Here is a 125475-nt window from a genome sequence, read left to right as displayed (position 1 = left end):
TATGGTATATTGCTGAGTACAAACTATTAACATCTGAATCAATAACCATGGAACTTGTAAAATTACATAAACAGCAGAAAGATTTGCAGGGAGGAGAAGGTGATGTTTACAGTCCTAAAAGTCATTAACAAAGAAGCAAACCTTCAGTTTCAGAGTGAGCTACAGAAAGAGTTTTATTCCTCTTCTTACAGCTAATACACTGTTTTTCCTCTGGAGTCAGACAAGTCTTTAGTCACTGAGTGAACAATATGGATTTTTGACTACCGCTCTCCTCCTTTTTTTGCTTTCCTTTATGCTGGCATGAGTTTGCTCTTCCTGTCAGACATCGGTTACTGCAAACCCACAAAGATCTCATCTGCTTTTAACTTCCTCCTCTCAGCTCAGGGTCTGCACTGCTTCTTCTCCAGCATAGTGCCAATTTCTTGGCAGAAACTGCCTCTGCTGTAGCCAGTGTCTGCCTGAGCTTCAGAGCATGCTGACCCCAGCATTTCCACCAGCAGCAGCTTCCCGAGCCCACAGCTGCCCCACCCATACATCTGGTGAGATGTTTCCACCTCCAAAGTCCTACTCATGGGAGATCACTCACCAAAACAGAGTTGTAAGGTATCTGAGCACTGTTTTTCAAGAACAATCCCCTGAAGGAACTGCTCAAGCATATATTAAACAGTCTTTCACTGCCCCTTGGGGCTGCTTCTTCTCTGCCCCCTCCAAAACCCAGTTGGAACTCACAGGGATTCCTTAAAGCAGCAGTAAAGCTCCAGCAAAGCCTGACACTCACCAAATCTGTTCTCAGAGGCAAGTGGGACCCCTGAAAATGGGGAAACCTACATGAGGAGTACATCATCCCATAGTTCATTGCCTAAATGGGCTTCCAGAGGGATAGAGACACCAAAAACTGTTCAATAAGGAGAAGAGGGAAGGGAGGCAGGTAGAGAGACAGGGAGACAGAGAATAACAGCTGGGGAAAGAAAATTGGGTAGAATATTAAGGTCAAGAGTTGTAAAGGAAAGGAAGGGGTAGAAAAGAAACACAGACAAATCAGAAAAGGCATGGCTACAAGTCGGGCAAAGAGGAGTAGAGACTGAGTAGGAAAATAAGCAGCACCAGAGGTTTGTCACGCTTTTCCTGTGTAAATACACATCAAACTTCTTGACTAGCTGCCTCTGTTGAACAGCAAGGATCCTGTTGCCCTGAAAATGAGAATGTGAAGGCACCAGGAAGGATAGGACTGTATTTCATTAAAATAAGAGATTCTGAACAGGTCTGCAGAGAGTGTGCTGGTACCCTGGTAGGGCTGAATCCTGCCTGTTTGTGGGATACAGTTCCCACAGGGTGACTTTCTCTCTGGCTCAGGGCTTTTTACCCTTGTCCCTTTGGCTTTTGCTGGCAGAAAAGGATACATTCTGAAAATCATTGCCTAGGACATCAGTCTTTCTGAGATCAGATTTACCTATAGCTCTTGGGAAGAATGCTGTGTTTTATCTATGCAGGGATGTGAAATCCACTTTCTTAGGAACCACACATGTACACACTCTTCTTCTTCTGTCTCCACTGTCTTCAACACCACAAAGAAAATGCGAGGAGCCAGCATCCCTGCTAGGGGCATATGTCTGAATAGGCACAAGCTTAATAATGCCCCCATTTAAATATGTATGGAGCCAAGTGTGAATCGTTAATGTAAAAGCCCGCACATGCTCAAACATTTTGGGGTGGTTTGGCTTTTCCTTTGCTGTGAGGTTGGGGCATCTTTCGCGAGGTCAGCGCAAAGGAAAATATTGGTGTCTTCCCTTTTCCCACTGCTTGGAAACCGGGATCTCTGTTGTCTTTATCCCTGGTCTTTTGTGGCTGCTGCAAAGGACCATCTTCCAGAAGGCACCGCGTGCTTGTCCTCCAGTGGCTGCTGCCCTCCCGGCCCTTTTCCAGCCGGGGGCCCCCCGCCGCAATCTGCCGGCACTCCGCGACCCCGGCGCGGGCAGGGGCTGGGGGCGGGGGCGGACGGGGCTGGGGAGGGATTTCTGTGGGGTGTGAAGGAACACAGGGATGGCGAGGGGGGCTGGGAGAGCATCGGCCGGCAGCGGGGAAGGAGAGGCGGCGGGGGCCGCGCCGGCACCTCCCGGGGGGCTCCCGGTGCCGTCTCTCTGGCCGCTGCCCCTCGAGCGGAGGCAGCCCCGGGCCGCCCGCGGCCGCACGGCCCTGGTTTGAAGCGGGGGCTCCCGGTTCTGTGCGGGCGCGCCCGCGCTCCCCGGCCGAGAGGGGGCCGGCGCTGCGGGCGGCGGGGGCGGCCGGGGCTTCCCCAGCGCCGCCGGCTCCGCCGCGCATCCGCGCCCGCGGGCCGAGCCTCCCGCGTCCTTCCAGAGCGGGAACCGCACCCAAAGAAAGCATCCGACGGAAGAGGCTGTCGGAGGGAAGGGAGCCGGGAGGTGAGCCCGACACCCCGAAGCCATCGGGCCGCCTTTGCGCCCCCATCCCCGCTCTCCGCTGCTGCCCACCCACCGCTCCCGCATTCCCGAGGAGTCCAGAGCGGCGTCAAACCCCGGCACCGGCTGGCTCAGCCCTGCCTCTTCCGTGCCTCAGCCCTGGCTCAGCCCATGCTCGCCAGCCCCAGCCCCTTCCCCAGGCAGATGTCCTCCCTGCTCCACTCCCAGATGAGCCTGTCCCCCACGCCTTGACAGGCTCCTCATTTAATCGTTAGGCAGCAACTGTTGCAAAGGAAAAAAAAACAGAGGGGAGAACATCTTCTATTCATTTTTTGAGCCTCCCCACTCGTGTTTTGGGTACATCACAGTGTTCTTGCTGTCTGCACTCCTCTGGACATAGGTGAACTCTGTGCACCCCAGAGTTTTCTATTGAAGTGCTCAGCTGTAAGGGGACAGTGTCCATGTAACACCAAGTTCTACTGCTGTCCTTACATTATCTCTTTGTTTGGCCATGTGTTTGCGGAACCTATTTTATGATCTTGTAAATGCCATTAAATCTGTTGGGTTTCAGCAAGTAGTGCGTGTTTCTACCTAGCATCCTATTAGGGAATTGGTAAGTAAACCAGGAATAGAAAAAAATTTACATTTTGAAATTAAAATGGCGTATCTGGAGGCGCCTAGTACCCACAACACCAGTGTGGATTTGACTTTGGTGGGGCATGGATGTCCTGTTCGAAGAAATACTGCATGATGGGTGGAAAAATGATAATTTCCCCATTCCCAAAGGACAGTTTTCTGTGCCCACATGCAAGTGTGTTAGGATGTGTCAAAGAAAAGGCAGCATTTCTGTGATGCTAATGAGCTCCACTGGCCACTATTGCTCTGTTTTTCCTTTAGGACTTGGTGGCTGCAGTCAAGGGCAGACCCACCACTTCCCTCCAGGATATTTCTCACCACACTACCCTGTTGAGTTTTTTCCTTGAGAACTGTTGAACTTCTTCAGGGAAGAATTTTGCTAGAAAGGAACCCATTCTTATTTTAGGACAACTCCTTACTGTTAGGAGACAACAGAGCTGAAACGAGTTTTAAAAATTGTGTTAAAACATTCTCTCTCAGTGTTGTTTTCTGTTTAGTTCAGTTACACCTAGATCAGAGTTTAAAACAGCAACTAGCCATAGTGCAGGTCCTCATTCCAATACAAGGAAAGGTTTTCATCTGTTACTTGGTTAGTCATTGACAGGGATTTCTAATGCAGTCAGGAGTATTGTGTTTTCACATATCTAAAGCCTATTCCCAATTTATTTCAAGGATCATGTACAAAAAGAGTTATGGAAAATAATAGATGCCATGGAAAGACTAAGTGTTGTCTTCAGTATTTAACTGCAAGGAAGTCTTCACCTCTCACATCAACACAACCAAACACTGGTTTTATTTTAATATGTTGTTGGTATTTCTTGATTTTTTTTTTTTAAAGTTTATTTCCTAATCTAGGCTATACTTCTTCAGGACTCTAAATTGTTTGTATCCTTAAAGTGCATAAAAAGAAAATAATTAAAAATAATAAAGATATAATCAATTAAGTTGGTTTGGGCATTTCAAAATCTTTAAAAAACCCAACTTCTCAGAAACTGCATTTGTGTAAAAAAAATAAATTAGAAAATAAACATTTTAGCAAGAACATTAGTACAGAAGAAAAATTATACACTTCTGAAGTATAATGCAGATACAAAACAAAATTATAAAATTATTAGCTTAGAAATTCAGCAGTTTTGAAAAAAAGTTTCTAGATTTTGTGTATGTTTTTAAAATTTGAACATGAGTTTTTCAAGCATGATGTTTACAACCAGAAATAGTCATTTGATAAGCAGAACTCAAAGGTGTTCAGAGCTTTCTGCTGCTTGACCTACAACTTCAGAGCTGCAAAACAAGTCCTGGCTTGTTTTCACCAAGCTTCACAGAAGATTTAGGATGAGACTATGCCTGCACAGATTTGTCTCATGCTATAGATTTGCAACAAGATGTCCAACATGAAAGAAAAAAAAACCCAAACCAACAAAGAAACACCCAACATTTTGTACAGGACTGAAACGAAATCAATTGCAAATTTATCTGCAGCAGATGGAAACAGTGGCTGGCTGTACACTAGGGTTCTTGTAGGGATTTCAGGTATAAAAGTCTCATCTATTTTTCACTCCTTTTTTTCAGTCATAATTTATAGATAAAACAAAATATTCCCTCAGGCTACAGTTTGTCAATGTTTTTGGGGTTTTTTTCCTTCTTTTTGCTCAAAAGAGTTTCTAAGCTGTCTGGAAATATATATGGGGTAAACTTTATTTTTCAATGGGAAAAGAAAGGGTTGTTCCCTCTTTTCTAATTATTAAGACAACTGAACTTTGAAACTTGACGTTTTGCTGCTTCTCATTGGAATACACCCATGAACCACCTTTGAAGTTTGTTTTGAACCTCTGAAAGTTATTTACAGGACAGGGAGAAAACCATAAATTAGGTTGACAGCTTTTGCATCCAGAAAGCTGATCTGGTTTATTCTCTTTCTTCAAAAGCCAGCAACTGAAAATCCCCTTTGCAGCTCAGGAGTGTAACCTTTAGCCACGCCAGGGAGAGATTTCCTAAGGAACTGAGGGGGCACCTGTTGGCCTTTGGTTTGGTGGAGCCAGGAAACACTCTTGTCTTGCTACTTCCACTTCTCAACTCCCCCTGCCACACTTGTTCTCTATGTAAATAACCACAACTTGCTAAAAACCTGAGCTTCCAAAACTAGCAGTTCCTGGGTGAGTTTTAGACTCTTAAAGCTTAAGGCAGTATTAAAAGGGTGCAATTAAAATTAAAAAGTTATATTGAATCGAATAATTAGATTGTATAACTGATATGAAACATCCCCATTTATTATTACCTTTTTACAAACAGTGATATAATTATTTTGATTATTTTTATTCTTACTCCAGGAGAGAAAGCTCTATTTTTACAAATTTGTCAAAGCTGCAGGAAATTTAAATAAAATTGTTTAAATTTCAGGGTTTACTTAAGCAATTTGAACACTGAATTCAATTAAGTTACTTTGTATCTGTGTTTCATTGATGATAAAGCAGATATTTGGAGTTTTTTGTTTTGAAAGAAATTAAGATCATATTTTCACTAGAACCATATTTCAATTCAAAATTAGCATTTCAGCATTGAATATTAACATTAGAAACCCACACATGACCTTAACAAAGGGGCACAAACACTTTTGAATTTTTCTGCAGCCATCATTCAATGTAAGAAAGTAGATTGAAGCATGTAATTGACATTTTTTTTCCCACCCAAAGAAGGAAAAGAAACACATTTTGTCATTTCTTTGGTCATGCAGCTTTGACTATATTTTTTACATTGTTAACTTAAGGCAAATAAGGCAGGTATTAGCCTTGCCTTTAGCTGTTGCCTGTGAGAATGTTTCACTGTTTACATACAGGCTGGGGCTTTATCACAGGTCTGATGCAAGAAAGCTGAATTTTTTCTCTGGCCTCTGTGACCCCATTACGGTACTTTGTTAGTGTGCATTCTGTGAGCTCAGCCCCACTCCTACAGCATGACTATACGTTCAAACAATGGGCTCAAAACAGGCTTGCAAAAAACAGCCTCAAACTAGCCTTGCAGGCTTGGGTTTACCTAAATAAATCACTTTTTTCATGTTTTCCTGCTTGGTTTTCTAACTTTGGTTTGAGTGGTATTTTAAGAGCATTTAAAAGCTCAGATAAACTGTTTACTGTTGCAAAACTTTAAAGAAACCAAAAACATTTATAGAAGAAAAACTTGAATCTGAAATTTGTAGAAACAACTACTTAGTCTAAGATATGTTTGTGTGCCTCCAGTTGTATCAAGGATTGCCCAATTGAGATGTAAATTTAGCTTTAAAACAGGAATTAATTAGCATGAAACTAATGCTATATGTATGCACTTTAATTTTATCAGACTAAGGCTTCTATTTATTTTCACAGCTTTTGCCTTATGGGGTTGCAGGGTGTTTTTGTTTTTCAGGTCTCTCTTCCACTACTTAAATACTTTTTTTTTTTTTTTTTGTAGAACTTTTAGCTACTTCACCTTCCTCTGGGAAATAACTAGACTCTTCACAAAATGTTTTAGAAATAATACAGTCAAGCTTCATTGACCATTTAACTGTCAGAAAACCATAACTTGGGGGGGGGAAATATGGAGATTTCCTTACACAAAAAGATTGTGCCAGCCATTTTATTATAGTGACAATACATACCCAAACAGATCTCCTGCAAACAAAGTTCCCTAGCATTAAATACCAAAACCATGTACAATATATTAAGGTAACCCATTGCAAAGGAAATAGTTACATGGTGCAGCTTTCATGAGAAACAAAAAAAGACTGAACACAATTTATTTTAGACCAGATAAGCAATAACTGAAATGTCCTAACGAAATCTTTCATATCTAAGCACTAATGTCTGCAGGAGGGGCCAACAATCCCACAAGCTCAGCCTTCAGTTTCACAGGTAGTTTTAAATTGCCATATAATCCATAATTCACAGATCCAAGTATTCAGTCTTCTTAAGAAACAGACCGGAAACAAAAACATGACTATAATTACCATTAGGATGGTTTCTGATCTTGAGAAAAATAATACATAGCAAATGACAGAACAGATATTGTAGTGGGAAAACACACTTTAAATACAAACATTCGTGACCACATTCTTCAAAGGATATACATATTAATGGCCAATTTAAACAGCTCTTTTCATGAATGTTACATTGAAATTGGAATGCTTATTCCTGATGAAATTTGTAAAAGACCAAACGATTGCCTGAACTGGATCCAACAACAGAACAAAGGCATTTTAAGTTATTAAAACAAATTAAAACAAAACAAAAAAAAGTAAAGTATGAAACTTCAGCAGCTACCATATTAAATTTTTGCTTAAATATAACAAAAAAACTAATTTGTATCAAAATTAAGATATTTTAAAATATTAAAACCAAATTGTTGAAGAGTGTCTTCAAAGGCCAACACTATACTAACACTTTTTAGAAAAAGGGAGGGGATATATCCTTATTAAAAAATAATGGCTACTTGGAAGGAAATCTGGGCATCAAAATCTAACCAATACCAGGTATTAAAAAGCACATTTAACACTCCTTCTCTATAATTTTAAGATATGGAAGGTCCTGGGGCTGAATTCACAATAGATCTACGAGAATGTTAGCTGAAAACACCGTTATCGTACCAGTAAGGCAAAACAGATTCTGGAGAGGAGGGTCTCATTGTTCTCGCCAAAGGGATTTCATGCTTGGGTTGCTGCCCCATTTTACTCCCTTACTTGATATTTTTTTCCTCTTGGCAAAAGATCTCCTTGATGAAAGGAGGAGCTAACAAGAAATATATTCTGATTTCTCTAAATTGTAAGAAAACAAAACCAGAACAAAACCCCATCTGAAACAAGTTAAAGCACACTCCACTAGTGGGAAACACTTTTACTTCTTAAATAGCATCTTCATTTTCAGTTCTTCACTCCTTGTAAAAGCCCCACAAAATATTCTTTATCTAGAGGAAGCCATATTGGCAATTATTCCTGTCACTTGATCAAATAAAGTTCTGATTTTGTCTGGCTGTATAATATATTGTATATTTATATTTTTTCTACGTGCTACTTCCAGCACAGTTGCAAAGATCTCAGATTTCAAATATCGACCCGAAATATGGTTAAGCTCTCCTTTGAAAATCCCATTTTAAATCCAGCTGTGCCAAGTGAAGTGAACACTGATGAAAAGTTTATGTATTATATATAATATATTAATTATTTTCATTTAATCAAAATGTAGGTGATCAGATTTTTATTTTACAAGATCTGTTTGCAAAGATCTGTTTAAAAGATGAAAACAAGATACACCGAGCATTCAGTACTTGAATAAAGAGGTCCCTGGACAAAATGGGAAAAAAAAAATACTTACTTTCAAATCAGAATGAAGAGATTCGTTCTAAGCCACAGCCACCACCTTTCATACACCGGACTACTTATTTAGAAATTGTTTGTATTATTTTACTGCAGTAACACTGTGATCACATTGCATTACAAAATCAAGAACTCCTGCAACTATCCGGTCAGCAAAAGAGCACAGACAGCTAACCTCTTTGTAATTCTTTTTTATTGGAAAGAAACTCGAACAGAGCTGGCTACATTGTTTTATCTCAAGCTCTAAAACTTCCGATGCATCGTGCGGTTTATTTGTTTCATTCCACGCCGGCACCGCCGCGCTCTCTGTTGCCGATTCATCGAGTTTTGTAGCATTTTATGATCGAAACTTCCAAGCCAGAGAGGAGCGGGACGGACCCCGGTGCTCCCGCAGGCGCTACGCCGAGCCCTGGCCCTCCCCGGCAGCCTCCCCGGTGTCGGGGGAGCCGAGCCGAACCGCACCGCTCCCAGCCCCGACAGCGGAACCAGCCGCCGGCACTGAGCCGTCGCCGCCTCCACGAGCCGCCCGGGCGGACCGGCGGTGCGCGCCTCGGGAAGGGCGGCGGGACCCCCGGGAGCGGCGCTCCATGCCCGGGAGCGCGGATCGCTCCGGCGGCGAGGGGCCGCCGCCTACCCCGGGCCGGGGACACCGCGCCGCTCCCGGTGCGGGCATCCCGCGGCTCCCGGTGAGAGCATCCCGCGGCGCCGGCCGAGCTTCCCTTGGCCGTACGAAGCCGCGCGCCTCCGCTCCTTTGTTCGCCGGCCCTCCCGGCACGGCTGCAGCAGGGCGGCCCCGGAACCGGCACCTCTGCGGCGTGGCACCCACTTACCGCCTTACAAAGCCCCAAACCGCCGCCGGGAGGGAAGGAGGGCGGGAGCGGGCTGGCTCTCCCGTCCCATCCCGGCCCTGCCCTGCCCCGGCCGGTGGCGCCGCGCCCCCCGCCCGTCTCGTCTGCTCCGCTCCGCTCTCCCCTCCCCGCCCCCGCCGCCCCCGCCGCCGCTTTCGCGCCACGCGCCCCGGGGGCCGGCGCGGGAGCCAATAGGCGGCCGCGCCGCGGCGGCGGGCGGCGCTGGTAGGCGCAGGGCGCAGCCAATGGGAGGCTGCGCCGCCGCGCCGCTTTACTACGAGCGGCTATGGCCGCCCGCGGGGGCTGCGCGCCCCGGGGTTGGCGGCGAGGCGAGGGCGGGCAGGGGGACTGACGGACGGACGGAAGGACGGACGGGCGGCCGGAGGCAGGGGGCGCGGCAGGGCCGGGCCGGGGGCCGGGCTGGTCAGCGCGGTTGTCCGGTCCCGTCCCGTCGGCGCGGGTGACTCCTCGCGAGGACCGGCGGCTCAGCGCCGCGCCGCCGAGGCGAAGGCGGGGGGGGGCGGCGTCCCCGCCGTCGTGGCGGCGGCCGCCCGGAGCCCGAGGGGAGCGCCCGCCGCCACCGCGCCCCGCGCCGGCTGCCCGGCCCCCGCTGCCCACCGCGCCCCGGCCAGCGGCCCACGCGGGTGCCTTCCCTCGGCGCCGCAGTGCAAAAAATCCCCACGAAACCAACACCCAGCCGAGCCCAAAAAAAGAAAATTAATGGGAAATATTTGGGCTGCGGGCGGTCCGACGTGCTACCCACCCACCGTGCGCCGAGCCCGGCGGAGCGGGGGAGCTCCGGGCCTCGGGAGGGGGCAGGGAGGGAGCGCCCTGCCCGCCCCTGGCCGTGCGAGAGGGGGGACGGACACGGCGGAGGCCCTAGGATTCTCACCCGGAGGTGGGGAGAAGCACATGGTTGAGTTTTAATTCTAAACGGCAGAATGTCGTAAAAGCCCTTGCTAATTAAAGATTGGCTGTGCTTCCTTGTGTGCAATATTTATGTAAGTATTTCAACTTCTTCTTGGCTTCTGTGGGCAATAAACACAAACAAATGAAATACAGAAAAAAAATTAATTTTTTTAATAATGCCTTTTCTTGCAGAAGTAAATAAAATCCATTAAGATGTGGGAATGCTCTGTTGTGTGCTCACGCATTTGATTTGTGACTGCCAAAATAAAATACGTCTCAAATTTTTAAGCTATATTCTCAATAACATTAACATTTGGGGGTGCCCAACTGGTCTGTACTATATTCATCTGTGCAGGGAAGCAGAGATTTGTCAGGCAACAAGAACCAATTTTTGTTGTTGAATTGCCTTTTTTGGCATTCAAGATTTGGAATTACTCTTGAAACCACTAACCAACCCACACTTCTTAACAAACAAAGCTATACATTATTTAGATTTACAGAAAATATTTCAGCTTATTAGCAAGAGGTTTTCAGAATTAAAAAAAAAAAAAAAAGAGGGGGGGATTGCCAATAAGTAAGGGGAATTTTTTTCCCTCCAACCATCTGATTACAAAGCGGTTTATGATGTTGTTGGACAACTGATGCATAGTGTTATCATGAACATTCAATCTTTATTTCTTAAAGAAATCTTCTAACTAAACATATTTTCAGACCTGAATATTAAATGAAATATATGCACCCTGTTTAGCAATTTAGGAGGAAATACCAGATAATGCCATACACCAGCCATGTAGAAATAAGCACATGCAGCCTGCCTTATATATGCAGTACAAATCAAATTTATAAAGAATGAAATCAATCTGCAGGAACAGTGACTAATTCCTTTCACAAGTTTAACTAAGAATTCAGTTGTTTGGAGGGGGCTTCTTTTAACTTAGATAAGCAATTATTTATTTTAAGCAGAGTGGTGTTATGAAATACAAATTCATTTAGGAAAGAATTCTACATGCAGCATCAAAAAAGTCATAAACAGGTTAAATCCCTTGGAAAAAAAAAATCTCTCTATCCCCAAGATAATTATTTGCTAATTTCCTACAAAATGGAAGTTGTGATTAAATTCTGATTAGTGAAACACAAAACACTCGATTTCCTCAATCACAACCTGACAATTAAAAGTTCATTAAAATAACTCTGAGATTAAACAATGGGTTGAAATTACAAATATTAGGGTTTTGGTCAACCAACCGCTTGGATGCGCACAACAAAAGGGCCGTGTTTCCAACTTACTGCAGCATTCCCCCAGCCCCTGACGATTTCACAATGGTCTGGGGCTCCAGCCTCATGGTGAGCCATGTCTCCTTGCATCATCATACTGCCACAAGAGAAATCTTCAGCGGCTGACTCACCCCCTGAGCGCTGGGTACCACCACCACCATCGCCGAGCTGCGGCGGCCGCAGCGTGCGTAACAAAAGCCTGACCCCTGCACGGCTTCCAAGGAGATTTAAACCACCCCTCTTTAATTGTATACTTATTAGAAGTTAGGCACAAAGCTAGGAAGCGTTCCTCTCTACTAGAGATTTCCAGACATACTACAGGACATGTGGAAATCCAGTCACTGCTCACTAATAAAAGTATTTAACCATTTTCCATGGATATACCTATTAAAACGCACCACAAGAAGCCTACCACGGAATAAATGAAACCTTCGGCTAAAGTGCGTTGAATTATTAAACAAAACCTACTAGATCGCGATATTAAACACAGTGCTGGCTTTCATTTCCGTATCCTTTCTTCATCTTCAGGCAACGTTTTGTTTGCACTGGAAAGGCTCCACACCCCCAAACCCCTCCCCCACAAGCCCACCATTGTATCTGTACGAATGTGGAGAATTATGAATGGTTCCTTAGACCGGGCAGGGGGAGGGGGGGAGGAAAAGAGGGGGGGGTCGCCAAATCCCTTTGTGTGCCGTTACCAGCCGAGGGCAACGGTGCCTTCGCGTTTCCCCCCACGCCTTCCACCATGGCCCAGATGGGAAGGGAGCACGGCCCCCCCGCCCCTCCCCGGGCCGGGCAGCTCCCTCGCCCCAGGACTCTCTTCTTCATCATCCCCCAACTCTCCTCCACCCCTTTGTCTTTTTTTTTTTTTTTTTTCTTTTCCCTCTCCCCCTCTTTCTCCTTTCCGTAAGACTCAGCTCAAGGGGCACCGGGAGTACTGCGGGATCATTACCATATGGGGCTCCTCCGGGGCTAGAGGGACCCCCCGCCCCCGCCCCGCAGCCCCCCAGCACGCAGCCGCGGCGGCGCTGCGCGGGAGCGGATCCCGCTCTCTCCCCGGCCACCTCCCCCCGCCACCGCACCCCCTCTTTTTCCTCTCCCTTTTCCTCCTCCCCCCAGCCCATGCTGCCGGGGAGCGGGATCGCCCAGGCACGACCCCGATGAATAATCCCCACCGCCTGGCACGGCGGGGGAGGAGCGGGAAGGGGGGGCGGGCATTGCGGTGCCTTTTCCCCTCCCTCCCCGGGATCACACCCCGCTCACACGGGGGGAGGTGCGGCCGCCCAGCCGTTTTTGGGCGGAGGGGGCGAGCAGAGCGCACTCCCCCCGCGGAAGGGCAGAGGCGGCGCAGACCGGAGCCCACCCAACTCCGGTTTCCATTTCCCCCGCCCTCCGGCCCTCTCCAAACTTGTCCTGTCCTGTCCAGCCTCCCCCCACCCCTCTCCCCGTCCTTCACCCCAGCCATCCTCCTCCTCCTCCTCCTCCTCCGTGAGTGTGTGTGCTCCCCATCCACTCGCTAATTGAAGAGCTGGGATTCCTCACGTGAGAAGTTGATTTGTAGTTTGAACACGTGGCTCATTCAAAAAGCCGGAATATTCAAGTAATTTTTTTTCTCTCTCTCTCCGTCCTTCCCTCCCCCTTCCCCTTCTCTCTCTCTCTTTTTTTTTTTTTTTTTTTTTTTTTTTTTTTTTTTTTTAATACTGAGAGGCGGCGCCTGCATGCACGTAGTGTGACATTTTCATAGTCCGCCTGCTGCTGCCAAAGGGGCTTGGGGGCAAGACAAAAAAAGTAGTTTTTTTTTCCCCTTCCCTCCTCCTTTTCCTCTTCTCAGCCCGCCATCCGCGGCCCCGGCGCTGGGTGTTTCCCCCGTGCCCCCCATGCGCCCGGGTAGCACGGCAGGCACTTAGGGCTCCCGTTTGGCCACGTTTTTTTTTTTTTTTTTCCTTTTTTTTCCCCTTTTTTTTTTTTTTTTTTTTTTTTTTTTTTTTTTTTTTTTTTTTTTACCCCGAGAGAGAGAGGGAGGGACACAAGCTGCAGATCTGATTTTTTTTTTTCCTCTCCCTGTCTCTCTCTCTCGCTCTCTCCTTCCTCCATCGCATTTTGTTTTATTTCCCCCTTCCTCCCCACCTCCTCTCGCAAGACGAGGGTTGCAGCCCGCGGTGCGCGCCTCCCCGAGCCGCCAAGAAGATGAACAAGCTCTACATCGGCAACCTCGGCGAGAACGTCAGCCCTCTCGACCTGGAAAGTCTCTTTAAGGACTCCAAGATACCCTTCTCGGGCCAGTTCCTGGTGAAGACGGGGTACGCCTTCGTGGACTGCCCAGACGAGAGCTGGGCCATGAAGGCCATCGAGGCACTTTCAGGTGAGCGGCCCCTTCCACCACCCCCGCCCTCTCCCCGCAGCCCCGACGGCTCCCGCTTCTCAAGCTCTTCCGCGGCCGCGGAGCGGCTGCGGCGGCGGCCTGGGCCGCGCCGCTGCTCTGGGGGGTGCTGAGGGGGGCCGAGGGGGTTCCTGTTCCCTCCGCCCTCAGGTGAGGTGGGAACTGTTTTTTTTTTCCGAGCGCGGCCGGAGCCGCCCGGCCTTCCCGTGGAGCCTTTGCGCGGGGCTTACGCGGCGGCGGCCCCCCGGGAGTGGCCGGGGAGGGGCGGGAGCCTGGGCCCAGGGACCCGCGGCGCGGCCGTTCCCATGTTTTTCCAAGCCCCACGGCCAGCCCTGCCCGCCCGGGGGCCCTCGCTGCAATGGTGGGGGGGGGGGGGGGGCGGTGAGTGCAGTGAGGCGGAGGAGGGCTGCGGGCGCGGAGCCCTGCGCGGGGCAGCGGCTGCACACACCCCCCGGGCACAGCTGGACTCCCCCGCAGCCCCTCGCAGGGGCCGCCTCCCCCCGCAGCGGGCTGAAGCTCCTTTCGGCTTGGCTTAGGCCGCGGGGCTGGGGGCGAGCCGCCGAATTGCTCCAAACTTGGGAGGGGGCAGACCTGCTTGCCCCCCCGCCCCGGGCTGCCCTGCTATTTATTTCGGTTTCTCTTCGCTGCTCTCACGCACCCATCACCGCCTCCAGCAGCGCCGGCTCCCGGCCCGACATCCTGTTTTTGTGTGCTTAAAAAAAAAAAAAAAATTCGCTTGAAGCGGCTTTGCGGAGGTCTGCCGAGAGAGGCTGCCTCGGAGGAGATGGGCTCAGGTCTGCTGCGAGAGGCTGCTTCGGAGGAGATGGGCTCGGGCTGCGCTCCGCGCCTCCCTTCGGCTCCCTTCCCGCCTGCTTCCACGCAGAAAATCGCTCGAAGTTGGCGGCACGAGGGGTGGCGGAGCCCCCGCTCCCCCTTCCCGAGTCGGGGCCGAGCCCGGCTCCGGCACACGACGTTTCGCGGGCTGTTTGCAGCGCGGGGCGGGGGAAGGGGCCCCGCCGAGGGCAGCGCGGCTCCCCCGCGGCAGCGGCGCGGCCCCGGGCGCCGGGCTGTGCCGCCTTCGCGGGCGCCGCGGCCCCGCTCCGCCGCCGCTGCCCGGGCTGCCGATGAATGGGCTAACGTGTTGCGCTCCTGTTTCCTGCTTCGCACCCCTGCGAGCCCGCTCCTGGAGACGGGGACGCACGGCCGTGCTCGAATATTTTCCCCTTTCTGTTTATCTCGGCAGGTAAAGTGGAGCTGCATGGGAAACTCATAGAAGTTGAACATTCGGTCCCGAAAAGACAAAGGTAATTTATTTTTATCCACACCCCCCAGCCCCCCCCTCCCCGCACCGCCCCTTGCCCTTAGTTATCCAGTGAGAAGCAATTTGAAAAATGCTTAGGTTTGTGTTTCTCTTCCCTGTAGATAAATGGACCGCTTTCTTAAACCCACAGGCGTGCACTCAGTGCAATCCGAGAGGTTTTCTAGAATCACCCCACGTATTTATAATGTAGTGTCTTGGTCAGGCAGCAGCGATACTATTTATTTTATTTTTTTAAAAAAAAGGCACCTTTCTATGGGAGAGAAGCAAGTTATTATGGTCTGATGGCAAATGATTGTGTAGATTTTTAAATTTTAAAGTTCCATGAGAAGAGTTAAAATCTGTGTGCTAGCAGGAAATGAAATGTGGTGTTGTGCACTGTATAAGGGGCAAGCACGTGAGCTCTGCTTCAGCAACACAAAGCACCTTGTAAATATACTGGTGGCTGTATTTTTTTTTGGTCCTGCCATGTTGGAATCTGCAGCATTTTACAGGCACATAGTAGAAGTCTCATCTGTATTTGAGAGGATTTTATCATCTCTATTTTGAGCTGGTCTGTAGAAGCAGCAGGAGAAGGACTCCTTCCCAGTAAGGACAGGATTTATGCATCCTTAATTTCTAAATATACGTTTAATTTTTGCAAGACAGTAATTTTGTTGGGCCTCATGTAAAGAAGCAATATTTGGAATAAAGCAGTAGTATTCTTATGCTGCCTATAGCAATTCAGCCTGCTTCTTTCGCAAATATTTATATGATAGAAAACCTGGCATGCACTAGAGAGTAAAAAAAAAAAATAGATCAAACTTTCCACGTGCTTTTTCCTGCACTCCATTATTCCATCTGGGAAGTATGTCTGTCTGTGAAACTTTTATTACAAGGGACTTCTACTATTTCAGGATTATTTTTAAAAGTGCAGTCTTTTTAAGATAGTTGATTGGAAAAGATGGTTTATCTGTCTCGATGGGCATTGTATCATGGTATTTTGAGAATTAGAAGTTTGATCATCTGTTTGGCGTTAGAAGAAAGCTTCATTTGAGAAAGTATGGAGGTTTTTTGCTCTAGTTAAGGGAAGGGGGAACCACTCTCTGGTCAAATTCATTGCATGTGACTATGGTTGTATTTATTTGATACTTTTCATTGAAAATTAATATGGTGTATGTGCTCTTTCTCCTTTAATATGCAAAGCATATAATTTTGAGCTACAGTAGTCTGCATTTAATAGATTTTTTAATAGAAAAATACTATTGGAGATGGAATATACTTTTAGATTTTGGAAGAAAATTCTATGGGACTTTTAAAAATTGATGATTTCCTATTAGTCTAATAAATTTACTGTTATGTTTGTTAATCTTAAGCTTGCACAAAGAGCATTCTATTTATGCTTTTGAAAATAAATTAATTACACTCATATAATGGTAAATTTAAAATCACTGGTGCCTCCCCAGCTTTTTTTTTTGTTGTTGTTTTTTAAATCACTGTTTAATGTGTTTAAAAGTATTTTTCTGTTCTTTCAGCTGCCAGCTGAAATGGTGTAAAAGTCCATTCTTTGTATTGGATGCCGTGTCCTATTTGTGAATTAGCAATTATCAGAAATGTTTATCTGTCTGTAACTTGTTGAAAAGAATTCTGCACTGAACTTCAAGCACTTTTCTAGGCATGCATTGCCTGCATATAGGCATATTGAGAAAATTGCAGATGTAATTGTTTCAGCATACCCGTGTTGCTTCTCCCAAAGCCCTTATTTGTTAAAACAGTTTCATCGTGCATTATCTTGTTAAAATGCATTAGATATAGTTCAGATTTATACTACTGTTTAACAGAAAATTAAATTGTATTTCTCATGGCTGTACTTCCTTCCCCTTTGTTTCTGCTCCCCCTCTCCCAAAATCTAATACAGAGAGCCACTTAAAATTCATTCAGTGGCCTCCATATGTAATAGTGACTCTCTTGTTCTTTCTATAAATGTTTAATTTTTTTTTTTTTGGAGGGGGGGAAGGAGGGTGTCAAAAAGTGGGAGATTTTTTTCCCTTGTTTTTCTAAACATTGCTTACTGGGCACATATTTGGAGATGTTAGTTACATGTAAAAGCGCAGTTTTCATATGTTGAGTATTGCTGGCGAAAGTGGTTAAGGTGGTTCAAAGTAACTTATTTGAAGTCTTTGTATCTTTTTGCAGCAGGGAAAGGTGTAGGAGCAGCTGGGGTGTGGTGGGGGATGTTGCTGGCCAGGCCCACCCAGTGCGTGTGCACGCTGTAGGGCCGGGAAGGGCTTTCCAAAGAGCCCTGTGCTCTCCAGTGGGAGAGATATGGCTGGAGAAGTGACGCCATTGAAAAAAAAAAAAGTAGATGTGTCAAGTCTGTCTTTCAGCATGGGAGTACAATTAATAGTTTGGTCAAATGACTACTTCGTAAGAGCAAAAGTTGTTTTGTAGTGCAATGAAATTATTCGATACATTGTATTGACCTCTGCTGCTTTGAGGCTGTTTTGTGGAGACTCCTAGTTCACAGCCTCCTTAAAAACGATTTTTATGGGGGTTTCTGTTGTTTTATTTTTTAATTTTTTTTTTTTTTTTAACCAGAGTGTGTACATTATCACTCACAAAGGTAGTTTGTGGGTGTCTTTCTCCAGAGACAGCTGAGGTGCACAGGAGGAAAGGGTAAGGGTTTGGTAATCCATATCCTTGTCACATAAAGGAAGGTCAAGAGGTGGTGTCAGCCAGGGTTGCCATAAAGTTGAGCTGAATCTGGAAGACATGGAGTGTGCCTGGCTTGCTATTCAGGGCGAAATTCTTGGGCCCAGTAGTCACTGCATTCCAGCCTTTGCTGGATCTTCTGATTTGAAGTGGGCACACCCAGGTTTGCAAAATTGCCTTCCTACCTGCTGTGGAAGGAAGTAAGGAGAGAGCCTGTGTGTGGCTTTCCTCCCCCCACCACTTCCCTGGAAGTATCTAAAAAACAGACCAGGACATATGCTGTGGTTGAAAAAAGAGCCCTGGTCAAGGTTTTCTTGATGGAAGGGTGGGGAATTACTTTGGGGGAGGTGCAAAGCATTTAATAAGCTCAGGAGTAGATTCCTGACTTACTATTGAAATCTCGAGGGAATGCCGAAGGAATGCAGCATTTCTGCATTCAGACCCCTTGGTGTGGAAGAAGGCTATTGCAATATTTAAGGGTTTAGGTCACTTTATGCAAAAGTTAGAGGAGGGATTGTAATGATTTTGATTGGGAGTCATGCTCAGGAGGGAAGGCAGGGCACCGTTAGTCACTCCACCACTGGGATGATGAGTGTCGCTCTCCCGAGGAAGCGGCGGTACGGTGCAAGAGGAGGGTGGTGGCTGCCCATGGCCTGTGTGGAACTTGTGGTGCGAGGCCTCGGGCACTACCTCGGAGCAATCCAGGAGCAGCTGGTATCTCACAAGGCCATGTAGGCTGCAATCTGATTATTCAAATGGCCCTGATGTCACTTGTGCGTAATGAGGGGGGAGGGCAGGCGCTCACTCTGGGCACCTGGGGATGTGCTTGGCGCAGCCTCCCGGCCTGGCTTCCATGTCCAGGTGGGCTTCCCACCCAGACCTGATCCACTCTGCCTGCTCCTGGGGCCCTCAGGTACCTAAAATGCTCACAAACACCTCACTCGTGCTAATGATGAGGTGTTTTTTGAGTTGGGAGGTTAATTAATTTTTTTCCCCACCTTGAGGGCTCTTTGTTGAGAAAAGAAATTCACTGTGTCTCTTCTGGGGGATTTGTTTGGGAAGGGAGCAGGAGAAGCGGGTGACAGAGCTGCACCCTACAGGTAATGTTGCTCTTTGGGGGGAGCAGTGGCTTGCCAGATGGGCTTCACCTCTGATGCTGAGGTGTCCAAAGGCTGATGTGAGGAAAACAGGTCCCAGGTCCCCCTTGCAGCCACCTGTGTTCCAGGAGTGACCATTAAATGGGAGCTGGATTGTGTTGCTAATTTTCAGTGTAATGAGGGTTTGTGTCCTGTGTGCAGAAAAAGGTGGGAAATGGTTTTGTGAGGCTAAAGTATGCATGGTGCCTGCAATGGTCATAGTTATTAAAAAAATAATAAATTAGTGGCATTGATTTTTAGTTTTGCTTCTGCAAGTATAAAGTAGGTAGAAATATACTCAAAGAAGACAAGTTAGAAAATACGCCATTTCTTAGCTGTATCTGTTCTCTTTTCTTTGTGCAAACTTAGTGTTTCTGAGAGTGCAGGGCAAAACTTCACATAGTGATTTGAAGTTTTTATTCTGTTTCCACATTTATTTTTGCAGATGTGAACAGAAGATTTTTTTTTTTGTTTTCATCTTTGAAATTTTACAACTGGAGTGGAAACACCAGTTGTGACTATTCCTACCTATACAGACAATGAGTCGCTCTGACAAAACCAGATAATCTTCACCAACCCTGTTAACTGTTACATTGTGGGAAATTTAACTTTTATAGTTCCTCATGCTGTTTGATCATTAATTAAGAAAAAATCCCTTCTTGCTGCTGTTTTTAAAAATCAGCTGGAACACATGAAACACAGCTGAAAATGTGTGTCCTGAAAGGTTGGTCCTGTTCTCATTTTGCTAACTTCCCTCTACAGAAGGTACCCTGAGAAATATACTTGTAGTGGACTTAAAATTGTGCGTAGATATGGTAAATTTTAAAGGGCTAGATTAAAAAATAACATTTTGGAAGTGTAATTCAAGGGTAGTAAAAATATGATCAGGAAATGTTTAAGATTTTTTTTTCATTTCTCCTTTTTTTTCCCCTTCAAGCATGGGGTAATAACATTTTCCACATTTTTGAGACCTTGAAGGTGGCATTTTTATAAAATGGGGCTGTGTTCATTTCAGTCACTCTTTTAAGTGCAGAGCATAGGACTCTACAGTGCTGGAGTCCTTTTATGGCTTCTGGCTAGCTACTGGGTGGACTTCAAATACTTAGTTTTGACCTGAAAGTTTTTAAATGGCCTGAGTTTTACCTGCCTAACAGAAAATGTGATGCTTCCCATAATGCCTGTGAGAGAGGGACCCAGACAGAATTAAATTACACCTTAGCCATGGACAGGGCTAGTCCTTCAGGGAACCTCACAAAAAAGATTCTTCACTCCTTAAACCTGTTCCTCTCCTTAGGGTCATCTTCTCTTTTAGTATTTTATTGTTCTGGGATTTTGGTAAAAAATACATAGGGGCGTGGACCACAGCTAGACATTCTTTCTTCTGGTGAGTTCATCCTTACATGAGCCCAGTGATATAGGCACAAGACAACATTGATGTAGGACCTTTTTTTCTTGTCTTTGAAGAGTAAAATTTATTCTTGGAATTTGATTATTCAGAATAAGTAAATGGATAGAGAGCACCTGCAAAAATGGAATGCTCTAAAATCTAAGTATGGATGACAACTTCATGCTTTGTATATAGATGGGGATGGATTAAAAACTTTGAATTGGTTTGATACATTTAGCAATATCAAGGTTCTTTATGTAGTTCTAGAGTGTTTCAAGACCATTATATTTTAATGCACTTTTATTTTCATATGTAAAATATCTATCTCCACTTGAGTCTATTCTTCATCTCTAATGATGGAGAATATAGAACTATGTAAAGTTATATGCTAAATACTGTTGAAAGCTAGGGTAAAACCATAATTTTCCCTTATTTTGTCTAGAATAATGATGGAATCAAATACTTGAGCATTATTTTATAGTTTTAGTCTCAGGCTTCCATACTTTTTCCTTTATTCTTTTTTTCCTGGGCATGTCAAATGTAGGCACTTGAATTCCTTTTCACCCTGCATCTTTGCTGGGTGAGTGTTACCTCTGCTGTCCAAATGAGGAAAATATCTTGGATGTGCCATCTGAAAATCTCCCTGTGTGTCTGTGTTGGGGGTATGCTGGGGAGACCAGTTAGCCCAGTGCTTGCTGGTGCTACCCAGCCTCTCTGGGCATGTCTGTCCATCTGGATACTTCAGTGATAGTTGTTCCTTGTCATCAACTGGAATATGTGATTTGGCTTTGAAAAATTTCTGTATGGGAACAAGAGCTCCTGTATTTTTTTGGTAAGTATCAAAAAAATTGTAATTGTGTGTTATCTCCTGGTTTTGCTTCTTTCCAGATCTGCAATATTGGTTTGTGAGAGTGTTTTCAAAGATGGACGTATTTTTACAGAGAAAAAAATCTTGATATATGTAGTGGAATACTTAGCAAATGAAGTGCATAATAATCAATATTAATTGACCCTACTAAACCTTAAAATACTGTATGTGTAAAGGCAGTAAAAGAGTGGGGCCAAAAAAAAGGTGGTTTTCCATTTTTTTTCCTGCCAGTGCATTGAAATTCCAAAATGAAAAATTACAGAATTAATTGTTATTTAGCTGTCTTGTATTACTGTGGCAGCTGGCACAAGAGGAACCCATAGTATAAAATGTCTCCTGTTCAGCACAGCCCCAGCAGCCATGTGCTTCCCCTACAGCCTGATGCAGGGGAATCAGCATCTACTCAAACTGTCCTTTTGCAGGTCTGAAAGAATGGAAAACTGCCACTCACGTGCAAAATTAGGTACTCTGTGCTTTTAATTTAGTTAAAATTTGGATAAGATCACAAATAGTGAGTCCAAGAGGGACTTGACTCTTCTTGGGTATGGGACTAAGTACAGGAATGAAACCGCCTTGAAATGGAGAATTTTCAGCTGGGAAGGGCTTTACTCCATCTGAAATTTTTTGGTTTTCTTGATTTTCTTGTGACTGTAGCCTCTGCATTATTTCTCACCAATCAGTAGTTTCTAAGAGAATGTGTATGTATATGTGTGTCTCTTGTGTGTGTGTATGTGTATATATATAGCCACATATGCATTTAAAAAAATTGTATTACCATAAAATAATTTGCAGTTTGAGGAACCAGCTAAAAATATCTGGAGAATTTATAAAAATAGTAAGGTTGGGAGTTTTTTTTAGTGGTTTTTTTCTTGAAGTGGTTTTTTTTTCCCTTGTACCAATACCCTTGAACGCAACTGGAGCTGAATGTTCACTTTTGAAAGATTAACTTTCATGCTCAGCTGAACTTTAGGAATGTTATTTTAAAATATGTAGTCTACGCCATGTGTCTAATACATTTTTTCCTCTTTGAAAGTAGAAGTGTTTTATTGTTTTGATAATTTGTTTTCTAATTTTTAAATGTTATATGTACATGTTTTATACATGTTCCCTAAAAAATGGAACCCACTTCACCTTAATGGAGCCTTAAAAATTCTACTGCAGAAATCAGAATTCCCAATAAAGGGAACTCTCTAGTGTGTGTGAACAAAAACTTCTGTTGGAAAAAATAATAAGCTTAAGTTATTAGTTGGATTTGCAGTTACTTATTTTCCTGAAATTTCATGTTAAAGACCAGTCAGAGATGGAGTAAAAACCTTGTTGGGCTTGGATTTGGAATTATTCATTAAATATCTAGCATGCATTGATCAAGGTCAGGTCCTAATTTTCTAGGAACATTCAGGGCAGGAGGGCTGGCTATGAGCAAGGGGAGGGGTGGGGGAATCCCTGCCCTGGGTGAGTTGTGCTGTGCAGATACTCTACACAAATTTCATCCCAGGGCCTGATCCTGCACTCTCTCTGCCCCCTCTCCCCTGCCATCAGAGGTAATCCTGAATCCCCAGTGTGTGGCAGGGAGACTCCTGGGAAACAGAGCTGACAAAATGTCTCTGGCTTTGATAGGGAAAATGCATATATCTAGAAAAGGCAAAAGACACCAGTTGTTTGTTTGTTTGTTTGGGTTTTGTAAACAGTAGTTTTAAAACAGTTACAGAACAGATAATCCAGAAATTTATTTTTGGGGATAGAGTGGATTATTTGGTTTATACACATAAATTTTTTTGTGATGGTGGCTTCCTGGTTATAATGGAAGAATAGTTCAATTTTTCCTCCTACATCTAAAATAAAAATTTCAAAGAAGAGTCTCTTTAGAACAGTGCTTGGAAAACATAATTTGTGGGATGCTAGATGAATTTAGGTAGTAGTTTAATCTATGGCAATAAATTATATTTATAATGTAAATATTGTAATTTTTTAATATGAATTCTGATATACATGCTTTAAATGATTTTCTGGTGAAAGTTTGGAGGCAAACTTTTGCAGGTAATGGCTAGGTAAAAAAAAATTTCTATCTTGAACTATTGTGGCTAATTTAGAAATAATTTTTCAAATGACTTTGCTTAACTGTACACCAGCTTGCACAGGCACCCCTCACCATTGAGCTGCTAGTTTGTTAGAGCTATGTACTTTTGTGCTGTAGAGAGCACAGGGGTCTTTCCTACCAAGGCAACAAGATTCCTGAATGAATCACATCTTTCTTCATGGAAAACCATCGCTCTGGTGTACAGAGGGAGCTGTTCACCAGGGTCAAGCCAGAGGGATTTGATGCTGAGTGTCTCTGAGCAGTATTGATCTCGGTGGGTGCTGGGGCTGATCAGCAGCAAGAGCTCTCACATGGTGAAGTTTCTGTTAATAGGAGCTTGATTATATAAATGAGTTCTAGGTGGTGGTAGGCAGCAGCCTAAGTTGGTTTTATGCTAACCAAAGAGTTAAAATCTGCCACTGCTGATCAGGAGGCACTACTGCTGGCCTGAGAGAAGTGCTGCAGTATCTCACTACTTGTTTGTTACCTGATTGTATGAATTTTCTGCATGCACAGGAACTTTTAACTTAGGGTGAGAAATAATTGAGAGTTGGACAGCTCTTACTGCTGGCTTTAAAAAAAAAAATACAGTGCACTCATTACTAAATTTCTTTTCAGAGTTTAATTCTGGAACTCAGTAGAAATGGTGTAAAATTGTTCTTGTCCTGCTAATACTAGTTCATTTGAAGATCCATCAGAATGCTTATTCTGATAAAATACTTAAAAAAAAGAAATCCACCCCCTAAAGCAACTAAACACCCCATACTGTTGTAATAGTCAAAAAGTAGAGGATATTTTTTTATTAAATACTAAGATTTTTTTCCCCTCAGTGGTGGTCTGAGTCCTAATAGCAAATGGTGGGTTCCTGTTCTATTTGATGCCTTGCTCAGAGTTGCTGTTTATTGTATTTATTTAGAATGTATTATACACCTCTATTCAGAAATTTTCTTTTTTTCCTTCTTTTCATGCACTTGAGGATTTTTATAAATCATGTGATTTCTACCCGTTCTTTTGCACTGGCTAGTCTTAAACAAGAAGTGATTGTTGACATGTAACTATGTCCCAAATTCTGCATTGAACATAGAATGGTAAGCTTTAGATAAAAGTGTTGTACACGCCCTTAGTACAACTGGGCTTTATGACAGTTGTTCAATTGAACTCAAAGCACAAGCAGAATTGTGTTTAACCTATTTATAGTTGAAGCTACCAATTTTTTTCTTGAAAGAAGTCTTGGGAAAACAGTTTGAAGACTTGTCATTAACTGAAGTCTTGAAATTATAAGGATTGCTCTACCTTTGTGTTTGACTAGCTTCGCTAAAATCACAGAATTTCATTCGCTGGCTGCGGTTGGGTTTTGCCTGCCTCTGTGGCAAATAATAAGCTTATGTATATTGCTTTTCTTCCTGGCCCTTGGGCTCATGTCACCTGATCCACAGAGTTCACCCAGAATGACTGTTACTGGTTTTGCACACGCTAAGCTCAGCATCTTAACGTGAAACTGAGACTTCTGCTCAGCTCCAGAACCGCACGTGTGGTTATTTCAGCCTCCCGCTGTATAGCAGTGCTGTGTTTTGTGCTGGAACACTCAAAAAATGGTTTTTCAAATCAAAGTTGAAGTTAAGATTAACTTTTTAAACTAGATTTTCACTGCTGGTAGAAATCACATGTGATTTTGTATTCTAGAAAGCCTCTGTGACATAGTTCTCCCTTGTGTCACCAGGTGTCTCATTTTGGGTGGTACCTTTGGGAGAAAAGGGCAGTAAAAGGAAAAAAAAGGGCAAAGCATGGAAAAGTCTGTTCAAAACTCAACTGTGTTTTACCACGATGAAAGCCTGCAAATTCCAGGGGAACAAATGGCATTAGAGCAGTGATAGTTTTCTGGAAGTGGCTGTGGTGTGTCACTTATCTGTTGAGACTGGGGTGAGATAAGGAGAGGTTGGCCTGGTTTGGGGGGGCTGAGGAGATGCCCTGATCTCTTCTCCCTCTAACATTCAGCCCTGTGAACTTCCCTTGCTCTCTGTGTATAATGTGTGTGAGGCTGTGAAGTATTAAAGCATGTCTTTGAGGTTTGGGGGAGGAGGGGGAGGGAGCTGTTGCTTTGTTTTGGGGTTTTTGGTAGTTCGGGTTCTGGTTGTTACTGGTACTTTTGTCTTGTTGCATAGTCCAGCTCTAGGCACAAAGCTGGGGCCAGCATGGTTTGAAATAAACAGAATTTTTGGGGGATGATGGTGGGGAGTAAAGAAGATGCACAAGCAGTAGTGTTAGCAAAAAGTGGTTAGTAACCCCCAAAGAAGGATGGCTTATATCTGTGGTTAAAGACCTTACAACACCACAGTCTTCCTTAAGCTTTTTTTCTATTTTTTAATGTTCTGAAATCCTCAGTATTTGGATATATCTGTATCCAGGTGGAATGGCTGAATTTAGAAGCTTTGAGAGACATATTTAAACTATGCTAAACTGTGCTCTCAGGTAAAAGCAGCTCAATCTGTTTGTGGGGGCAAGTACCACCTAATTTGGGTATCTCTGTTTATGAATCAGCACCATATGATTGTAAAAATAAGATAGTAATTACTGTCTTGTGTGATAATAAGCTTGCACATCTGTATACAAACTAAAGCCAAACTAATTATCTGCTAAATAATTTATTAAATGTGGTCGGAATTATCATCTTTGTTCATATGAACTTTGCTCATAATCCTAATTTAAATACCCAGCAAAATGCCATGTCTTTGAAAACTGCAGATTACTAAATGCAAATAATCTTGACATTAATGGTGATTAACTTATAAATTATACTCAGGATTTAACTGGTTAGCTGTAGCATGATATAAACCTTTTCTTTAAGAGTAACTAATCAAAAATTACAATTTTGCTTAGTTTAATGTGAAGTGAACTAAAACATTGTCAATGTTAAATGCTATGTAAAGAGTGTACTTTCCAGTACAGAAATGTAAACTATTTTTTGTTCTCTGGTCATGGTAGTGTATTCAAATCTACAGTGAAAAAGTCAGTGCTGTTTGTGATATTCATCCTCAAACCTGATGCTACATCCTGTTTTCTGTGAAAAAGAAATTAAAAAAAAAAAAGAAATTATTTATAAGGTGATAGTATTATCCTATAATTGCTCTATATACCACTACATAAAGTCAGGGTAGATTTTTAAAATAGTATTATTAATGCAGAGGAAATTAATATATATTAATTGTAAAGGTTGCTAAAGAAAATACACTTACACCTCTTATATGGAAACAATTTTTCAGAATAACTTCCCTTTGAAAGAAATTGTAGAATTGAATTGTTGCATAATTTAAAGTCAGTGAACAATTGAGTTTTAGTTGTTGACTTTTCCAGTTGAACAGAATGAAATGATACTCTAAGGCTTTAATCAAGCCCTGGTATGAAAGCTCAGGGATTGCTTTCATATATTATACTATGTAAGCCTGTGTGCACTAATCAAAGCTGCTATGACAAAAGCACAGAAGATTGTTTTGGTAATTCTTAAAAATGAAGTTTAATGTAAGGTATAATTAACAGCTTTTCTATTAAGTCAATATAAAATATTGCAAAGGACTCTTTACACATCATCTGTGATGCTTCAACTATGGCAGTACAAATTATTTACTGTGCATGAGGATTTACTAGTGTAGATAAACTTACCCTGAACAAACCTATTGCTCAAAAAAAAAAAAAAAAAAAAGGAAAAGAAAAAAAAGGAAAAATTTGTATGGCTATTGCCACATAAATTTAACTTCTTAAAACATGTCAATTAGAAAGCTAATTTTTTTTTTAATAACCGGTCTTTAGATCACACCTTAGTGCAAAAAATATTGCTTATGTGTGCAAGGTGTGTCTCTTTAGTTTTGTGTACAAGCTGAAGGATGGCACATTCTATACTTCAAGGGTATAAAATCTTTTGATGGGAGACTGTGCAGGTCTTCTAAATAACATGTTACATTTTTCTGAAAGTACAGCTATGAAAGAATTTCATTTGGTGCTCTTCTCTCCACAAAATTTTTGTGCAAGTGAATAGCATTGAGTTTGTGAAGGAGAATCTTTCAGAGAAAATTACTAAAAAAGTGAAAATAATGTTTGAAAGCCATACACCAAATTTCTTTCTCTTTTCAAGTAACAAATAATAGAAGTAAGAAGTAACAGAAATATAGAACAAGCAATTACATTTTAAAAAGAAATTTCTGCATCTATTGACAGTCAGCATAAAAACGACAAGTCAAACAGCAGAGTGGTCTCTTTTGATGACTTTTGGGTTTTGCCAGGGCAAGAGAAAGGAAGGGAAGCTGTTTGGTGGTAATAGTGCGAACCCTAAGGGTTCTAGCACTCCTCTGGTGAAGGTGTTATATCTCATCTGATTTAGGTCACTTAATCAGTTTAAGGCCACGTGGAATTGCCATTAGTAAGGGACAGCACTTGAGTGCTCTTCTTGCTGGTATTCCATTAGTTCAACAGTGTGTACTAGTGGAAGGATGACTAGAGCATCAAAGTGAGAATTGGCATCCGTGCAGTCTTGGCTACAGCATGCATCAATTTATACTTCAAAAATTTCTTTTAGACTTGTGGTAACAAGGCTTATTGTACTGAAGCTATTGAGGCAGAAGAACCTACTTATTTTAAAGGTAATGGGAAATGTACACTAAACTAGATATTTCTTATGTAAAACTGGTGGAGTACTCTACTTTTTTTTTTCTGTTAGTGTGGTCTAGAAGATTTAAAATAACCAGTTTTTCTTTCCAGCACTTTTAACATTTTTCTTGATTTGGCTTGAGATTGAAAGGTAGAGATTATTTTTAATTAAAAAAAGTTTTGTCATGTGAGCAAATTGCCTGCAGGTCATTGTTAGGCTTTGTTAGCTAGGAACATCAGATGATGAGCATAGTAACTTTCAAATGCTCCATTATCATGTTAGTCTAAGCTGTCCTCTTGCAAAGTTTATTAATATATGTATTTCTGAAAAACAGTAATAAAAATTGAAGTTTCAGTCAGTGTGGATGCAGAGGGAAAGCCATGTGTGCATGTGCACACACACACTCTGAATACTTTGAGTGGCTCCAAACACTGGAAAGAGCCTGAAATCTGTGGCTGTACATTTGTAAGTGTTGATTTGCTCTCTGCATTTGTTCATTTTCCTTTTAGTTTATTTTGTTCTTTTAAGCACTAGGACTAATAATATTTTTACATACATATATATGCAGTTGCCTAAATGAAGCAGTTTGCCCTTGTTCTTATCCTTTTATATCGTGGAAGAGACTTGAAAATGTCAGGGAGCCAGCATGGTAGTTCACATATACACTTAAAACCAGACTAAGAAGATATTTCACTATTTCTAGATATAGCTGGTAAGCTTTTTGGAATTAGACGGTGTTTTCAACAGCATGAGTGTTTGTGTTTCTATTTTCTAGGCCCCTCAGGAATCTTTGTTTACTGAGATCCTTTTTTAGGAATTGGACACTAATTTGTGTCAGTTTTTGTAGAGGAGCCTGAGAGAGGCAGCAAACAGGCTTTTCTTTATAAACTGCCTGTGTGGGGTGAAACGGTGAGGTGGTGGTGAGGTGGGATGAGTCCCTCAACTACCCTAATGCCACGCTCAGTTTAACTTCTGAAATAGCTCTGTTCTCAACCTGGATGTCTTAAGTCTGATATTTGATAGCAAAGGAAAAAAAAATAGCAAATGCTGAGACTCTGTAACAGAGATCTTGCAATTAAATGTTATAAGTGTATCGGAGGAGCAACTCTTGCTATTTTGTTTCCCCTTCACTCCCTCCACCCTCCCCCCACAACTGAATTTGTTTAATCTGGAGCGTACAGAGAACTCCAATTGCGAATGAACAACTGCAGTTTCACTTAAGTGTGACCTGAAGGAGACCAAAATAGGTTGGACTCCCTGTCTATCGCTGTGGTGTAAGGAATCTGGGAAGCATTTCCGATGTTCTCTGCACACACAGGCTCGTGGTTGAGCAGTTGGTCTCAGCAGCATGGTGGCTACTGAATTTGTCTACGAGTGCTGCTAATTTTATTTGGATATTTCAGTCTGAGAAGGGTGAATCACTGAGTTATTGTTAGATGAGATCTAATCTGGTGCCATACCTCCCATACCAAAAAAAAAAAGTTGCCAAAATTTTACATAGTGTGTGCTACGTGTTACTTATTTCCATTGGATTTCTAACTGGTTTGCAAACTCTTGGTGAGTAAGAGATGGTAGTAGGGAAGAAGTGCAAAATAAAAGTACTATGAGGCTTTACCCAGCAGCTACTTAGAACAAAGTCTCTTGTTGGCTTTTTAATTATTGCAGTCCCGGTGCCTTTTTTTGCTTCAGACTCTGAAGTATCCTTCACCATTCCTTTTTGCTGCTTGGGTTCTTTAAAGGAGATGAATTCAGGGGAAATTACAAAAGAAAAAAAAAGGCAAGAGAAATGATTTTTTTTTTTTTTTGTAACCTAGTGCTCCCTAGCTCCTTGTGTGGCCACATACTGCAGGGAAACCCTCTGCAAATTTCAGTCTGGGGCTGCTTATTACAGCTGATGTAGATTTTCATAGCTGGTTCAGAATGGAAGCAGTGGCTGCTCCAAGTGGCAATGCCCTGTGGGCACCAGGAAAACAGGTGATGGGAGAGAAGAGGCCTTTGGCTATTTTGGTGGCTGAAGAAAACGAGGGGTGGGGAGAAGAAAGATAAAAGCTGAGCGCAGTGTTCCATTAAGGATATTAAGTAAACAGAATATTTTTGCTTGCTTAGAAGTCCTTTTGCTTTTAAAGGTGATTATTTTCAATATTTTATGCACCTCATGAGTGTATTCACTTTTATCCACATCCCAGCTGGTTGCAAGTTAGTTGTGTGGTGAGAAAATAAATGACAAGTGACCATAGTTTGAAAAAGTTTGGTCAACAAAATCAGCTCCATAGTACAGCTGTTGAAGGAATAGAGACCCCTGCTCAGAGGAGGAGGGAAAGAGAGAATGTGGCATTTAGAAAAAACAACATGCATCGCCACCCCAAAAATAGGTGAAGGAACCAAACAAAACCAACCCAACCATAAATATCACAAGACACAAAGATAGGTCCATTTTTCTGAAGGAGAATAAACTTCCCATTAGATTTAGAGCAGTGTTTAATTCTTTACTAAAAATTAAAAAATCATAACAGCTTTTTCTGTTAACAACACCTGAAAAATGAAAGCTTTTTTCCTTCTTAATGAGAAATTCAATGTTAATATGGCAATGGCAGAATCTTCAGAATTTTTTTTTTTAAATGCCTTTATGGTCCACTCAAGGGAATTCACAAATAATGAATACAGGCTTTTAGTTTAATTAATGATGTGAAGAATTGTTGGGCTAAAATCCAAAAGCAGATGATAACAGGTGAGAGCCTTCTATCCAGGTAATCCACATAAGCACACGAGCAGCAGCTGGGCTTACGCTGCTTGATTTGCCTGTTTTGCACAATGTGACTTGGAGGTGCCCATATAAATCTTGTGGCTGTACTTGTGGAGCCATCAGTCCATTCACAAAGCTGCAGATTCTTTCAGAGTGCTCGAGTTATTCGTGCAAGGGGGGGGGCAGCTCTGTGCCCAAAGGCTGGTGGCTTTGGGCACAGAGCTGCACAGGTGGTGCTGGCCCTGTGCGTGGCTGTGCTGGCCCCACGCGCGGCTTTCCGACGGCTCGCCCCTGGCAGAGGTAGTAAACAAACCTCATGTTTTGCAGGCAGTGGTAGGAAATTTGATCATCAGCACTGAGGGATCTGTGAGGTAATCCAAGAGTCATATTTTCATTCTGAATGCTGAGATAATGCACCTCTCCAAAGTGGCCGCTTTGCTGGGCTGTACGTGCAAGATGAAAGGGGGAAAGTGTGGTTAGGAGCCAACTATTATGTCTTGCATGAGCTTTGAGAAAAAATTTTCTTTGTCTAAATTTTATGGAAAATCCTTATTCTGAGCGGTAGTACAGACTGCTTTTAAATCTGGGTCTGGGATTAAACGAGTCAACACAAAGGGAAGTATTGCTGCAGTTTGCCTGTGGCTTAGCCAAGTTTTGTCTGCTTGAATTGCTGAATTGGGTCTGGAACTGGAGCAATAACATTTCCTCTTCAAGTATTGTGCTGACCAGATAGGTGTGTAGAAATAAAAACTGGTGATGTTTCTTAACAAGTCAGTATTTGAAACCCTTCTCATTTCTTCTGCTAGGTAAGTTCAAGATGAGCTGGCTGTTTCACAAGCTAATGGCTTGATTTGATAAAATGTAGTAACAGTGCCATCAGGGTGCCTTGTAATATATACTAAAAATTAAATACTTTTTAAGGGATATAAACACTGCTGTTTATCAGTTAACTGAAACCAAGTTTGTTTTTGAAAGAAATTCAGAGTACCTTCATTTTAGGTAGGTAGTGTGACCCTTTGGTTTTTTATTTATCAGAACTACTATTTAGGAAAAAGCACATTGAGATATACAACTGCATGAGTGTATACAGCCAAAATTTTATAGGTAAAGATGGCTTAGAATGTCCATTCAATAAGCTTTATTTGAATGGACTTACTACTGTTCATGAGGTACTTTCAGGAATGAAATGTGAACAATCTAGAGTGAAAAGATTGCTTAAGTCCAAGAAATTGTGAAGAGTGGGGCATACAGAGACTGCAGCACCTCTTGCAGGACAAGCCACTCCAGTGGCTCAGTCTGTATCATTACTTCCATTTACCATAAAGAAAATAATGACAATTCAACCTCCTACACCCTGTAACTAGAAAACTACTGCTTTTTCCCCCAACCACACTGATCTGAATTGAGAGTTAAGGATTATTTATTTTTTCCTGTAAACTTGGCTGCTTTTTTAAAAAATTTCTTCCCACTAGAAAAGTGTTAAAAACTCTGATTCACTCTGTTGTGCCCAAGCATCAGCTACTTGAAGCAACCCGAGGGGGAGAAACTAATGTACTCTGTGTGGGGGTAGCTTTTGTGTGGGATTTTCCCTGCCTGTTTTTATTTTGCTGGCTGCAGAGTAAATAATAAGACACCTCTTTTCCTTCCCCTATGAATTCAGTTGATTACCAGCAGTTTTCCATTTGGCTATAAGAGTTGCTAACTTTGTTTCTATGGCTGTTCCTGTCAGGACTTTTCACACAGAACTCATTTCTTACCGTATGGCATTACCCACACTCCATAGAAGGTTTTTTGCTGTGTGGTTTTTCTTAACATTTCATCTCCAGCTGTCTATGTTCAGTTTGGGTTGTCAGTGAAGTAAGGCTGAGAGCTGACAATTTTTGTCTTCGTGCCATTCCTTGGAGCTGAGGGAGAAGAAGGGTTGTTTTGGTGAGTGGGTTTGCAGTGGCATCACGTGTAGCTGTCAGAGCTGGGGCACCACAAGCTGGGAGGCAGCTCTGGGGGTACCAGCACTCGCTGCTGGTGGGTGCTGGCACACCCTGCACCTGTGGTGGGACTTGTTCCAGGTAGCCAGCATGGCAGTACAGACCTAGAACACAGAAAATGGACAAGCATTTTCTCTTTGCATGTTCTTAAGACTGGCAAAGGTAGAGACCATTTGCTTTCTATCCCATAGGTATTGAGTTCAAACAGCTGAATGGACTAAGGTTGTCGATGTTCACTTGATCTGCTTTCAAACATGTTTAAGTCTTGTTCCATAGGCTCTTGTTTAAAAGAAGTATGTTTGTGGTCTGTGGGTTTAAGGCATTAATTTGTGTGTAATTCGGATGGCTGCTGAAATAAGAGACTATCAAGTGGTGTTATTGTTGAGAAATGGGAATTAAGGAGTAGGAGGCAGCATGTCTCTGGGGGGGAGGGGGGCTGGAGAGAAGGGGTCTGGTGAGAGTTTAGGTACAGCTGTGTGGAGGTGCAGTCACTTTGATACTTGCCTTTGTTTCCCTCTGAAATTTGTTTCCCTTCTGTAAAATTTTCACACATCTATGAGATACAAAAAAAAAGGGACTGTGAGCAAGGGCATGATACTTAATTGTTCTTTGTTTTGTAATTGTTTTATCTTCTCTTATTCAAAATTATTTTCCCCTATGGTGAGGTGCAATCTGATGTGATTTGCCTTGCTAAGTGTCATATAAAGTATAGAGTGAGATGGTATTAGTGAAAGTGTGTAGTGAGACTTAATACAGGAATGCAAAAATAGACAATTTGGACACCCTTTTAACTAAAGGGGAACTTGATCTATTGAAGGAAAAAATCCTGGTGTATATATTGAAGGCACAGAGAGAATGAAAGAGTATAGATAAAAGAAGTAAAGAAGAAAAGCCACAATTTCAGCATTTTCTTTCTCCCACCACCCTCTATCTAAGACATATTTAGTATTGTTTCATATGTGTGGAGGGTTCTTGTGGGTTGGGAGCACCAGGTGTCCCTGTGCATGTTTGTTCTGTGTATTGATGTAAGAGAGGTGACCCCTTCAGAGATCACTAAAATGGCTTTTAGTAAATTATCCATCTTTATGGCACTTTGCCCTTTCCGTCTCTGCGCACACGTGTAGCACAAATATACTGCTTGCCTGGTGAAGGGCCACAATGGTGGCTGCTTGTTTTACTTGCCTTCAGTGTTGCAGAGATATTTGTGTCCCCAAAATACAAAGCTCCAGGAGAAATATGTTGGCATATGGTCATCTGCAGTGGCTTAAAGTAACTGAATTCTCTTGCCTGGGTAGCACCTGAAAAGAAGAATCAGAATGTGTACAATTCCTCTTAAGGAAAGTAAATTATTGCCAAATAATTGCTTATGAAGTAACCTTGTACAGAAACCAGAGAAGTCTCTTTTCTTCTTACCCAAAACACTTTTTATTGGGTATCTTTGAAAAAGAGAAATGAGTGGGAATACCTGTTCATGTGCTGTGAACATAAGCAGCTTTCCGAAACCTTAGTATTATACAGGGCACAAACCTAATTTGCCCAGAATTTTTTTTCGGTTGACATCTATTTGCAATGCCTATTTAGAATGGGAGAAAAGAATTAAGAAATCTGCTTAAACTGGAAAAAGTGCATACACAAGGCTTACGTGAGTCACAGTGTTGAGAGGTGCTGACAGGGTTTTACTAAGAATTCCAGACTAGATGGGCTAAATATTAAATGAAACTAGTGTAATAAAATACCTTCATGCGAAGAGAAGGGACTGGTTTTTTGTTTTACTCACTTGGTGTAAGTGCAAGTAGTCATAAAGTAACAAAACTTGAGATTATTTCCAAGCAGACCATAACAAAACCCTCTGTAGGGTTCTGCTGCCTGGGATAAAAAAGCTGTAGGATCTTTGCATATTTCTACTTTGCTGAGGAAAACAGGGTCATGAGGAAGATGGAAAGCATCCTGAAAGGGCTAACTGCCTGAGATGGGAGTGCTTTTCCAGGAAGATACTCTATACTTTTTCTTTTCCCCACCTATTGCGCGGAGTTCCGACCCTGTGCAAAAGAGCGCTTGCTGAAGTCAGAACGCATCCTCGTGGAAGCTGTTGCTGCTCTGTTAAATTCAGTCAGGATTTGTCAGCTTCGTCCCTTATCCTCTGCTACACTTTTGAGTTTGGTCTGGGATGTTTCTAGAGGAGTTTGAGAGCCGGTTTTCTGCGGGCTCACACGCAAGCAGCATAGCGAGTGCCTGCGGGATCACTCGAATCGCCCGTGCTGCCCTGCCCGGGAGAGAGCGGGAGGAGCGATCTCCGAGCGGGAGCTGCATCCGCAAGTCCCGGCAGCACGTGGGAGATGGTCGCTCGCTGCTCGTTCTGCTCCTGCGAGCGCAAAACCAGCCAGGTCATTTCTAGCTCTCCTTCCCGTGTGTGGAGAGGGAAAGAGGTGCAAGCTTTGTGGACTTGTAGGCATTCTTAAGGAATATATTAAGACTTCTTAGGCAGGGACTAATAGCAAATGAAATGGCAAGATCTCAAATGTGTTCATGATCTCTTATGCTGGTTCTGTGTGATTCCTCTCTTAGCCATGCAAAGCTTTATTCAATTATATTTTTTCCCCATGGTTAATTGCAATTCAGAAAAAAAAGAAGGAAAAAAATTTCACATTAATTGGTAAACACCAGATTTCAAACTTGTGCACTAGGAGGCAAATCAAAATTACTTGCAGCCAAGAAACTGATGAAGGTACAAATAGCTCAAATTAAATGGTGTGTTTATAGCTACTCTTGTACTTTTGGAGTGACCTTTCAGTTTTGTACAATAGGTGTCTCACTATTGCCATAAATTGAGGTGCACAACAGGACTGTACCTGTTTTGTACTTAGCTTGCCATTTTCTTTTGCTGTTTGTGAATGTGGCAGGGGAACTAGTAATTTTAAGGTGGCATTTCTTCCTTGCTCGTCTCCTTTCCTTCTCCTTTTCAGAATGTTCAAGTTATTTCTGCACTACAAATGTTGGCTGGCTAAAAGTTTTAAGTAATATCAAACTTTTTCAGCCTCCTGAAGTCACAAGGGGAAGGAAAAAGCCCAGTGCCAAGCCTTCTTCTAGTCTTCAGCATTAGATGATTAAAAGCACAGATTGCATTATTTTGGTCCATTGTTCGGGTGTTGAGCAGGAGAGAAGATTTTCAGGAGGGTTTCCTTCTGAAATGAAATGTGAGGTGGTAGTTTTGTTAACCTTGCATGAGTGTTTCTGCAAAGGACTTCCTCCCCTTCTCAGCAGTGGATGTACCCTATTCAGTGGGAGCATTGGTGGCCAAATTTGGGAGTGGGGCTGGGGTGAGACCTGCTATGGGTATGGGGGCTGTTGGGCTCGGATCTTCCTGTGAATGGTGCTCCTTGCTATGAAACTCATGAATTTTAGTTTGGAGCTACAAGTGCGAGAGAGCAACGGCACAACACGGTGTCAAGAATATTGAAGAGTGTATTGGCTGCCAATTTTGTGGTTTGGGGTTTTGCTGTATTAAAATTGCCCAGTATTTTTAACGTTGTATGAACATCCCCTTTTATGTTCTACCTCAGGACCCAACTTCCAGGTTCCTGATTGCCGTGTGAGATTATTTTGATGTTTCAGAGCAGTATATCACTACTTTAGGGTGACTGTTTTGCAGCAGTATCACTAGCTGAGATGATGGTCTGAGGGAAACTTTGCAGGCTTCAAGGAAATTTTCTGCTCTCCCTGTTACAGTGAAGCAGCTCCTGACTCTCCCTGCTTTACTGAAAATGAAACCTTAACAGGGTTGTGTGTGGTTTGGGTTTTTGTTCTCCCTTCCTTGCCTATTTATATGATCAAATGCTGAAATCTGGTCCTACTTGCTTGAGAGGGAGTGAAAACAGCTGAGAAATGCTACAAAACTAAGACCTGATTCTGTTTTCTGGCCAAATCATGTTTGTTGCTTGATCCACGGTCGCTGTAGTGTAACATTGGGGATGGCACCTCCCCATGAGGAGCAGTCTGGGCAAGTGGCTTTGTGCTGTAACCTCTGCTTGTGCCTTGAACAAAGCCTGTGGGGAAGAGCATTTTAAGATGTAAAACATTTACTGCAGGCCTGGGTAGGTGGTGGTGTTAGGGAAAGGAGTGTATTTAAAAAGGATTTGGGGGCGAAAAGGAAAGTTTTTAATTCTATTGCTAGACAGGAACATCTCTAAAACTTGTTTTGCTTGAAGACTTCACTGGCTTGTGTAAATTTAACTGTTATAAAAAAATCCTTAAAATGTTAAGCATGTTTTTCTGAGAGAGGACATTATTAAGCAATTAAGATGAGAGATAGAATGAAGTGTTGGAACACAAGACACACACTTATTTTAGCTGCTTTGGGGTACCAAAATGCAGCTGAGACTTTTGAAGTCTCGACTGCTCTCTTGTCCCCTCTCCCTTCCCCAGAGGTCCCCAGGATGGTCAGGCTGACCCTACTAGCTCAACATACCTGAGCCTAGCCGAAACTGTGTTAATCTACACATTCTTGTAAATCCCAAGGGGTTTGTGGCATCTCTGGCATTTATTTGTTCTCTCACTTTGGGGGAAGGGAGAAGACAAAGGACTTGGCTGTGAAGGCAGCCAGCACACTGCCAGGCTATGCAGTAGCACTTCAAAGTGAATGTTTTCTTTAGTAGATAAGTGAAAACTGATGTAAATTTGGGGTGAAGATACAATAAATTTACTGATTCTTACCCTCTCCTCCCAATAAGGAATGAAGAATGTTAATCATGTGAACATTAGAAAATTGTCCATCGCTAGGCTAATGTAAAGCTTAATATTAAAACAAATTTATTTATTCAATTTATATTCCTTACTTTGAAGGATTGTAACATTGTGAGGTATTGTCTTGGTGAATTAAAAAAACCCCAAAATAACAACAAAAAACTCTCGAAGTGTGTAAAGGAGAACCCAGCACAAATACACGGGATTATCACACCCATTTACAACAGAGAATTAGATACTGAAGGCCTTAAAGCTAAAATAGAAATACTCTTCAAGAAAAGTGGAGGCTTCATGAAATGTAACAGCTGTCAAATGTGTAACAAGTATTTCTGTAACAGTTCTTTGGACTTGAAATGGTTTTGACCTGACATTCCCCCCTCGGCGATCTGTTGGTTTTTTTGAATTCTGTATTTGGTTTTGCCCCTTTTAGTATGACAGATGCTTAAATGTATGACACTGCTATGTATAGTCTATCTTGCAATAATGTTTTCTCTGGGTTTTTTTTAAAACTATTTTCTTTAATTTATCTGCAGGAGTCGGAAGCTTCAGATCAGGAATATCCCGCCTCACTTGCAGTGGGAGGTAGGAAGTTACTTAAAAAAAATTTTATTTTTGCTTATAAACTATGCTTCTGTTTCTCTCTTTATCCACAGGACTTTTCCCCTTCCCCCACCTTTCACTTGCTTTGCACACACCACCCATTCTGTTCTGGGGAAAAATCCTTTGGAAGAGGGAACAATAGAGCCTTCTAAGCAATTCAGATAACTGCCTTTATTTCTGTTTTCCAAGTTAACCATAAAAAATGTTAAAATGGATTCCTTGGTGAATGCCGACTTCCTGATGCAGTCACTCTCTTTGACTGAAAGCTCATCCATTTTGGACCTTGCTGGTGTTTGGTGTATGAGTTCAGCAAACTTAATAAAAGTTCTTATTTAAATACTTGGTCAGAAACTTTTACAGAAGGAAAAATTTAGTTCTGGTCCTTCTTTGGGTGTGGGTTTTTGGGGGGGGGGTTTATTTTCCTTGCTCCTCTGTTTTGGTGGCATTATGGCAAATTGTTTGTTCACAGTATTCTGATTATTGGCTCTCACCAGTATAATATGTACTTGCTATTTACACCCCACAAATAGTGTTCTAATTTTTGCAGTAGATTGCCAACTGTGAGAACAGATAAACAAGTTTTCTTTACTGTTTTTTTGCCTTGTATATGTTTAAAATATTTTTTCATGTTTTATTAGCGTTAAGTCATCCTCTTGCCTGAGGGAATTTAGAGGGTGGTGGTTTTGGGGATAAAGCTCCGGTAGCATTGTTCTCCAGCAGGCTTGGTCTGTTGCCTTCATCTGACTTTCCATCTGCAGCTACTTCTTTGTTTGCACTGCCTGATTGCCTCCTAGCTTTGAAGGAAAATGGAGGCACTGGTCTGTTGAATCAAGGCTGTCACCCACAGGGTCTCTCTCAGGTATCACACCCCCTCTCACTGCTCCAGCCTGCCTTTCTGGTGCCAGCTCTCCACCTGAGCTTTTCCTCTGCACTTCCCAAGCCTTGCATACCCCTCAGCTTAACAGTATCCACCTATTATCTCCTATTTCAGTTTCATAACTACTTTATGTCAAACTTCTGGAGAGCATAGTAATAGAAATGGTTGAGGCTGACTAATTTGAAAATTAAGTTTTTTGGTAGAAAATTCCTCTGAGGATTTTGTGTAGGAATAGTAAGTATCAGAGCAGAGGCATACAACCCAGTGATGTGAATAAACAGATGTTTAACAGAAGTGCTGTTGAGCAGAGTACTTAAAAATGCTTCTACCTGCTCATGACTCCTTACACATGTAGCTTATACTGCCTGTATTATCTACCCTGCTTCCCATCTAGTTTCTGACTTAAATGATCCCTCTTCTCTCTTGCTGCAGTTTCTGTCGTGACATCTGGTCTCAGACTGATATTTTCTCTGCCCATCTTTCTAAAAACACTTTGTCTTCCCAAAGTTCCCAAGGAAGAGTCAAAATTCTCCCTGTTAAAATCATGTCAGCATTGCCTATGTGTTCTAAAGTTACTTTTACAGACCTGACCCTTTGAGCACTGAATTTATAGACCCAAAAGTTTCTACAGTACTATTTTTGCATTCTCTTGCAACACCATACTTGCCTGGCAAGTACAGTTTGTCCACTAACTTCCTAAAGCTTTTCTTTGTAAGTGCTGGTGGTCTGGCACCTCTGCCCTCAAGCAGGTAAGCGTTGTCTGTCCTTAAAGCAGTGCTGATAAAGTACAGTGACTGGTGATTAAATTCATCAGAGAATTGTCTTATGTCAGTTTACCTTGGGTTCTGATATCTTTTTTTGGTGTAAAAATCCTTGAAAAAGCTTCCTTTGAGCTCTGTAAAAAGGTTTTTGATGATTCCCCCTTAAAACAAGTCTTTCTTAGTGGGGAGAGTAGAAAAGTGTGTGTTCAGAGAGGTATTTATATTGAAGCAACGTTCTTGCAGAATACTTTGAGTGGATGGTATGTGAGTGTGCATGTGTAGCAGCTGGAGTAATTTTACTTAGGCTGTGTTTTATAGTCCCTCTGTGCCAATTCGCTTGCCTCATCACCCCTTTGTTAATTGCTTGAATCAAGACTGACTTCTAATAGGTGTGAAATCCTTAAAACCAGACCAAAACAACTGATGGAAGAGATCTCTAGGTTAGTTAGTCCAGTCCTCATGTATGTTCCATATTGAAATACAAATCACACCTTGTACTCTGCAACACCTTTCCTTCTACTGTGACACAGGATATGTGGGAAGAACAGCAGATTAATGTTCTCGTGAACTGCTTTTCCCCTGGCATAGGCACTATTCAAAAGGTTCTGGTGCCATTCTTTGCAAAAGCTGCAGTAACTATCTTGTTTTCTTTTTTTTTGTCTTTATAAAAACAAGCTCTTCATAAAAAGCCCATGGGAGTGTCCCTAGAAGTCGGCGTGCTTGCCTCTAGTTCAGTGACTCACAGCTGTTCTTCTTGCCAGGGTGTCACACCGTGGTCCCTGTGTGCCTTGGGCCATGTGGGCCTGGGGCCAGTGAGGACCTCTGAGCCCAGAGATGGCCCTTGGCTTGGAACAAAACACACACAGGGCCCTCTTAAAAGGAAGGCATCTATAGCATTCTTAAATACAGCTCATATGAAACAGACTTTGGTAGCAGCTCCTACTTCTGAGCACCACAGATGAGTTTTGCCTCCTGGTTTCCAAAACCAGAAGGTTTTTCAGAGAATATTGAAGGTTAATTTGAACTGAGGGTGTTTTGAGATCCATCACCTGAGGAAGGTGCCCCTTGACTGTTGACATAGGTCCTTTGTTCTCCATGTAGATAAAAGCTGGCTTTTGAGATTCGTGGAATGCTGGAGTAAATCCCTTTCTGGTGAAAACTTGGAAACTGTTTCACTGGTGTACCCTCTTATCTTTCTGAGAGATATGCAAGTCTATTTAGTAAAATTTAGTGCCTTTAGTAGAAGGGAAGAGAGAAAACATTGAACTTTAGTGATAAGGAAATTTTGACTTCCCCTGGGACTGTGTGTCTCAAAAACTTGTGGTAAGGCACTTGTCCCACAGTTATTCCATATAGACTGGGAAACAGTGGGTATAAATGGCCACAGGGTAACAGGCATTTATTAGCAAGACTTGTCAGGAACGAAGTCCTGAAATTTAGAGTAGCTATTTGCTTTTCTGGCTGCCCCTTTTGACAGAAATATTCCAACTAGTGCTCTCCTTCACATAGGTTGACATTACTGATTAAAACACTGACTCTTAAAACCAGCCATAGCAATTGGGCTTGTTTCCTCTGTGTTATGTAAGACCTCACTAGGCACTTATCAGACCATCATGGCATAAGCAAAAAAGGTAAGATAACCCTTTTAGACTGTATTCAGAGCTAAGTGGAGGAGAAAAGGGCAGATAATGAACTGCTATAATCTGCTGAGTTACTACTTTGAAGCAAAACTATAAGGTTGCTATCCTGAAGAGCTCACTTGAAAAGTGCAGCTGGAAAAGATAAAATTCTAATGTATTCCAAGTCATTCAAGGTTAAGTTTGTACAAAACTTGTCTTGTAATTAATTTGAACTTCACAAGACTTTTGGCAAGGTTCTGTGGGTTTCTGTATGTGTGGGTTGGGTACTCTTGTGCTCCTTGCCCGGATAGGAGGAACTGGAGGTGGAGGCAAGACAGCATCTCTGTATGAGCTAAGAAAATTTAGAAGTTGCCTTAGACTGTAGTTGGAGTTTGGACTGATAGAGGATTAGCCAGGGTCAAGTTTTCTACTCAACCATGAGTTCACTTGCATCTTGCCCCACTACCCTCACTGGGCTGTCTCTGAGGATTCTGGATCAGAGACCAGTTCCATAGAAGCATCATGACTTCTGCATGCATAATCTTCCTTTTCTGCTGCTTACACATAGTTTGCCTATAGAGGTTACTGTATCCGTAATTTGTAATTTGGAGAACTCATGCATGCTCAGATCTTATAGCTTAAATAAATAATTTTATCTTGTTTCAAAGTCCGTTTTGTGAAGCAAACTCTCAAACAGTTAGTGCATCATTTTTACTGGTATTATGGGGGAGTAGCAGTGTAATATGTAGTAGTAGTATTCTTCCCCTTTTCTGTCCTTACTCCCAAAGTACAGAGCCCAGACTGATGCTAAGAATCATGACCAGTGAAGGATTTGGAAAATCTTTGTTTCCTCTTCTCCACATACACGAGTCTTATCTCTTACTCATTGGAAACAAGTACCCTGGTTGCCGCAGAAAAGTAAATAGATCTCTTTTTACTCTTTCCTGAACTGCAGTCTGTAGCTGATTTGACCCCTAATTTGTAATGGCAAGTACTCTCTCTCAGCTTGTGTGTATTCAGTACTGGAGGTATATTTGCAAGACAAAATTATAGGCGCTCTGGAAGGAGATATAGGTATGGTGATTCAAAACAGCAGTACCTAGAGTTTATTTCTGGTGTAATACAATGGGGATTCAGGCAGAGTTCTGAGAAGGAGCTTTGCAGTGCCAACCCCTTTTATCTCTCTTTAAAAAAAAAAAATTTTAAAACTAGCATCTATGGGTGTAGAAGATGTTTCAAGAGATTTTCTCTCCAAATATTTTTTCCATGTTTAGTGAATAAAACACTAGAGAACAGACTTTCAGGACACAGATGGTGCCAGAAATGGCACTTGCTGGCTCAGCAGGAAGGTAGCTGTTGAAGAGTTCCCACTTATCTTCTGTGGGCTTATTTCCTTATCGGTTTGGAGGGAGCAGATAAACAGATAGTGTTGATGAACTTGGTAACAAAAAAGGTAGACTAAAAGCCGAGCCTGTGAAGTGTGAACCTGTTGAGTGAGCAAAGAAAGCAAGAAAAACGCTGTGAATGTGTATTCCTAGCTTTGCTGTGAGACTTGCAGGTTGCTTTCGGGGACAGAAACGTGTGGGAAGGAAGGTCTGATTTAGCTCTTCTGAAAGCAAAAGAATGTTACTAAAGAGGGCTTGCTTTTCCTCACTTTTTCATGGAAATGAAAAATGAAGTCTCATAGTTGAGACCTTCAATGTTTCAGATTCCCCAAGCAGAAGTAGTAATGGAGTAGGATTTCTAGAGCTGCAAAGTGAGCCCAGGTCCTACATCGAGATTTCTGACCGTGCGAGGAAGGTGGAGATGTCTCAAACCTATCTGCATGTTTTGTAAGACAACTTTGAGTATCACTAAAAAAAAGAGATTGATTCTCACTGGGCAAATGTTTGTAAGTCTTACAGTGCATTGAGTAACTGTCCTGAGGATCTGTAGCAGCTTCTATGGCTGCTTTGAATAAAGCAGCTAAGCTCTGTGAGGTGATCGATTGTTCTTCAGAGATGCAGTGTAAAAACTAATTGTGATGAAGGGTACCTGCTTAAGATGCAGGATATGAAAAGGACAGGTGGGGATCTTGTGGGTTTTAGGAAAAGAAAACCGGTGAAACTATAGCAAGTAAGAATAAGTTATGATTATATAAAGCAGATATCTCATGAAACCAATACGTAAAGAGGAGATGCAGGAATGAGCCATAAGTAAAATGAAAAGAACTCTAGAAGTAGGGTGACTCAACAGTAAAGATGAATACAAAATACTGAAATAGGGTCTCTCACCTCAAGCTTCGTCTAAGAATCCTCACTTGGTGTCGGGCTATAAAAATAATGTTTAGCTATAAAAACGCTAGCTGAAAGCTAAGCGTGCACAAATCTGCTGCCTGCCAGGTCTGGGAATCTCTGGTAGGGATCTTTGAGAAGGAAACAGAAAACAGTGTGCTACATCAGGCACTAAGCTGTATTTCTTGTCAATTGCTACTTGTCCTACTCAGCAGGTGAATAGAATGTTATTTTGCTCTCTGCAGCAGTCTTTTACATATTGGAAGATCTATGATGCTTTGGGAGGGTTAAGGAGGGAGTGTAAGTTCTTTCAACTTCTTGTCAAGACTCCTATTTCTAGACTGTTGATTGTAATGAAGTTTCTTACCTGGGAATGTTCCACGAGGCTTCTCTAGAGTAATTTCGGTAGTTTAGGGTTGCTTTGAGCTCTTGGCCCCAGGTATCTTGACACTCCATTTCAGCTTTGTGCCATCTTCAAACTTAGTGAGCAGACACCTGATACAACACTAGTTGGTGTATTCCCTGCAAATCCTGTGAAACAGCCTTTTATTTTGGCTGTGGGCTGGTCATGACTGTTACCTGACAGGGATCCCAAGGTCAGCCTCTCACCTGCTGTTTTACTGTTGTCAGTGTTTGCTTTATGAACTTGCTGCAGCTCGTAAGTGTCAAAAGCCTCTGGAAGGGAGATCCCCTTTCTTTCCCCAATTAATTCTGTTATAATGAGAAACTGGAGAGATTTATCAAGAATTATGTACATCAAACAAAATTTGAATCTTGATCACATGCTTAATTTGATTTCAAACTACAGGATAGAGGGCAAGGCAGCTTCTAGGGCAGAGCAGAACCTCAGAAAGACACTGCTTCCTCCTTGGCTTAGATCTATACCCAGGGGGACAAGAGGGGGCTGCCTTTGCTCCTCCTCTAACAAGAAGAAAAGAGAGGGTGATCATCTTTCCTTTCTTATCTGACCTGGGACACACACTCTGAATTAACTGCTTTTCCTGATCCACGTATATTTCCCATTATCTGGCTGGACTTAGCTGCAGGTGAGGTAATCTGATACATGAAAGTGACTGTGGCAGACCACCCAGTTTTCACTTCAGAGGACATACTGGCTTATGTTGGGATTTTAATTGCCTGGCTTAATTATAGAGGGTGATATTTACAGGTATATGTGAGGTAATCAACACTACTTGCAGGTGTTTAAAATACAGTGAGGGAGTGGAGGTCCTGGGATAAATATTCAACTAGCATTTTTCTCTCTTAAGTTGATTTATTCATACAGATGTGTTGGTTACACTGCTGATTATTGTCATAAAATTGTTATAAACAAGGGGGAAAGTCCAGTGAGGAAAGTTAATTTTCTTTGAGATTTGGATTTACAGCATTTTTTCACTTAAATCAGGGTCCTACTAAAAACAGTTGATAGTGATACTTTTATCAAACATCTGCCCCTCTGTAAGACTTGATGTCCTAGGAGTCCCTAATGAAGGTATTTTGTTGTTCTTCTATTATAGTTGTAGGCTTAGAAAAGCCACATTTCTTTAGTTAACACAAAAGCTACTACAAGTTTCCTAGAGAAACGTAAGAAGTGAGTAGGGAAGTTAAAGGTGGGATCAGGGCTCTGTCATACTAAGCACCTAGAAGATGTAGAAGGTGGTTTTCCAACCAGAGGAACTAGACATGGTGTGAAAACCCTGTTTCAGGGAAATCAGAAGACTCATGGGATGAGAGCTGGTTGACTGACCTAGTTCAGAGGTGTGCAAGTTGCTCTTCCTACTCCAGGTGGCCCAGGTGATTAAGCCAAAAGAAGAGGAAGTGGAAGATTTTGGGCTGTGCTGCAGGAAATGTGGTGTTGGGTGGATGTTCAGGAAGCCACAGGACTCATATGGCAAAAGCAAGTAATTTGGCTGAGCAAGTTTTAAACTGTGCTGTCAGGTGTCTCAGCTTTTTGACCATGATCTTGAGCCAGCTGAGTAGTAAGTTGCAGTGACTTTGGGGCAAGCTTTGTGAGATCCTGTGGAGGGTACAAGGAGCGCAGAAAAGCTTCCTCTTGGACCTGAGACTTTTAAGCTGGGCCACACAACTTTGTGATTCAGTGAGTTGTCTACATATCTGTTTTAAGAGTGTAAGCTGCTTTTGGTTGTGATGGGCTCTAATTCTCAAAACACAGCTAACTGGTGAGTTTTAAGCATTAAATTCCAGCTAATATGTGCATAATATTTGTCTTTTGAGACTGTTTTTATAGCCTGTTCTTACTGGTCTTACTTCCCTTTCAGAATTCATTGGTAAAAATAGTCAAGTGAAGGGTTTAGAAAAAGGAAGAAATGTTTCAGTGCAACTGTTTGACCAAAAACTCTCCCCCCATCCAAATTTGCTCCCTTGTCCTGTGACCGAGATGAGAAAGTCTGTTCTCATTCCTTGTTTTTAGTCTTCTGTGATAAAGGAAATCACGACTTGTAATCTCTTAACTTTTCAGAAGTGTTCTAATACCTAAAACAGCTGTTAGTGTGCAAGAATTTTGGCATTGTCACCATAGGGTTGCTTGGCACTATTAAAACAATGTGTTGCTCACAAGCCTAGAATAATAGTTATTTGTTTACCCTGTCACTAACAGTGACTGCAAAACTTGAGAAACCTTAACAGACATACAAAATTTTCTTGGTACAAAACTTTTTGGGAAACCAGCCACCAATCTTTCCTTTTTATTTGCAGTTCTAGAAAGGTGTTGGTGAAGACCTTTGTTCAAGGACTCAGTTGTTAAGGTGTTGCACTCCTTAGCTATAATTTCTAATTAAGGAGTCACTTTAATCATGATGCAACCACTTTACCCAGCATTGTGACATGTTTGTTCTGAGAATTACACAACCATTCATGGTGAAAGAGGTCTATAGCCCAACTTTCTGCTCAAATCAACACTCTGTATTGAATTCAAGCCACATTGCTTAGGGTTTTGTCCCCTCTAGAAGATCTCTAGAAATACAGTTCCTGCAACCTCTCTGGATGACCAGTTCAAAGGATTAATTATCCTGTTGGTGAGAATTGTTTTCCTTATACCTGGTGAGGGCATCTGTTGTGCCAAATTAAGCCTGATGTCTCTTGTTCTCCCACCCTCTACCTTTGTGGAGAGCTTGGGTCTGTCTTCTCAGTGACCTCTGGGGAAGGCTGCTGCTATGTCTCCCCAAAGCTGTCCATTCTTGGGCTCAACATGACAATTTTTCTCACTGGAGAGGTGTTCCAGTCTCCAGTCACCTTGGGGGGCCCTTCATTGAATTCATTCCAGGTCCTTAATGGGTGTCTTGTACTGGAGGTCCCAAAACTGGATGAAGTATTTGCCTGTGACTGGTTGTCCCCTTTTACTCAGTATTCATAAAGTGTACTCCATCCATTGCCTGTGTTCTTGTTAATGCAGGTTGTTGTTGACCTTCTCTGCTGCCAGGTCACAGACACTTGTTTCTTCCCTCCAGGCAGAAAGTGGCCAGGTAGGGTACCATCCTCTGAGCCCTAATGTTACTCAGTACAGCACCATTACTGGAACTGAGGCTGGGTGTGGAAACTCTGCAAGCCTGTCCACCTGTATGAGTAGCAGGGAAACCTGCCTGGGAATGGTGTTGCAGCTCTGCAGATAGACCTTAGAGGTTGTATGCCATTGCTGGATAAATTTCCTTAAACGATAAGTTTCCTTTAAATGATAAATTAAGCCATTGTTCAAACCACTCTTAAATGGGGCAGTCTGGAAATCAAGTGAGTAGCACCACCACACTGCTGGGAAAAGCTGAATTTCACAGGTAATCACATCATCTTGTTTACCACTGGTACACCAACAGCATAAAACCCAAACTGCCAAGGCACTGCTTGGTGAAAATTGTAGGTTCTGAAGCTTGGAACCTCATAGCAAAAGTCCCAAAGTATGTTTTTGGTCCACAAAGTAATTTACTTTTTTAGTAAGAACAATGTACTTATCCTTGTCAAAACTATTGACATAGGTTTTTTTTTGTCTGTCTCCTAATTAATTACCCATGCTGCCTGATATCCAAATCTTACTCACTTAGTTTTCTCTCTGTCAAATAAGGATCCAGTAGTTCCTACTGGTGTTGTCTTCTGCTGGAGGTGCTGGTTTTAGATGCTGAGAGTGCAGCCCAAAAACTGCTGAAGAAATTAAACATCCATACCTTTTCTGTTGGCATGTGTCAAGGTGCTGGTAAAGCTATGTGCTTTTATAAACAAAAACACCCTTCAAATGTTGTAAAATTGATGTATTAAGAAAAGTTATTCCTGTCCTAATCTTAGGGAAGATCTGAATTAATTTCAGTTACCTGCCTTTAAAGAAGAGGCCACTAGCAGGGAATGTTGCTTCAGACTTACCTATTGTATAAATTGAAAAAGAATTGAAGGCAATGTATAGAAGAGTTGTTCCTCAGGTGATAGTACAAGAAACTTTGAGCTCTTGTTCATAGTAGCTAAAGGAATAGAAAAAATGTTAACTTCAAGTGGCCTCAATGATTCTTAATCCAGTCTACTCAGTGTATGGATAAAGAACAGGAAATCAGCAACACTGGGTCAGAAGGGAGGTTAACGTACAGTCATGTAACCCACGTTTGCTTTGCCTTGGGAGGGGTACAGGAATAAGGGCAAAGATGTAGTGAGAGTTCACCAGAGCAGTCTACTGGCTTTTGGCATTTTGCAGCCCTGAAACCTACTGACCTAAACCAGTGAGTTTGTATTTGAGAAATTAATCTAGAGTTTCTGGCAAGCATGTTGTTGAACCGTGCAAACTCCTGACATCCACAATACGCTGCAGTGAGTGGATTCTTAGGGCATGTGGAAGGAAGAACCATCCCATTTCACATGCTTTGAATTTCCACCTATCTCCCAGCTCCTGTGTTGGAAGAATCAATAGAAATAGCTCTGTTAACTTTTCTTCCTTCTCTAGTTTCCTTACTGTTTTAATGGCCTTTTCTTCAGCTCTTTCTTTTTCATGCTGAAGAGGTAGCGCCTGCTTAGCTGTTTTTTGGAAGCTGTTTCCCATTCTTTGATTATCTTTGTCCATTCTTGGAAAGTTTTATTGATTTGGAATTGAGAAACGAAATCTGCGCATTATTAGATCTAGGTTGTTTCACTTTATGAAGGTAGTTGCTGTCAGACACCTCTGTGTATGTTAGGCTTTGCTCCTTTAAATAACAACAAACCCCTTCTCCCCCAAACCAATCAACCAATAAAAACCTGCAGTAAAACCTGTGGAAAGCTAATAAGTGGAATGGGGCTTGCTTCTTATGTCTCAAGAGATTAGCAGGCTTTTCTTTTTTATGATGGCCATGGCAAAAATCGACATTATCAGTCAGTAGTGTAGATCCTCCTCTGGGCACACTGCTGGTTGCCAGGAAATGTTACATTTGAATCATATGGGTACCACATGTTGACCTAACTTTATGCAACTGACTCTTTTGTGAAGGGAGGGAAAAAAAAAGTGATTATTTCCAAGGGTCTGGCTAGTTCCAGTCCTATTGATGCTATAATGCAATAGTAGTCAGCACATCTCTCTCTGCTCGTAGTTGTGCTTAGGCATGTGGGATTTTTGTCTTGTTTGCTATCCAAGTAGAAAGTAGCTCTTGGGCTACCTCTCCAATGAACAAATCTGTGGTGGGGCTGCTCCTGGCACAACACTACTTTATTACTACTTGTGCAAGTACACTCCTGGATTGCCTCTGTGTTCCCTCCCACAGTCAGTTTTGGTTGTAGCCTTGAATTTGACCATTCAAGACTGAGGCCCCATCTGTGTCCCTTCTTGCAGCTCCTATTTGCTTTCATCCAGTGCTACAGGAAAACCTGGAGTTATTTCTTGTATGAGGGGGATAAAGGAAGAAGGTGAGCTCAGCTGCAGAACGTCCCGCAGAAAAAAAGGGAGACCTACAACTGAGGCAAGCAGTGAAGCTGTTGTATCAAGCACAGGAAAATGTCATAGTCTTACAGGAATGCAAGGCACCAACACAACCTGCAGCTGCACAATGCCATTTCATCCAGCAGCTGGTGCTCACTCCAGGAGCTGGGTGATTTGGGTACTGGCTGCTGGGCTGAGACCTTCAAAACTTGCAATGAGGACATGAAGAATAGGTAGGAGGTCTCTAAGATGTAGGTGAACACCAACAGAGCCAAATCTGCTGAGCAGGGGGAAGAGAGGTAAAGGTCTGTTAATTTTGTGTTATTCTAAAGCCCAAAGCTCCCTCTGATCCCGTGTCCCAAATTGTTAGCCAAGTAGATGTGGGCACAGAGGGAAGGGAATGTAACTGGAAATAGCTCCCTTATTTTCAGACACTGAGTGTTGCGGCAATCAAAAAGGGGGGATGTGACTAAAAGCCATCAAAACCACTTCCAAGCACATGCCTTTTAGTGAAGCAAATGAGCAGGATTTTTAGAATATAATGCAAACAGGAAATCACTCTGAAAACTGTAGCCCACCATTAACTTGCTGGGGGAAGGGAAGACAGATTAAAACTATCCTTGCAAACAGCTGCTTTGTTATAAAACCTAATAGGGGATTGAATGCATGTGTAAGAAATGAATCCAAATCAACACCTTTTATTGGGTGCTGGGGGTTTTTTGTTGCTCTTAGTAATAAAATCAGGCTGCTGTTATATGAGTAGTAGATAGCTGTTCATGCAACAATTTCACTTATTTGCTCACATAGTTCCTTTACTGAACTTAGTTACCTAGTGTGAGCAGCAGCTGGGAGGCCAACCTCAACTCTGTACTTTGAAGTGGAGGGGTTATAATGATGTGTCAGGCTTCTAGGAAGGTGTTGCTTGGCCCTTTGCATTGGATTTATAATTAAACCTGTAGCCTTCATGATTGCATATAGCAGCTGTTGCCCTTTTGGATGTGGTTATTAATCTGCTGCCCATTAGTGTGTGCTAGTGTCGTGGAGATTCAGCAAAGTTTTGGCCTGGGCAAGTCTTACATCTTACCTTCTCAGCACTTGTATCCTTTTCTTGGTATGTTGCTTTCTGGTATCTCTGCTTTTCTGTCCAAATCTACAGAACGTTACAGGAACCATCCACGCAAGCTTACAGTTAAGGGATGCGTATTACATCCCTACTACAGGAATTGTTTTGTTTCTTCTTTTTGGGTACAGGACTCGTGTGGACCTGCAGCATTCTCACAGGCAGTGTGGGATCAGCTCATAATCCCTAACTTCATGATTTGTAGGTATTGGTTATTGCAGCCCTAATGGTTGTTGTTTTAGGTTGTTGTCACAAACTTGGTGCCATTTCATTTCAGCCTCTTGCTAGTGTTAAGTAATTAGCATGTGTGTAATCCATCAGCAGTTTGGGTTTCATACCCAGGAGGTAATCTGTTCCTGGGACATGCTGCTTTTTTTCAAACATGTAGTAGAAGAAACAGCACAGTGGTGGGAATACTTGAAAACTTGGCTTTGTGTCTGGGACTGCAGTGGGAGTGTGCAGAGGGGATCCATGATAGATCAGGGATAGATTGGGACTCTCCCAGCTGTGCAATCTTCTGTGAATCTTCTATGATGGACTCTGAACACCTTTAGCATATGAAGGTGGCTGTATAAAAGGTATGAACATTTTGGATGTGTAGTATACACACTAAAGCCCACCTTCAGGTATCTGAGCTCACTGGCTGTAGAGATCATTCTGGGATCTAGGAGGGTGGAAGGACTATGAAATATATCAGAAGAGAACATAAACTTTTGCCAGCTCAGCAGCTGTGAGGAAGAAAAAAATCAGGTGTTGCTAACTAATGTTAAAGGCACTGCCCATGACTTCCACCACTTTGCTACGTGACAGCTTCCAGTCTGAGCCTGTGTCTCATGGTGCCTCTGGACCCTATGGAAATGCTCATGCTGCTGACTCTTTTGGGTGGCCATTTGTTCTAAAAGTAACTTCTGCCTTTGTAAAACAAACAGGAGAACTCTCAAAGTGGTGTCCTCACCTGACTAATCAAGTATCTTAACTTTCTTCAACATGGAAGTGTGGGTTTGTTTCCAAAATAGATATAAGCTATGCAATGCTTTGTTTCAGCTTGTCAAAGTGATCTTGCAGCTTCCCTAGGATGCATGAGGCATTGATGTGCTTGCAACTGCCCTGTGTGTCTTCCTGTTTAAAGTCTGAAGGCAATCACCTCCTCCATCCTTTAGGAACGTTACTGTCTGCAAAGCAGAGACAGGAACAACTTATTTTGCTCTTGCAGTAGGAATACTTTATTTTCTGAGATGTGCATGTCAACAGTTCCAACTAATTAGCCATAACCAACCTGTTTTGTGGCCATCCTTGTGTTATATTGTTCAATGTGGGGTGGTTGTTAATTTCTCCATGGTTTAGACAGAGAAGAAAGGCTCCTCACAGAGGTGAGGCAAGGAATGGATCATTGAGACTACAGTGTCTAAGGGGTGTTAGAGTTGCAGCCTCCAGTATCCTGGGATTACATTGACTACTCTGCATTGCTCCCAATTCTTCTGCTGGTATTATCTTCTGAGGTTTGTGGGATTAAAGGCATTGCCTCCTACATGTAACTTGTAAGATGTCCTTCTGCTTGGCTGTTTTAGTAGCTGGTGGGAGCTTCCCAAATGCAGGGGAGACCTCCTGACTGTGAGATTAAAGAGCAAACTCATCAGGTCTGTTTGTCATATGACCTTTGCTGTACTGGGGTGATGGCAAACTTGAAAATCTGTTCCTGGCAATGCCAGGCTGCTGATGCAAAGCTGCTTGGAGCTGACCTCAGGATTCTGCAAGGCAGGAGGTGTTTGTGCTGGGCTGATGGGCAGCAGGTTTGTGGTGGTAGACCACAGGAGTGTCTGCTGGAGATCCCTGCTGCTGCTCCTGAAGCCCATCCCTTGCAGTGCTTGGCACCAGGAAAGGTCCCCACATGCACTACCCTGCTAAAGGCTTTAAAAATATTTTTAATAAACATGAGCACCACTGGATCAGATATGTAAGTGAAAAGACTACAGAGCTTCTGACTTGCAGCAGAATTTGCCCCTTTCAGAGAAGCAGGTGTTACAGGTTGTGTGAAAAGGTGGAGTGGAAGTCAAGTAATATGCTGATTTCTGTATTGACTCAAAAAGTCATATTTGAGGAGTAAGCAGGTTGTAGACTGCCCTGTAACTAGTGGAATGAAAAATCTTCATGGTACAGTGGCATTTGACAGTTTTTTTGACAGTTTTTCTCTTTAGATTTCTAGTTTTAGTGAAAGTAAGTACAACCAGAAATGATCAACAGCTGTTCCAGCAGAACTTGAACTGTTTTCTACTCTCTATGTGGTAGAAAATATGATCTCTCCTGCCTTCTTATATCTAACCAAGTTCATGCCATTGGGTTTGGAACAGAAGAAATTTCCATTTTGCAAGTAAGAGAAAAAGTTGCCTTCAGTCTGAATGGGAAATTTTCAATGAATAATGATAAAGCTAATGTCTAAAGCATAGGAGTGGGTACTGCTGACTTTTTCTGCCAGTGAGATCTGTGTCTGGGGGAAGCCCCTGAAAAGCCCTACTGACTTCTGCAGCATGTTGGCTTGGTTCACTGTCACTTCTTTGGGTCATGGCAAATGCTCCTTAGTTGTAAAAGTTAAGAGTTTCAAGATTTTTTTTTTTAATGTGGAAAAAGAAATACTTCTCAAGAGTGTTTCTCTTTTGTCATCTAATTAGGGCAGATAAAGGTATATACTTCCTTTCACAAGAGTTTTCTCTCATTCAGGCAATGGTAAATTTATAATCAAGTAAGGGATCATTTGAATACTAGGTTTCAGGACATTGATATCATCACATTCAATTTGTGTCTAGGAAGTTAATTATAGATATTGAATATTAGTTCTGCTTTTCTCTTTGACATCTTAAACTTGGCAAAAGAAAAATGTAGATTATAAAATGGTTGAAAATTAAAGTCTCTAGCTGAGTTCTAACATCTCATGCACAGTTACTTAAACTTTAAAAATGCTTTTAAATAGATCTTCCCAGACTGTTAGGCTGATGCCAGATGAACAGTTATGGGGTATTTCTATAAATCAGTAAAGGAAAATTTTACCATGAGCTGAATCCCAATTTTTGTCTGCGAGGAAAAAAAGTTAAAAAACAAAACCCAAATAATCCAACAACAACTGCAAACCCAACCCTTTCTCTGTTTATATTTGAAACTTGGTATTAAGCATTTTCATAATTTTACCTGAAAAAAACCCCACTGTGGTTGTCCATGAAGTATTCTCTCCTTTGAAGTCCTCATCTTCCTCCTTGCAAAATATTTGCTTTTCACCAGTTTGGTTTCTTTCCCTGGGTTGAGCAAAAAGTGAGCTAAAAATTGAGCTTCTGTTATCTTACCTGCTTGGTGACCTTTCTGATGCTGGTGTTAGCAGAAAAGTGTAGGTGCTGTGAGCCATCCTGGTGCACACTGGGGTGTTTTTTCAGCAGGCAGTTTACCCAATGGCTTTCTAGCCTTGCAAACTATTGGGTGAGGCTTCACACCTGGGGACTTACTGCTCTGAAAGGAGACTCCTAGCCCGTGAGCCAAGGGTCCTGTCGTGTTTGGCAAATAAGAGTGCTCTGCAATTCCCTTTTTCTTTCATTTCAACTAACTGTTGGAAGAAGTTGCTTTTACTTTCTTGACTCCCACCTCCTGATCCTCCATGTTCTCTAACCACAGCAGCTTGCATGATAACATCCTTATGCTGTATTCCATGGGTGCTAGAGAGCCTCCTGGGATTTGTAGGACACACAGCTTCCTGGGCGTTTTGCGTCCCTCAAAGATCAGGACAGGGTGGGGACAGAGGGCATCTTATCCTCCTTGCCAGGGACCAGTGCCTAGTTATGTGGGTATGGAAGAAGGTCTTTTTGGGTATGGAAGAAGGTCTTTTATGGGCTTGAAGTCCTGAGTTTTGAGTCTCTTTTTTCCAGTTTTTGTGTTGTCCTGGTGCTGAAGATGTCATTCTTTCCAAATCATTTGATAGCCAAAATTTGGAGGATACAGAGAGAGTTAGCATTCCAGCAGTGCTTGAAGATGCCCAAAGCGATGGGGTGGGAAGTCTTAAACCTATTCTTTTGGGGAGTATGAGGAATAAGTAGTTGGAATTATATAATTCTGAGTATTTCTTTCACCAAAATAAGTAGGTTTTCAGAACCATTTGTTTTTTCTTGTTCTAGTAAAAAAATTAACATTGTAGGAACACTACAGTTTTTTGTAGGCATAAGAAATACCTGGTAGGTGATGTGGCAGACATTACTTTAGAACTAGTAGATTACTTCACCACTTGCAACTTCATGGATGCTTTCTATGAATTTTCAAATCTCTGCTTCTATTTAATTTTAAGGAAAACTGGAATTAATTTTCTAAATTAAAAAAGAAATTAAAATCTGTATAACCGGAACTGCCAGGAAGTTTTATATTGTGCTAGCTCAGGAGTTATTCTTAATACAAAGCCTTCATATTCTGTGGTAGCCTGTAACAGGAATCTTTGCACCTTTGATAAATGTCAACATGTGCATCAGATGCACACAAGATCTAAAGCAGAGATTTTATATTGTAGCTATCTTGTGTATAAAGCTATAATCCATAGAATACTCAGCTTCCTTCAGTTGTTCGTGGTCATTATGAATGCAAAAATCTGCCAAATGAAATATACAGGAGGAAAATGAGCACAAGTAAGCTTAGACCTCCTAATTCCCTATCCATTGCTGTCAAGTCATAGTCTGCTAGGGGTTTAGAAGAATATTCATTGAATTTGGGAAAGACAGATATAAATATTATCAGCACAGCAAATGTTTCATACAGAACTGATTGTGGATTATGCTGTTCTGCAAACCACTTCTGGAACCAAGCTCTAAAGGTATTAGTCTGCAGTTCTGCACTCTGATTTTCTGTTCAGAATATCTGAATAACACTCTGCTTTTTCGCACTTGTTATGGTCTCCTGTACCTTGTTGAGTTCATGAAACTGCTTTTTTCACCTCACTGCTTGTGTTGCTTAACTACCTATCTGATTGTAACTAATTTCTAGTGGTCATTCTTTTGTGATCCTTGTGTTTTTTCTTGCCAAGGTATGATGGTCACCTGAAACAGAGGTAACTTGTGCCAGGGTGCATTAACTTCTCCTTTATGTTTTTATCATTTCAATTCATATCATCATTGCCTATTGCATGCTTTTGTAGCTTTGGCATATCTGGCAGGATATCTTGTAGAAGCGTAGCTTTTCATTTCCCTTGGAGAGCGATCCAGATGTAGCAATGCTGTCTAAGGAAATCCTGCTGCTTGACTCCAGCTGCAGTCATAAGGGGGTCATTAACATGGTCTTTGCTCTTTCCTGCAGTCCCACGCTATTGTAGCTGTTGGCTCCTCTGTTGTGTATTTGTCAAATTTATTAATCAGCCTAGCCTTTCACAATCTATCAGTGAGAAGATCTTTACTCCAGCAAGCAAGAAAACAGAAGATTAGAGAGAAATGTGGGAAACTGAAAGGCATATCTTCTTCCTTTTGGTTTTCTTGTGACATAAGATGTACAGAATAACTTTGGAATATATCTGAATGTTAAATTTGTTTCTTATTTCTAAGAGCTACTTCATCAAACTGTTCACTGAGTAATGTGAGAAAACTGAACATGTGCTATCACCCAAAATACAACCCGGAGGGTGATACTGACTCTGTTGGATGCAGGTACCATGATGCATACCACTTGCACTGGAAGTGGGCTCCACATTAGAGTCTGTTTTGGGATCATCAGAGGCATTTGACTGAGCAGGGTACTTGCTCTTTAATGTGTGTCCTGCATATTTCACTGATTTAGTGAAACTGGGATTTGTGTGGGTAGAAGTCCACCATAAGTAAAGGTATTTGTCGTTTGGATTTTCTAGTTTGGTTTAGGGAAGGAATACAGGTTTTTTCAAAAAATATTCCTGAAGTGTGTCGTGCACTGTTCGCTCTTGTTCATGATGAGCCCACTTTGTGTTGTACAGTCCTTCACAGGTCCTTCTTACAGTACCTGGGGGACATCTGTGCTCCTCGCTTTGTAACCCGTGACACCTCATGGCCAAGTTGGTCCCCACCACCCTCTCCTGCTTTCTCTGGGCTGTGCTTCAGCCGGTGGGGCTTGCCAGGGCGTGGAGAGGCAGTTTCCATCTCGCAGGAGCCCTCTGGGCAGGTCCTGCCCGGCGCAGCCCTTCCCGACACAGGCAGGCTCCCTGGGTTTGGCTGAGGCTGAGATGTTCCTAGAGTGCGAGCGCCGGGCTCCGTGTGATCTGGCTTGGGACACTGCCCGTTTGGCTGCACCCCTCCCTCAGCCACGGCCCAAAATAAACATTGCGCAAATCGCCAGTCCCTCAAACAAGCAATCACTGAAAACTGCTGAGCTTCCACCAAGATTAAGACTAATCAAAGTGGGCAGTGATTGCAGGAGTCAGTCTTTGCTTGGAGTGTGTTCTAATGAAGCCTTCGCTGCCCCATGAAGGCACGGAAAGAATATGAAATGACACAACCTACCAAGACTTTACCACTAATTGCATTTTATGTTGTTCAGCTGCACCGCAATCTTTCTTGGTCTCCTTTTTGGTGGAAAACCCTTCTGGTAAAGAGGAAAATTTTGTGTAGGCTAAGTAAGTAGGAGATGTTGAGCTTTTGCCATGAGGTGAAACACAACTTCTGTGGTAAATACGCTTCAAAATGCTAATCTTAAAAAAAGAAAAGAAAAATCAACACTCCCTCCTGCAAATCAGTGAGTTCCTGTGTCTCTAATTAGTTTAATGGAGGAAAAAAAGATGGTGTATGAAATGTATGCAGTTTCATTTTATGAATTCTAGTTTACTGTGTGAATAATTCTTTATAAACATAGCTAGTGATTTAAGTGATGACTCATTAATGGTTTAAAAGAAGTATAGTAAAAATGAAACGGGGTTGTTTGTGTGAGAGCTATTTTTATGTGTGTGTGTGGTTTGGTTTTTTTGAAAGTTATTTTGGGAGTTACTTTCAGTGGAATCCTGAGAGTTCTCTACAGTGCAACCGCGGTTGTCTACCTCGCTGGTTTTGGTTTTTCCTTTAATACAGCAGCAACAAACTGGGAAATGTTGATGCCAGGAAAGCTAACTAAAGGTACAGCTTTAAAGAAGGGCTACAATAAAGGTGATGTTAAAATGATGGTAAATTTTGATCCTTGTTACAGTACCAGATCATAACATCATACTGTATTGAAGTTATGATTAAAACCTGGTGTACTTCTAACTTTTTTTTTAAGTGTGCCACCTCAGTGATTCTTGGCTGGCCAATTCCATTACATACAAGAAAATTCCTCTTCTTGAACAGTGGTAGTAATCCTAAGAAGAAAAATTTTGCGGTCATTAAGTTTTAGAAGATTTTAGGCTCTGTATCTTTTCTTATATAGTGGTTCTTCAGAGCGAGGCTTCTTTTTATGATTCATTATATAAATCACTGTGTTTTATTTAGCGCTTTACTGAGAGTATTGGACTTAAGAACAGTATGCATGCCTCCTAAAATGTGCATAAATATAAGAACTAAGTTACACTGATAAAGTAATGTATTTAAATTTCAAAGAAGTGTCATTTCCTGTCTGTTTTACTACAAAAACTTGCCTATGCATGGAGTTGTAGGAAAAACAGCTAATTGAGGTGTGTTCTGCACTTGAGCAATGTGTCTCTTAGTAATATTGTTGCTTTTACATCTTCCAATTAGCAGAACTTAATTCTAAAGATAGTCTGGGCTTAAAGTAATGGGAACTCCAAATTCAGTGACTCGTGGGAGGTTCTAAACCAGTCAGTTTTTCTCAGCCTTGCCTCTTCATGTGTGTATAATCAGGTCTTGAAATCCATAGTTCCTTTCCATTATCTAAACGATGTACATGGTTTTGGATGAACCTTCTGTCAGACCCTCTGCTCATCTGAAAGAAAAAAAAAAGGCAACCACACTATCAGAGCACTTCCAATGAAGAGTTAGAATTATTAACTGAAGTTTTAAAATAAAGCAGTTGCCTTGAATAACACTGTGGTATATTACTGCTGTTAGATTAGAAACACTAACCTATGATTTTTAAGCAAGCTATTGACTTGGTGGTCACTCGGTGTGACACAGTTTTAACAGATGCCAGTGGAAGGTTGTATTTTGTATTAAGACAGTGTTTTTAAAAGAGGATTTGCTTTCATTTTAGGCAAATTATTTCTGAATGGAGAATTTTACTTCATTGTTTATTACCTCTTTGTCTCAAGCTATCTTGAGCATAACCTTGATGCCTTCAGATTTATGTGGTTGTATACCTGTTTTTTTTTTTTTTTTTTTCTTTTTACTTTCCTGATGTTTTTCTGCTTTGCTGCTGCTTCTCTTCCCTGAGTCTCACCTGTTCTCCCTGGTCCCGTTCCCAAGAGAGTGCTGCACTGACTGACCAGTTTGGATCCCATGTGCAAAACCCTGTCTGGATGAGGCAGCTCCAGAGGGTCAGAGCTCTGGAGGGCTGATGGTGCAGGCAGACTTTGGTTGGAACTGAGGGTTAAAGGTGGCCTGAGTGACACAATTTGTGCTTTGCATGACAGAGAGAGTGGGGGAAGGACAAAGGTAACCACATGCCATACCTGAGGTCAAGGTTTTGAGGTTAACATGCAGTAACCCAGTTAGTAATTGCTGGGGTTTGGAGGGCAGATAACCTGCATCCTTCACCCCTGGGCTGTAGGGTTTAGCTGGGTGATTTTTCAGCAGTAGAACATCCACAAATCTTTAGAGTAGAGCTCTCTAAACTTCAGCAGTGTGGATGCTCACAAAGCCGTTGTGCTGGGCTAGTTTGTGAAAATGTCACCTGTGGTTTACACAGATCACCTGAGTAGTAGCACAGGAGTATGATCACATTTAGGAGAGAAGCTGCAATATGGGGGTTAGGTCCAAGTCCTACTTTGCTTATCCCAACATAGGAACTTGGAACTGTCTTTTGTTTAATTTGGTTTTTCCTTATTTTTTTAGCAGCATGCTTTGTGTGATGCACTCTCCATGAGCAAGTGTTGAAAGTGAGGTAGTGTTAAGCAAACATCTGTTCCTATGGAAAATTAGTGGGATCTCTATTTTTCAACACCTTATTTACTAATGGAGCCAAAAAGAGATGCAAATATCTCTCCATGCTGTTCCTCCCCCCACCCCCCCCCAGTCCCAACTTGTATTTGTTTTCTTTCTTTGCTGGCTACAGGAACTTTGCAGTGGTCCTGCGCTGTCCTTATTTACTGTCCTAAGAACAGCACAGTTTGCACATCAGCCACAGCAGCCAAGGCCATATGAGGCCATTAAAGCAATGCTGCCATTCTGTTAACCCTTCAGAGCAGTGTCTGACCACATCTTGTGCCATCTGCTCCTGCCTTTGACCTGCTTGCTAGCTGACCTTGTCTTCTTTCCTGAACTCTGTATGGATAGCAGTGGGTGTAGCTGTCACGTGCACTTGCTGTTGGAGGATCTGTAGTCTGTGGACCATGCTGATCTGCACACAGCACTTCAGTGCTTTGTTGTCTATGAGAGTTTGAAAAGATACTCTTGAAAGTTCTGCTAACTTTTCTTGAACAGAACTTAAGGTAGTTTCTCAAACTAGTGAAAGTGGGTGTTGAAGCCAGCATACTTGTGAAGATTTCTCTGTGCAAAAAAACTCAAGTGAACTGACTTAGGTTGTTTTTCTTCCGATTTCTGACTTCAGTCCAGTCACAGCTGAATGGCTTTTACCGCTAGAACTCTGGAGAGCACGTGGCAGCTAATTTTCATATTTTTGTCCAGAATGAGCAGAGCATACCGTGGGCTGTAATTAGTACCTGCTCTAGGATTTCTGGTTTTTGCAAACCTGTTGAGGATGCTGAGGCCCACGTACCAAGTTGTAAGGTTTTTTTTGGCGGGATAGGCATGCACATAACTTGAAGAATAAAACTCTTGGGTACAGAAGCCCTTCTGTAACCTTAGGTAGAATGCTGCTTGTCTTGTGCATACATTTGTCCTATTAAAACCTTATTTTATTTGGTTATTGCCATGTTTTCAGGCAATGTAGTGCTTTATAGCTGTTCTGTTCCTTTACACACTGCTGTGCTAGCTTTCTGGTGAAAGCTTGGAGATCTGACTTTGCTGCTCACCAAAGATTTGTTTAATTGCTTGTAGATGGCCTAAGCACAGGTCTTGTGGTGCCCCATGACACTACAGTGGAGAAAGGAGGAGTTTATATTCAGTTTTCTGGAACTGTGCATCTTTTAGTTCTTGTTGTCTTCCTCACTGCAAAGCTTATTAGCTAAGTGTAAAGATGATCAGTGAGTCTGCCAGTGCCTCACAATAAAAAATTTGCTGAAATGACACAGCTGATGTTTCAAATAAAGGACCCTTGATAGTGAAAAATGCAGCAGACTTGTCTGTGACAGTGGCTAGAGACAGTAGTGGGTATATAAGTTTTAATTGAAAGCAGAGGGTCAAGTATCATATGTATAGGCACAACCTTTGTTGTTTGATAATTTTTACTATTTAAAAATGGGAGCTACCTAATAAAGCATGACTTTATGGTGTTAGACACAGGGTTAGAGGTTTGGAAGTATTGAATAACAGTAGAAATGGTGGTCAGGGTTAAGGCTGCTTGCTTCCTTCAGATGGCTGTGCAGGCTTTCATCCAGCAATGAAACATTTTTCTGGGGTTTTTTTGACCAGCTGATGCTCGAGGTACTGAAAAGTTTGAAAATTAGTCATACGTAGAACCTAAAATAGAAAACCAGTGGGGAATGTAAGGTCTTTGACAACAGTTCATTTTTTATTTTTTTGGCAGACTCTTTATCATTCTTGCCTATCTGAAAGACCTTCTTTTCACTTGAAAGACATTAATGTAGTCCATTAGCTTTCAGTTTACTGCCCAGCCCCTCTCGTGCTGCTTCAGGATTTTTGAGTGCTGTGCAGCCGTTTCCTTCCGCTGGCGCTGAGCTCCCAGGCTGTGTCAGGAGCCCTGGTGCTGCCCCGGTGAGTCACCCTGTAAAACTGAAGTAGTCCCCTGTGATTATTCACACACAAGATTTGGGCTCATCTGTCTGTAAATAAGCATGTGCTTGTCTACCTTGTTTTTCCTGTAAACTGCTGAAGCAGTGAAAGTGCTTTCTAGGCATGTGTCCTTGACACACAATGCTAAAAATAGGGCAGCTTGACATTGCTACAAACTCACAGGCTTCCTAGCTGTCTGAAGAGTCACTCCCTTATTTAAGCAACCCTTTGGATAGGTACGTTTTCACTCAAGAGGTGTTCTGGGGTGGGTGTTTTTGTGTCCGAATCTAATACATAAAACTTCCAATTTTATTTCTTCTGTGTACAAGCAAAGTTGGGCAGCATATCTGTAATGCTTTCAATAAGTTTTTATAATGTCACTGAAAGAGAGCAGAGTTGGATTTTGGCCTGTTTAAGGCATTTGTGCCTTTTATGATATTTGTGCTTTGAGTATTTTAAGCACTTGTTTCACTTGTGAAGTCATATTGTCATCTTTTGCCCTGGTTGTTGTCTCTATTACTGAAACCACTTCAGACGTGGTTGAGGCCTTGTTAAAAGAATCATCAGTTATATTAGCCAAAGCTGGTCTATTTTTGACTGTGCTTTTGTCATACCTTTCTTCCAAAAAAGCTGAACTAGTTAAGCCCCTGAAAGCATCTCATGCTGTTTTACTGGCGTGACACTGGGTGCACCATGCGAAGGTTGCTGTGTGTACTTCACTCAAATGTGTTCTACAAAACTTGTGCTTTGGACCTGTGTGCTGCGCTCTGACACCGCGTGGTGTTTCCCTCTGGACATTCAGGAAGCAATTCCTCAGAGCACAGCCTGGTTGAAGCACAAAGCCTGCATTTGGAGCCTGATCCTGAGAGACAGCTCTCTGTGCTGGGAGTGGGAAGGGGGATGTTTAGAGCTGAGTATGTGAGGCCGGGGGAAAGAGGAGGGGAAGAGAGATTTATTTTAACTAACTGAAAGCTTAATGTAGCTTCCTTCCTTCCCTGCTTCCTTTGTCCCCTGCTTTACCTTTACAGTAAGAGCATACAATAGTCTGTGTGTCTTTATATCTGCTGCCCAGAAGAAATGGGTGCGTTTGCCCCAGACTGTCCTCCCAGCATGTCTGTGCCATGTGGTGTGGCAGTGGTGTGAGGATGGCACAGGCAAAGCAAGGACAGCACTGGGGGTGGTTGCTGTGTGAGCAAGGACTCTGTTCAACCCCCAGTCCTTCAGTGGAAAATTCAGTCTGGCAGCCCTGAAAATTCTGCAGCGGCGGAAACCTTGTGTGTGTGGAGTGGGGCTGGCTGAGCAAGAGGCATCGGTGGGCCAGGGACAGGCTGTGAAAGTGTAAGAGATGTGAGCAAGCACTGATTTTGGTAGGGCAGGGTTTTGCTTTGCTAGGCTGGTGCTGATGAGACAGCAGTAGTCTATCTCATGGCCTCCTCATATGGCCTTGCTAATCAGCCTCCTGTTCTCTTGGTGTGGTTGTAGGCAGCTTACAACTCAGCAGATCTGCTGCTCTAGGTGGAGAAATTCCCTGTGCCCCCTCTCTTTTCACTTCCTCCCATACATCCACAGGCTCAAGACTTCCCTCAGGCCTTTCTCATGTACCTGGTATGACTGCGAGTCTTTCAGCTGCTCCTTGGAGGTCATGTTTTGTGGGCTTTGGAGGGCTCTCTCTCCTGTGCTGCAGATGCCTTCAGAGCAGTTTGTGTGTTTCTTCAAGCGGTGGCACACAGAGTGTGACCAGTGCTGTGGGGAAAAACCTGATGGGATTAGCCAGGTAGAGGGAAGACTCAGAGGTTCAGTGCTGGGAAGCAGCATTTGCAGGGAGCCCTGGCTCTGCAAACATAATTTGGCTTATGCCAAAATGATTGCCCTTTCAAACAGAATGGCTCTTAGGGCTTGCACCATATCCTGCCTTATAGCAGCACTTAGTGTTGCATGGAATTCCTTGGCACTTATACCCATGAAACTCTTGAGTGACTTTCCCTTTAAAATAATCTGAGATCCTTGAGAAAATGAATGTTTAGTCTCTGTACTTCATCATTCTCTATTGCTTTAGAAGCAGAACTGAGGAGTTTGCAAGCTGCGCTTAGTTTCTTTCCCAGCTTGAGCCACTATAAAGAACAAGTTACACGGCATTAAAAGACAGAGACCAGGCTGTAAAGCAGTACAAATTAAGCTGTGCATTTCTAAATCATGAATAATTCTGAAAACCCTGTTGTATGAGAGAAATGCATGTCCCTGCATTTTTGAATCAGTTGCAGAAACGGCGTATGGTTGGGACAAAGAAAAGGGGTGGAACGTGAGTCATGATGCATGAAAATATATAATTCACTGAAGTCTTTCACAGCTCATAAGCAACAATCTAAAAAGAGAAGAAACATGGCTTTAAAAAAAAAAATCTAAGCATGAAAGGACTTCCTCTGTTGACATCCAACAGGTTGACACCCTTGGTGGAGTGGCTGCACAGCTTTGTAAGCAGTACCCAGTCTTTGTAAGAGTGTGGCCGGCCACCCTCTCCAGCCTCTCCCCCCATTGTCACCATCGGCAATGGCTCTTGGTGGTGCAGAATGTGGGCTGCTGCTGGTAAAGCTGCAGGTGCACATCTGGCTCCTACCTAAGTCTTTCTCCCTCCTGTCTCTTGGTTACAAGGCAGGCTCTCTGTTCTTGCTGCTCACGTGCTCAGAGGTGCAGTGCAAAGGGCAGCTCTGTCTGCTGCAGCCACTCCCAGGCATTCCTGCATGGAAGCCCTGGGGTCTGGATCTGCCCGCATGTGCTGGGAGCGCAGCCTCCTCGGCAGGGATGAGCATTGCAGGGCATGAGCTCATCTCCACGACACTTCACACAGCTGTGTCGCCAGCTTTGCAGTCCTTTGAGCATTTCTTGGGAAGTTATTGTTGTAAACAGGCATGTGCTTCACATAGATGGTTTAGTGTTGGTGTTTTTGATGAGGGAGGAGCACGACACGCCGCAGCAGCACTGTGCCTTGCAGTCCTTACGCAGATGGCCGTATCCTTGCGGGGTCTGGCTCCTACCAGACTTACAACTGCCTGCTCATTGTTAGATTTGGAGCTGTGCACGTGTGCTGCTCATAGAGTTGCCTGCATATTTAAAGTTTGCACAGATACCATTTTTCTTGGTGATGCCTGGTAGAGAACTGTGCTGCTTTCTTTACTTAGCAGCTGACACCGGGAAAAAAATAAACCCCAATATACTTGCTGTGAGGGTTTGATTTTCTGAAGCCAGATAAGTAAGATTGGACACACTTTTGAGGGTCTAGAATATGATCTTTGCTGGGAAGGACAGGGGTGCTGAGCTCTTCTGCTAGTTGGCTTGTTCTGGATTACAGAATTAAAGTTTGGACATCCAAATTAGAAAACTGAGTGTTTTTTTGGAGCTGATTGGTGGTTTGGAACCACTGCAACAGCACAACATATACTTGCATGGGGTAGTTTAGAGTTATGTACAATGGAGCATTTATTCAGTTTTTATTATTATTGGCCAGTGCCAAGAGGTGATTGTATTTTACACAAAACCCCAGAATATTTCAGCCTCTCCATACATAATTTACCACTTGGAATTTTGTAATTATGGTTCTAGTTGAGCTTGCAGTTGGTAACTCCAGAACTTGAACCGTTTGCCTTCTCTCTAATGGTTAGAAAATGAGCTTTTATTGAAAGGTTTAGGGTGACCCATGGCTGCTCTTTCTTCGTGGTGTAACAAATGAAGGACAAGCATACAGATGGTTTCCTGCCCGCTATGCTCACAGCACTTCTTGGGTCTCATGTGCTGGTGATGTCTGCTTACATATTGCTGTTAAACCTTTTCAGAGCTTTGAAGCTGGAATGGCAGGTCTTTCCTCAATTTTTTAAAGGGAATTTATTAAGATTTTCTTTTTCCAAAGGTGATTATAGCTAAGAATTGAGAGATTTCGTAGTTTGTGCTATTGCATCTTGATGCACCTCTGTTACAAACTCAGGTTGTTACCTGTTGAGTTCGTGGCACTGCTGTGATTGGTAAGGAGTTTTTGTGTCACTTGTCCTGCACTACTCTAGCTGCCATTTACGGCTGGCTCCCACTGCCATATTTAGAGGCTTTTTTAAGAGGCAAAAATCATATGTAAAAAATATCAGCCTAAACCAAATCTTTGCTATCTTTTCTATTTACAGCTGGAATCAGCTCCATGTACCCTTAGCATCCACCAGCTCTAGAGCTTTGTTTTCCCTTTTTATTCAAATCACTGCACACCTATTTGATACTTCTACAATGCTTTTAATTTCCATTTAAGAACACAGTAGAAAGTAGATTTGGAAAATCTAAAAGGAAGAAAAAACAAATCCTTGTAATACTGCTTTTTTCTTTACATATTTTTTATTTAAAGGGCAAATATATTTACACAGCTGTTCTTATTTGCTCCCCCAGTATGTGAACTGTATAAAAGATGGATGATAATGCTTTGTGCCTATGCACTCATGTACAGATTTGTATTAACAAATGATGTTTTGGTTTACGACCCCATTTCTGTCTTTTAATGCTGCATAACTTACACTTCATAGTTGGCTCAAACTGAGAACAAAACCAAGGAGCTTGCAAACACCTTGGTACTGTTTCTAAAACAATAGAGAATGATGAAGTGCAGAATCAAAGCATTCATTTTCTGGAGTATCTTGGATGATTTAAAAATGAAATTTATTCAAGGATTTGATGAATATAGGCTTACTCTACACCAGTTACTGATATATCAAATTATATTTGTAGAGACCAGAGTTTTAACAGATGATATTTTGCCACTGTGAGTGGAATGGTGGTAGGTATTTCCCTTTACCTCACACTGCCTCCTCCTTTGAGATTAGCATCCTCCTCTCTGCTACTTCTGTCTTGTTAATCTCTTTACCTGAGTGTCTCTCTGGAGGCCTGGGTTTACTCTGTGTGTGCCATTTTAAGATGTATGTGGACAACCTTGAGGAATATCTCCAGCAGAAGTAAAACCTGACCAAGAATGACCTAAGGGCATTAAGTCTTTCTACTGCCCTTCATGAAGATGAAAATCTTCAAGTGCCTAAAATGTTTCAGTACCTGTTGTGAAATGACAGAAGTCTTAATAAGTATAGAATTCATGGTGATGTGGGAAGGATATCTGGAATGGTGAGTGTCTAAAATTCATCCATACTATGACTGTACAGATTCAAAGGTTGACTTGAAATCACTGAGGTGTAGATGATTGTGTCTTATGCTGCGTGAAATGACCTGGTTTTAGACCTTGAATAGCTCTAGTGATGGTGTTCCATACAGCTGTTTACAGAATTGGGAGCCCCACAAAAAGCCAAAACCAACTTCAGCCTAATGCATCTGGTTCTGACACCAGGTAGCTGCAGTTGTTGTGGGGCAAGGTCTAGATTTGGTCCTCAGCTGCAGTCCTACTGTGGCATGAACACTGGTGCCAGGGTTGACTAGACTTCAACAGATACTGAAGGCCAGTGAAAGCATTTGAACTTTAAGGCAATGTTCTGTGCATGTAGCTTTGTGTGTGCCCATGTTGGCATTGTCCTCTTTGAAATAGTGTGTGTGGGGAAAGCATCACAGGTGCCTCAATATTAAGTGATCACAAGTAGAGGATGTGGACATGTCCAAAGTACAGTATTCAGGTCTCAGAGTACAGGGTTTCTGTCTTACAAAGAGATGTGCACGAAGCCTACTGTGTACTGTATGGTTGCTGTACAACTTTTCCTAAATTAGTAATTTTTGGTGTCGTAAAACTGTCCCTGGTAGACCTGCTCTCAGCTGCTGATGTGAGTTGTAGTCATGTTTTTGATGTTTTGCCTGAGGAATATTTAACTATGAATACCTTTAGGAGGCCACTTGAACTGTGTTTATAATAATAGACACAATGCTATGACAAGATGCTGAATTCAGTAAACAATATTCCCTATGTCCTACCAGACTTTGAGATGTCACTTTAAATGAACCACTTGTGAGTGAAGTGACCAATATTCATGCCATGTCAATGCTGTGCAGAGCTCTTTGAGATGTGTGTGCTGTGAGCACATCCCACAACCCGTGTTTTTACTCCTGAAGCAGCTTCTCTAGTCAGCTCACTCTTCCTAGTCCTGCTACCCTGCAAGTGGGAGGCGTATGAATATGTACAGCATGTTGTGTGTGTGGATATGCATTTGTACACAGTAGAGGGACACCATTTTAACTTCTAGAAAAAGTATATAGTCAGCTGCATGCATTGAAGCACAAGCAGCTGCCATCCACATCTGCAGCAGTGAAGTCCTGTGCAGGAGAGCGGAGAGAAATGGGGGAGCTGGACCACTTCTGTGAACAAATTTAATTTATCCCAACGATGGATTTGCTTAGACTTACATCTACCAACTGCCAAAACTAATTTGAATGTTTTTCTAGGAGGTTTTTAGGAGAACAATATTCCATATTACAATATTACTTAGGAGAACGTACTTACGTGGTTAATATGACAGGTATCTTCACTAGCTTCATGTTTTTCTTGCTCAAGTTTGCTTTTAGCATTTCTCCTGTGATGAAAAGCCAGCTGAAGGTGTTACCTGTACCATAACAAGAAACAGCTGAGAGGAAGTGGGTAATGGTTATTTGTTAGCTTTTAAAAAAATTATACCAAGTATTTATGTAACATATAGTCACAGATGTAGTCAAGAGTGCAGATAAATCAGGCTTCCTTTCCCCAGAATTTGGACAGAGATCTCTTGAGTTATTTCCTCATTTCTTGTCTGAAGATATAAAAATATCACAAGCACTGAAGATTTTAACAGGAGTTTTAATGCAGCCAAAACAGTAAGAAACATCATCTCATACAGGCATTGTTGTTCAGAGACTCTAGGTTCTGTATCATTGTCACATCAGAATTTCTCTGTTACCTAGATATTGGGGAAGAAAATTACTTACAGAGGTAACTTTTCTACTTTAAAAAACCAAAATGGATAGGGGTGAGGTGAGGGGGACAAGGTGAGTGATTTTTGATTCCCTCTAGAAAGCCCACTGCTTGGTTGTCTTGTGTTAGATCCCTTTACATATGATGCCCCATTCTTATAAACGTACTGAGTAGAAATTTTCTCCACTAGTTTTAGTCAAGACTCATGGAAGGAAAAATACCCCATTTTAAAAAAGCTCTATAAGTTAACATTGAGATGTTAAGGGAAAGATTGAGAGTGGAGCAGTCGGTCCATCAGTCCAGAAGGCCTGGTCATTTTCTCATCTAAAAGTAGGTTGCTGACATTTTTGTGAATGTCCATTCTTGCGGGGATTCTTCTGAAGAGGGTCAAGGGAAAAAAAATACTGGGCAAACTGAAAGTGAAATCTGTCTTCTCTGTCTCTGAGCATGCAGAAATGAACATTAAATGAACCAAAATTTAACCTTAGACGCCGGTTGACTGAAATTGGAGATCTAAGACTGAGTATTGAAGTGGCTGCCAGAAAAATGAGGGTCCAAGGTGATTTCTCAGAGTTAAGTCTGTCTGTGAAAAGGCCTGGTGTGCTTTAGGAGCTGTTCTGTGATGGCCACTGCTGATAGAGGTTAAGGAGTGTCCTGCATTGTCCTGGTGGGAGACTATGCGAGGAATAAAGCTTGCCTGGTTCCTTGTCACCATCTATTCGTGTTTTCAGAGCGTTAACCCTGAGGTGATTCCTTTATCATATTGGAAGGCATGAGAGCCTTCATTAACCACAAAGAGGGCACACCCTGTGCATGTTGTAGTGTGCAGAGGCAAAGCGTGTCTGCCTTAATTATGCTCTTTGTTCCTGAACACCCCAGAACTGGGCTGGAGGGTGACATGGGAAAAGTATGGTTTGGGTTTTCCCTCACTTCTTCAAGGAAAAACTAATGTGGTCATCAATGAGTATTGAACTATCTGCCTTTTTCTTGTGAAAGTTCACTATTGCAGATAAGGTTATGTGCAGAAATTTTCCTGTGTGCTAGTTGGGAATAACATCAGATAAGTTGGAGCCTGCAGCAAAGATGAGCATGTTGGAGTGTCTGTTTACAAATCAAATGTCTGCCTGGCATGGCCTGCCCTGGCAGCAGAGCGGAGTGTGCACTAAAATTAAAGGGGAGGCTGGAAAGGGAGACATTCCTTGTGTTCTGGGCTGGTTTCGTTGGTTCAGCAGCATGTACCACCACTGTGCTGCTGGCATGGTAGCCAGCACATCTACAGTAGCACATTGTGCACTGGTGGGTAAGAGCTCAACAATAAGGGACTGGAAAAGACCACTTTCCATAGAGAGGTTTTTAGAAGGCTGAATATTACCAAAATAATTTCGCAAAGCTATATAATCTGAAAAGCAACTGAAGTGACTGCTCTTGATCTGCTGCCAGACCTCATGGGGTATTGCTTTCCACAGGCTGCTGCAGCACATTCAGCCATGTTACCCCATCCCATAATTTTTTTCTGCCATAACTGAGCTTGCTATTTGTGCTGATTTCAAAGTTAACCATACTCTCAAGTAAGCAGAGGGAAAAGTGATTTTACTGTTGCTATGTGGCAGAATGGCCAAATGCTTGCATGTATTTTTGGGGTGGTACAGAGTGTTTAGACTTTAAATTCTAGCCAAGGGTGTTCAGGTTTCTAAGCTTGCCTCTCTGCCTGGCAGCAGCTCCTCTAGTGTTGTCAGCCCTGCTGCCAGGGATGTTGTGATGTCCTGGAGGGGGCAATATGGCAGCCTGTTAGCCTGAAACTCTCAGATTCATTTAAATTCGAAGACATTAAATGTTGGTAAAGAGTCTCCAATGCATGGAGCATTTTCTCTTTTTAGAGTAAAGAAACACTGTGATGTCCTCAGCTTCTCCTGCCTTGCAGTTTGGAGCAGTAAGTCACCATTTGTAGTGGTTCCAGGAGCTGTGCTGGTGCAGAAGCCTGTTCTCCATGTTCATGTCCATGTTTTATTTAGAGTTTCTGACACATTCTCATTGCTAATTGGGAAGTTTGCGTCTAGTTTCACGGGGGAAGAGGGTGATTTGGGCTTTTGCATTTATTTTCTTGGCATTTAAATATTTCCCATCTCATTGGGATGCTGTGCTCTGTGTCTTGTGGTCTTAGTTCATCATTTAAGAACCTTTCTTTGTAATAGAATATGTGCAACCAGGCCCACCTTTATTCAGTTCACTCACGTCTGAAGACCATCTTGGAGCACCTCTGTGCTGAGCACAGCTCTGCTGTGCTTATTACAGGGTCTTGTCTGTCATGCTTCTGATTCTCCACCCTGTTCCCCGGCTTTCAAGAATCTCGGTGATGAAAATCTTGTTGTCAGTGTTGTCTTGTGTTTTCTGGCTTCATGGCTTCTGGTAGAAGACTCTTTAGGCATGCTGAACTATTTCTATCTCCCTGAAACCAAACATCAGGGGATGTGGCATGTGTAAGGGTATGTGGTTATAAGGGAGTGTGTTCAGGTGACTTCTAAGGCTTCTGCTACTGCATTTCTCCATCCTTCTCATTTTTGTTCATCCCGTGTTCCCTTGCACTGGTAAGCTGCTCTTGTGTGGCTGCTGACCTGGGATCCTGATCTTCGTACTTTCTCCCTTCCCTGACCTGGTTATGGTGCAGCTTGTACCCAAATGCTGTTGTTAAGATTTTTTTTTTGGATGGCTTTCATGATGCCCCTCATTTTGCAAGCACCTCTAGAACTTGTTGCTTCCACTATAGCTGGAGACTTCATCAATGTCCCTTCCTACAGGACACCCTCAGAAATCTCTGCCCACCACTCCTGCCTCAATGTTCACCTCCATCCCCAGGAGACCTGGCAATGGCTGGACACTGGTCCTTGTGTCCATCCAGCCTCCCAGCTAGGCTACACTTCCTTCAGCTGCCTGTTCTTCATTTTGCTGTCTGGGCAGCCCCTGGCTACACCTGCAGGCTCTCTGGGCCACCCTGGTTTGGTGCTGCTTGCCATGCACAGCTGCTGATCTCATGCATGCCTCTAATGCTTCAAGATAAAGCTTTCCCCTGTTCTAGCAGTCTTCTACTGCTGCTCTCTGCATCTTCTTGCCATCCTTAGCTCTGAATAGAATGTTCATTCTTATCCAGATGCCATGAGCAAGGATTTCAAGATCTGTGGCTCTCTAAATATTCAACAGGCGAATAACCAAGATTTCTTAGTTCCTCTTACACCGCCTCCTCTTTCTTTCCATGTCAAGAGCAAAGCACTGAAGTACTCTTTCCCTCAGTGCCTAAAAATCTAATTCCCCTTCTGTTGAGCTGAGTATTTAGCTATGAATCAGTGAAAAATCAGAATGAAGTGTGCATTCATACAGGCGTATACCGGGATTTACACTCCTACTTCCCTTATTTTAAACAGTGCTGGCTTTTTAAATGTCAAAAATTTAAATTTTAAGTTTTTTTAAGGAGAAGGAGTTGTTTTGACAAGGGAACATAGTTTGTTGTGCAGTAAATGTGAAAGTGGTAAATGGCACACAATTTCTCTATGCTCTGCAGTATTCTTCACCTTTACTCTTAAAGTTTACTGCTACAGATTGTTTTTATTAATGTTCAGGGAAACATTGCTGTAGAGAGTTACGGTACTTTCAGCAGAGGATGGCTTGTGCAGCTGATTATGGAGCAGCAATGAAACACAACTTGAGCCACTTATTCAAATATTTGCAGTGCCTGTTCAGAGCGTAAGTAGGAGGTCGCACCAAAGCTGAGTCCAGGCTTCTGGAAAACAGCAGGTTTGTGTTGATGGGTTTTTCTTAAGACAGAGTGTATCAGTCTAGTCTGGTGTAACCAAACTGCTCAGATCCTTGCACAAGGATGACTTTTGCAACAGACAACTCTGCTGAATAAAAGAACAGCAAACACCACAAAATTGTATATCATCCACATTATTTAATATTCTTTATTTCCTCTACGAATCCCAATGCTTGTAAGGGGTGAGGGCAGTTTTTTTCAGATCTGTACTACTATGGAGTAATAATTACTGCAGAGTGAGTGCAACAGTGTAAACTTGCCTCCTTTGTGATTGCATTTCTCTTGTTTCTCCTTTAAAATTAGGGGAAATATTCTAATTTTTATTAATGATGTGGTTGAACAACAAACTTCAATGTCTGAGAGCTTGTTGAGGACTGAATACATTCTGCAAATGGAAAGCTCACTACTTTGTAGAAAGCCCTGAATGCAAGTAGATGGAAGTGAAGATCACACTTAGAACCTGGGTATAATTAACTCATTTAATTGTGGCCCCTTCCCCTGAATTGCTCCAGTGATCTTACTCTTCATTTGACTGCTCCTTCAAAACTGACTCTTAAAAGTAATTCACAGTTCATAAGCTGTCAGCTAATACTCAGCATTCACACTCTGAATTGTTCTGTTTTGCTACATATAGGTCAAATGCTATTAACATAGTGCATCTCTTGAAATCTTAATTTCTAGTTTAGATAATTGCATTCAAAAATTTGTGACTATTTGTAAAACTCCTCTTAAACCTTACCTGTCAGATTAGTGCAGGAGTTGGCCTTAATACTGGGATTCTTTAAGGTAGACTGGGAAATCTCATAGATCTTGGTAAATTTGTGTTTAACAGAATTTCATTATAATATTTCTTTAACTTAAAGGGGGATTTTAGTAATTTGTTTTTAGGCGTTTAAAATACGTACACCTTAATTTTTATGACTGTGTGATTAGGTAGCCAGTAGATTACGTGTTTTACTAGAGAAATTTTCTGCCCTCAGAAAACCTATATTTCCCCTTTGCTCCAAGGTTCATGTTTTTGGAGTCTGAAGGCTTTGACAGCATGTAATTGTTGTTGTTTGCAAAGCTTTCATCTCTGTGTTAGCACTGTGGAAACCTTCACTGTGGATTTTATTTCAATTCAGTTTGCAGCTCAAGTAACTCAAGCACTTGAAGGTGGTGTACTTGTTCCACCAGGATCACTCCACACTGTAAAGTGTGTATAATTTTTGCTTCTGTTTGATCCCAGGCTTCAGGCTTCTTGAGTCTTGCCTGCAACTCCTCTCCACTTACTTTTTTCAGTGCCCAGTCCTCACAGTAGGGACTAGGTAAGGTTGCCCTCTTTCCTCCCCTTTCCCTGGAAACAGCCACACAAACGAGGAGAGGTGGGTTTTAAAAAAAAGGGAAAAAGTCTTCTCTAGCTGTGGGGATTGAGTTGCCTCATTTCAGGTGCAGCTGTTATAACTGCTTGGGTAGCTGGGCTGCCCTGTGAGTTACAGGACAGCTACTGATGGTCTGCACTCAGGGGCAGGAGCTTTGTCATGCCGGCCTGTCTAGGGAGGTGAAGCACATGGTGTGTACTGATGGCTTCAGGGGAATCTTTGGATGAGGATATCCAGCACCCATGTGCCTGTAAGCCTCTGTAAATGCAAATAACAGCTCCCTCCCTTCAGCAGTCTCTTGTCTGTCAGAGCCTCATTGCTTAGAGGCCAAACCTGAAAACTCTGGTCCACAGCAGTGCTGTCCTTAGTAGGTCTGCTGGGAAGGCAAAGGCACGGCATGCATCCTATGGATGACCATTTCAAAAAGGGAGAAGGGGAATCTTATAGCTCCAGAAAAATGCTTCAATCTTTTTATAGTTTTTCCTGGTTATAAAGAGATTTGAGATATTCATGAAGTGGTTGTTAAGGACTTATCTTTCTACTGAAAGCTTGTCATTTTGCATCTTGTGCACAATAGAGGGAATGTCTCAGACGTGATCTCCATCTGAGTTATAATATACTTCCTTTTTATCTGCATTAATCTGTGAACTGAATCCATTTTACAGGATTTTCCTCTGTGATTCCCTCTATCTATTATTTTTGGATAGTTGCAAGCAGATCTTAGCAGAAATTCTTAGTGTTAAAATCTGGGACAACCTTCCCAGGAAAGATTTCCCTGGTATCAAGCTCTGGCTTGGCTCTGTTTCTCCAAAGCACAGTCATATCTGTACCAGAGGGAACACTTTTCATACATGTGGCCCCTTCTTGAAATTACGCCTGTGCCCTTGTGGAGAGATTTCTTGGAATTTGTAATTGTTGATAGGTTCCAAAAGATGATTTGAAAATTGCTTTTTTTTTTTTTTTCAGTCTGACAGATACATTATAATTGCAGGATTCCAGCTTTACAGAAGGCATTTTTTGAATGCACAAACTATTATTGTGCTGAAACTAAAAATATCAGGCTAGCACCAGCCTTGTAGAGCAGTAATGAAGTGGCATCAAGACTTTTAAATAGCTACAGAAAATAGCTTTTAAAAGTGCTATTTTTGCACACACAGACAAAAGAGAGTAAAGTGTATAGGAGAAATACAGTTTTCCCTGATAAAGCTCACAATTAAAAAGAACACTTTTTCTGTAATGATGTGGAGGTAGCAAAATTGAGAGGACTGAAAGGTTGAAGGGGAAAGGAAAAAACATAGATGTTTCTCTTCTGGTTTTCATGGCCCAGAGCAGGACATGGCAGCTTGCACTGTCAGGCTGAGCCACAGCCTTCCTGATGGAGACCAGTGTTCGGTGCCTCCACAGGGAAGTGTCAAAACTGCCAATAAGGCACCGACTGTATCTTGCTATAGCCCTGTGAGTAAAGCAGAAAAATCATCCTTTATCCCAGAGTCTTTTCCAAACATTCTTTCAAGCTTTGCTGGTTCCCTTGCTTTTGTGTAGTCTATCATTTAATCAGAGTTAGGTAACGACTGTTCAGTGGATAGTAATGCTTTTAAAACTTTTTTTTTTCTTGGCAAACTACAAATGACATCGTAGAAGTAGCGAAGAGTGTTTCCACTTAAGCTGGCCTCCCCAGTTGGAGAGGAGGCAGATGAACACGCTCTAGTGTTGCTGCTGCATCCTACTACGTTTCACAACACCCATCTGCCAGCCCGGCATGTGATCCTCCCCTCATGCCGAGCCGCAGAAATGTCCTGGTAGCCCGTCTGCCCGAGGAGGAGGGGGCCCCAACCATGCCCACAAGGAGATACTAGGAATGGGGATTAGCTCCATAAAACAGCGGTTCCTGCCTTTAAGGACCTATCAGTGTGACAGTGCTTTTAATTTTCTGGAAATAAGGATGGGTACTGAATCAGGAGCATTAGCATTAGTGTTAACCTGGTTCGTAAACTCCAGTGTTATCTGAAACTGCTCTTGAAGCTACACCTTTAGTGTGAAGAGAGGGGAGATTAATGAAGTATTGTAGCAGATATTGTGAGGTGCTTAATTGTATTTAGATAATGTTGCATAAATACTTATTCTCTGTGTTTTCAAACTTGTTTTCATTTAATTTAGATGAAGGGTGAATAGAAGCTGCCAATTTGGCCATCTCTACATGATTCGTTATTTCATAATACCTGTATCATATTCCCTCTCACTCCTTTCCAAACTGAATTATCCTGCTCCCTTTAATCTCTTTGTGAAGGAGGCCACCCATGCACATAATAAGTGGTTTTTTTTGCTTTTCTCTTAAACATTTCTCATGTACTTTTTTTAGCCTTGCAGACCATTTAATGCCATTTGTCAGCCTTGATACCATGATTTCTCTTTCTCTGTCTCATGCATCCTTAGCATAATGTACACTAATCTTTCTTCCTTATTAGACATTAAAGAGACTATTTCCAGCTTAGGGTGTAATGTGGGAACATGAAAGCACATGAGAATTTTTGTGTGCTGTGTTCAGCACCTGGGCTAATTTTGTAGGCCAAAAATTTCTTTTGAAATTTCTTCTATTTTCAGAGCTTTATTAGAATATTCTCTCAGTGAACTTTTCTATTGTATGAGTTATTTTTTTAGAAAAAAGGAGTGAGAGGGAATTTTGATATTGATGTTATCTGTAATGATTTATCATGTTGCTTATACTTGTTGGATTCCTTCTTATACTTGGATTCCTATTTTTTTTAGAAACCAACCTTCTATTGGTAAATCACAGTAATTATACTTTAAGCTATTTCTGACTTAGCAGATTCAAGGCAGGTACTTTTAAATGTGATTTCATATTAGTGTGGTTTTAAAGTATTTAGTCCTCTCTTTCCTTTACCTTTTTTAGTATACACTGGGTTGTGTGTACATATATAACAATTTAAATGGTCCAGCAGTATTATCTGGAAGTACTTAAACACATGTGGTATGTGCAGTTTTAATATCTGCACTCACAATTGCACATGATGGTCTACCTGAGACCTGTTTTCAGCTGCTTTCTATATTTTGCTTAAGTCAAAACACTGAAATTGAAGTAGTCCACAACATCCCTTGCCTCCTTATTTCTTTTAATTGAGCATTTCAGAAATCCTACAGTGACAGCAAGGTAAATGGGGACCTAGTGTTTGCTCTTAGCCCTGCAGGGAGGGACGTTGGCTGGGGCCAGAGGGTGGCTCTGCTGCCACCACCAAGTCCAGCCTGTGCAGAGGAGATGAGCAGTCCGTCAGAGTTGTGACCCAGTTATTCACCACACGCTTTCTTAATTTGGTAGCAAGTCGAGGACTTTGAGGAAGACAAACCCTTTTGGTTAGGGGAATTGAATTTGTTGCCATGGCAAACTGAATCCTGCACGTTCTGGTCTCTGGTGCTGTGCTAACCTCCCTAAGCAGAAGTTGCTATTAGTTGCTCACAGTGCCTTCAGCTTGTCTTGTGATGAGCCTGAGGTCTTCCTTGCAGAAGTGCCGTGTTCCCCTTACTACCAGAAGTGGCTTTGAAGCTGCCCTTTGAACACACAGACGTGCTGAGCACTATGGAAAATCAAGCCCTTGGTGTCCAAATTGGTCACTCAATTAGTAGTTCCTTTGACAATTTTGTCTTTGTTCTCTGTGGTTCAGCATTACATTCTTAAAACCCTGGTAATGCCACCTAAACAGAATTGTATTATAGGGTAAACTTATTATTAGTTTTGAACATTTGGATATAACTGGAAGTTCCCAGGAGAAGAATTCACTCCAGGGTTTGTATGGGATGTGGTAAATAAGCCAGAGTTATTGTTTTCAGGCGCTGCCTTTCTGGTGTGTGCAAACAATGACTTCAGCAGCTTCCAGGCTTATTTTTCTGATTCTTCCAGACTATGGTCATGGTTTCATGAGACAGTAAACTGGGTTTTGGAGGGCCTACAAGATGAAAAACACCATCACCACACGCTGCAGCACACTGAGCCATTGCAGACTGGCTTTGCCTATTCAAATGCCTTCACGAGGTCTTGGGAAAATATCTGTGTCCTGGCAGACTGAACTGGGTATTCCATGTCCATGCTGATTTGCCTTTACAAGGAAGCAGCATGCTCTGACCTTTTTGGTGAAAATGGGCACAGTTGCTATGTTTGGGCTGTGGAGGGGTGGCAGTGGTGCAGAGAGGCTGCCCAGGCTGGGAGATGCACTGGGTGACCTGGAGCAGAGTTCACCTGTCCACCACAGTCTGCATTCAGGCAATGCAGTGTTATCCAAGTATTACACCTTTCAAAAATAACCCTCATGAATTTATTAGGGGCTTCCTCAGTTTGATTTTTCTTGTAAAGCTGTGCTGGCTGGGATCCTTGTTGGGGATACTGTTTCTTTTTACCAACCAAAAATAATGCCAAACTGAAGGTGCTTTGAGAAGCCTTTTTGCTGCAGTTACTGTTAGCTGGTGTGGCTGTGAGAGGAGCGGCACCTCTGCCAAGGTAGTGTCACTCCTCCAAGTCACAAAATGCCAGGTCTGCTCTTGCTGCACTGCAAATTCTAGTACACCAGGACTTGGTGGGGGTCACATCAGATGACTTAGGCTCAATTAATATAATTACTGGAAAAAGCCATTATGGTGATTTTCTTGTGGACTTAGGTATATCAAGAAAGTGCTTGAAATAGGGAGATGGCATTCATGGTTCAGCCAGGCTTAGTATCTGTGATATCAGCACTGCTTTTTACCCCTTCACACCCTCCTTTCCTTACCTGGCTCTTTCGTTTTCTTTCACCCCCCCCAATTATATCAAAATTGTTTATTTGTTAAATTGCATTGTGCACTCAAAGTCTTTGCAGCCAAACATTTCTATGTGGTTTTTCAACTGAATTACCCTAATACTTCTGTCTCTTTTAGCCTCTGCTATTTATGATTTCGGTTGTGTCGTCTAATTTTAATTCCTTGTCAACATGACACAGGAGTCATGGAAACAAGGGGGTGGTGGTGGTCTAATGGATTTGGTCTGCCTGAGTGGAGAAAATAACTTCAAGTTCTCCAGCACCACTGGGACGTTCCTGTCACTAAGAGCATGTGTGAGAGAGAAACAGTATGGATAACTGTGCTTACAGACCAGATGTCTTGAGACTAATTTCCTTACAGTGTACGGCAGAAGTCCTACAGCACTATGAGATGATGTGTATAAAATAGTCTGTTCTGAAAGTGCAAAAAACTGCTCTGATTTGTTCAAAAGTGCCACTTCTAAACCTGTGAAATCTGCACGAGAACTGCGGTATTTTAACGTGTGCATCAAGCTCTCGGTTTCACTGAAGAGTAATGTTTCCTTCCTTTTTTTTCCATGTAAAGCAGCCTTGATTTGTGGGGCTTGGTGTAGGGTAATGCTGTTTATAATGAAGTCAGAATTGGCTTTTAGAGCCTGATGAATGAAAGTCCACAGTATAAGACTGCAGCTTTTTGTGAGAGAGACATCTGTGCTATAACAAGAGCAGGAGACCCAATTTAGACAACTGCTAGAAGGAGAGCTCAAGAAAAGGAAAGACCTCTTTTTTTTCTAGCTTAGATTAAATATTTGTACAAATAAACTTTTCAGCTGCTCATCAGAATTGCTGCTGCACCACCAACTTGGCTTTGAATTTTGTTCTGATTGCCCAACAAGGCTGTACACGAAGAGTGTTACGGAAGAGCAGCTCAAACAAAACATGTTTGTTTTGCAGCAGAACTATGGGCTTTGGGCTAGAGAGAAAAATTTGGGGAGAGGGAAAAGATAGTGAGAGACATATGAAGAAATGAAAGATGAGAATAGAAACTGACTGTTGCAGTAAATACATGTAAAGCAAGAAACACGTGCAGGAATTCAGTTCTGTGTTTTTAAAGGGAGTTACAAGAGAGGATCTGGCTTTGAGTATGACTGCAATGACTTTTCCCAACTGGATCAGCTGGTTCAGTTAAAAGTGTTCTCACCCTTGAAGCTTGCTCCTCACACATACCCCAACTGCTGCTGCAACTTTTGTACTAGTGCATTTTTAGTTAAAAGGCTACCTCTGCAGTGTTGATCACACTTAAAGTCCTGCTGCATGAGGCTAATGGTGATGAAAATTCAATTTTCTCCTGGAGACAGAGCTGTAGAGAATAAGAGAATAAGTGTCTTTGACCAAAGAGGATTGTTTCTCATTTTGGTTAAAGCAAGCTTCAATCCTTTGAGGAAACTTCTCTTAAATCTGTTCAGTAAAGCAACTCTTTTAAAAACATGGGAACCCAAATCACCTGGATTAAAGCCCAGATGGACACTGTCTCTGACCGAAATGGATCAGAAGAGGATTAAGGAGCAGCGTAAGTGGAGAACTCCTGCTGGAGAGGGGTGTGATGCTGTATATGCCCTTCTGGGCTGCTCCTCAGCATTAACAGCCAGGAATTTTGGGGTTCTTAGGCTCCTGGGAGCAGATGCAAGGGATAGTGTGGTGAGAAGCTCCTGATGGCTGATCACAAACATGCTGAAAGTACTTTTTAGAGAAAATGCGTCTTTTAACAGTTGTGTGGATTCAGCTTTACAGCATTTCTTTTGTTAGTGAGGATGGTGGGTGGCCTCAATATGTGGGTTGCAATATAAAGGTATGCTTAGCCCAGAATATAAATTTAATATAGAAATACCTTACAAAATATTGATTAATTATTACCAAGCAAACTGTTGTGGTACATTTGGTATTCTAGCACTGCTCTTTGCCTGTATGAATAAGGATGAAAACGAAATTCTGGTTTGAAGTGATGCAGCTTTGGGGGCACAGTGGCCACAAGCCGGTGGTCTGCACAGTTCAAACATAACAGCAAAGCACATTTGCTCATGTTGTGGCACGGTCTGCGGTGTAGAGCAGCGCAGGTGTTGGCAAACTGCAGGGACAAAGGAATTGCTTTATCAGACTAATGAACTCTTTGGTATCTTATTTCAACTAAACATCTCAGAAAGGATCTCTAAGCCAGGAAAAGCTTTGCTTTTCTTGTTTTAAATCCCTGACCCCACCTGGGATTCTGTTCACCCACTGGTTTCAGTGGCTCCCTTAAGCAGTCTGTGGAAGAAGGTTTTCCTCTAATCTCATGCTGTGGAGGTACAGCTGCAGACCTGTAAGACCTCACAACTCTCCCACTCATCTGTGCCAGTGTTTTAATTGTCTTAAAAGGATCTTCCAGAGACTTTTAATTCATTTTAATCCCCTGGAGCATCTCTGCTTCAGTAATATTTTGCAAATTTCAGAGCAAACATTCACTTTAGATTCCAATTGTCAGGTCCGAGGAGCAGCAGAAGAATTATTTTTTAGGGGATTGAAAAGGGAAACTCTCAGACTAGGCTAATCTCTACTTGTAGAATGAGAGGACAATTAACAACTTGTCTATGAAAACAAAACTCTTGCCAAGAAAACTTACTAGAGTCTTTACAAGAAGGATGGGAAAATTCTGCAGTTAGAAAAAGCAATGCATTGCTCAAACTTGGTGAGCACTGAATTGCCTTTTCAAATACCTGGTTTGAAATGTTACCTTTGAAACATCTCTGTGCAGTTTAAACTTTAGTAGGTGGTTAAGAGTGGAAATTGCACTGATGTAAGTTGTCTTCAGGTTTGGCATATAAACTACATTTTATCTTAAAAATGTCTTTTACATTGTAGTAAAAGAATGTGGTAGATTGATAGATTATAATTTAAGAAGTTTAATCTCATGAAGACGTAGACTGAATTTTACATTTTTAGGGACTGGGGTTTTGTGCACACTTGATTGGTGGTTATAGCAAAGGGAAGTGGCACACATGCTTTTTTGTGCCTACTGCCTTCCTTTTATCTTTGGTTCCTTGTTTTCTTCCTTTCCCTAAGGGGTTTCTTACTTACATTTCCCCTTAAAAGATTAGCTGAAGAAATGTCATTTTAGTTACAGAAGGGAGTGCAAGCTTACTTTTTCACTTCTTGGTGTAAATTGTGAACTTTCCCAGCATCAATTAAATTTGAGACAAAATGTTAGGATGCAATACACCACAATGCTGCACTTGTGTCTGTGCTAGTTACTGCCAGAGTCACTGTTTTCTGCTACATTATTTCTCACCAGGAAGAAAATAAACTCCATACCATGTGAATTTTAGATGTGGTACAACTGTGGGTGTGTTATTGCTTTTACTGGAATACTCTGACACCCTGATTTTTCCCCAGAAGCTTGTGTATTTCCCCCTTCTTCATCCTCCATTTGACAAGAATGAAACTATGCAAAATACAGCTACTTAATTTAGATTTCTTTTGCCCCTTGTCACATACATTTACCTGTTTCTTCCTAGCTTTCTACTGAAGGAAAAATTAGTCGTGACTTTCAAATAATGGTGAAGATACTGTTGTGAGTGGTTCCTCTGGCATGGTGATCTTTGAGAAATTTGTCAAAATAATTGTGAAACAGCTCCTCATGTACTGGTTATTCTTGATACCTTCTCCACACAGACAGTTCCCCACTAAGGAAGAAAATAACACTTTTATGTACAACCTAAGTGTGTTGGGAGGAAAAACCCCAATAACTCCAAGCAGGAACAAAAGATATATGTTCTTTGAATACATGGAGAAAGTTTTATTTCAGATATGCTGTTCTCCAATTCTTTCTGCCTCTTCTTTAGCCCACTCTGAGAAGAGGTGACTTGAAGGTTTATTTCCAAGGTTTGTAATATGCAGTGCACTGTGCCTTCCTGAAGTTTTACTTTGCATTTTCACATTAGCAGAATTTTAAGTGCAGATTTTCTGACATGATAGAAAAAACAAGCAATGTATGCTTATTCTTCCTGGAATAATAATTTCTTCTTTATTGGAATGGCTGTATTAAATTATCTGTATTCTCCTACAATAATTTAAAAGATTCTTGTGGTTTTTAAGAGGCTTTTTGGTTTTGTTAATCAGCTTTGAAATTTAAATCTGTAATTTCTTTTACCTCTCACAGGTGCTGGATAGTTTGTTAGCTCAGTATGGAACTGTGGAGAACTGTGAGCAAGGTACTGTTTCTACTCTCAATTTGCTTTTAAATTTGTTGTGGGAAGTGAGTGCACACTGAACTTACCCTCCTTTTGTTGCATTTTCCTTTCTAGTGAACACTGACACGGAGACTGCAGTTGTAAATGTAACATATGGCAATAAGGACCAGGCTAGACAGTAAGTATCTTATTTAGTTGTTTCTGTCACCTGACTTGCATTTTGGAGTTCATGCTGGTGTGACTTTATATGTGACTTTGCTTCTGATCATGCACCATTTTAGCAATAAATTAAGCCTTGACTTTTAAGAAAGTCTGGTGTAATTCACCTTAATTAACAATTTTTTTTAATCAGCTTTTCTTTAATTTTTATAAAAAGTAAATTAATTTCAAAAAATGGAAAAATTGAAGAAATTTTCTTTATTGGGGAGAGTAGAAAGTTAATTTGCCAGTTGGAAAGGATAGGAGTTACTGTTTAATGACTTTTTTTCGCCACTTTTTAGTAATGCCCTCTTGCAGTGTTCTTTGTTTTGTGTCTGTTTCTTAACAAACAATCATAGCAAAAATATCAGGGGAAGAAAAATGTAGCTGCTAACCAGAATACAGGACTTTTTTTATTAGAAAATTTAATGCTGCTTCCAAACACACAAAAGGCAAAATATAGGCATACCTAAAATAATTTATTTTGTATTTTTTAAATTTAGGCCACCTACTTTATGCTTGCCTATATCTTCAGTAATTGAGAACTTTTAATCTAGATATTAAAATTTTTAAAGTATTGTACTTCATCATTGTTTGTGCATATTTTTCCTTTTAAAATCTGTATTATGTACCATGCTAAAGGTTTAGTTTTGCTTCTCTGCCACAAAAAAAGGACTTGTGTGGTTCTCAAGTTTTAACCTGGTGACAAACTTTCTTCCTCTCTTTCTAGTCATAGCAGGTCAAACAAAACCAAACTCATGGAATAGCCTACCACAATCTATTTTAACTTTGAAATTTCTGCCACCTTGTGGCAAACTAAAACCAGCAGTTAAGATGCAGAGTGTGCTTATGGTATGCATTAATTCAAAATTACAAATGAAATAATATTTGTACATATAATTAAGTAATTATCATCTGTGCGTAACTTGAATGCAACACATGTATTTAATCTCTCAAAGCATTAGATTACTTGTAAATGTATTATAAACAAATATGATGGGAAACTTGTGTCAGTGGTATCTCCTGTGTATGCTGGAGCCAAAGGAAACGATGTTTTCCTTGAATTCACTGTTTAACTTTTCTCAAAACCTGAATTGTTCTAACAAGTTCTTCAGGTTCTTCTGTTGCTTTTGGTTCTGCAGCATAGCAATTAAGAAAAGCTGTATTTCTAGTTCTGAAGAAACTCATGGTGCAGTGTTACAGATTAATACTACGTGTGCCAGTTTCTCCTTTGAAAATATAAGGAAGTACTAAAAATACCGTGGAAAGAAGTATATATTTTTTGCGCTGTCATCTGTGATGTGGGTTCCTGGACTTGTGAACTCCCTTCTGAAGACAAAAAACAACAGTTTCTTTCCCAACTTTAAGTGCTAAATTTTAAGGTCAATCCCAAGGAAATGCTGGGATAAGCAAAGGCTGTCAAGAAGCGTCTAAGATAATTTTTTCTTTTTCATAAGAAACCATGTGACACTAACTGAGAACCTCTTGAGTTTGCAGCAGGCAAATTGGCACGCAGCATGGGTGTTGTAGGGGAGCTGAAGCAATACAGGTTGAATGATGGCAGTTTGGTTCCTTGGAACAGGTAGGGAAAGTGGAGGAGCATTGGTTTGCGTTTGTGAATGGCTTCACGTGACACCGGTTTTCTAAGCAGATGAGTCTGTGTTGTGTACAAAAAATGTTAGCTCAGGTTGTCTGAGTTTGGGATGTGACCTTGTAATTGCTTAGAAACACCTAGGAGAAGTGTCTAGATCAAGATAATTTTAGGGAAAAAAACCTGTGAGGGATTGGAATGAAGGCTCACTACATTCAACCCTGCATATGTGTGGGTTTTCCATAGTGACTGCAGCACTGGCCTAGCTCTGCTGCTTGGAAGGGGCTGTGGGAGATGGCAGTGGAGAGGGAACAGGGTGCAAGTGCTGATAGCTGATAAAGGCAGTGCTGGTCATCCTGTGAAGGACATGCAGTAACAAGAACTGACTTTATCAAAAGCTGCTTAGGGCTGCAAAGAGCAGCTGGTAACAGGATCTGTAGTTTGGAATTCAGCTCTTTAGGGTAAATAGTGCTTTGCCATGGCTTTTGAATCAAACAGCATGGTGTGAAGATTTCCATGCTGCCACATACAGTGGGTCCTCAGATCTGACTGCACCTCTGCTGTACTTTTTGCAATGCACACGCTAACCTCACAGTAGTGTTGTGTGACAGAACATTGCATGGCAAAGTTGGCCACTTCCCTGCTGGATATCTGTATGGCATTGCCATGACTGTTGGAGTGTGTACTGGCAGTGTGTGGTGAGGTTTCTGTAACCAAATCTGGAGATAGTTTTGATAAGCAGCTCTAAGCAAGTGTGGTATGCATTGCTTGGAGGACAGTACTTTTGAATAAAACTTGTGGTTCCACCCAGATGGGAAACTAAGCTGCCTTCTGTCTTGCAAATTTAGTAGTTGTGGCAGAGGTTTTTTCCTCTAGGCTGGTACTACAGTTGTGGCATGTTCAATTCAGGTCTGCATCCAAAATTAACTTGGAAAATGAAAACACTGAAGATTGCTACAGACTTTTTGAGAAAGAAGCCTTAGAGCACACAGCACACAAAATCTGAGATGTGCACAGTTGCTGACTTCTAGCTGGGACAGAGGTCCTTGTCTTTGACCTGTTGTGGTGGTGCCTCTTTCCTAGCTGGAGAGGCACAGCCTGTCTTGTCAGAAAAAGCAGGATGCTGCTTCCGTGACCCCAGAGCAAGGGAGCCAGCATGGCAGATCAGGTACTTTTTGGGAGCCCAGGAGCATTGTGGAGGGATGTGCAGAGCAATGTGTGGGCCTTGGAAAGCCACCCTTTGCTCTCTGGCACTGTGAGTAGCAAAGAGAAGGCTGGCACTACCAGGTCTGATACCACATCCCTCCTCTCCTCTCCTCTCCTGCAAGCCCTTGGGAGGAGGAGAGATTTGCTCCAGCTCTCAAACTGCCCCTGCTGCTGTCCTTCCCAGAAACTGGAGAGGGCTTTACAAAGCATTGGCACTGCTGAAGCATAGGCAATGGCTGAATGTTGTAGTGGGTTGTGGAATATTTGGAAGAGAGGAGAGGGTGAGGGACAGAGCCTGGAGCCCGTGGTTCACCCTGCACAACCCAACCAGCTGCATGCAGGTGCTGAGGCAGCCTGGGACATGCTTGCCAAAAGACAATCCCCCCTTCTCCTGATATCAATCCCTGACTGCAGCCAGCAGGACATGCTGACTGTGTTCTTGTGACATGCTGCCACCTAAATTATGGCTGCTGCCTTCAAAAGTTATACCACCTTCCCTTTCCCTCCCCCTCCCTCCTCCAGTGTGGAGGAGTCTAATACATGCTTCAAGATTTAGCTCTACCCAGGATTTTGGAAGTCCAGTAGTGATCACCTCTTAATCAAAGTACTTGCAAAAAAGTTAAATTAACCTTTCAATGAGGCACACATCTGTATATGTGTGCACAACATGTATCTTTGAATGAATGAGGGTTCACACAACTAATACTTTTACATGTCATTATAGGTCAGGGCTAATGTTGCCATAGGAATGATAATACTGAAAATTCAGTGGTGTATTATAAGCTTCGGTTTTGTTTTTGCTTTGTTTTCAGAAGTACTGGTGAAACCCATATTTTTATTTAATGTAAAAAAAAATTATGCTAAAGAAAATTTGCCATGTATCTTCTCATATGCAATTGTATCTGTTCAGGGATGAAAAAAGAAAAGTGGTGTATGTAAAAGCTGCATGTGGGAGTGAAATATGTTCTCATTCTACTGCTTAGTGTCATCATGCTGTAAGTGGAAGAATGATTTCCAGCACAAAGACTTGATGCTTTTACTCTAATAATTTATCTAGGGTGTTTAGTGAAATCAGTGAAATTTATCTATTCTACTAGCATCAAAAGGGAGAAGGCTGGGCAAGCATCCTCTTGTAGGGAGCTCAGGAGAGGACAGTGGTGAGATGTCATTTTGATGGGAAAACTCAGGTGACTAATTTACAGAATACTTGTTTAAATGTTTCATTTTCCTGTAGGAACTCTTGGTTCTGAGCAGGTGTCACATGAACATAAGCCAGGCTGCTATCCATCTTATCAGTGCATAGACAGTAGTTGCTGCAGTCTCTTAATGAATTCATTTTATTAAAAAATTCAGAGGAATTCTGTGAACCAGCTCTCCCTGGTATGTGAAACAGAAATATTTTCAATTTCTACTAAATATAAATTTTAAAGGATGACTTCAGGGAGGAGGGCACCTCTTCATGGGGCAGGCAACTGATTTTTTCTCCATCTTTGTCCTCATTGAGTGACTCTTTAGGCTTTTAGCCTCTGTGTAAAAGATGTTTTGTGGGTTGTTTCAGCAGTGCCCCCTGACAGAGGTGTCTGCATGGCCTTTCTTAACTTGTGCTCGTGGAAGGAGACCCTCCAGCTCTTGGGAAGGCAGAGGTCTTTGTGGGAGGACAGAGGTGGTGTTGCTGTGCTCTGCAGTTCTCCAGTGAGAGGAGTATGTGCTTTAGAGAAGGAGCTTGATGTAACCTGTGTTTGGTGGACTGTAGCAATGACAATAGCTTTGCCTGAAGCTGTTGCCCCTCGTGCTGTGAAGAGCTGATCCCTGCTTTTAGCTGAGGCTCAGACTTCCCCTGAGAGCAAGGCTGGCTTTCCTGATAGCAAGTACTGTCCCAGGAATTTTGCATCTATGTAGAACATAGCTCTTAACCACTTGTCTCTTCCTGGGTTTTCTTCCATATCTGTCACTCCAGCCCCCAAAGCAGTGCCTAGATGCCTCTAAAATTGAGCTTGTTATGGTGCTGAAGGGCTGCTGAACCACCACATTGCATAGTTCTAGCCCTATGCTTTGTGCCACGAAATTGATGAAAATTAGTCCGGAACAGCTGAAGAAAAGTGTATGACAGTGCTTTTAAAGCCTAGTGAAAATTGTCAAATATTGGAATGTGAAGGCCAAAGGGACCTTCCAAAACTTGGGGTATTTTCTCTGTAAGAAATGCACTGGAACAGCGTATGTGCTACATCCACTGCAAATCAGTTATCTTGGCATTCCACAGTGTGTACCCTAATCAGTGTAGAATATGGAACCATGTTCCCAGGAAATATCAGTTCCACAAAAGGCTTGAGAGATCAGTATTTAATCTGATCTGACTGATCCTTCTTCTGACTTCCCATAATTTGAACAAGTCAAATTATAAAACAAGTCAGGCTGCAAAATATGGAGAATTCAGTGACTCACAGGGTGAATTAGTGTGTTATTTTTCCATGTCATCATATGGCTTTGGTGGCCAGAGATTGTGGAAAATTAATTATGTCAGCAGTGAACAATGGCAAATGAACTTTTCTCAGTTTGCTTTGAGTTTAAGGTACTTATAGACATATGGAACCATTTAGCAATCTGTAGATTTTTATTTAGAAAATTCCAACCTTCTTTCTAGGGAAAGTATGGTGCACATATATGTGTATATGTGTGTGTGTGTATAAACATGTTGCTGTCAAGTGCTTTTTGTGAAAGTAGGATAGGCATGAAGCCTGGTTGCAAACAATAAGCCTAGGCTTTCCTTTCCCAACCACTTCTAAGGAAGAGTGAGAAGTCTGTTGCACTGATTTGCTGTCAGGTTTTGTGTTAATGCTGGGATTCTGGTCAAAGATGTTTTAAAGCCAGAGGAGGCTGACGCACTTTGGGAAAGAAGCAAAGTCTGAACTTGTCAAATAAATGTGTGGAGGGAAATGAGCTGGGATGGAGGTTAATCTGGAGCCTATCAGCACATTTTCAAGATTGTTGGTGTTCATCTCTCCAACATCTTGATGTTTGATTCCAAAAGAAACAGGGCTTGTGCAACTGGATGGTCTGGCAGTGCTCTTTCCCGTCCTGGTAGAAATTCAGCTTTCTGGTTGATTTCAGTGAAACTCAACCTAGAAACAGAGGTCATGGATATTTGCAACCAACAAGAAAGTAGTGTGTTCAGAGCGTATGAAAAGAGGTCTCAGACCCCTTTTCCAAGTGGGATGTCCAGAAAGAGAGAGACTTCAGTGAAATGCCTTTTAGACATGGGAAATCTATGCAGAAATTAAAAATTGAGACAAATCCATAGAAACACAAGTCTCACTAGTCTGCTCACTGCTCTTCCTGTTTTGTAAACATGTCTTATTGTATAACAAAATGCTCTTCAAAGTCCATGGAGTAAAAGATTAAAAATGTCGGCTCTGAAATAACCTCACCAAATATTAATCCAGCTCGTTGCCACTTGCTCTAAAGGATTCCTCTATTATGGGAGTAATTACACTCCTGGCAATTCCCAAAGGACCTGTGTCTCATTTGGTTAGCGGAAGTATTTAATGAACAGTGATCAGTTATTCAATATTTTGCTTTCTTTGTTCATTGGCATTGCCTTGGGCCTTATTTATTATCAGCCCTTATTAAACATTGTTCCAAAGACACAAATTACTTGTTTTCTCATAAGCTCTTTACTGTCAGACTCGAGTATTTTGAGGATGCTGGCTCAACCCCCGGGAGATGAAGGACCTGTTATCTTTGGTATCCAAATACCACTTCTTAACTGGGCTTCAACAGCTGCTTGTGACCCAGACTGTCAAATGGGACACCCAGGAGACAAATAGTATTTGTCACTTGCTGGCCTTGAAAATGTAGGCAATTGGCTATCATAATCTTTTATCTCTGTAGTAGAGGCAGGCATAAAAGTGTTGCTGAGGCTAATGTTTGCTAATCTGGCAGTAGAGTCCTGCAAATGTGCATGAATGGAGGGGCTGGGTTAAGTTTCTGAATTCAGAGGCCTTCGTCCAGGGCATATGGTTGTTGGAGCATTATAATGAAAATATTGGTGAGCTCTTTAATAAAAGATGGAGACTCCCCTCCCACTACAGCCTTTAATTTAAATTTTGTTTTTAAAGAAAATCTGTCAGTAATCTTTGGTCCAATATTAAGTCTGGCATTTATAAACTACCTCATATCAGTGCATATTTCAGTGATCAGTATATTAGTGATAATCTGAATAGTAATGCTTGTTGCAGAAAAACTTGAAATGCCTTTTTGGGGCAAATGTGTTAATTTTATTCCACTGGTTTACCAATGTGTTGCATGTAGCTTAGTTATTCCTACTGTTTGCTAGATATTTATTCTTATTGACTCTACTCTGTTTGTGAGTGGAAGGTATTCTGCCTTCTGTAAATCTGTCATTTTTGAGTTGAGTTGTGTTCCTCCTGTGAAGAGGAGACCAAGAACACCTGCAGACTTGTCCTTGGTTAGGAAGAGGGACTGAGCAGAGGGAATGCTGAGTGGCCAGGAGGTTTTCAGCATGAGGGACCATGGTGAGAGGGGGTTGTGTACATTTGGGCAGTATTCCTCTATGATGCTTTACTAAAAGAAGAAGAGAAATTGAAACATCATTTTAAATGCCTTCTGACAACTTTTCTCTCATGGAGAGTCTAACATTGACATGGGGCTTTAATTTCCTTGTTAGCTTTTAAACCTACCCAAAACATGACTAATTAGGAAGTTGCAAGGGACATTTGAGATGCCATTGACTGGCTTTGTGTGCTTCCTTTCCTGCTGAGGTGAAGGTGCTTTCTTCTTTCATAAAAATGGGTTTTTTTCATTCCTGTCACAGCTATATCAGTTATTGCAAAAGCTCCAGCCAAATAGCTGTGCTGGCAAAAACCCTAATGAAGGTGCTGTGATAGCAGCTAAAAAGTTTTCCCTCTGGTGCAGCTTTAATTCTATTTGGGAAATTGATTTAAATTAAATCAGGCAAAAGAATGCTTTTGAGTGTATAAGCTCTGTCTCCTGCGAGGTTTTGCTGATAGGGTTGGACCAGCAAAACCTTTAAAATGCATAGAAGCCCAGGACAAGCAAGAGCTAACTTGTAATTCTTAGATCGGTGGCTTTTGTGTAATCAGAATCTTGGCTGAAGAATTTCAAATGTAGCTTTTCATCTTGGAATGTGTTTTTAGTTTCACCACACAAGTTAGAAAGGACAGAAGTCTGCGTCTGAATAACTTGTCGTTTCATAGAGCCCTGTGTGTGCTCGTGGGGCTTTTTTTAATCTCCTCTCTCCTCCCCTTTCCAAACAAACAGAGCAATAGAAAAACTGAACGGGTTTCAGCTTGAAAACTATTCCTTGAAAGTTGCATACATCCCTGATGAGATGGCAGCCCAGCAACCTCCACAACAACATCCCCAGGGAAGACGTGGATTTGGCCAGAGGGGTCCTCCCAGGCAAGGGTCACCCGGCGCAACCACCCGGCAGAAGCCACAGTCGGACGTTCCTCTACGGATGCTGGTTCCCACACAGTTTGTAGGAGCCATTATTGGGAAAGAAGGAGCAACAATCAGAAACATTACCAAGCAGACACAGTCCAAGTAAGTTATTTTACAAAACTGATGATTAGCTTTAATGTTGTGTCATCGTTGCTTGTGTAAAGAAGAGGTTGTAAAACTTCATTACTAATCTGTGTGGTCAGAGAGCAAATGAAGATAACAGAGAACAGGAAATATTTTGCAATATTTATTTAAGGTCTGGATTCTGTCCTTGATATGTGTTCAAATACTAGCTGGCTTTTTTATCCCTCTTTAAAAGAGGAGTGCTAGCAGGATGGTACTCTGTTGGAGAGTTTTGCTTACAGATGTACTCGTATGGTTCCGGCACAAAGAGTGAAACTGAAAGAGCTGTAATATTTTGTTCTGGGGGACATACAGAACATAAGTGTGGTGATGTACCCACGTGTCCCAAGTGTACTTCAAGTGTTTATTCTAGTTTTAGTTTGATTAGAGTATTTTTAGGATTTGTAAATGTTGTCAATTCAAGATGTGGGGGAAAAAGCCCTGAACAAAGAACCTTTTTATCTCCCTTCACTGCTTCCCCTTCTGTTTCTGGAAAATGCATTTGTTGCTATCAAGTTGCAGACCACACCAAAACACAGATTAAGGAAATGCAGGGGAGGCAAAAAGCAAGCTGCTAAGTGACCTAAGAAGCTTAGAGTACTGGGGTCTAGAGACGCTGGAAGAGATTGTTTCCAGTGTGCGTTAAATCCTACCCACAAGGAAGAGCTCAGCACAGATGCAGAGGGAGGTGGGGTTCTTATTCCAAGAATTTCTCCAGGATACCCCAAGAAGCAGAGAATTAAAATGCTGCCTTCAGCAGCCCACTGTAGGAGCCCCCAGCTCTGCAGTTGCAGCAGGCAGCACCTGGGAATGAGCTCCGTGTGAGGGGAATGAGGGTGGGCAGGAGCCTCAGTTTTGAGAGTAGTTAATGAGGATAAGGGACTCCTCTCTAATTACACCCCAACCCCCAAGAAACAGGCTTACCCCCCTCCCCAAATCCAGGATTATCATGATGCTCCCTCCAACCTTTCATTAGCACAATGTAACCCAGGAGACAATTTAGAGTGTTTAACAACACAGGTTTAAGAGATTTGTGGTGTCCTGACAAGACCTGGTTGTAATTTTTCTATGGGTAACCAATTTTTCAGGTGATATATAAAACATCTAATTCTTGGACTATAAAAATCTTGGAAGATTGGCATAAGGAAAGCTTTTATAGCTAGAAGAAGGGTGGGTAGAGCAGAAATAATTGCAGGTTGCTAACTTTACAGATATGTGACTTTGAGAATGATGTTTTCATTGGTTTGGGGATTAAAAAAAGGGAAATTTCATCTACTTTCATTTCCACCAAGGATTGCCAAGATGGGTTTCTTGGAAAATGCTGCATTGTGAAACAAAATGAGTTTTCAATACTCGAAAAATTGCAAAAATAAAGAGGCTTCTTGAAAAGCAGCATGGTTGTTTCAGTTAGAAAACAGCTGTTACATGTGGAAGAGAGGCAAAAACAAAAAGCAGAGGTGGAAAGAATATGTAAACTGCAGTTATTGGCAGGGAAAAGTAATATCCAAGGCATTGTCTTTATGCAGGTCATAACTAATTTTTGTTAAATTCTTAGAGCTACATGAACCTGTTTTAGAACAAGGCTAGTAGTTTCAGAGTGGTGTAGAGTAAAGGTAATATCAAGACAAAATCAGGCTGGAAAAGTATAAGAAACTAGTCTTCTGGATGGATGCAAAGTACTACCATGCTCCTTGCTAGCAGAGGAATGCTGGGAACCTCTGCTGCTGGGGTATTTAAAGTAAGAGGAGACAAAATCTGACTGTCCTGCAGCTGCACAGTTGTTCTAAGTGGGGCTGGAGATGGGGCACTAGGAAAGCCTGATGAGGTGTTGTCTTCAGGGCTTTACCACATTGTCTAACAACTCCCTGAAAATTTGGATGAGAGTTTACTGAGAAAAGGAGATCCCAGTGTCCACAAAGGTGGAGTTTTAGCTGGCAAAATCAGGATAGGAGAGGCTCTTCACAACAATTTGTATTTAGGAAATGCTTAAGTAGTCATAAGCTTTTCAGAATTAAACTACTAATATATATAGTCACTGTTAGCTCAAAATAAGTTAGTTTTATGACAGTTGGAAATTCACAAGGCTTACCATAGAGTATGTGGTTATTACAGTTAGTGTTTTTCTTTCTTTCAAGAATTGATATTCATCGTAAAGAGAATGCAGGTGCTGCTGAGAAACCAATTACCATCCACTCAACTCCTGAAGGCTGCTCAACAGCTTGTAAAATTATTATGGAGATCATGCAAAAGGAAGCTCAAGATACTAAATTGTGAGTAAAAAGCATTTCACTGTGGAAGCATTAAAAGTTTTGAATTCTCACTAGCTCCATTTAAAGACATAGTCTTTAAAGCTGTTAACAAGTGAATATTTGCTCTTATCCATATCCAAGTAGGTAAAGGAACTGAGAGATTTTACCTTACAAGACAGTCTACTTGCTTAATTAACCCCCGCATGCTCCTGTGATTTCAGTTGTTGTCTGGCTCTGATTTTGAAGTAAACTGGAGCAAATATGGAAGTTTCTTGAGCAACTGACAGCTTTTAGTTTGAGCAAGCATAACAAGTTGTGAGCCCTCACTAAAAGCTTTAAGTTATATTTATTCCCTCCCAACAGCTCTGGTTGCTTCAGTCTGAAGTAACTTTTAGTTACCTTTATTTAGTTGAAGGTACATTGCAATTAAGCTATAGGTGGTAGTGCTGGAAAGCCCACTGCACCTGGACTTAGTCTGCACACAGTGAAAACATGTGAATGGGAATTGTGGATATTTCTATGAAAATTGAATTAATCTATAACATACATAAAAGCTTGTACTCTGATCTCCAAAAGTCTCACTAGGTGTAACTTCCATTACAGTACAGAAGAAATTCCCTTGAAGATACTGGCACACAACAACTTTGTTGGTCGACTTATTGGCAAAGAAGGAAGAAACCTGAAGAAAATTGAGCAGGACACAGATACTAAAATCACAATATCACCGTAAGTTTTTGGTGGCCTGATTTTCAGTGAGATGTCAAATGGCAGCAATGCTGCTGTGGGACATTCAGGTACAGAGTTCTCAGAAAAATATTCTGTGTGCTGAAGGCTGAGATAACAGCCCTTCAGAGCCCTTTCCATCATATGGATTAAACTGTTACTTAAGCTCAGTTAAATTTTATGTAAACAGTGAGTTTTCATTGTAAACTCAGTCAAGAGCAAGCCTAAAAATAACATAGGCTATGTGGAGCCTGTGTTAGACTATATTTTAAGTGTCAGTTGTTTTTAACATATTATACCATATGTAATGATGAGTGTATGAAACTATAAGTCTGGATCAGTTCTGAGCTATGTGTGAAAATGAGTGAAATTAGTGATGTTTTAGTTTCCACAATATACTAAATTTTTGGACTAGAGGGAAAGAAATAGAGCAAAGGAATACTGAAAAGGGTATCTTAAGTAACAGTTCTGTCCCTCTTGACCACTAACAGCCAAATTACAATGCATTGGCTAGTCTGCTGCAGAGTAACAGCTTTTGGTCTGAGTTTGTGAGGGTAACTGAGACCTGTTCAAATTTAGTTGAGATTAAACAGGAGTTTTCACCTTTACTGGAAATCTCTAAATCACTGATTAGATTAACATCTCTGTAGAACCTTGGCAGTCAATAGTAGTTTTACCCTGGAGTAATATCTTCAGAGAACCTCCTGTTCTGAATAATGAATGCTCTGGCATGAACTTCCAAGCATTTGAAGGCATCCTGGATTTGGCTTTAGCCAGGAAGGATGAGAATTAGGCTTACAGGCTCTAGGAAAGGGAAAAGGTTTGGAAGACACATGAAGATGTATGAAGAGGTGTGAATACATGCAGGAGACAAAAAAAGGAGTGCAGGAAATAACTCAAATGAGGACAAGGAAGCTGCAAGTAAATGTGGCTCTTCAAAAAGAGGAAAACAAATTTGGGTGAAAGCACCTGAGGCCTTCCTTAAAGGTGTGTGAGTGTTTATGAAATTAGTCTGAGGAAAGGAAACAAATAGAGAAAAAGCACCTAAATAAATGTGCTTCAAGAACAGATTTTGTAAGGCCAGCATGCTCTCTTGAATGTGTTTGCATAAACATTTTATCTGCAAACAGTACACAGACTATTAATGCTAAAAGGAGAAAAAATGTGTACAGAGTGCATGAAAAAATGGTCTTCAATCCTTGAAATTCACTTGCCTTTATTGATGATGACACAAATAACACATTGTCTGTAAATAGCTACAGAATATTTTTTAATTTAGTGAGTTAAAGGTTTATTTACATTAAAATCTTGGCCTCAAGATTGTAGTTGTCATACTATGCCTAAAATAACCCCCTGAAGTCATCTGGTGTAATCAATACAAAAATGAGAGCATGTATACCCATTGATTTTGCTATTCTAATTAGTCTTTCTCATGATCTCTTCATTCAGGCTATTTGGTAAGCTTGTCCATAAATTTCTGGTTTAGGAAAGCGTTTCCTCTCTTCTCTGGGATGTTTCCCAGCTCTTTCCTTCCTGAGGCAGTACTTCAGTGCTCATGCACTGGAGTGTCAAGGACTGCTCAGTGGATGTGTTCTGTGCCTGCCTCTCCTTGGCTGAGCCATGCAGGAAGGCAAGGCCTCGTGTGCTGCTTCCTCTCTCCTTCCTGCCACAGGCTTCCTCACTCCTGCATCCTGCTCTGGACTTTGTCTTCACTCCCTTACCTTTTCTCAGGATGTGGCTATGCCATGGCTTCCAAGTGTGTTTAATCCATGTTGTCACAGTAGGTTTGCATTTGTTGCCAAACAGAGCACTGGTTTAATGCTGTCACCCTTTCATTTTCCCTGAGGAGTTGCCAGTGTTGAGCAGCAAATGTTGACTTGCACACAGCTTTTCTTTTCCCCACTTTGAGGGTTCTTTTCCCCACTCCTCCTCCCTCCCTGCGGGAGGCTCTCCTGCAGTTTCACTGAGGCTGGGCTTTTCTCCAGCTTTCTTGGGGAATACACTGCAGTTCTCAAGGAAAGAATGAGTTCAAGGTGTGTTTCTGGGATGTCCAAAAGGAGTGTCTGAAGCCCTGTCCCAGCTGGTGTGGGGTGTGAGGTGGGACATTGCTGCCCCGCAGTCGCTCTCTGCATTCATGCGCAGCGCGTGGCTCCCTTTTGTGCAGCACCCACGCATGTCCCAGCCACCCCATGCCAGCCTTGCCGGGAGGGTTTCTTGTGCTTCCCATGAGGACAGAGTTTCCCCAGATTATCTGAGTTCTGTGCTTGAGCCCTGTTATGAATTGATACTACAGTCTTTGGAGGGCAAACTCAACGTGCTTGGATGCTGTTGCACTCAAATGATAAATCTGGATTATCTTTGTTTGCTAATTAACTGCTTCTGTGTCCTTTGCAGATTGCAGGACTTGACACTCTATAATCCGGAAAGGACCATTACAGTTAAAGGCAGTATTGAAACTTGTGCCAAGGCTGAGGAAGAAATCATGAAGAAAATCAGGGAGTCCTATGAAAATGATATTGCTGCTATGAATGTGAGTTTTCTCTGGGTGTGGGTTCTTTCTGGGACTCAAACCACAGAAGGATTTGGGGTGTGAGGGACTCCTGGAGGTCATCTGACCCAGCAGTGGGTTTGCTCAATGCAGGGCACAATTCAAAGTTAAACCAGGCTGTGTAGGGACTTGAGTTCTCCTTAACATTTCTGTGAACACAAACCCCATAGTGACTCTGGGAAGCCTGTGCCCTGTCTCACTGCTCTTATGATGATTTTTTTTTTCCTAATATAACATCAGAATTTTCTGTTGCAGCCTTTCTGTTGCCTCATTTATTTGTGGGAGTGTGGGCAAGCGTTTTTGTTATTTATGTGTGCTATTTTAATGGAAGCTTTTTCTGATTTATTTTTGAGTGGGAGAACTGAGAACTTTATTTAGATTGAGGAAATTAATGAGCATTTAACTTTTTTCTTGTTGCAGGAACCTGAAGCAGGGTGTGTTTGTGCTGTTGTGGCTTATGTGCTCTGGCTTGCATGTTTTTTAAAGCAGTGATTCAGCCTCATCACATAAATAGCATAATAATGTGTGGAACAAAGATCCCTCCTGTTTTTAATTATTTCATTTGAGAAGGTCTTATTAAGGTTTTTTTCTTGATATAGATGATAAAGGCATTTAGCTATTTGAAGATGATTGGTTGTTATATAATGAAAACAACATACCTCATTAGTTTGCCAAAGTATTACTAATGCATATTGAGAAATGATTGAGATTTTTGATAGTTAGGAAAAGCATTGTATGTGCGTGTGAATCCAAATCTTATGGTCTAGAGTTAGAACGGAAATATTTTTTCAGCTTACAGTAGTCCTGACTTTCTAGAAATGTCTGTTATTCGTGCTTGTCCTACCAAGTGAATATTCTCCCCACTCTTCCCCCCCTGCCTCCTCACAAAGCAAATTGCAGTACACGAGTTACACCTGAGGAACAAAGTATTGAATAGAGGTGCATTTTTGTTTGATATAACAAGCAGGAACATGGGGTGAGTTAGAGATGGTATTGCTGTTTAGCAAAGGCATGGAAAGTCAAAAAACTACCTCTGCTACTGTATAGATTTCAAGTTCAGTTTGTAGTGATTATTAAGGTAGTTTCTGAGGTGGTGAAGTTTTGAGGTTTGTTGCTGTCTTGTGATGGACTTACCTTAATGGCCTGAGATAGTATCTGTCTTTCTAGCTGAAATATTTCTAAAGCATATTCATGTTTTTTGAGTAATTATCTGGAAAAGGGAAAAGGGTGCTGACAAGTTTTATATCAGACAACAAATGCTTCCTACCCCGTGATGATGTCGCTTTTCTCAGATGTGGTCAAGCAAGGGACATATGCAACTTTAAAGTTGATCCTTTCCCAGCAGTTGCTGGAGGTATTTCCCTTTATCTTTTGCAAGGGAGGGAGGATGGGGTGATAGTGTCACATATGTGATCCCCCTGTGTAAGAAAAGCAGGGCTCTGTGCGTGATCTTTCTCTGTTTCTACAGAGCTGTCTTTTTAGTATAAGGACAAAACTACTGTTTTTCTTATAAATTTGTTCACTCTGAAAGTAAATAGTACTATTATCTGAACATCTTGCTGTACAATTTGAAATGTGTTTTGATGACTAAGTGGTATCAAGTGATCCCCATCTGCCTTTCCTACTACGTGTTTTTAATGTTATTGGTCTGTACATGTGTCGGGGAAACAGGTTTGAACGAGAGTCCTTTGGGTAATGGAAATGATTTTTTTTTAAAAAATGACATCCCAAAAGGTTAATAGCATATGCCAGCTAGGACTTTATTCAAGTTAATAACCAGGACTCTAAATCTTAACTCTTCTGCCGTTGCAGCTTCAAGCACATTTAATTCCTGGATTAAATCTGAATGCCTTGGGTCTGTTCCCACCTTCTTCTTCAGGAATACCACCTCCCGCAGTGAGTGTTGCCTCCGCTGCTGCTGCTGCTTCATATCCACCTTTTGGGGTAAGGGAAGCTCTGATTTTGGATGGTTAGGGGATGGTGATACTAATCTCTGCAATGCTGTAGTTCCAGACTAAAAAGAATGCTGCGTTTTTTTGCCTTTTTTCCCCAGGAAATCTGGAAAGGTGTTTTGCTAGCTGTGTTCTATCATTTTTCTAAATGTTGTCTGTCTTTCTGCTTGCACACTGAAAAGTATTTCATGTGGCTGCAGCTGGGAACAGGCATTAATTGCTTTTGAAGTGAAATGCTTAGTGAAACTGTGAAATGGTGCTGCTTAGAAAAGTGTTAGATTTTATTTTATATAGAATTTGTATTATTACAGAAAGAACTCTCACATAAAATAGCATTTCAAAATTGCTGGAATTGGCAATTAATAATGCTAGTCTGCAATTTTATTCCTTGTGGTATGGAAGGAAAAGAAATTATCTCTTGTCATGAAGTGGGGATCTATATGCAGCTAAAATGTTTGTTTGAATGTTTTATAAATGCCCTGTTGAAATGCCATACTCCTAAATATATAGGATGTAAATTGCATGGATTAATCTCCAGGAAGCTGTGATTTACTTGCCACTTTGCACTCTAAAAAATATGAAAAGTTTAATAGAATCTTACTCGAATTCTGTGCTGATTAGTAAACATAAAAAAGAAATTTTACTATGGAGCAGAAGGTGATTCATTGCACCAGAAAGCTCCAGAGTCTGTCTGGAGCTGAGATGGTGTTTTACTTTCAAGAAAAGTCAATCTCATTACAAGGAGATGGTGATGTTTTTCATCTCTTTTCTGTTTCTGCTGCTGGTGGTTGCGAGCAACTCAGTGCAAGGTGAATTTTCTAAACAATTCTAACAAGTCTCTTAAGAAGTAGGTGACAGAGCTTTACAAACTTTGCTGTGTTTGACTTCGTCCCCTTCTTTGCCCAACAGTGACATCTAGGGAGCTAAGTCTGAGACTCTTCATGAACTAGAAAAGTGAAAATGCAGCACAACACACTAAACTTCATCAAATAACTCAGGCTATGTTGTACTAAAGGGTAGTTGAGGTTTAAATATTTTTCCCAGAGGAAGAAGCCAAGAGAGAGTCAGTGCAAGGAGCAGGAAAAATTCCTCTCCTGTAGCATTGTTTGTAAGAATTAACAACTTTGGTGTTATGAATGTATTATGAACTATATTGAGTATAATAGTAGCTTTTTCAGAAAAATGTGCTTCAATGAAAGCTACAATAGAAATATGCTTATACTCAGTTATTTTGCTGTCAATAGCAGAGCCTCCACTTATGACAAACAAATTCTCTCCCTCACAGTCCCTCTGCATTTAAATTAGATTGGCAGACTAAACTAAACAGTCCAGGTTTCTGCTTCACTGTATTATAGAAAATGCCATCTCTGGTAATGAATTGCCTCAATTTTTTTTCTTAAAAGATAATAGATGTTGTTTGTTAAAAGTATATAACTTTCTTTATTGGTAATTAAGAGTGTGGCTTTTCCTGTCTTTTTACTCCAGATTTGCAGACTACTTTGCTATTCTTGAGATTCATACTGTAAGCCCACAGTTCTGTTCATCACTTGGTTTATTTTCATTTCTTTCCCACTTTTCCCCCCCCCATTGTGGTTCCTTTTGCTTTAAATATGCACCTAAACAGTGCTGAATTTGGTGGTTACTCCTGTCTGTCCCTTGTTGCTAGTGCACTTTTACCTCCCAAATGTACATTTTTTGCCCTGCTAAGATCTCTGGCAGTATCCAGGTTTCTGGAAAGAGGATAATGGCGACATCTGGAAAAAAGCATCAAGAAGCAAATGTCACTGTGTAGGACCTGTGCAGCTGGAAGGGACCACTGTCTGAACTCTCTTGCTTCTGTTTGTGCTCAGTCCTCTGAAATGGCTCTCATTCCATGCAGTCTAGATGTGTGACAAGCTAACATGCAGAAAGAAGGGGAACTCACAGACTGGGAGGGTGAACTCAGATTTTGGAGGTTGGGGGTGGTACTGATACAGCCCCTGAGGCAGATGCTCTGGGCTTCTAAAGGAAATGTATGAACAAAGGGAATTATCTCTCCTGTTTGTACTTAAATGTGTTGGTATTTGGAAAAGAGCAGGTGGTTCTGTGGGCCTCAGGTGAGTCAGCCCCTCAAATTACTTGGATTGCTTGTTGCTCTCTGAGGAGAGAAAATAAGAAAAAGCATGAGTCTATTCCTTTAAAGGATGCATTAGTTTCCATTTTGAAGACTTTTAAGTCTTGCTTGTGTATGAATTAATTTTCTGTAACTTTTGAGCTTTACTCTCCTCTAATTTTTTCCCCTAGCAGAACAGTTTTTCAGACACAAATTAAATTGGTTATTCGGGGATTCACAAGTAGAAAGAGAAAAAAAGTCTGGTTATATTTTGAAGGAGAAATTGATACAATTTGAAAGGCTAAAGGTAACCACAGGGAGAGATCTAGGAGAACTCATGAGGGATTTAAAAACTAAAATGAAATCTGTGTATCTAAAAGAGGCTTTGGGGAAAGAAGGTCTTAGAAGAAAAATTAATGAAGAACTCCCAGGGAGACTTTATGTCCATTTACCTATGAGCTATTTGTTACCAGTTTCCTTATTTTGGACATTTGGGCAACCCAAATCCCTTTACCTTGTTTTCAGTGCATGTCCTTTTATGCTTGAGAGCGGGGATTAGTGGATATTGAGGATATCCCTTTCAGGCAAGTGGAAATCCTTTCTGAAAACACTGCTGGCATCAGGTTGCTAAAGAAGTGTATCCTGCTGCTGTCCTGCTTTTTTTTGTGTAGTGCAAGTTTTGCCTTCTGCTCGGGGCTGCGCAGGGCTGGCTCTTCCCTGTCTCCTGTAAGGTGTGCTCCCCAGAAGTTTCAGCTACACCATCACAAGGGGCCTCTTGGCACCCAAGAGTCTCAAGTCTGTGCTTGCAAGCCATACAGGGAGACTTGGGACACCCCTGTGCTGTGTCTGAGGGTGGGTGTGAAGCTCTTGTTGTAATATCTTTGCATGGACCTTTTCTTCACCTCATTGTGGGGATGGAGCTGGGGCTGGGGCTCTCCCTTGGGTCAGAAGGATTAGGTGGGTGAGTTTGGGCATTTGCAGCAGGGTTTCCATATGGAGCTGGTGGAGTCCATATGGACTACTTTCAAGTGACAAGGTGTGGCTGTGACTTTGTTCCCAAAGAAAATAAAGTTTCATCTTCATTATTGAAATGATTATCTGTCACATTCCTGCTGCTGCTTTTTCATCATGGGTATAAAGAGGAAAAACCTGCATAGACCAATCTAGGATTTTGTTATAGTGCCAGGGCTTAGCAACAGTTCTGAGTGCTCATACATGCAGCTGGAGCCAAGTGTTCCTAAAACATTCTGTACTTCAGGAGCTTGGGGCTGTATAGTTAAATAGGTTTGGCTGTGTTAACACATGTGTGATGCTTCATCCTATGCCTCTTCATGCAAACCTTTAAGACATTTGATAAGAGCCTAAACATTGTTCTCCAGCTGCTTCAGGTACACTCTGGTATCACAAACTTAGGAAATGGTGATGCTATCTAACACTAGTTTGCATTCAGTTCCTTGGACTGGGTTGCATTCAGGGGAGTGATTTCCATGTGACTCAGAGACCTTATCCCATGGTGGTTAACTGTGATGTACAGCACCAAAACCTCAGCTCAGTTAATCTAACAAGATGCAGATTGGTGTCTCGGTAATAATCTGGGTGCTGCTTTTACTCTTTGTCCTGGCAGTGGAGCCCCCACAGGAAGGCACAAGTTGTCCTTGGTACTTGTCTGGTGTCAGATACAAACACACACATGGGCACAGGGCCTTTGCACGTGGCTACCAGTGTCTGATTACCACAACAGTGCAGGCTAACCATCCATTTTCTTGTGTTTTTACCTATTGCTAGCAACAATTCTTGATATTGAAATTGTATCGTTTATTTGCAGAGACCAAGTTCTGTTTGCCTGCTCAAAGCACTCATTTTGTGCAGTTGCTGAAAAGGGATGCAATGGAATTGCATATTGTGTTTCAGATCTTGAATGTTCCTCTTTATTCTTGCAAAAATCTAAGATCTGTTTGGTTTTTTCCTGGACTCCTAAAATACAAACAAATCAGAACCTCTGAGAATCGTTGAAATGTTTTACGGTTTCAGGAAAAAGTAGGACTTAAATGTCTCAGTTAAAAGTATTAAGAGCTAAAAATTATTTTTATTGTCAAATGGGCATGATTTTGCTCTTATGATCCTGGTGATACAATCAAGCTAAATGTCTTTTTTTGACTGATCTGTGCCCTTGTGTGACCATATTAGGACCAGTAGCCTTTCTGTGCCTATTTGTACCCGATGTCTTGTCCAGCTGCTTTTGGACCTGGAAGAACCACCACTTTCTGTTTATCCTCAAATCTTTCTCCTTAGCTGTGCACTTCAATGCTTGTGTGTGTTGCAGCTCTGACACGATTGCCAAGAGCTTTGTTGGTCTGCCCACTGTCACTTGCAACAAATGTCATGACCTGAGCACCTTCTCAAAGTGTCAGAGTGCTGGGATTTCTATGAGGAGGAGAGTAAGGTTTTGCAAAAGAGAATGTCACCCATGCTTATGTTTTCCAGAAGATATGTTGCCACCAAAAAAAAAAAAAAAGTACTTTTAACAAGTATCCCAGCCAAACTGCTTCAGATGTAGTGTTGTACTGCTCAAAGCTGTTTTGATGGAGTTGCTTCTGTCTTCTGAACTGTGGGGAGAATATGCACATACTTGTCTCTCAAGAATAGAATTTTGTTCTCATGCAACACTGAAGGTTGTAAAGCTCCAAACAAACAAGAAATCCTTATCTTAAAATCCAACTGTGTAGTCATGCAATTAATACACCTGGCCCACCTACTGGGGTTAAGTGGGTTGAGCCCTTCCTTTTATAATTGGAACTTTGCATGTTTAATTTTACATCCAACAGCATTTCTTTTGCAGCCTCTGGATCTGAAATTTGGCATCCCAAGGGCATGGGGGAAGAAGGGATAACCTGTGGAGACCTCATCCTGCCCTTGAATGCCCTGAAACAGGCTAGTAGAATTAATTCTGTCTCATGACAGGTAAACATAAAGTAAGGTGAGAAGTAGAGAGCTTTTCTCTATAAGAGAAGCTCACACCAGCTGCTCCTCTTCTTCTGTAAGGTCATGGAAGAGATACATGAACTTCTGCCCTGTGAAACTTGGCTAGACTGAAGAGATGCTCCTCTGCTTGCAGTGGGACTGCTTTCCCTGCTGGCCTTTTTGGACACCTGTTGTGGCTTCTTGAAGCTCTGCCTTCAAAAAAAAACCACTCTTTCAAACCTTTTCTTTAGTCTCACAGTGAACCTTCAGGTTATGTAATATGCATATGGGCTTCTAGGAAGAAATAGGGGGGAAAAGGAAAATGAAAAAATAAAACAAACAACAAACCCAACAAAACCAGAAGAGGTCGTTTCATACAGTAAACAAAAACAAGAAATCAAATCACCTTTTTCTGATTACAAAAAAAAAATCTTGTACAGTTAGGCTGTTAGGTTGCTTTCCTTTATTCTTTTTTGCCATCTCTTGAAGCTTTTTGTTGCAGGTGAGGAACATGCCAGTGGAAAACTTTCTCCTTAGAAGATGCTGTGGTCAAGAGAAAGATTCCTTCTTTATTCTCCAGTCATTTTCTTAAATAATAATAGTAAAGAAGACATCTTCTATATTGAATAGAAGTAAGAGAAGAAATAACTGTATTGTGCTTTTGGCAGGAAAGAAAAGTAATTTAAAATGAAAAATTGCTTCATTGAGGGCCTTCATTTGATGCCCTGAGCATAGATGAAAAACACAAGGAAGAGGAAAAACTGTCCTATGTATCCAGGTACTTTGACTCTTACTTGGTGAAGCTGGGCTCCTTTGGATGTCTGGGTTTGACAGGACTAGCCGTGCAACTGTTATGTCTGATCTACCCAGAGGCAGTCATGTCTGTACAGCTATCATGTGTGTAGTTGTAAGTGGCTTTTCCCTAATTTGCCCAGCTTGTTAAGCAGTAGATAACTTTTGAGAAGCTGTCCTGCAGCCAAAAGAGGATGTGGTTTTGGGGGATGAAGAAGGATTTGCCAGTGTTTTGACAAAATGATTTTACATTGTTGAAATTAGAACCATACATGTGCAGCACATGCAATGTTGAGAAGGGCACTGTAGGACAACAGCACTGTCTGAAAAAATCTGCCTGCTAATTAGACACCTTTTGAAGACTGCAACCTCAGTGCCTTGAAATACACCTTTACTGATGCCTAATTTCTTACATTCATTAATGAGGCATTTTTTTGACAACTCAAAAGTTTACTTCTTGGTGTGTAACATTGAGGGATTGTTTTGCCCTGTGGAGAAAATGGTTGGTCTTCCCACTGTGTTGAAAGTCTCCTGCTTCTGCCATGCTGTGCTGTCAGGGATATGTGTCCAGAGCAGTCAGACTATTCTGCTTCTGAAGATGGACCAACTCCTCCGTGAGGGAAGGAAAAATGTAATTGGCACCAGATGATGTACAAAGATCTGGCAAGTCAGTAGTAGGTTTTCGAGGTGTTGAAGCCTCCAGTTATTCTTAATAGTTTCCTTTACAGTTCTCAGGTTATCATAATGCAAATAGCATCACTAGTCATCCATGCTTTTTAAAATAAAAATGGTTTCTTCTTTGCTGCAAGTTTGAATACTTGTAGAGATATTTGTAGCTTCTTGGAAAAAGAGAATTAGAATTTGTGTTGGTTCCCTGCTTTTGGATTCTTATGGGAACATTTAATTGGGGTTCCCCTTGACCATCTCAGACCCTCAAGCCCGAAGTACCAGGCTCCAAACCTTCTGAATGTTAAACTGAATGGGAAATTTAATTCCTTCAGGTGCCAACTATTTTGTTACTAGGGTGTACTGAGCACCTTCAGGCCAGAAACAAAAGTAGGTCAAGTTCTCATTCTGTTGTATCTGGCTCCATCTCTAGTTTGTTTGTTAAACATGATGGAAAAATAAGTGCTCTTTGTGTTTACACAACCTGTTTTTCTGGCAGCTGTTATGGAATCTGAGAGCAATGCCTTTATAAACCAGAGCTGATGAGTATCTGCATCTTCCAAAGCCATTGATTTCATGGGCACTTTCTATGGATTCTGAGTACCCATGTGACTGCTGTGCCACAGCAATGATTTTTGAAGGGGAAGTGTTTATATAGATTTAGTTTTTGGTGGTCATACAGTGTTGCAACACTGAATACCTATGCTTGCTGCTTGTGAATGACCAGCAAAATTCCTGCTTACATAGTTTCACAATCTGTTCCTTATGTTGATTTCTGATTTTGGCTGTCTGTTCTGAATAAAAGGTGGCAGATTGCTTTTTTTGGCATTGTGGCCATTCAGATTTTGCAAAAACAAAAAGTTCATGCCATGTTCAGAAATATGTCAAACCAGTTCCTGCTTGTAAAATGCCTTATAACCAGCCTGCCAGAAAATGTTCCTTCTCTGCTTCCATGATTTTTACTCCCTTCTTGCTAGCTAGGCTGTCATGTTGGAAAAACTTCTGCTATGTGTGGTCCTTCTAGTGACTTCTAGTAGTCCAAGAAGATTCCCAGTTTGGAGATAATTGTGACAAAAAGTACTAAATTTGAGACCCAAGAAGTGGAATGATTAATACTAAGTGAAATTATTCAAGTGGTGTCTCACTTCAGGTACTGACCGCTGTGTAAGAACCAGAATTTGTTAGTCCCCAAAACAGGAATGTAGACAGGGTTGGTCATTCTTAGATTTTCAACCAAGAGGAGGGCACCAGCTCAGCTAGATGAGCAGAGGACACTCACACAATTTCTGGGGCTGATTGTGGGGAAAAGAGGTAGAGCTGCATAGCCTTTCCATGGGCTGTGTGTCCCAGAAAGGGTCATGCCCTTGGTTCATCTAGGGACAGGAGTGTTTCCCACATAATGCAGCAGTTACACTAAAGGGAGCATCTTGGGTTAACCTGGGGCTCGTGGGAAGGTGAAACCCTGGCTGGATGGTGGCTGGGCAGTCTCTGCATGGCAATATGAGCAATCCTTTAGTGCGCAGATCAAAGTGAAAAATACACATTGCTTCTTTTAAATTGTTTTGCTACTGCTTGACTGAATTCAGCAGTGCAGAATTCTTCTGAGTGTGATCCTGGCTTTTCAGGCAGTGAATGTGGCAGAAAGCTTTAGACTCTCAGCATGGACCTAAATCTGTTTGAAGGAGCCCTAAAAAGCTTGGAGGGTGCAGGGAGTTCAGACTGCAGTTTGTTGATTTGCACTGGCAGCAGCACTTCAGCTCAGTGGCTGTACAAGATGGTGCCACAAGGTGTCTGCAAGGATGATGTGAAACTGTGGATTATGTTAGACCTATCTACTAAAACTTTGTTTTCTTTAATGAGACCCCTGTTTCCAACGAAGGCTTAAAGTTTTAGCGCTAGTATTGAAAAATGAGTACTCTAGGATTTCTTTCACCATCTCAAGCTTATTTCTTATCATTGCATTGAATCCAACTAGAATGTCTTCAAGGATACTTGGCTTAATGTTCATTTCCCCTTGCTGCAAGTTTTTGTTACTAAATAAATAAGAGCATTTAATAGAGCTGTGGGCCAGGATAATTCTTCACAGTACATTGCAAAAACGTGGTTTAAATTTTGGCTTTGGATCTGGTACAGGGTTTGAATAATATGATACCTCACTTCCTGACAAACTCAGGGTATTCTGAAGACTGAATGAGTTGTCTGCAAATCTGCCTTCTCTTGGTAATCATGGTTGTTGGGAAGGGGGTAGAAAGGCAAAAAAAAGGAACTTTTTAATGCAGTCACTTACTGTCTGTCTTAATTTATTTTTGCCAAGTGGATTTGTTTACTATGTAAAAAAATAAAACTCCAAAACCAGTATCTAACTAGGCTAGATGGTAGCTTCATGCAGTCTTACAACAGTTCTTAATTATTTCCCTCATAACTAAAAATCCTGAAGCTGACTTAAAATGGATAACATGACTTTGGGACTTAAAATAAACGTCTTGTGCTAAGGTAATTAATTTGCAACACGAAACATAACAAGCTTAGAAACCAGGAAAGATCTGATTCTTCTCCCATTCATGTCTGGCTTAAAAGCCTATTTACTTCAGCGGGTACAATATTTTTAAAGATTTACAGCCTTATCCCGAGTGTTGCCAAGGATTTACCAACCACATGCATTTGATGGAGCAAGGGGTCTATGGAGACACTTACGCACACGACTGGAAAAAATTTTGTGCTGTTGGCAGGCTTGCAGAAAAAGACTGAGATTAATGTTCAAATTAACTTGAGGGACATAAATAACAAACATAGCCCCTTATGAGGCCTGACTCATGCCGACTGAGGGAGCTGTGGACTGACCTAGCAGCATCATCAGCCAAAATCAAAAGAGGAGGGGTCATATTGGGGAAGAACTGAGGAGGCAAACCTCTGTTGGCTTTTCTGTGTATTATTTGTTGTTCTGGGTTGTTCTTTGTTTTGTTTTTCAAATGCCATATTTCAAATAAGATGTCCATTCTCCCACCTGTAGTGGCTTGGGACCTGCTTTTTTACCTACCACCCTCTGCTCTGGAGGGTCATGGCTTACTTTTTCTGAGTTTTCATTCTTGTCTGGCTGTGCTATGGCTCTGTTACTCAAGTGTGAGATGAGGAGCAATGCTTTTCCTTCTGACAGTCTAACAGGTAAGGGAAAAGCTCTCCTCCCCTTCTGCAGTTTGTAGGATTGATGTACCAGGAGCTGGCAGAGAAAAGTCATAACAATCTTGTCCTAAGGGCAGATGGTCCCTACAAATCTTTCTAACCCTGCAGGCAAGAATTGCAGAAAGAGGAGTGAATCTGCAAATTTTCTTGGCTGGGACTCCTCAGTTTATATCTCTGGTGTGGAGCAGTAGCCCTCATGCTGAAGGACTAGTGGCAGTATCCCAAGGAGAGGAAGAACCTCACTCCTCTTGAAACTCTGGAAACCAGGAAATGATGGCTGTGCTAAGCTTGTTTCCTAAGAGTTAATGTGGTAGTGTTGGCAGCAGAAGAAAAAATCTCCTGTAGGGCTGCAGGGTCTGGCTGGAGTGAAGGGGAAAATCCTGATGCTACATGCAGTGCAGAGGCTCCAGGTGAGCCCAGTGCAATGGGGAAGCACCTAGGGGTTACAGGATTTACCAACAGATTGGTTTGTCTTGGATGGTGATGGTGGGAATTTAAAAGGGAAACATTAAGAAAAGAAAATAAATAGTTGGTGTGGACTGTTGTGCTAGGGACAGATGGCTGGAGCTCAGGGACTTGCAGGAGGTTTGGAGGGAGGTGTATCCAAGCTGCTCCAGGAAAGAGTTGTGTTAGTGTGGAAAGTCAGCGCCAATAGGGTGCCGCAGCAGTTGCTTAGTGTCATCCAGTGGGGTAGATTAATTTCCATCTCTGTGTTAGATCACCAATTTCAATCATTATTTAAATGAGCAAGCAGGAAATCTGATTTAAGTTGACTTATCAAATTTTTTATGTGTACTTAAGTTATCTTTCTGAAAGCCTTAGAGTAGTCTGTACCTTTGCTTACACTGAATATATCTTTCTATTTATACAAGTATGCAATTTGCCATTTGCTTTGGGTAATGTATATTTTCCATTTTCTGTTAAAAATTATGAATGGTGCTTTTCTTATTTGCTTGATTAATTTTAATTTCTAATTTTCATCAGGCAACATTTGGATGGAAATTGGAATCCAATTAATGAACAAAACCAGCATTTAAAATTGTTTTCATTAGTTCAGTGTGCTGGATATAGACAAAAATTCCTTATCAACCCTGTTTTGTGACTAAAGCAGACTGATTTTTACAGAAACAAAGCAAGTATTTTCACGGTTTATGAATTGAACTAATTGCTTCTGGTCACCATGCTTTTGAAGAATCTGTTTCTTATATCTAAGAATCTTGGTTTCTGGAGGTCTTCTCTTAAAACACAAAACCCCTGGGAAAAAAACCACAGAAGCCCAAAACAACCAAGATTCTCCATTGAAGTGAATGTCTCAGTGATCTGTGTGCCACAGCTACACAAGACAAACTTCTCCTATTGGGTGGACTTGCCTTGAGCCCACACTGCAAATATTGCTGATGCAGAAGAGGTGGTGTGTGCATCACAGATAGTGGAGATGGCTACTTGCAAATTAAGGTGGATGTATGGACTATAAATCTTGGTGAACCTAGGTTGCTACTCTAAAAGATTTTCTTTCTGCATCCCTATCAGTTCCCAGGGCTGGGCTGACTTTGAATAAAATATTTTCTTATGTAGGGGAAAAAAATAAACTGAATGGGGAAGAAGAGAAAACTGTCCAGGAGACCTTACTCCTGTCAAAAAATATATACACATACATATTTTGGGTTTTAAATTGTAAGTATATATTTAAGCAGACTTGGCTGTAAGGGAGCGAACATTGAAGCTCAGATTTCACAGAGTGGGAAATCAGTTCCCTAAATTTAGTGCTTCTAACATATGTTTAAGGTCTAGGAATCTATTTCTGATATAACTCATGTTAGGAGTTCCTGGAAAGCTCTATGACTTATGTGGTGTGGCATGGGTAAGATTAAATTATAGCTGATTTTCTTCCATCCTGAGATCCCCAGAAGCATCTGTAAGATTGATGGGTGGTGTAGTCATTGCATTATGTTTTGATGTGTTTCTTTTGCAGGCTAGGTTTCCAGTAAATACAAAAGGATTAAAAAATTATTGTGGGTAAAGAGATGGACAGATAGCAATTTGAACTTGGTGTTGTGATAATCTCAAAAGCCTTAGTTACGCTTGATTTCTGCCAGAAGAAAAAAAGAAAGAGTATGGGTTTTGAGTGGTTAAAAATCAGTGTGTATAACATAATTTCTCTAAATCTTGTGTAATGTTATACTGGAGATGAATTTGGTTATATGTATATGCAGATGTGGTACTCCAGACAAGAATTTTAAAAAAAATCCAATGTATGATCAGCTGAATATTGACAGATTCTCCTCTGTTCCTTAAACATGTATCACTATTACACCAAAATGCATTAAAGAACCTAGTAACACACATAAATACTTTTTTAAAAGTCCTTTAGGAAAAAAATGAGTTGAAATGTATCAAAAAGTCAAAACTATGAGGAAGGATGGGAGGAAGGTGCTACTGTGAGGTGATTGTACAGTTAGAAAGGCACATGTACATCTTCTGTCTTCTGTTGCCTTTGCTGCTCATGTTTTGTGTTTGAGGGTGAGGCAGCAAAAAGGAATTTCAGTGGTGGATTGAATCCAGCCAAGAAAGTGGCTTGAAATCAAGCTTTGGGAAGGAGAGGGGAAAACTGCTCAGCAGGCAGATGGGCAACAGAGGGAAGGCAGGAAATATATGCAAACAAAAATAATGAAGTTTGATTTGTTTCTATGGTACAGAAATGTGTCTGGAGGTGGGTTTAGGTAGAAGCTGTGTAAATTCTTGAAAACCAAGTCAAGTTACACATTTGATTGCAGCAGTGTTGTAGTAATTAGCTAGAAGGGGCTGGCTGGAGAAGCACGTGAAAGGAACATTGGATTTTTGCAGGAGCTGGAGCACATGTGGACAATTGAATGTAGGGGTCAAGAAGAGGAGCAAGCAAGGGGGTGGATAAGCTGTCAGGATTGGAATGAGGGTTGCCTCTACACCCAGTGCAATGGGTCCTTGCAACAAAACTGGAAAATCCAAATGCTTCATGAACTTGCAGCCATTTAGAAATAGGTTTTTGAAGTGCTAAGATCAAGTGAGTACCTACAGTAGCATTTCCAAATTGCTCGAAATCTTGCTGGATTCACAGTGAACATGTAAAAGGACCTACTGTGACAACACTCAGGATGTTTGTAATATTAGGAGGAGAATATGAGTAATCTTCTGGAAACTGGTTTAACATATATCCTGAAGTGAGTCTATTTTTCATTACAAATACCTAGTTTTAGGGTGTAGTTTTGAGACCATTTTAAACTGATCTGTAGGCAGATTAAAAGGGGTGCTCCCACCTTTTCCCATTCTCTAATTGTTGTTACTTCCTCCCTTGGTCACAGACTGCCACTTGTGTGTTGCTCTGGTTATTTGGGTCAGGGACTTACTGCCTGCCTTAAAAATCAGCTGGATCTGCAAACCTGCTGGCCTCAAAGCATACAAGGCAGTGGGGAGGCTGGGAGTGAAGGGCTGCATCCATGTGGATTCAAACCAGCATGAAATGCCTCTGGATCCTAATGCCTTGTATGTGTGAAAACACAGGGTAAACTGTGCAATTGGTGCAATTGCCTGAAGTGTTTCTGTGCCCAATATCCTATTTTGGGGTTTCTTCACCTGGTCCGTGGAGCTGTGCCTGGAATTTGTATCCCCTGAGGTTACAGTTGACTTGTGTTTACTGAAAATGAAGTGGTAAAACTTGGAAATGAGCATTTTGTTCGGATTTGTTTATGGTTAATGCAGCAAGACTTCACCTTGAAAGACTTAACCTTGAAAGGAGTAACTGAAATTTAAAAATAAGCTGGGGTGCTGTTTTTAGGATTGCATCTCCTTTTTGCGTTGTGCCGCATATAGCGGTGTGGGGGTTTTCATGAAAATATCATGGAAAAAGCTGTTTAGGTGAGCTTCTCTATGTGCCTGTGTCCCTATCAAAATGCACAGCTGAGAAAAGCTCATTGAGCTTGGTTGGTCCCACGTGCTCTGCTGGTGCTCGGTGCTGCATGGTGGGCACTGGGAAAGCAAGGACAAGGATGTCTCAAAATACCTCTGCACCAAAAGGGCTTGTTGGCTTGTCTTGCTGAGGATGAGCAAAACAGATTTTGAAAACACATGAGGGGGGTACACAGAGGAAGAAAAACTTGAAGGAGAAAGTGTGTAGTGTCTTAAACACCTTCTAGTTCAAAGAGAGGCTTGTGTGAAATGCTTTTTAGGGGTAGCCCTAATGGAAGTGCATGGATCAATGGTGCAGTAGCACGGTGTGTACTTGATGGCGCTCCCTTCCTCTGAGACAGGCTCTTCTGGGGCTGCTACCATAGCTGTGACTTGCTGTGGCAGATGCAACCCTGCAGTTTGATCATTGCTAGGCAGCACATAGAGGGGATCTCAAGCATTATGTCATGCTCTCCAGCTGGGCTGTCTGCTTGAAAGCAATAGGAAGATGCAGTGATGCCTGATATCCAGTGGGTGCATTGCTGGGGTCCTCTCACCTTTCAGGAACATGGTGTTTAATTTACTAGCCTGTGTGAGGAATGCTGCCAGGGCTCCAACTGTTGCATAATGTTACACAGGAGGAATCACTGGCAGATTTCAAGCTGGCTATCATTCCAGATCACTCCCACACAAAGGAAATTGTAGCGTATATGTAACTCTGAGGCTTTTTGTACTGCTCTCAGCACAATCTAAAATTAAAAATATAACTGGGAAACTAGAAAGACTTTGCCTGCTCAGGCTGTAGTAGCCTCTTTCTGCTTGTAGTAGCCTCATCTGCAGGGTCTTGTGCATGGAAGAGAATCCAGACAGCTACAGGTAAGAGTGAAAGCCTCACAAAGAAGCAGGTCCTCAATTGCTTTTAAAGTTCTATGCATTAAAATTGTGAGTATTTTATACAAGATGAAAGAATCCTCTTTTGGCTCAAACTGGTTTTCTTGTTTGTGGATTTTGTGATTCCCAAAAAAAGCCAGACCCTTAATACTCAGACATCACAGGGGGAAATCTTATTTCCCCCTCATTTCCATGCATGCCTGTTCTGTACCCATTTTCCTGTCAGTCTGATTCATAATGTTCAAAAACATTCACTGCATTTTTCCTTCTTCCCCACAGCAACAGCCCGAGTCTGAAACTGTTCATCTGTTCATCCCAGCCTTGGCAGTTGGAGCTATTATTGGCAAGCAGGGACAGCACATCAAACAACTTTCTCGTTTTGCAGGCGCATCTATTAAGGTATTATTACACCAACTATAACTTTCTGCCTATTCTACTTGACACTTTCAGCAAGTTTGCACAAGACGTGCTTTCCTGAACATCCTCCCCCACTCCTTGCTTAGAATATGGTATGATAAATAGTACATTTGTTTATAAATCATCTTTTAATCTTCCCTGAGACAAGATAATTAGAAGCATGTTTTCAGACGTCTCCTGAGGTGTGAAATATAAGCTGCAAAGAAAACTACTTTGGTGGTCTTAGAAACAGACTTGTGTCTTAATGATGCAGTGCTTAAAGGCTTTCTCCTTGTTTTAGGTAAAGGGAAAATTGGTGGGGTGAATTCCCCTTCTAAACACAGCAGCCCAGTTGAAGTCCCTGCTCTCGTGGCTGCCCTTGGTCTGTGCCAGATGGATTGGTCTGGGCTGTCAAGCTCAAATGGCTCCATGCTGAATTGTTGGTGTTGTAACTTCACCCATGTGCTCCTCCAAGCTCCTGGGGCCAGTCAGTTCTCAAACAGCACATTTACCTTCTAGTTATCAGGTTTAACATCCAGCTGTTTGTGTATTGACCACTCAGTGTAGCTAAGAACAGGATGGTTTGCAGAGGCTGACCTCTAACAGAAGCTTGAGTTTTGGTCAATTTGATGAAATCTTTCTTGGCTGTCTACAGGGGTTAGTACCAGCAGCAGTTGTAGGAAGGCCCTGGCTTTTGGCCACTAATTCCCTTGTAACCACAAGTATCTTCTCTAAATGCTTGAGCATTTTTTTCTTCCTAATAATATTTTTTTGCTTTTTTTATGCTGTAAAGATAATGTTTTGGCCTTAATTAAAAAAATCTTAGAAAACAGTGTATTGAAAGTACAGTGTGTAGCTTTAGTATGCTGTTAGATGGATGTTTTACTGCACAGATAAAACAAATGTTTTCTTCTCAGCCCTCTTTATTTTTGCTTCAGAGGAGTGATGTGTTTAATGAGTGCTATGGCAGAGATCTGCCAAAAGTCTGGGGCACAGGGCAGGAGCCTGGCTATGCTGAGTTGAATTTGGTGAAGCTAAGCTTGGCTTGGAAGGTGTTCATCTAAGTATACAGAGCAAAATAACTGGGGAACCCTGATGAATGAGTCTTGTGTGTGGTTTGCCTAGTGCTGATCTGTTTACTGGCCGGTCAACCAATGACACACTGACCAACTCCATCCTTTTTTGAGCAGAATGTTAAATAGTTATACTACCCAGATAGTTTACATTAATTGAGCACTAATGACCATATTTTTAGGGGAAAAATGAAACAGGAAAAAGTGAGAGGTGTCAATATTTCTTCACCAAATCTGCCTTGCGTGGGGCTGTGATGTATCATATGTATTTCTTCTTCTCCTCTCCATTCCTGCAGCTTGTATCTAAAGTTTAAGCAGTGTATGGAAGGTACTTCTAGGTGGAGAGAGAAATGTGAAATAACCTGGACCTCCAAGAACCAGTCCAAACTAGTTCTTCAGTTGGTCCTTGGAAGAGTTTAGTGGAAAGGGGGTTTCCAGTATTTCTCATGCATCTGGCTAACAGTGGCCTCAGGCTTCCTTTACTGGCTGGCACCCCTCTAACCCATGCATTTAACATTTCTGTCTTAATTTAAATTCAGATAAAAGTTTTCTCAAGCGCTGGTCTTTTGTTCCTTCAATAAGAATAAAGTAAAGACACTTTTTGGGGAAAACATGATTAAATCTTAACAAAAGCATATAGATTCAGGGTGTGCTTGTAAAATTGGATTGCTGCATGTGTACTTATCTATGAAAATAATGCAGCTTAACCTGTGATCTGGCAGAACAATGTGGAGCATCAGGCTTGCTTCTGTGTGAAAGTATTAAATATGGCAACTGGTAAATTATTCAAAACTTCTAAACTTCCCTCATGTTGAAATGGGACCACTTCAATTTGCCCTCTGTCATAACTTTGGAACGAAATAATAAATTGTGAATCAAGGAATCTGTGCTTTTAGCTAAGAGTTGGAGGAAGTGCTGCCTGAGTAACTTGTAATTTGCCAAACTGCAGTAACCATACTTTGTGGAGGAAGTAAGTCTGTGCATAATGCTTGTTTTGAGTTGTGCTGTAGCTTGGTACAGCTGAAAGTGTTTTACATCCTCCTGCATCTCCTCTGTGCTCATGCTGAGCTTTGTAGATCTGGTGAAACTCAAAACCCATGATGTAAGACTGAACTGCAGATGCACTAGGGTTCTGTACAAGGCTGCAGTGCTCAGGCTGTCACCTCAGAGGTGAACATGGCTCTTGCTGAGCTCAGGTTGTGTCCCAGTGCTGCTTGGCCATGCAGGCTCAGTGTGGGACTCCAGCAGACTCAATTATTCAGCAAAAGAGCCAAGCAGAGATTTGAGTTGCCTGTTGCCCACCCTGTGCTGCTGGGACCTGTTGTGAACAATTGTCTTCTCATTGGTAATAAATTCCTTGCAGAGCAGCCCTTCCTGATGAAAGCTGGGTTTGGGTGTATAAAGTTGTCATTTTGTGGCTTGGCATATAAAATATTGTTTTCTGGTTAGGAATGTAAAGTTGTTTAATCTCAGAAGTTAAATTCACCTCTTGTATACTATTTGTATGTACATAACTACTTTTTCCAAGGGCAGACAGACAAAATTAACACAGAATTCTCTTAGGTTACCCCTTAGACATTGAAATGTTAGTTGGTTTATGTCTCTTTTGCAGCCCTCAGCCATGTTTTCCCCCAGCTTCTGAGAACAGAATATTCTAGGATAAAATCAAAGCAAGATATGTCCCAGAACATTTAGACACACATAGGATGTAATGAAGGCTTAATGGAAAATATTTTTCCTAAAATTTTAATGAAGGTGCTGGTGTTTGCTAAGAAAACTAGAGGTGACTGAGAGACAAACCTGTCCACTTTACACAAATGACAATTGTCAGGCTGAGCTCTGTTCAGTCAGCTGCCTCTGAATGTGCCCTGAAATTTTGCCCCTCTAAAATACTTTTTCCGAAGAATGAAAGGATTTAGTCTGTGCTTGTTCTTACGACGTCATGTCATATAAATGTACTGCTGTAAAATTAATGTGTATTTTTAGATCTAGCCAATTGGAATTCATAAAAAACGAAAAATAGATACGCAAACCAGATAACTAGTATGTAATGCCTTCTCATCTTAGGGTACAATATGAATAATGTTATAAACTTTCCTTAGCAAAATTCTTTAGTGAAAATGATGCCTGGTGACTGGTAATTTGTCTGAAATAAACTACAGATGTTAAATATGAATAACATCCCTATGCCAACAGCTGAGATGAAATTCTGTAGTGTTTAATATATTGCTCATTCAACAGCAGCTATGTAATACTAGATGCAACAATGGAAATGTCAGTTGTGATAAACAAAAGATTCATTTGGAATGTCAGAGGCTAGCTTGAATTATTCAATGCCACTGGAGTCTGAGAAAAACACCCACAGAAATCTTACTGTTGTGGTGACATGAACTGCTAAAGACCCTACAGGCATCTCTGTCTCAGCTCTGGTGGAGCTTAATTTTTATTTGGGTCACACATTGTCCGGTATAGAGGAATGTTTTGGATCTGATTAGTTACAAGAGTAAAGTGATCTTCTGTTCTCAGGGGAATGGATGAGAGCTTTTGCTAATGAGCAAAACTTGTTAGAAAGACTATTCAAGCTAGTGGGTAGGGATGAGAATCTCAGTTTATTAACCAGATTTGTCTTTTTGAAGGCTACATGTCTTACATCACTCATAGCCACATGAAAACGCCGTGTGGGATTCTGCCATGTGTGGATGAGTAGCTGTGTCTTTAATTTTCAGAAGTAAATTTGCTCCTGGTGGTTTAGCCAGTTTCTCCATATTTCATTACAGCTAATTAATGCACTTTAAAGAGAACAAACCCGTCATGACTGAAGTGTGATGCTGCTGCTGTAACGAATAATTTTTCACTCCTGAACAGAATGTGAGACTGAAATGGGGAGGAGGTGGCTTTAAACTATTCCTTCAAAAGACAGCTACCAATAGCTATGTTTATCCATTCCAGATTGCCCCTGCTGAAGGACCAGATGCCAAGCTGAGAATGGTTATCATCACTGGACCTCCAGAAGCTCAGTTCAAGGTACAACATATAAAAACTTGTCAGTATGTAGTGGTCTTTGGATCCTAAGGGACAATATTGAAAACAAAACTCTTGGTTCCAAGCACACTTTATTCAAATTCTAGTAAATGCTTGAGTTTTGCTTTTATTCTGCTGAAAGGTCTCGTAGGAATATGAGTAATACAATACTATTAGAGGCCACATTTTGGTCACCTGAAAACTAATGTGTGTTTCATGTAAGTAAGAATCAAGTCTAGCATAAAAATATGCTCATATTACATTCCTAAATGTCTCTTCCATCTACAAGCACCTTTGAGTTGAGTCTTTTAATCTGTCTTGGTATGTGCTACAGTTTTGTGTGCTTAATGGAAATAACAAAGCTACAAGATGAAATTGAGTCTTCCCAGGTTGCTGTTTTGTGCCAAATGGAAAATGCTTTTTGGGTAGCTCTACAGATAAATGCAAGATTTCTAATTGCATTTCCACTGCAACTACAAGGAGATACTCAACCTGATTATCCCATCTGTGTTCAAATTAAGTTCCAGAGTGGCCTTCTGCCTTAAATGTCAAGGGATAAATCTAGTTACCCCAAAAGGAGTTGACTGTGCTAGGAATGATGCAGGCAGCTCAGTGCAGCAGCCTGGCATCATCACAGATGTGGCCTGGAGCATGTAGAAAGTCACTTGAGAGTTTCTTGTATCCTGGCATCATTTTCTTGCCTGTTCTCATTTTTGACTTTGTATTTTTGCTTCAGGGCATCTTCCAAGAAGGAGGTGCCCAAACTTCAGGGATATCAGTTTCATTAATGCCTTTAGGATTTTTGGAAAATTATCAGGGCAGGTATTTTGCAGTGGTAATTACAAACTTAGATGCATTTGGGATTGTTGCTTAGTTACCATATACATTTGAGATGCCATTGAAGGCAAAGCATGACTAGGAAGCTCTGTGTCCTTGATATTTTCTGTGTGCATGTGGGCTTGGCCACATGTACTCTTATGGTCTGGGATCAGCAAAAGGTCAGATAATGGCTACTCTTTCTTTTCATCAGATACCAGTGGACTTACCCTCAAGGAGTAGCATGCCAAAGGAAATTTGGGCATCCCTTATCCTAACTTTTCATGCAGGCAAAGGCTTTCCTTCAGCTTTCCTCCCAAGATAAACTGGGAGTCCCACAGGTTTCTTCTGGAAGCTCTCCTCTCCAACCTGGCTCCTGCAAGGAGGAAAGTGTCCCTTTTCTGCACCTCATATTAGTTTAACAGCACATCTATCAGTCACCACTTTACACTTGAGCTCTGCCTGCAAAGGTGCATCAGTGTAGTAGCACAGTCAATGCTGCTGGGGTATGCTGGTCTTAGGAAGGAAAGGGCTTTCCCTTGGGGCTTTATTCAGCTCCAGACCTTGTGGTCTTTTAGCTTCTCTTTGAGCAATGCCCTCTTGACTGGGATGGGCAGAGGCAGAGCTCAGTCCTTCCTTTGATCACTACTGTTAACCTGAAGCTGGCCTTAGGGCCAGGTCCACACTTCATTAGTGCTCTCATTAAACTCTGGTTAAGAAGGGTCTCCTCTCCTGGGACAGTGGTTGTTGGGGCACCAAGAATGTTAAACTGGTGCTCAACAACTTGGAGAGGGAATAGATGCTGCTCAGATGAGTAATGAGCTCTGGGAGAGGCAGTGTTATCCCAGAGCCTGTGACTTCAGCATCCTTTCTTTGCTCCATTGTGCTCTGCTGTCTGTGATTCCCATCCCTGGTAGCTGCAGTGGCTGCATCCCTTTCCTCCTCTGCTGCTGCAGCCTGAAGGTGTTGCAGTATGCAGGGCTAGTTGTTAGCAAGGCAATGGGAAGGGAGCATGCCACTGTTCAGAGCCTCTGCTGCAGTGCTCCTTAGAGCTCTGGCATCCCTGTGACACCACTATTCATGCATGGCTGTGCTGCCTTGGATCTGGGATATATGAAAGTGAAGGGGAATCTAGGGTAGTCAACACATTTCAGCCACCATTTTACTGTGCAGGGACTTGCAGCCCAGTTAGGCTAGTTCCTTTCCTAAAGGCCTTTTCAAGAACTGAAAGACTGGAGATGTTGGAAGACCATCTACAATCTTTTTTTTAAAAGAAGTCCACATCCCATCTTTCTCTATAATTTGGCAGTAATGTCTGTTCTTTTGAAGCATCTAGGAGCCAAAGAGGAGAAGATTTGGTTACCATTTCTCACAAATTCACGAAATAAATGGCTTGAATAAGGAAATAAATATGTTTAAAAATCAGCAAATTTACAACCTTACTCTCGGTGGACATTCTTCTTGCTATCTGGCACTTGTGTGTTTCCCAGAAAAAGGAACTGTGTGCTGGTTGGAATTATACTGTTCCCATGGAACTATTTAGATCTGGGCAGTTTGTTTCTTTACTTTGGAAATCTGAGCAAGTGAAAATTTATTTATTTTTAAACAATATGTTGTAATGGATTGTAAAAGCAAGTTCTTTGCTTCAGTTGGAGTCTTTAGACCATGACTTGTTGGGGGTGTTGTGGCTTTTTTAGTTTAGCATCTTAAAAGAATGGGTTTCTGAATCAATTAGTTGCATTTTGTGCTTCTGGGTGTAATAAAAAATTTGGGATTGTTGTTCTGCCTGACAGTTCTTCTCTCTATCACTCTTTACCTCTCCAGAAATGTGGTAGTTTCTTTTAAAAGAAATATTTCTCCTGAAAAGCTTAATAATAATAATAATAATAATAATAATAATGATCTCTGTTAAATTGCTGTGTGGTTCCCTGGTTTGTCAAGCAATCCTTGAAGTTGGACACTGGTGCTTCCTTGGTTTGGTCCAAAGACTTCTTTTAGAAAAGCAGTGTATTTATTAGGGAAAACACTTTGTCAGGATTGTGTACTAAGAATTCACCTTTCTGTGGAATTTCTTGACATTTAACTAGATTCCAAGAACATTCTCTAACTGAAAGCAATTTTGCAGGCTCAAGGGAGAATCTATGGAAAACTTAAAGAAGAAAATTTCTTTGGACCTAAAGAAGAAGTGAAACTTGAGGCTCATATAAAAGTGCCATCCTATGCTGCTGGTAGAGTTATTGGTAAAGGAGGCAAAACAGTAAGTAGCTGAAATAAAACCCTTAGTATTGCTCAGTTATGTTTCGTATTCAGTGTGTATATACACATAAAGCTTAAACTTTTAGCTAAACTAATTCTTTGATGTTACATTTAAGCAGGAGCTGTTTTCTTAGCTGTACTTGGTTACATTTTCCTTTTTTCTACTGTGGAGTTGAAGCCAATCTTAGAATGATTTATTTAATTTCTAAATAAGTGGTAGGAATTTAAGACAAGAGGTTTAAGGACAAAAATGTCTGAGAAGCTGCTCATCTAAAACTTTAATTACACAATGATAAGCATTTCTAAAATAAAATTAGTTTTAATGAGACAAAGATTCTCACCTCTACTTAACATGATGGAAGGCTAATAAGCTACTGAAAATAATTTGAACAAATTTTCCCAGAATTTCCCACCTGCCCAGTCTGAAGTTCTCTATATTGTATAGGTTTTTGAAGGAAAAAAAATGCGCTGGCATTTTTTTCCCTATATTGTGTGATTTTTCTGACCTTACTTTTTTAAACTCATCTCTAAATACTGTGGCATCTATTTGGTTTTTTAAAGTCGTGTATTTAACACCTTCTGTGTGTTGTATTTAGTCTTTAAAACACTTCTACAAACCCAGAGGACTTGGTGCTAATTTATGTTAAGAGACACAAGAGGCTCAGCTTGCAGAGTGCACACTGCTGCATAAAGATGCTTTCTGTCAGTGAGGGGTTTAAAAAAATGTAGCTTAGAGGATGATGTTTCAATGGTCAGTGTCTTTGAGGCTTGGTGGTTGTATAACATTTGTTAGTTTAAAGTTTTCTGACTTCTACTTTCTGTTTATAGGTAAATGAGCTTCAAAACTTGACAAGTGCAGAAGTTGTAGTCCCTCGTGACCAGACACCTGATGAAAATGATCAGGTGGTTGTGAAAATAACTGGTCACTTCTATGCATGCCAGGTAGGAGGACTGCAGTGATTTTCTGTATCTGCCTTGATGTTTCCATGGTCTTTCTCTTACAGCCATGTGCAGGAGCCAAGGGATGGAACACTTTCACTCAGGATACAGAAAGCAGTAGGATACAGAAAGCAACCAGGCTCCTCTGGTTGTCTTGCTGCAAGAGACATGCCTGTGAGAGAGATTTATAACAATACTGCACGTTCACATATGCAAAACAGTCTCCCCTAAATTCTTCTGTCAATTTATGCAGGCTCTGGCACTGCCAAAGCTTTGCTAAAAGCAAAAGAAAACCCAAGCTGTGATTGAGCTGAAATTCAGAAGGAACAGAGACACAAGCCATTCCATAATATCTGGAAAGAATACACCCAGATATGTAATTCATCCACATTGCCCAATCTGTTGATATAATATCATTAAGGAAAGGATCACAAGATTCCTTCTTTCACTTAATCAGACTCATTCCTTTTGATACTTTGCTGCAGGTGACTTGTAGTTCAGAAAGGAGATGGGGGGCTGGGAAGTCCTGTAAGTCTGACCTTCTAGTTACTCTAGTGTATAAAAAAATTGTAACCTCTTTATTACAACAGTGGTTCTTATAAAACATTTGTATTTCCAGAGGAGTAAAATTAAGGCTGTAGTTTCAAAAATCTCAACATTGGTAGTCATCTACCTATTTTCGTACTTTATGCACTACAGATGAGAAAATTGACCACACAAGCAGTTGTGGTAGGTCGAAAAGAGAAGAAAAATTAAAATTTAGGCTGTACATCATGTTTATTCTCAAGTGTATTTTAACTGAAAAGTACTCTAGTCAGAACTAGAAATTTCGTCATTCCAGATTTTCTTAATCCCAGTAGCATCTCTTGTTGGTTGTAAACAGCAGTCACTGCAGCATGGCATCATGATGGGTTGTTTCTTCTTCTTTGTGTCCTTCAGCTTGCTCAGAGAAAAATTCAGGAAATACTGGCTCAGGTAAGAAGGCAGCAGCAACAGCAAAAAACATTGCAAAGCGGACAGCCTCAGCCAAGACGGAAATAAAGGTTTAGGAAATGGCCCATCAGAGACAGATGCCAGACCAAAGACAGACTGTGTGACAGAGAGACAGGTGGTGAGCACCTGTTGAAGTTTTATGCAGAAGATCCACCAAGCCAATCACCTGTTCGAGGACCAGGCAACCGTTGAACGCTGTCTCTGAGAATGTATTCTTTAGGCTCTCTCAAACTTTTGAAACCCAGCTTTAAAATAAGGACCCCTTCACTTCCCTTTTGTTCTATTCTCACAATTTAACATAAACTCGTTAGTCTTTTTTATTGTTCTTATTATTCCCCAACAACTTTAGAACTTGGTTTAATGAAGCTTTCTCTTCTGAGTTCACTGGTTAAAAAAAAAAAAAGAAAAGAAAAACCAACAAAAAAAAAAAAGAAAAGGCATTGCTCTTATAGGTCCAGTTGTAAAAGAATAAACACATTTGGAGGGTGGGATTGCGGGTGGGCTAGGGTTAGAGCAAGGGTATTGACAAGAGTTTAAGTGTTAGTCCCAATGTTGAAACAAGTGGCATTTTTTAAAAAGAATTTGGTTGCATTTTTACATAACACTGCCATGAATAACCTAAGGGAAGTGTTGAATGGTGTTGGCCAGGGCATAAAAAGATAAATATGCATTTTACTAAACTACCTCAGGCATTTAGTACCTCAATGAGAAATTGTTCCTTTTTTGCTTTTTTTTTTGGTATTTTGTATACTTTATAAAGCTAATAGTTCTTGAGCATTTTATTTTTTTAAAAAAAATTAAAATTTGATCAGCCACCAGCCAGGAGTACTACAGACTTATCGGGGAAAAATATAGTAGAGCACTTCTAGCTGCTGGCTGATGGGAGTAAGGTGGGTAAAAAAAACACAGCCTCAGATTTCCTGAGGGCTTCAACACCATCATTTGTTTAAAAAAAAAATTCAATGAATGTTCAAAAGATAGTGAATGATGCCAACATTCTGATAGCAGCAATGCCGTTTAGTTTTCTTTTAAGATGGGATGAAAAAGTTTGTGACGGTACTTTTTTGGGAACAGGACAAGGAAGTGATGGCAAGAGGCTGGGGTTGGGGGAAAAAATTTAGAAGGCTGCAAGAGGCTGAATTTTTTTTTTGTGCTACTTGATTGAATGCATGAACCCTTTGTGCCTTTGACCATCACTACCTAATAATGCTACATTTAACCATTTGCAGCCCATTTGGACTTTGCCATTTTGTTCAAAGAGCAAGCTTCATCTTCAGTTTGATAGAACACTTGATCTGCTGGAGCATTTTTTGAGGCCAGGAGGGTCTCTGCTGTCTGCAGATCACATCATACTGCTTTCAGTTACCACGATGGGGGAAGGTCAAACAGTGTTTGATCACATTGAAAGATAATGAAAGGCTAAGTTTACATATCCAGCCGCTGTTATGGGCCACACTAAGCCACTTTGAAGGTTTTGAAAATGATTACAAGAGAAAAAAAAACAAACAAAACAACAACCTCTCTAGCCTGGCTTATAATAGATGCAGCAGGATTTATGCACGTTCTGCAACCAACCATTAGAGGAGAACAAAAAAAAAAAATGTCAAAAGGCAGGGATAACAGGAAAGTTACCAAATTTTTAAATTTCCAAATGTAAATTGAATGATGATTGTGGTAATAGTGACACATTCAAGTTTCTACAATAAACTTCAGTCTACCTCAGTTTAAGAAAAAAAAAATGTGGCAACACATGGTGCATAAAGACTGCTGTGTGTGTGTGTGCGCGTGCGCGCCTGTGTGTGTGTGGTCGACAGAGCCATGCTATTACCTCTGAACCTTTTTTTGTGATGTTTTTTGTGCATGAGATGATCAGAATCACCATGCTGCACTGATTTGAGGGGCACAGCGAGCAAAAACATTTGTTTCATCATTTTGTTATCTACCTCTTAGGTTCATGTTGAAATAGAGGCATTACTACATAGACTAGATAATTTTCCCAAAGATCATTGTTGTACAGATTAGATAATTTTGAAAATGGTCTGAAGTGTTTTTCCTGCATCTCTTCTTTACTAATTGGTTTAAAAACCACAAACTTATGTTGTAGTTTTAGCAAAGAAAAATGAGTTTCTTTTCCTTTTTTGACAGTGACCTTCATCTAGCCTTTAGGATAATTTTTTTTTCTTACATTGAATTTAAAATTACTGAAGTATGGAAAGTACATAGCATTTTAATTTTTGTTGAGGCTTAAGTCAGTCGGACGTTCCTTTCTTAACATTTGAGAAGGATTTGACTTCATTGTTTCCATTAAAAATTACTTTACAGATAGGCGCTGCATTTACATCTGCTGATTACTGTCATCTCTCTTAAATTTCTAGACTTAATATGGTATCTCATGTTTTTCTTTTCAATTGAGACTTGGTAATTTGGAGTATTTGGGAATAGCTAGAAAGTAAATACTGTAAATGATTTCAATATCCAGAAAGTATGGATCATTTTTCATCTGTAATGTGCCCCCCAATGCAGCTCTACTTGCCAGATGCCTCTGAATGGAATAAAGAGTTTAACTCCTATCATCAGATAAAGTTGTGTGGTGTTTTTTTAAATTATTGAGGCATAGGGACAGACTGTCCTGAGTATCTGTGGTGCTTTGATCAAGTTGGTTTTCTGTCCATAATAACTGGATAAGGATGAGCAGTAACTTAGAGGTATTCCACAGCTGCTAGGACAGCCAGGTTACAATGTTTGCACTTCCCAAAACAAACTGTGACTTCTGCGGCTTGTAATTAATCTTCTCCCTCCCATCTAATAATGCCATATAGTCTGTAGGACAACCCATGCTTCA

The 125475-nt window shown here is 41.5% G+C and overlaps 1 protein-coding gene across 4 annotated transcripts; it reads left to right on the top strand.

Moving 5' to 3' along the window:
• Positions 1 to 12892: 12892 nt before the first annotated feature.
• On the top strand, positions 12893 to 123338 carry IGF2BP3 (insulin like growth factor 2 mRNA binding protein 3). Of its 4 annotated transcripts, XM_050970338.1 has the most exons (16): positions 12893 to 13026; positions 13567 to 13788; positions 15050 to 15110; positions 37924 to 37972; positions 82535 to 82586; positions 82680 to 82743; positions 90859 to 91143; positions 93300 to 93434; positions 94017 to 94139; positions 96531 to 96666; positions 98497 to 98628; positions 113419 to 113538; positions 117558 to 117632; positions 120571 to 120702; positions 121530 to 121643; positions 122580 to 123338. In XM_050970338.1, the coding sequence occupies exons 2-16, from the start codon at positions 13614 to 13616 to the stop codon at positions 122679 to 122681; spliced, it is 1755 nt and encodes a 584-aa protein (XP_050826295.1). In that variant the 5' UTR covers positions 12893 to 13026; positions 13567 to 13613; the 3' UTR covers positions 122682 to 123338. The 4 variants fall into 4 exon arrangements, with proteins under 4 accessions (XP_050826295.1, XP_050826296.1, XP_030091558.2 ...); XM_050970339.1 differs by lacking the exon at positions 12893 to 13026 and having other exon boundaries at positions 13422 to 13788; positions 98497 to 98580; XM_030235698.2 differs by lacking the exon at positions 12893 to 13026 and having other exon boundaries at positions 13422 to 13788.
• The last annotated feature ends 2137 nt before the right edge of the window (positions 123339 to 125475 follow it).

This window comes from Serinus canaria, chromosome 2 (genome assembly GCF_022539315.1).
Source record: "Serinus canaria isolate serCan28SL12 chromosome 2, serCan2020, whole genome shotgun sequence".
In the NCBI taxonomy this organism is placed as follows: domain Eukaryota; kingdom Metazoa; phylum Chordata; class Aves; order Passeriformes; family Fringillidae; genus Serinus; species Serinus canaria.
Note: the sequence above shows the minus strand (reverse complement) of the source record. Positions and strands in the feature narration are given on the sequence as shown.

What these genes read in the sequence shown, in the direction of transcription:
- IGF2BP3 (XM_050970338.1), top strand. Translation starts at nt 13,614, where the DNA reads ATGAACAAGCTCTACATCGGCAACCTCGGCGAGAACGTCAGCCCTCTC. An exon ending in ACTAAAATCACAATATCACC is followed by an intron (nt 94,140 to 96,530) that starts GTAAGTTTTTGG and finishes TGTCCTTTGCAG; the next exon opens with ATTGCAGGACTTGACACTCT. An exon ending in GTCACTTCTATGCATGCCAG is followed by an intron (nt 121,644 to 122,579) that starts GTAGGAGGACTG and finishes TGTGTCCTTCAG; the next exon opens with CTTGCTCAGAGAAAAATTCA.